The sequence below is a fragment of the Euphorbia lathyris genome, chromosome 8 (genome assembly GCF_963576675.1).
Source record: "Euphorbia lathyris chromosome 8, ddEupLath1.1, whole genome shotgun sequence".
Taxonomy (NCBI): Eukaryota; Viridiplantae; Streptophyta; class Magnoliopsida; order Malpighiales; family Euphorbiaceae; genus Euphorbia; species Euphorbia lathyris.
The window spans coordinates 5,107,477-5,251,655 of NC_088917.1; the positions used below are offsets into that span (position 1 = coordinate 5,107,477).

General features: G+C 33.8%; 7 protein-coding genes and 1 non-coding gene across 15 annotated transcripts in view; 2 read left to right on the top strand and 6 right to left on the bottom strand.

Moving 5' to 3' along the window:
- Positions 1–2,735, bottom strand: part of LOC136203311 (COP9 signalosome complex subunit 5a-like) — a 4,964-nt gene extending 2,229 nt beyond the window's left edge. Inside the window, exons 1-3 of the mRNA XM_065994433.1 lie at positions 2,206–2,735; positions 629–910; positions 404–551 (exon numbers count right to left, since the gene is read on the bottom strand). Of these exons, the coding sequence (XP_065850505.1) occupies positions 404–551; positions 629–910; positions 2,206–2,631 (856 nt within the window). The 5' untranslated portion in view covers positions 2,632–2,735. The remainder of the gene's footprint in view (positions 1–403; positions 552–628; positions 911–2,205) is intronic.
- Positions 2,736–12,673: 9,938 nt separating this feature from the next.
- Positions 12,674–22,870, bottom strand: LOC136202449 (protein KAKU4). Of its 2 annotated transcripts, none has more exons than XM_065993076.1 (13): positions 22,543–22,870; positions 22,009–22,082; positions 21,413–21,507; positions 21,135–21,247; positions 20,911–21,017; positions 20,282–20,458; positions 19,470–19,650; positions 19,249–19,328; positions 15,730–15,766; positions 15,557–15,638; positions 15,390–15,454; positions 14,169–14,262; positions 12,674–13,353 (listed from the first exon to the last, which is right to left on the bottom strand). In XM_065993076.1, the coding sequence occupies exons 1-13, from the start codon at positions 22,796–22,798 to the stop codon at positions 12,969–12,971; spliced, it is 1,746 nt and encodes a 581-aa protein (XP_065849148.1). In that variant the 5' UTR covers positions 22,799–22,870; the 3' UTR covers positions 12,674–12,968. The 2 variants fall into 2 exon arrangements, with proteins under 2 accessions (XP_065849148.1, XP_065849147.1); XM_065993075.1 differs by having other exon boundaries at positions 20,911–21,047.
- A 5,043-nt stretch (positions 22,871–27,913) lies between these two features.
- Positions 27,914–31,506, top strand: LOC136203361 (cytoplasmic 60S subunit biogenesis factor REI1 homolog 1). The gene is made up of 5 exons (XM_065994485.1): positions 27,914–28,226; positions 29,630–30,202; positions 30,309–30,478; positions 30,645–30,863; positions 31,020–31,506. The coding sequence occupies exons 1-5, from the start codon at positions 28,122–28,124 to the stop codon at positions 31,177–31,179; spliced, it is 1,227 nt and encodes a 408-aa protein (XP_065850557.1). The 5' UTR covers positions 27,914–28,121; the 3' UTR covers positions 31,180–31,506.
- Positions 31,507–33,414: 1,908 nt separating this feature from the next.
- On the bottom strand, positions 33,415–38,728 carry LOC136202616 (uncharacterized). Of its 3 annotated transcripts, XM_065993348.1 has the most exons (4): positions 38,545–38,728; positions 34,789–35,860; positions 33,829–33,865; positions 33,415–33,700 (listed from the first exon to the last, which is right to left on the bottom strand). In XM_065993348.1, exons 2-3 carry the CDS (start codon positions 35,685–35,687, stop codon positions 33,829–33,831), a joined length of 936 nt encoding a protein of 311 aa, XP_065849420.1. In that variant the 5' UTR covers positions 35,688–35,860; positions 38,545–38,728; the 3' UTR covers positions 33,415–33,700. The 3 variants fall into 3 exon arrangements, with proteins under 3 accessions (XP_065849420.1, XP_065849418.1, XP_065849417.1); XM_065993346.1 differs by lacking the exon at positions 33,829–33,865 and having other exon boundaries at positions 34,789–35,707; XM_065993345.1 differs by lacking the exon at positions 33,829–33,865.
- A 14,928-nt stretch (positions 38,729–53,656) lies between these two features.
- LOC136204289 (small nucleolar RNA R71) lies at positions 53,657–53,763 on the top strand. Its single transcript, XR_010675135.1, has one exon. It is a non-coding gene; the product is annotated as a small nucleolar RNA R71 (small nucleolar RNA).
- A 6,802-nt stretch (positions 53,764–60,565) lies between these two features.
- On the bottom strand, positions 60,566–70,005 carry LOC136202581 (uncharacterized). 4 transcript variants are annotated; one of them, XM_065993287.1, is made up of 13 exons: positions 69,813–70,005; positions 68,960–69,199; positions 68,753–68,847; positions 68,009–68,167; positions 67,457–67,690; positions 67,237–67,314; positions 65,585–66,108; positions 65,381–65,491; positions 64,818–65,305; positions 64,352–64,520; positions 63,298–63,537; positions 61,063–61,197; positions 60,566–60,988 (listed from the first exon to the last, which is right to left on the bottom strand). In XM_065993287.1, exons 3-13 carry the CDS (start codon positions 68,841–68,843, stop codon positions 60,857–60,859), a joined length of 2,361 nt encoding a protein of 786 aa, XP_065849359.1. In that variant the 5' UTR covers positions 68,844–68,847; positions 68,960–69,199; positions 69,813–70,005; the 3' UTR covers positions 60,566–60,856. The 4 variants fall into 4 exon arrangements, with proteins under 4 accessions (XP_065849359.1, XP_065849360.1, XP_065849361.1 ...); XM_065993288.1 differs by having other exon boundaries at positions 67,541–67,690; positions 69,813–70,004; XM_065993289.1 differs by lacking the exon at positions 67,237–67,314 and having other exon boundaries at positions 67,541–67,690; positions 69,813–70,003.
- Positions 70,006–80,374: 10,369 nt separating this feature from the next.
- LOC136202479 (protein ACTIVITY OF BC1 COMPLEX KINASE 1, chloroplastic) lies at positions 80,375–90,970 on the bottom strand. 2 transcript variants are annotated; one of them, XM_065993133.1, is made up of 14 exons: positions 90,585–90,970; positions 90,275–90,481; positions 89,134–89,223; positions 88,868–89,014; positions 88,589–88,753; positions 87,820–87,960; positions 87,559–87,738; positions 86,483–86,678; positions 85,194–85,321; positions 84,970–85,041; positions 84,205–84,317; positions 83,976–84,111; positions 83,306–83,375; positions 80,375–81,217 (listed from the first exon to the last, which is right to left on the bottom strand). In XM_065993133.1, the coding sequence occupies exons 1-14, from the start codon at positions 90,888–90,890 to the stop codon at positions 81,153–81,155; spliced, it is 2,016 nt and encodes a 671-aa protein (XP_065849205.1). In that variant the 5' UTR covers positions 90,891–90,970; the 3' UTR covers positions 80,375–81,152. The 2 variants fall into 2 exon arrangements, with proteins under 2 accessions (XP_065849205.1, XP_065849206.1); XM_065993134.1 differs by having other exon boundaries at positions 90,578–90,686.
- A 16,842-nt stretch (positions 90,971–107,812) lies between these two features.
- Positions 107,813–111,757, bottom strand: LOC136202193 (transcription factor TT2-like). The gene is made up of 3 exons (XM_065992693.1): positions 111,564–111,757; positions 111,337–111,466; positions 107,813–108,384 (listed from the first exon to the last, which is right to left on the bottom strand). Exons 1-3 carry the CDS (start codon positions 111,703–111,705, stop codon positions 107,970–107,972), a joined length of 687 nt encoding a protein of 228 aa, XP_065848765.1. The 5' UTR covers positions 111,706–111,757; the 3' UTR covers positions 107,813–107,969.
- Positions 111,758–144,179: the final 32,422 nt, after the last annotated feature.

A 144,179-nucleotide genomic window follows, 5' to 3' on the forward strand; every position in this document is an offset into this window, starting at 1 on the left:
AAATAAATAAAGAGTAACTACTATATATTGCATCAGCTTGGGTATGGGGGGGATATCAGCATAGGCATTTGCATCTTCTCTTCTTTTGTGCAGCCGCATTTAGGGTATTAGCTTATTACTTTTTCAGCTATGAACATACGTGCCATATTTTCACCAAAAGATACATATGTAGAAGTGATACATCAGTAACCCCACAGAGCGATGCCAATTGTGTCTGTGAATTATTTATTAAATCTAAATCTAATAGACAAAATCCAATCCCTTCTACAAACAATTCATACAGCCTAACTACTTGAGTCCCTGGATATTAGTAGTTATACTTCATAAGTTGCCAGCCTAAAGGTTGAGTAAGGACAAAGGAGATGCAGAAAACCTCTAATGCAATAAACAATTAAGAAATTACCTAAATCAGAAATTTGTCCAGCAACATAGTCTCCACTGCCCAAGAGCGGTGAAGATGATAGTGTATTTACCCAATATTTGTTCCACAAAAGATCCAAGAGGTGGCAATCAAGGGAGGACTTGAAATAAGTGATATCCAAAGAGTAATACTGTAAAGAAAGTAACATCAGGAAATTGAAACATACAAACAGACCCTAAAGGGAACAGTAATAATCAATAAAAAAACCTGCTTGCAATGCACACCAAAATCTTCAATCTTGTTAAGAGGAATGGTCTGATATTCAGAGACATGATCATCTGGAGGCTTATATCCTTCCGGGTATGTCCTAAATGCTCCAATCTCAACTTTACCAGCTGACACTGTCCTTGTTGGATCGATAACAACTGCCAAAAAGGGCTCTTGAAATTGCTGGTTGAGCATTTGAGTTGAAACGTCAATACCCGAAAGCCAGCATCCATACCCAGGATGAGAATGGTACCATCCAACTACATTTTCCAACCGCCCAGCCTACACGACATTATTCTTAGTAAAATCAACTATCCTTGATCAGGATTAAGCAACTTAAATAAATAGGACATGATTTTGAACTTAAAACACATGTTTTGCAAGTATAATCACAACCGGCAAAAGGGATACCCAAGCAGTCAGCCCTTCATTCTACCCATATTGGGCAGGAGGACTTGAATACTAGAACCAAATCCCCAATCCCTAATCTTCTAAAGGACCAAACAGACTTAGCATAATTTATATATAACAAGAAATATAACCATACAACAAATACAGAGTTGTTTCTACTTCAAACAAACAACCTTAGATAATTATGATTAAATCTATACTAATAACAGCCCTGTAAAGTACTTCCCTGGCCTAAAATCAACTATCAAGAGCTGTCAAACATTTCAGTATGGAACATCAATTGCATCCGTATGTGTACATTGTAGTAACTGAATAAGCACCATTGAACTACTTCTGATACTTCACTTTACTAAGATGAATTTTGGAGGACTTCACAATTTACAGAGACAAGAGATGTTTGTTAACTAAAGCATACTATTTCAGCAACACAACCATTTTACAGTAATAATTTCCACTAAATCCACAATTTCCACACAAAGTTACAAGCTCCTAATTCAAACAAACAACCGTTAGATAATTATTATTAAATCTATACTAACAGCCCTGTAAAGTACTTCCATGGTCTAAAATCAATAATCAAGAGTTGTCAAACATTTCAGAAATAGAACATCAATTGCATTTGTATGTTACATTGTAGTAACTGAATAGGCACCATTGAACTACTTCTGATACTTCACTTTAGTAGGATGCATTGGAGGATTTCACAATTTATGGAGACAAGATGTTTGTTAACTAAAGCATACTATTTCAGCAACACAAACATTTTACAGTAATAACTTCCACTAAATCCACAATTTCGACACAAAGTTACAAGCTCCTAATTCAAACTAACAACCGTTAGATTATTATTATTAAATCTATACTAACAGCCCTTTAAAGTACTTCCCTGGTCTAAAATCAACAATCAAGAGCTGTCAAACAATTCAGATATAGAACATCAATTGCATTTGTATGTGTGCATTGCAGTAACTGAATAAGCAACATTGAACTACTTCTAATACTTCACTTTAGTAAGATCAATTGGAGGATTTCACAATTTATGGAGACAATAGATATTTGTTAACTAAAGCATACTATTTCAGCAACACAGCCATTTTACAGTAATAACTTCCACTAAATCCACAATTTCCACACAAACTTACAAACTCCTAATTCAGAAGGCTCACCTGCTTGTTAGTCTGGGAATACTCTACCATATATTCATAAGCATCCGCCTGAGCATTAACCCTAGTTTCAGTCCCCTCCACAGGAAGGGCAAAAGCGTCCATTACAATGATAGCATCGCCATCAGTCTTTCCCTGCATAAGTCCCATAACCTCAATGTTCCCACCGGACCGAGCGTGCACCACCATCTTGAGAAGCGCTAGTGCGGAAATCTTAACGCGCCTGAAGTAGTGGGGATCGTTGGCCCAAGGTTTATCCTGCTGGAACTTGGTCTGCGCAGTGTCATCATAGTAAAAAATAGCGTCCGACGAGGAATCCGCCGCCGAATTGGTCGTTGTTGGTGGCATGTCCACCGTGATTATATTGTTCTCGAGTTCCCAGGTTTTCTGAGCTATCGAAGATGACGAAGAAGAAGGGTACGGATCCATGTTTTAGCTCCCAAAATTGATTGATGAGTGTACTACGCAGAGATCATTCGATGATGAAGAAATGTTCAGTCCGATCAAGTGAGCCGGTGGTGTTCTTCCTTGTCACCGCTGTTTTTTAGGGTTTTATAGAAGTGCAGGCGTATTGGGCCAACTCACTAACAGCCCTCTAAAGTTATCCAGCTTAATCCGGCCCAATAGTAGGTGACTTTATTTTTGGATGATGTATCAAAATCATGGTTTTCAAAACCGGTCAGGTTAGAGAAACGGTAAAGACAAAAGGTTAAGGGTTTAAGATTCAATCGAGATTGAATCGGAGTTCAAAAGATCCTATGAAAATCAACAATTTTAGTTTTATCAAACCTTTTAATACCTTGAAACTATTTTAATTTTATCTAACTTTGTAATATCTGAAAACTAATTTTTCTCTCTTAGATCCTAAATTGATTGACAAATTCTATAGACTTGACATGAAACTTCAAATCCATCCAGAGATGAAGAAAATAATTTATAAATTAAAACTACAAAACTAATTCTAAAATACATTTAAAAAAATTACAAATAGCATATACGAAATAGAAAGTAAAAGCGTTGTAATATCTCCATATCAATATGGAAAACATTGAAAGTATGACTAAGAACTAAGGGGCCGTTTGTTTGTTTTGAGGGTAAGAGAAAGGGTAGGGGAAAGAGAAGGTTTCATTCCTTTTGTTGGTATTTGTTTTATCAATTCACTCATTCATTTTACCCTCTTTTAGTTTTGGGTTTACCTCTAACTCCTCTAATCTCATTCCTCCAACCCCCTAAGGTTTTCCATTCCTTTTCCCCTCTCTTCTTCTCTCCTTATAAATTTTTATTTTAGTCTCTATTTTTTTTTTAATTTTTATTTTGGTCTATATATTTATTTATTTATACTTTTTTAATCATTGGATTAATTTCACTTTTGATCTTTATACTTATATATTATTTATTTATTTATTCTTAAAAAATATTTTTAACTAATTTTTACTTTTTGATTTTTATTTTGATCCTTATATTTTTTTTTTTATATTTTTTATCCCCAGATTAATCTCACTTTTGATCCTTATACTTATTTGTTTTTACTTTTTTATCCTGAAAAATAATTTTGACAAATATTTTTCTTTTATCATATTATTCGGTTTTGGTATTTATTTTTAACTAGTCAAAAACCCGTGTGATGCACGGGATACGAAACTTTTATATAATTTAGATAAATAAATAAATTGACATATTTACTTTTAAGTAATTTTATATCATGCTATGAGAAATTTGTATATCAATTTATATTTGAAATTAATATATATTTTTCATTCATAATTCAAATCAAATCAAATTAATTTTGAAAATAATTGATTAATTTTTTTTATAGAATTTTAACTAAAGGTGAATGATTTATTTATTTTTACAAAATTCAATGATTTATACTTTTTTTAGTAATTTTAATATATTTTCATATTTTCTTATAACTGGAATTCTATGAAAAAATAATAATAATAAAATAGGAGATTAATTAAGAAATATATTAGAATATAATAAAAAAAAACCAAAAATTGAATTAAACTACAATTAAAATTAAATATTATATCTATGATATAAAAGAATTACAATCTATCTTAAACAAAAATCGAATTAAACTACAATTAAAATTAAATATTATATCTACGATATAAAAGAATTACAATCTATGTTCAAATGGAAGCAACATCAATATTATGCTATAAACTATTATCATCAATACATTTCTAATATTGCACATGAAGAAACTTTATCAATTCTATATGTTACATATAAAACAAATAAAATTCATAAGAATTAGTCAAAAATTCATATTAATGATAATCATTTTGCTTGATGGAATTTCATGATCACCAAGTATTCGAATTCAATTATTCATTATGCTATGATAACCCAATATATCCAATTGAATCAGCTTAAGATGATGATTTGTCCTATTTTTTTATCTCGTAATATCTCATCAAGACATTCAATCAATTTGTTCTTCATTTTTTCACTGTATAGAATATCAGTCACGCTCGCAGATATCACTTATTTGACTTTATTAATATTTTCTAATAATTATATATTCTTGAATTTCGTAAGCAAGAAAAACAAACAAAAGAATAGAAAACAAAAATGAAGGGACAAAAAAGATAATTAGGAGAGAACTATCTTCCTCTCGTTTTTTTAAAAAAAAAAATAAGAGAGAATGTAAGATATAAGCATATAAAAAGGAGAGTGTAAATATTTTTTGCCCATTAATTAAATTTTTTTATTAATGAAGTATTAAGTCAATAAATTAATTTTAGTTAAATAGAATTAAATCGCAATTGTAACCACTCAGTACAAAAAAACGTTTTATAATTAATATGTGAAATTGATTCTATTAATTAGAATCATTATATTCAAAATTTGAGAATTCGAAGAGATTCAAATAATAATATTTTTTAATTAATATTTTCCAACAACTTGTCTTATGCTCATGTTTCATTTTCATCTGTTAAAAACTCTTGAAATACTAACAATTTTGTACAAATCACAATATAATAGTTAAAAACTATATAACCAATGTTGTAAAAGCAATTATCTCAATATCTCATAATTAATGTACATTTTTTGGATTTTGAGCATCAAAATTTATTTTTGTTTACCTTCATTTTGAATTCGTATCTGACATAATCCAAATTTTTCGAGGATAAACATCTTATCAAATGTATTAGACGCTTACAATCTCTTTGTCCAGAGAACTGTGAAAAAATAACTCATTGATAATAATAATAATAATAATAATGATGATATAACATAATTTATAATTAAAATAAACTTCATTGTAAGTATAATATTTCAATACCTCTTCTATATTTTTTTCAATATGTCTCAAACTTCAATGAACAACTATTGTGTGAAACTTTATATCTATTTGTACCAAAATGCATGAAAAAAAATACAATCCATATCGGTTAAATAAACTCAAACTAAAAAAATGAGTGGTTTTCAACAGGTTCCGAATTAGAAAAATTAATTTAACTTCAATTAAAGCTAACAATTGAGTTCATATAAAGCCAAAAATCTAAATTTTAGTTATACTTAACAATCGAAACGATAACACCTAGCAACATATACTAAAAAGTAATGCAAATATACAAAATCTTTAGTTTATTCATTTTGAAAAATAAAAGACAAATAAAAAGAAAACATGGATAAGGTAGCGAGAGAGAGGTATGGAACCTGGGTAACGACAGAAGTGGAATTTCACCTCTGAAATATGAAACTATAACAACTATTGTTTAATAAAAATAAAAAGCAACACAATTGAGAACAAAAATAACTATAACATATGAAAAAATCGAATAATTACCTCGAGAAACATAAGAATTTTTTATAATTTTTGACACCTTTGTGTTTTCCGATTTTAGTTGTCCATAAATCTTCTATTTCTATCGGATTTCTTCAATTGGAGATATCAGTTTGGAAAAAAAAAGACAAATAAAAAAGAAAACATGGATAAGGTAGCGAGAGGTATAAAACCTGGGTAACGGCAGAAATGGATCTAAAAGATGAAACTATAACAACTATTGTTTAATAAAAATATAACAACACAATTGAGAATAAAATAACTACAACATATGAAAAAAAATCGAATAATTACCTTCAGAAACATAATACTATCTATCATGACCAATGAATATAATGGTGAAATACTATCTATCAAGTTTTATATAGAAGTTTATTTGTGGCTTTTGAATTTCCTTTGCTTTGTGTTTTTTCATCTTCCTGTAACTCTTACTTTCTTTTATTATTTTAATTAATGAGCTAGTAATTGTTTAATATATTATAAATATAAATCTGTTATTTTTAATTAATTAAATCTTTTTAATTATGATTTTTTACTACGTTGACAACTCATCAAAAAGACCTCTAAAACACTTCTCCTCATTTCTCTCTGCTTCCGCTATTATATATAGTATAGATAGATTAGTTTAAAATAATTATTTCCTTTTTAAAATAGAATATTTATGCATTTTTTTTATTTCAATTTTTTCAGTTTCATCATTCTTTTGATTTTAATGGTTGAATAAATTGATTTTCATTCCGATATTTACATGTGATTAATTTATTAATATAGACACATGTATGTATAGAAATTATTGTTAAAAACACAACTCTAGTTTATTACCTCATTTGAACCAAACAGCCACAAATGAAATCCTGGGTATATCATTCCCTTTGTGGAACTGAAACAAACAGAAAAGGAAATCCAGGGTCATTCCATTCTTTTCTCCTTGTTTCCCTTTCTTGATTTCATTCTGTTACCCATGTGTGAACCAAACACCTCCTAAAGTAATAAAGCTTTGAGGTGCATAAAGTCTCAATTTCTCATAAAACCTATCTAGTAATTAATTCATTAATGAGTTATTAACAAATAATAATAAAACCAATCGGTTCATCAAGCGGGTTTCAGTGATGTTATTTTTTTGGTATCTCCAGACCGGTTTACCTATCGGATTCGAATCAATTGGGTTGACCTAGTTGGACCGGTTCGGTTCTTACAACCTTGATCAAAATAGCCTCAAGATTTTCTGAGAAATGTCAATTTAATCCGAATGTATAAAATAAAATTATTTTAATCTCAATATTTGTGAAATGGTATCTATGACTATAAATATACTATTTCACATATGTTGATACTAAAATGCTATTATTGTATACATTAGGGGCTAAATTGATACTTTTAAAAAAATGAAGTTATTTTGATATATTGTCCTTTATTCTTGAGAAAAAAAAGTTCTAAGAGCACGAAAAAAAAAATTTTTGAAGAAAGAGCACGAAGTAAAATTTTAAACAATATTCCAACATGTGTTTTTTAAGTGTTGATTGTTTCTTAATTATGACTGAACACTTTAAACTGTTGTTTCAATTTTTTTTTTAAAAAATACAACTTTATTAACTTAAATCAGAAGAAAGAATGTCGATAAGAAACGAGGGTGGACAGACTCACTCCTCGCAAACAGATAAAGAACTAACCGCTCTTGCTAAGCAATGAGCCGCAAAGTTCATTGAATGTTTATCAAATGAGATAAAAATAACATCTAATTCTCTTAATAGCTTTATACATTCAGAAATAACATCAGAAAGATAGGATAACCTTTGGGTTGGTCGAACAATGGCAACTGATAGGCAATTCGAACAAAGAGCTACATTCTGATATCCCGATGACTTGATCCATGGAAAGGCCTCACGAACAACAGTAGCTTCCGTAAGAATCGGGTCATAGAAGCCTTCTAGCGAAGCATGGTAAGCAAAAACACATTGTCCCTCGTGATTATGTAGCAGAAATACAACAGAGCAGTATCCCTCCTCACTAAAGACTCCGACATCAACATTGCAAAGATAGTGTACCTGCTTAGGGTTTCAGCCAACGTGATTCAACCGCACTAGTTGCAGGTTTTAGTCTAGAACGTAAATGCTTGAGCGGACTGCCATTCTATAAACTCCTGCCGAGGGAAGTGTAATATATGAGCGTGATGTTGCCTCCTATTCTCCCACACCACATCATTTCAGTGTTTCCAAATTGACCAACTATGAATGAAACTTCATCCAACAACGAGACCTCAAAGGTGAGTAGAGCATTGCTAGACCAAATTAAAAAGTTAGAGACACTGGTCATCTGATCATCTCCGAAGAATGTAGCCCATACTTGAATAGCAGAATGACAGTTCAAAAAAGCATAAGTCTCGTCTTCATTGTGAATAGCACAAATCGAGCAACAATTCGCAAAGTTGTTGTGTCTTTGTTATAAATTCCTCATGGTTGGCAGACAGGAATTGCATAAGTGCATGATAAGCATGCCTAAATGTATTAAATTTCATGTAAAAAAATATATTAATTATATTATTTTGGAAAGATTTTACGTTGGTATTTGTTACTTGTGTGCAAGGTGTTAATTATTTGGTAAAATCCAAATAGGAGCAAAAATTGAGTAGAAATGAGTGAGAAATCAAGTTTTCAGTGAAAGATTGTACGAGAATCAAAAGTCGCGTCAGAGATTTGAAGCACATAACCAAAAGAGGAAAAAAATAGCTTCTGTCACTACAGAGATTCTGAAAATCTCGGTAGCGACATACGCAGGAGCAGCCATGCACCTCTCCTTCCCTCCTTCCTTCCTCTTCCCTAAATCTCTGTTGAGATTCCTGAAATCTCTACAGGGACAGCAAGTGTTTTAGGCATATTTAACACATTTATTTCTCCAAGCGACGCATCCTTTCATCCGGATAGAGGCGACTCTTCACCAACGGACACGTCTCTTTAGCACACCTCTTAGGATATTATAAATAGAGGAAGAAATTCAGAATTCATGTTGGTTGTTTTTAGTTACACAAATTGATAAATTGTGACTAAAACACAAATAGTTATAGATACAATATGTAGATTTTTATTTTCATTAGAGTTTACTCAAGTCGAGTTTATACTCTATAGTGACCGAAAAGGTGCTATTTCGAGGATTCAGCGAGAGGAACCAGTATTAGAGGCGCCCCACGGTCTGACAAACCTACGAAGTTGAGTAAAGGATTGACAACTCGGAACTCAATGTAGTCAAAATGCCATCCAAACTTCTTCTTCTTTGTTAACTTGTGATGTTTCAATTCAAACTAATAAATATCTTTTTAATTTAATTCCATTTTCACTATTGTTTTATTTAAAGTTGGATCCAACAATATTCTTTAAGTAAATTAATTGGTGTTTCATTCAAAGCATTTATAAACAGATCTGGGTATTTTTCATGCAAACTTTGTTGAACACTTAAGCAAATTCGGATTTACATTTGGTCATTGCGTTAATTTGAATAATTGGGTTTAGATTCCGAATTTTATTGAGGTTTTCAGTCTTACGCCGAAAAGGAAAGATTGATTACAGTTCAATGCCTTTAAATTGAATTAACTGATAATTTATTACATCTTTTTAAACAAATCAAAGTTATAAGTTGTGTTTTTCGCTTAGTGTAAATAAGCCTTGAAATGAACTTTAATCTAAACATAAATTGTAATCTTAACTATAACCAAAATTAGAATTAGAAACCTTTTAAACCATTAACGATTTTCTATAAACCTCGAGAAAACGAATTTAATCAAAACAATAATTTTTAATCAAATTATTAGACGTTCTCTGTGGAATCGATATTTTTTATTACTACAAGCGAAACCGTGCACTTACAGAATTCGCCCAATAGCGCCATAGAAATTTTTGACCTTTAGAGCAGTATCTATGGACCAAATACGACTCCAATTAACTAAGTCAGTACCTGGAGGATTGGAAATTACCGAGAGTTTAGCTTTGTAACCACTACGAATCCAGTATAGTCCACTTTTATCCCAACCCCATAACCACCCATCATTGTTTTGCATCTTAGGATGAGGAATAGATAACATCAGCCTTTGTCCCACGGACTAAAAATGGAAGCAATCAAATCTCTATTCCAAAGTCCATCCACGTGTAGCAGATCGTTAACTTTACCTGTAACGAAACTCGAGATAGCTTCACTTTCCACCTTCGTATCTTGAGCATCAGGTAACCAAGGCTCCCCCCAAATCTCAGTACAAGCTTGTTTCCTATCTTATGACAGAGACCTTTAATCAACAACTCCCTTCCAGCGAGAATTCTCCGCTAAACAAATGAGGGATTCTCTCGCTACCTTATCCATGTTTTCTTTTTTATTTATTTATTTTTCAAAATGATTAAAATAAAGATTTTGTATATTTGCATTCTTTTTTAGTATATGTTCCTAGGTGTTATCGTTTTGATTGTTAACTCTAACTAAAATTTAGATTTTCGGCTTTTTATGAACTCAATTTTTAGTTTTAATTGAAGTTAGATTAATTTTTCTAATTCGGAACATGTTGAAATCCACTCATTTTTTTAGTTTGAGTTTAGCTAATTGATATGGATTGTATTTTTTATTTTGATGCATTTTGGTACAAATAGATATAAAGTTTCACACGATAGTTGTTCATTGAAGTTTGAGACATATTAAATAAAATATTCAAGAGATATTGGAATATTATACTTACAATGAAGTTTATTTCAATATAAATTATGTTATATTATTATTATTATTATCAAGAAGTTATTTTTTTCCCAATTTTCTAGACAAGGAGATTGTAAGCGTCTAATACGCTTGATAAGATGTTTATTCTTGAAGAATGTGGATTATGCTAGATACGAATTCAAAATCAAGGTAAATAAAAATAAATTTTGATGCTCAAAATCCTAAAAATGTACATTAATTATGGATATTGAGATAATTGTTTTTCCAACATTGGCTTATATAATTTTTAACTATTATATTATGGTTCATACAAAATTGTTAGTATTTCAAGAGTTTTTAACAGATAAAAATGAAATATGATCATAGGATAAATTATTGAAAAATATTAATTAAGAAAATATTATTATTTGAATCTCTTCAAATTCTCAAATGTTGAGCATAATGATTCTAATTAATATAATTAATTTCACATATTAATTATAAAACGTTTTTTTTTTGTACTGAGTGGTTACAATTGCGATTTAATTCTATTTAACTAAAATTAATTTATGGACTTAATACTTCATTAAGAAAAAATAAAATGTTTAATTAATGGATAAAAAATATTTTCACTCTCCTCTTTATACGCTTATGTCTCGACATTCTCTCTTATTTTCAAAAAAAAAAAAAACCCGAGAGGAAGATGGTTCTCTCCTAATTATCTTTTTCGTCCCTTCAATTTTTTTTCAATTCTTTTGTTTGTTTTTATTACTTACAAAATTCAAGAATATATAATTATTAGAAAATATTAATGAAGTAAAATAAGTGATATCTGCGAGTATGACTGATATTCTATATAGTGAAAGAATGAAGAACAAATTGATCGAATGTCTTGATGAGATATTACGAGATGAAAATAGGAGAAATCATTATCTTAAACTGATTCAATTAGATATATTGGGTTATTGTAGTAGAATGAATAATTGAATTCGAATACTTGGTGATCATGAAATTCCATCAACCAAAATAATTATCATCAAGATGAATTTGTGACTAATTCTTACGAATTTTATTTTTTTATATGTAACATATTGAATTGATAAAGTTTCTTCATATTCAACATTAGAAAAGTATTGATTGTAATAGTTTATAGAATAATATATTGATATTGCTTCCATTTTAACATAGATTGTAATTTTTTTGTATCGTAGATATAATATTTAATTTTAATTGCAGTTTAATTCAATTTTTGTTTAACCTATATTGTAATTCTTTTGTATCGTAAATATAATATTTAATTTTAATTATAGTTTAATTCAATTTTTGGTTTTTTATTATATTCTAATATATTTCTTAATTAATCTGCTATTTTATTATTATTGTTTCACAAAATATTTGGAATATGAAAATGTATTAAAATTCCTAAAAAGTACAAATCATTGAATTTTGTAAAAATAAATAAATAATTCATCTTTAGTTAAAATTCTATAAAACAAAGTAGTCAATTATTTTTAAAATTAATTTAATTTGAATTATCATTAAAAATATATATTAAATTATATAAAAGTTTCATACCCCGTGCATTGCACGGGTTTTCCACTAGTATATATTAAAATTTGTAATTTATTTTTTTTTATCAAAACCTAATTTTTTAACTATTAGTTCAAAGGTCAAAGCTTTCTTATGTCATTTTTTTGATAGAATAAATCTTATGTAAATTGTGATGATAAACTAGCAATAATTAATGAAAGAAAAATTTAAACAATAAAATATATATAATAAAAAATTAATAAAATATATATAGTAATTAAAAAATAATCGAAACTATTTGAGGCTTTCAACCTGAACCTAAAGAAACTCAGGCTCCAGGTCGAGTCGATCCCGAACTCAAGTCGAATCCTATCGAACTGAGCTTTGAAGACCCGAACTTGAATAGTTTACGAACTACTAAAGCTCGTTAACACCCCTAATCAGAGTACATAAATATAATTTACCCAAAAATAATAATGCCAAAAAAAAAGAATAGGTGCAATTTCAAAACAGCTTACACAATATAGTACAAGTAGCTCAGCTAAGCAATTTCTTGATCCCAACATCATCACCTACAATAAATCTCATGAAAACCTAAACACGTAAAAGGCGGCTTTCCGGTTAACACTGAACTCGCTGAATCACCCTCCGTAGTTGCTGTCCTAGTACTACCTTCTTTCTTCTCTCTAAACTAATCCATGGTCAATTTACAAGTCTGCTACAATACAATTACATTACAATACAATACAAATACATGACGGGCTAGATATTACTTAATCTGTCCCTTTCCTTTCCTTGCATATCGTCGTCTCCCTCCTCCTCCTCGTTGTTGCTTCTCCATCGCCACCGCATCATCGTTGTTGTTGTCGTTGTTCTTCCCCGCCTTGCGTTTCAAATTCAGAGGTAATATCTCCTCATCCTGTGATACTTCTTCATGTTGCATACTAGAACTGGTTTGAGAAACCGTGGCTTCCACGCTGTTGTTGTTGTTGTTGTCGTCGTTTACAATTGGAAACTCCATGTCGGATTCATTTAAGAGCTCGTGGGTTTCATCAACAGGAACAGTTGTGTTCTTGTTGTCGTGTTCCGAGACATGTTTGTTATGCTCGCTCGATAGCTTAGATTTCTCTTCTCCTTCCTGTTCTGCGTGCAAACTGGCAGCAGAAATGGGTGTAAAAACAAAGTATAAACAAGGGTTAGCAAAAAAAGCTGTTCCCTGTAACTTCGGTGTCATTATACCCGTGGTTCCCCAACTATTAGAAAAATGGAATCAAAATGCTATAAATCTTAATTTTTTTTTACGAGAAAGCTGTTCCGTCTATGTTGCAAGAGAACTCCTCTTTAGTAGCGTTTCCGTGTTTCGTGTCCGTTTCAGGAACGGAAAAACTCTCGAAAACCAGTACGACACGTTCCCAGACACATTTCTGTAAATATTGGAACTAGGAAACACGTTTATGGTTTATGATACCGTTTCCACTGGCAAACACAAGTCAATTCCAATTTCCGACTATGATTCTAGCTAATTGAAACTTCCTCTTTCACTGTATCACCTGCAGATTCATTATATTGTTATACTTTTAACATTTCTAAATGTCTATTTTTTAGATATCTATACGTTTCCCCCACGTTTCCATTTCCTATTATAATGTCCAGAAATCAGCAAATACATTCGCCGGAGATAATACATAGATGACATGTCATTAAACTCTCGCCACGTGGAGAACAATTTCTTTTTGTCTTTCGCATGACATGGCATCTCTGGCGAATGTGCTTGCTGGTTTTTTATTAAAAGGGCCATGGGTGAAAACAAAGTTATACAACAATAGCTCTCTCGTTAAGGATTTAAGATTTATGACACTTCTGACCCGAATCTAATAGTTGGAGGACAATAGAAGTAATTAACTCGTATAAACAAATATAAATCTGGGTAATTGAAATGTGATACAGAAAGATTCAGCTTCTGTTTTACCTTGATCCCAGAGAAGAGAAACCGTTAGCAGCAACTGCTCCATCCACTACAGTAACTTCTACCAACGTAGAAAAATTTATTTCTTGTGATCTATCTGTAAAATGCAGAAGTGATAAAGATGAGGTTTGAACAAGGGTAGCACAACAAAAAAGAATTATGCAGGCTGAAAATCGGGTAAGATACAATTGTCATTGAAGTACAGGATATGTTTCACAAAGGCCAGTTTGATTCCAATGAAGTCACTCCGCCAATTTGTGTACAAAAACCTACTGAAACAATGACATGGTACAGAAGACAGTTAACTATACGTCATCTAAACGTCATGCTAGACTTTTTATGGTTAACGTGGTAGCCACATAGCACATCCTAAACTACGAAAGAAATTAAAAAAACACATTTTGTCCGACATGACGCTTAGTTGGTATATTGTCAACTATCTTCTAAGCCACGTCAAAATTCCGATGATTCTGTATACGCAAATTTACTAGAATGACTTTACTAAAATCAAATGCAAAGTTAAGTAATTTCATTGAAAGAAAATGAAGTTCAATGACCTTTGTAAAACAGACCTAGGGTTGCAACAGGAGCGGGGAGTCCCCATCCCCATAGGGGATTCGCCCCGTCCCCATTAACTTTCTCATGGGGTGGGGATGGGGGAAAATAAATCCCCAGGGGCGGGGGCAGGGACCTCTCTCCCACCTCATGGACATCCCCATCCCCACCCCCACCATGTCCCCACGGGTATTCCCTGTGGTATTCTTAAAAATATATATTTTATAGCCTTTGCATATATATATATATATATATATTATTGAACTTATAATTACTTATTTTGTAGCCTAGAAGTGGATGACCCGAATCATGAAGAATTGAGCATTGGGAGAAAAAAAGACAGTAATTGAATTAGTATTTGAGTAATTGGGAATGGGGATGGCCACGGGGATTGGGAGGGGGACAATTTTTTCCCCATTTCATCAACTGGGACAGGGATGTGGATTCCCCATCTAGACGGGGATGGGGATGGGGATGGGGGGAGTATTCCCCATCCCCACCCCGCCCATTTGCAACCCTAAACAGACCCCAAACTTCAGTGACGGTCAGTGCAATTTACCCCCCCAAAATCACGTAGCGGAACAAAACATGAAACTCCCATAAATCCATAATACTGTAATTCAATAGGTTTTTAGGCTGTTAACTAGGCCATCATGTTTAAAATCTAACCTTGAGTATCTTCTCCCACAGCACCACCAGCATCCTTGGGGCCATCAGCACCAGCAGTATTACCACTATAACATAAGGAGATAACTTCACAATCAAAAAAAATGGCACTATAAACTTCCCACACTTACACATAAATGGAAAGAAAAGACTTTCCAGGCGAATCTTACTTCTGTGATTCAGCCTTCATATCTTCAGAAGGCTGAAGTCTTTCTCTGTAGCTTAAACCCCCTTCTGAGCTACCCGGCAAGGCTAAATTAGACAGTTTAAACTAATGAGACAAAAAATTTATCTTAAGCTAAAATAAGAGGAAGAGAAAGTCACGGTAAATTGAAAAAAGCACCTTCAACTCCCTCGGTAATTCGGATAGCTATGAGATCCTTCATGAAAATATCAAAACAGTCATTAGCATCTGAAAGTTGCTATTGTAAATCATCAAGTATTGGTAAAGAGTATATAAAGAGAAATGCTATTAACCACGGGAAAAGTTTTTTTTCTTATTATTATTTTTTGGTTTCTAACTCCGCCTGTGAGGGTCACTTGGTGGCCTTTACAGCCGGTCCCATGCCCGGACAAAGGAGGAGGGTTGCGGTAGGTTTGTGGCGGCCAGCGTAAAACTTAGCCACATCTTATGACATGAACCATAATATAAATATCGTTGGGGCGTTCCCTACTCAGCGACGCGCTGCACTTCCTAGACCCGGGTGTAGTGATAAATGTGCAAGGGTTGCTAGGTCGTCGCCCCGAAGCGGCGCGCCACCCCAGGACCCGGGGGTGGTGTCAAATATGCAAGGGTTGCGGGTAAATAAGCTAGTCCACGGTAATGGTAGGGGTAGGGGTAAGGGTAGTAGGTTACGCTTTGGGACATGGAACATAGGTTCTTTGACAGGAAGATTAGCTGAAATTGTAGATGTTATGAAGAGGAGGAGAATAAATATATTATGCCTACAAGAAACCAAGTGGGTTGGAGCCAAGGCTAGAGAGATAGCTCCTTGGGGTTATAAGCTTTGGTACTCAGGAAAGGATAAGGTTAGAAATGGAGTAGGTATTCTTATTGATAGGGAGTATATTGATGATGTAGTAGCGGTGTCTAGGAAGAGCGATAGAATTATGAGTGTTAAGCTAGTGATAGGGGATGAGGTTGTGAATGTCATTAGTGCATATGCGCCACAAATAGGATTAGATGTGTCTATAAGACAAGCTTTTTGGGATGACTTAGAGGAAGTGGTGCAACAGGTTCCTAGGGATGAAAAAATGGTACTAGGGGGTGATCTCAATGGACACGTGGGTTCTAGGCGAGATGGGTTTGAGAGTGTTCATGGAGGGTATGGTTTTGGAGATAAGAATGAAGCAGGAAATGATATTTTGGAATTCGCATCAGCCTATGACTTGAGTATCATGAACACATGGTTTATGAAGAGAACATCCCACTTAGTGACTTATCGGAGTGGCGGTAATGCGAGCCAAATTGACTTCTTCTTAGTAAGGAGTGCTTGGAGAAAGAGTTATATTGATTGTAAGGTGATCCCTGGTGAGAGTACGACAACCCAACATAGAGTAGTGGTGCTAGATTTTCGAAGTAGGAAATGTATAAGAAAACAAACACCTCAAGTAGAGACTAAGATTAAGTGGTGGAAATTGCAAGGGGAGAATCAACAAAAATTTGTGGATGAGATGACCAAAAAAGATATTTGGACTTGCAATATGGATTCAGATATAGATTCGATATGGAATAAGATGGAGCAGAGTGTAAGGGAAGTAGCGAAGGAAGTTCTAGGGGAATCTAAAGGTAGCATGCCACTGGGTAAGGACACATCTTGGTGGACAAAAGAAGTACGACAAGCAGTAAAGAGTAAGAGAGAATCCTATAAACTATTGGGGAAATGTAGGAGTGACGAGAACTACGAAAAATACAAAGAGGCTAAAAGGGAAGTAAAGAAGGTCATACGAGATGCTAGAGCAAAGGTGAATCGGGATCTGTATACAAGATTGGATACGAAAGAAGGGGAAAGAGACATATATAGAATTGCTCGGATGAGAGATAGGAAGACGCGAGATCTCGGAAAAGTTAAATGTGTGAAGGATGTGGACCAGAAAGTCCTAGTTGGAGATAAGGATATCAAGGAACGATGGAGGTCCTATTTTGATGACTTATTTAATGGAGATCGCCAACAAGATGTTGGAGATATAAGTATCCATCACGATATGATAAATCACGAATGTCTGCGGAGAATTCAAAAGGGTGAAGTCAAAATGGCATTAAGTAAGATGAAGTTGAAGAAAGCAGTAGGACCTGATGGCATCCCTATTGAGATTTGGAGATGTTTGGGAGAAAGAGGAATCGAATGGTTGACGACGTTCTTCAACAAAATTTGGAGAAACAATAAGATGCCATCAGAATGGAGGAAAAGTACCTTAATCCCTTTGTATAAGAACAAAGGCGATGTCCAAGATTGTGCCAACTATCGGGGAATCAAATTAATGAGTCACACTATGAAACTTTGGGAGCGAGTGATCGAACAAAGGCTAAGGAGGACGGTGAAGATCTCGGAAAACCAGTTTGGCTTTATGCCGGGAAGATCAACTATGGAAGCCATCCATCTAATGAGACAATTAATGGAGCACTATCGAAATAAGAAGAAAGACTTGCATATGGTTTTCATTGACTTGGAGAAAGCATATGATAAGGTACCAAGGGAAGGCATTTCGCGGAAATATATTGACATCATAAAGGACATGTATGAGGGAGTATGCACGAGTGTACGTACTAGCGTTGGGAAGACTGAAGAGTTTCCTATTACGATTGGAGTGCATCAAGGTTCCGCACTAAGCCCATTTCTTTTTGCCATCGTTATGGATGAACTAACAAGTTCACTTCAAGGTGGTATACCATGGTGCATGCTGTTTGCAGATGATATCGTGTTGGTTGATGAGACGAAAGAAGGAGTGGAGAGGAAGTTGGAACTATGGAGACAAACTCTAGAATCTAGAGGCTTTAAGTTGAGTCGAAGTAAGACAGAATATTTGGAGTGTAAGTTTAGCGGCCGTAGGAGTAGGGAGGCAGGGACAATCACCCTAGATGGGAGAGTTGTTCAGGCCTCGGATTGCTTCCGGTATTTAGGATCTATTATCCAAACGGATGGAGAAGTAGATGGAGATGTTGCTCATAGGATTAAAGCTGGTTGGTCGAAGTGGAAGAGTGCTACGGGTTTCCTTTGTGATCCCGGCATGCCTAATAGATTGAAGGGAAAATTCTACCGGACGGCAATTAGACCAGCATTGTTATATGGTACGGAGTGTTGGGCAGTGAAACACTGCCACATCCATAAGATGTCGGTGGCGGAGATGCGTATGTTGAGATGGATGTGTGGTCATACGAGAAAGGACCGGGTGCGTAATGAAATAATTAGGACAAAAGTAGGGGTCACATCTATTGAGAATAAAATGAGAGAAAACCGACTAAGGTGGTTTGGCCATGTGAGACGTAGAGCGCTTGATGCGCCGGTTAGGAGAACCGAAGAGTGGCAAAGGGATGTAGTGGTGAGGGGTAGGGGAAGACCTAAGCAAACTTGGAGGAGGGTGATCGAGAGTGATATGAGTTTACTGGGAATTGAGGAAAATATGGTAGTGGATAGGACGGATTGGAGGGAGCGAATCTGTGTCGCTGACACGACTTGACTTTCACGGTTTTATATGATGGTTCATGTTAGCCGACCCCGAATCATTTCGGGACTAAGACTTTGTTGTTGTTGTTGTTGTTGTATTATTTTTTGGTTTCTACAAGTTAATAACAACAAAACTAGAAAGATCAGAACAATATTAATAAACTCTAGAATGATTTCTAATCCCACCACCCAGGTACCTGACTTTGTTGTGAAATTGAAGCGGCTGGATCAGGTGGAGAAGCTTGATTCAGCAATCTATCCTGTGGTATCTGCGGAACTGAAAAGGCACAAAATTGTGGAACTAATCAAGCTAGTTTTCGTCAAAGACAAGCATGCGAGTTAGCTACAAGCAGATATTCCTCTGCCCTCAAAGGTGTGATGATTAATTGTGTGAAGTTGTGCATTTTATTTTTCATACCAGATTCTGCTTTATCAGCGACTAATGATATAGGGCTCCTTTTATTATCTGAAGCTAACGTAGAAAACTCAGTTATCAACAATGGTCGTCGCCTTAACATATCCTCAGTCGCCTTAGATCTCACTTTTCGTATTTCCTCTGTGATATTCCAAGTACCGGCAGACGGGAAATCCGTAATCAGCTGCAGGTACAATTAATTTTACCATATAAAACACAATATGCTGAGTTAGCATGATGTAAGACATGTGAAAGTGAAACTAATTAAAAGATGAAGAAAACATGAGCTCCCACTTGTTTTAATTTAATTTTTTCTTTTTCATGTTCCGTCTATGCTACATCACATATTAATACCAACCCAGCATCTCTTCTGAGATGCTTGCTAGATTTCTTTCCAACAACTTCAATATGTTGCTCACAATGTTTTCCCCAAAACTAACCTATATCAAGGTAGCAGTCAATGCTATTCCAGAACACTAAACATTTTCTACAAAGAACAAAAGTATTCTGTTTTGATCCAAATATAGCTAACAAGTAACAACTGATTTGCATTCCATTATCCTTCAAAAATTGTGATCCAGAAAAATCTAGAATGATAAGCATTCACATTATTGTTGAAGAACACCCTTAAGACAATCAATTTTTAGATCAAAATGCAAGTCCAAGACAACAAAAAGATGTAACTGAAAAACTGTGTCCATATGAAATATATGAAGGAAAAAACCTATGATTATGTCAATGCATAAAAAAGTACACGCCTGATATATATATATATATATATATATATAGAGAGAGAGAGAGAGAGAGAGAGAGACCTTGGACGCGGAAACAGAGTTGCTGCTATGTAAATAAGGTGTATCTTCCTTAAAAAGCTGAGTTCCCATGAGCGGTGGAGATGTCAACTGAATGTGGGATGGTGATGCCCAAGGGGGCCTCTCTCTCATGTATGATTTAGCCAAATCTACAGGGGACCCAATTTCTCCTTCTACACCCTGCAATGAAAAATGTCAATTATGAGATGCAGATAGCATTAGACTTGTCCAAGTATTATCTAGAACATTGTCCAAACTATTTAATGTGCACCAAGTAGCTTATAGTAATAGTAAAACAATGTTGGATTATAACACTTGTGTTTAGTTTTTCATCAAGGTACAGGTACAACTTTTTAAGAAATAAAATTCTAGAACAATCTACAAGGAAAAAAGAATAATTCCCGCTTCCAATACATCTTCTTCATCATATACTATGGACCACAGAAAATATAGAGGATTGGGATGCTAAGATACATGACATGACATAATTTCTAGTGAATATACATGTGAGCAAGGGTAAGATATATCTGTAAAAAATACAGAGGATTGGACCACCGAAAATCCAACTATTTTAGAAGTGATAAACTGTACGGTTCAAATCAAACTCAGATATTGGAGAAAAGATTACTAACATGCAGAGAAACAGCAGTGTTCAAGGAGCAGGTTCCATATTCCAATTGTGGTTTTGAATTTGAGCCAAGTTTCTTTTGTTCGACCCATTTTTTAGCCTCCGTGACAGCTGTACCCCGGAGATCAGGCATATCAACATCTGAAAAGAGTACAGGATAGAAAATGGTATTTGGCAGAAAGTTTTAATGTCTTTCTTGTTTTTTAAAAGTTTCTGAAGAAACAATACCACTGCCAAAAGCCCTGGTGCATATATTACTTAGTCTCCCATCTATGCCTCCACTGACATGTGGATCTACAACTCTCGACTTGATGATATAAGTTAGTCTATCGCATTCTTCCCTGTTCACATATGAGCTCTAATTTAGTATATAGCACTTAAACCATAGACAATGTATCTGCCAAGCTTGTAAACCATGACAACTATTTGCAATACATGTTTCAAACTTGAACTCAAACTAAAAAGTTTGTATAAGTGTCCATCTAAAATTAGGACTTGCTAATTACCTTGAGAAGGTTTCCTGCATAAGAAGACGTTCAATTGCACGCTTCGTCTCACTCTTCCACTCTATAGCTTGGGGATCTTTTCCCGAGGAGTCAAACTAATTAAAGCACAAATAAAAGTTATATGTCTAGTAAAACTGGAAGTAATGAATAATATCGATTTCAATTAATTAACTAAGGACACCCATAATACGTGATAATAAACCACAACGAAGCAGCAAAAGATTTATTTTTGCAGTTTCAATGATGCTCTAAGTAATTCATGAATATGACGACTTCAATATGCCGCACCTTACTAATATGATTATATGGAAAATAATATTGTTTGTAGACACAATGCCATGCAAAGAACTTTGCATTCAATCTACTTGTCAGTAATTTCCATTTCTTCAGGAACAAGGTAGCATATAAATTTGTGCCAATAATGCATAAAGCTTTCAGTTGCACTTTTATGGTTTTACTGTCAAGACCCTATCTATATATGATGCTAGCCCACAATGCCAAAAATTTATAACTCACTGATGTTAATTATATCATTCACAACTAAAAGGACAGCCACGCCCAGAACAATAAACGTGCAAAACTGCTTCAAGAACTACCTTCTCCAATTTGTTAGCATCTTGAGTAGAAACACCAGTATCATCATCGACATAGGCATCACCTGAATCATCCTCTACAAAAATTAAAACAAAGAAATAACATCATGTGAGACAAAAGCCTACAAATCCGATAGCCTTGGACTTTTTAATGATGGCACGGCTATAGGACACAAGACGCAAATAGTATTGATTACTGTACAAACATCAAGCAATCCAATGGCTCTTCGATACTACTTCTAACTTAATACTTTAGCTGGAACTGCTGAGAATAGAAAAAAATGAATCTCTAGACCTATTCAGTTCACAAATCTAGAAGCAAAATTGGGGTTAGCGTCCATTATACGCATAACCCGCCAACTAGCACAAGTTTATCGATTCTCAATTCAAATGCCAATAAAAACAACTGGAAAAGTTCATTTCTGCATTCAATTAAGCGTGAATTTGCAGAAAACTTCTGCAGCGAAAAGTTCACAACAGCCATTTTCAAGTTAAATTCTTCATATGAAAATTGTTTTGAAATTCATGAAAGCGTACCTGAAGTGAAATCGTCATCCGAAGAAGAAGAGGAGGAAGAAGATTCGGAGAGGAAGGTAGAAAAAAGTTTACCAGCGCCGGTAGCAATCATACGAGTAGGAGATATAATGAGTTTAGACAACCAATTAGGGTTTTGAGGAGAGGAATTGGGCAGCAAATGAGAAGGCCGGTCGTAGGGAGTCCTCGGAGCTGCGGTTCGCCTGGCACGGAGTATTTTTCCGCCGGATCGGAGATCGGCGGCTTTTTGAGACACCATGCTGGCGAGTTGAGGAAGAAAAGGTTCAGAAATTTATTCGGTGCTGTGTTGGATTTGATCCGTTGGAGGTTTGTAGCGGTTATTTTATGTTATTGATGAGAAGCAGCCTGTTCTTTTTAAAGTATATGACGTGGCTTTATTTTATTGGTGCACATTTCTGGGGAAAAATCAATTATAATTCCTTTTTCCAATTTATCTGTATTTATTTATTTTGGACTTACATCATTTGCAACTTGTCTAAACAAAATTGACTGTTACTCCAAACTTTCAAAATGTCCCGGTAGTTTTCTAAACATGCATAAAATGTTTAGTTAGCTCACTAAATTTATATAAAACATAATCAATCAATCACTCGTTTATTAAAAAAAAAAAGTTTGGACGTGCTTTAAAATGTATTAAAAAAGAAGTTATTACTTATTCAATTATACAACTTTTTCTTCTCTAATATTAAAATCACATACTCTAACTTTAGTCGTTTTATTTTTTAAGATACGTGCAATATTAACTTACTTTTTTTACAACCGAGTATAATTGATTATATTTTACGCAATTCAAAAGACTAACTGAACATTTTATGTAAGTTCAATGAGCTATCAAAATATTTTAAAAGTTTAGGGATCAGTCAAACTTTTTGGACAAGTTCAGAGGACAAAGGGATTATTAAGCCTTTATTTTACTACTAATTTCTGCTATAATTTATTTTTTACTTTTTTATTTATTTTTGTTTTTTGAAAAAACTTTTTTGGATAAGGTGCAAAAAAAACCACTTAACATTGACAGTCATTAACAATTTTACCCATAGCTTATAAAATGATGCAATTTTATCCCTAACGTTGGTATCAATAGCAACTTTATCCTTAACGTTGGTAAGTTAGACTAATTTCAAATATCATTATAAAATACAGATATTTTACTACTTATTCTGCACCAGTTACATATTGGTTAGTTCTACAAAAAAAATTAATATTTTTTTATTTATTAATAGAATAAGAGATTACTATTTTTAAATTCGATGAAATATTTAAAATTTTCTATCCAACTCGTACAAAATATAGTATAATTTTATAATTTTATATTTTGATTTTTTCACGTATATTAATGTGTTTGTGATTTGTTCCTAATAAGTAATAAAATGAGGTACATGTAAAGCATAGATAAAATTTGTTATTGAGAAGACATTTTAATGAATTATTTCTCAAATTGACCTAATTTGCCAACGTTATGGGTAAAGTTGCTTCTGACCGCCAATGTTAAAAGTAAAATTACTCATAGTTATTAACGTTAGACGTATCCTAACTTTTTTTAAAATTTATATTTAAGAAAATTATTTAATATGATTTATTTTAATTTATATCTTGAGAAAGTTATTTAATATGATTTATGAATAATACTTTAAATCATTTACATTCTTTTCTTTTCAATTTTGTACTTTTTTTTTTCCAAGTGGATAGTCAGGAGACATTCTATTCCAAAATTATTTCATATCAATTATATAATACTTTGGAGCCTGTTTTCAAAATAAAATTATTACAAATGTTTAAATAAAGTTTTTTCTTTTACAAAAAAAAAAAGAGAATTATTAAAAAAAAACGATTACATCAACTTCACCTATACATGTCACAAATGGAAGAGCTGACTCCCAAAAAGACGGATTAGAGTTTTTATATTAAGTACCGGATCTTTCATATTACTCGGAAGATCCCCTATTTATATTTGGACACGTGTATTGTAGTCCCACGTAATATTTAAAATAGTGAGATCTCTTATAATATGTGTGGATCCATGTTACACGTGTCAAAATATGTATGGGAAGTCTTCCATTTGACATTGAAAACCGGGTGCTTCTAATAATTTGCCGACAGATTAGGGCTAGAAAACGAGCCTTTAGTTAACACATCAGTGACCATATTGGTCTACCTTTTAACATGCGAAACACAAACATCTTAACACTCAACTGCAATAGCTTTGCAGCCATGAATCATTGTCCCAAAAGCAGACACATCCCGAGCATTATTCTTAAAGGTGCTCACTACTTGCTTAGCATCCATTTCGACCATCATAGTCCCTAAATTGGTGCTTTTTATCCGTCTAAAGACCTCCTTCAAGCACATTGCTTCTCAAGATTATCAAACTCAGACCGGCTCGACCAGTTCAACCGGATTAAACCGGACCCGATAGGTATTACAGTCCGGAAGTGGTTATTTTATTACACGTATAACGCCGTTTGAAAACCGGTGACTCGATCGGTTGAACCCACCACTCGAAAACCTGAGCACGATGTTTGAACTATAATGTTTTTTTTTAAAAAAAAAAATCAAAATCCAGTCAAGAAAAAATTAACTTGAGTGAATAATTAATTAAGTATTTTACTAATTTAGTATTTTTATCTTAAACTTAGATATTTTGTTTTTATATTACCAGCTTATTATTATGTTCGTACTTTATTTAATTTATATTTTGTTGCTAAAAAAATATTGTTATAATTATTAGTATAATTTATTGTGATATTATTAACATTTTAGTTTTACATTCTTATTATATTTAAACGTTAAATAAAATTAAAATTATTATTTTTCAGGATTATTTGAACCCCAATTCAATCTCAGTTTAACCCTGATTGAACCTTAAACTCTTAATTCTCTGACTCTTCCGGTTTTCTGATCGATCCGGTTTTAATAACCATGTTGCTTCTGCCATTGCCACCGACCATCTCGCCCACACCCACCAAGACCAGCAGACCACCCTTTTTCCCTGTGAGTTACAACAAACACACCAAAAACCAACCTTCCTACAACTGGAGAATATACATGATTTGTTGAAATTTATAGCTTGTCCAGAAGCTTCTTCATAATGGTTTAAGATATCAGAGATGACTTCAGCTTCATCCACAGAAGCACCGAAGAAAGAGAAAGCTATCATCCACGAAGAACAAATGAGACATAGACGAAGATCTATGGTGAATCCTACAACTGATGATTAGGTTGTCAGTCTCAGACTTATATAGTAACTTCGAAAGTACTTCTGTACACAGAATAAATAGGTAAGGGGACAGTGGGTTCCCTTGCCTTAGCCCTCCACCATAAGAGATAGGGCCCACCAAACATGGTATTTGACCTTCATGACACAGAGCTTTATCCAGTCAACCCATTTCAGATGGAATCCCATGCGCTTTAGTACCGAAACAACTATGTAAGTTCAGTAACCAATAATGTATTTAACCCGACTAAATTGATATCATTTTATAGGGTTAAATGCACTATTTGTCACTGCACTTACATAGCTATCTTAAAATGGCCACTCAACTTCAATTTGTATCGATAAAATCACTCAACTTTGAGTTTTGTCTCAATTAGGTCACTGTGATGGTTTCAGTGATTAAAAAAAATCAAAATGATAACATAAAGTGATACGTTAATACGAGACAACTCATATTTTTAACCGAAATAACACATGACATCCACATATGCGCCACCCGACTATCACATGTCGATTATTTTTATGAAAAAAAACTATAATTTAATTTTTTTCATAAAAATACCCGACATGTGGCTGGTTACATTTCGTTTCGGTCAGAGATTTGACTTAACTCATGTTGATGTGTCACCCATGTTATTATTTCGATGCGTTTTAACCGGGGTGACCTAATTGAGACAAAACTCAAAGTTGAGTGATTTTATTAAGACAAATTGAAGTTTAGTGACCATTTTGAACCAACTATATAAGTTCAGTGACTAATGATGCATTTAACTCCATTTTATATATAAGTGGATTGCTATACGTCGCCCCTATTTTACTTACCGTCGCCTCCTGTTTGACATTTTTGCCATTTTCATTTTTCATTCAAAAAAGTGAAATTCTCTCAACCCCGAAGAACAAAACGAAGAAAAATCATGCCTCCAAAACAAGGAAAAATACTTGAACATCTAAGTTTCGTATTTACCAATAATCTAAAATTTAACAAATTTAACTTGAAACGAATTTTATTTTTTTCGTTGAATTTGCTCTAAACGGGTAGCCCATACGGTCCGATCCATGGACCGGTGGTATGAACTACCCATTTTTCCCTAGGAAAAAACGGGTAGGCTACCTGTTTTCCTTTAGGGAAAATGAGTTTATTTATTTATTTTTTTTAATTATAATAAATATTAAAAATTGATTGGACGCTTCAATTAAATTTATCTATACGTTTTTTCTATCCAATCAATACATAATTTATCAATAATTAAATTTACGTTCTAAAAGATAAATAAATATAAATTAACAAATAAAAATTAATTGCACACGTTAATACGTGTTTTTTATTTACCAAATAAAAATTAATTGGACACTTCAATACGTATTTTTTATTTCCAATCAATAATTTATCTATACGTTTTTTCTATCAAATCAATACATAATTTATCTATAATTAATATTTATTATAATTAAAATAAATAAATAAATAAACCCGTTTTCTCTAAAGAAAAACGGGTAGGCTACCCGTTTTAACCTAGGTAAAAACGAGTAGCCTACCCATTTTTCCTAGGTAAAAACGGGTAGGCTACCCGTTTTTACCTAGGTTAAAACGGGTAGCCTACCCGTTTTTACCTAGGAAAAACGGGTAGTTCATACTACCGGTCCATGGACCGGACCGTATGGGCTACCCGTTTAGAGCAAATTCAACGAAAAAAAATTCGTTTTAAGTTAAATTCGTTAAATTTCAGATTATTGGTAAATACGAAACTTAGATGTTCAAGTATTTTTCCTTGTTTTGGATTGTTTTGGAGGCATGAGTTTTCTTCGTTTTGTTCTTCGGGGTTGAGAGAATTTCACTTTTTTGAATGAAAATTGAAAAGTGCAAAAATGTCAAACAGGAGGCGACGGTAAGTAAAATAGGGACGACGTATAGCAAAACCCTTTTATAAACCTTGAGACTAAAATGATGCTATTTTGTAAGTTTAACACAATAATCCTGACTTACCAAAATTTGAGACAACAAAGACGTTCTGAAACGATGGGCTTGGCCAAGGCCCAATGATTTACTTCGAAACTGAATGGGCCGAGATTTGAGACTGTATAATACAATGGGTCGGGTACCAAAACCAATAAACTAATCGGGTAACGCTGCAAATATCTTTGCATTTGCATTTACAGGCGTAGGCGCTTGCGCAATCGAGCTAGAGGTGAATCGTTACATCATATTTCATCAGTCATATATACGGCCGCCGTTCCACCACCTACGAGCCGTCGTCTGTTTAGGTTTCCTTTATATAATAACTCTCGGCGTCTCCGGTCTTTTAATTGAATCCAGAGAAAGGAAGAAGAAGAAGAAGAGGAATAAAAGATGCCTGGCCTTACTTGCAACGCTTGTAATAAAGAATTCGAGGACGATGCTGAACAGAAACTCCATTACAAGTCCGATTGGCATCGCTACAATCTTAAACGCAAGGTTTATTTTCTGCTTCTTTTTCACACTTCTGTTTTGCTCATTTCCGCGGAAATTCCTGCTTTTATTTTCCTTATTTATGTCGCTGATAAGGATTTGAGACGATGTTAGATCGTTTTGGACTTGTATCATTGAGTTTGAACCTAAAGCTTTAGCTCTCTCACCGGCGCTCTTTCGAAGAAGTTATTCTTATTGAGTTGTTTCTTGAATAAAATTGATGAAATAATTGCATTTTTGCTATTGTAATTTGAGATAAATGTTGAAACAAATAGATTAAGAATTTTTTTTTTTTTTACATTCTTATAATCGATTAGAAATACATTCATGCTTGTGTTGATTAGTTAATTTTGGTGGTTGGAAGGAATTAAAGAGTGCTATGTTGAGCCTGTAGGTGCTGTTTTCCATAATTATATTCTTTTTACATAGCTTTTGATTTTCAAGCTTGTTCGCCATCAACAATAGGTAAATGCCTTGATAAGTATGAATTGCTTGTAAATAAGAACTCATAGAAGTCTTAGTGCCCCTGCTTGGGTTTACTCATAGTGGAATTTAATGACTAGTTGCTTCATTCAAAGGAGTTAATCTTCACTGGACATTAGTTATTGTTCTTTTGATATCTGTTGTCCATATCTTTGTCAGTGAACAAGTTTAATAAAACTTTTAAATACAGATTTGATAATGTTGAGCCTGTAGGTACTGTTTTTTATAATTATATTCTTTTTACTTAGCTTTTGATTTCCAAGCTCTGTCGTCACTGGTCCTCTTTAGTTACAGAATTGTAATGAGGATGTTTCTAAGCAATTTGGCATAGTATTGTAATTTGGGAGTAGTGATAAGTATGAATTGCTTCTAAATAAGAACTAATAGAAGTCTAAGTGTTCTTGCTTGGGTTTTGCTCATACTGGAATATTATGACTAGTTGCTTCATTCAAAGGAGTTAATCTTCACTGGACATTAGTTATTAGAGGCATTATGTTGAGCCTGTAGGTGCTGTACTTAGCTTTTGATTTTCAAGCTTATTCGCCATCAACAATGGGTAAATGCCTTGCCTTATTGCTGTTGTCACTGTTCCTCTTTCATTAGAAAATTGTAATGAGGATAGTTTCCAAGCAAGTTGGCATAGAATTGTAATTTTGGGATTAATGATAAGTATGAATTGCTTGTGAATAAGAACTAATAGAAGTCTAAGTGCTCTTGCTTGGGTTTTGCTCTTACTGCAATTTTATGACTAATTGCTCCATTCAAATGAGTCTATCTTCACTGGACATTAGTTAGTGTCCTTTTGATATCTGATGTTGATATCTTTGTCAGTCAAGAGGTTTAATAAGAAGTCTCAGTATAGATTTGATAATGTTTACATTTTTAGTTCTTTCCTCTGATCATGTTTCCGGATAAAAATTTGCCAGATTGCTGGCGTCCCAGGGGTGACTGAAACATTATTCATGGCTAGACAGTCAGCACTTGCTCAGGAGAAGGAAATGGCGAATGAGACCCCTATGCTGTATAGTTGTGTTCTCTGCAGTAAGGGATATCGAAGTTCAAAAGCTCATGCTCAGCATCTTCAATCACGAAGCCACATTATGCGAGCTGCTCAAGGAACTCACCAAGATGAGGATAAGGCAGTAGTTAAACCACTTCCACGTCGTGCCATGACAAAGAGTATCCCACAAAGGGATGAAATGGATGAAGAAAGCGAAGATAGTGAGGATGAATGGGAAGAGGTTGATCCAGAGGAACAGTTAGTTGGTGAGGCCACAAAGTCATTGACCGAGTTGGATGTAAACGAGGCCAGTGAGGAAGATATGGATGAGGATGAAGACAATGACTTGTTGGATCCATCTTGCTGCTTTATGTGTGATAAAGAGCATCGTAATATAGAAAGTTGCATGGTTCACATGCACAAGCACCATGGATTCTTTATTCCTGATGTTGAGTATTTGAAGGACCCAAAAGGCCTTCTCACCTATCTTGGCCTTAAGGTAGATAGATTATATCATTATACTGTATTGTATCTTGCTGTGACATATGCTCGTTTGGTTCATTTTGCCAACATCGTTCACTTCTATCGACTGTTTCTTTCTCCAGGTGAAAAGGGATTTCTTGTGTTTGTACTGCAATTACAGATGTCATTCTTTTAACAGCCTAGAAGCAGTTAGGAAGCATATGGAAGCAAAAAGTCATTGCAAAGTACATTATGGTGATGACGATGATGAAGAGGAAGCTGAGTTAGAAGATTTCTATGATTATAGCAGCAGGTATGATGTTCCCATATTCTCCTATTTTTAGCACTATAATTTTGTAAGTGGTAGCGACGTGCATCTCGTACATTGAGATGATCTCCTGTCATTTAGGAACTATCTTCACTATTATTTGCAGATATATATGTTCGAAGTGACTGGATAACTTGTTTTTGTTGTGCAGTTATGTCGATGGAGATGGGAAACAGCTGATTACTGCAGGTGATATGGCCAATACTGTAGAACTCGGAAGTGCTGGTTCAGAGCTCATTATAACTACAAAATCCGACAAAAAAATATCATCCAGAACACTTGGTTCCAGAGAATTTTTGCGCTATTATCGACAGAAACCCCGTCCATCACCAGCAAATGCTGTTGCCATTAGTGCTTCCCTGGCTGCTAGGTTAGTTTCTAATCCTGCATTTCACATTAATAACGAATCACACAGATCACTCCATCTCTCCTTTGGAAGTTTTTGACTAGAAGTAGAAAGAATGAAAACGTGTATATACTTGAGATTAAGCTTCATATGGTCTTTGATCTGGATTGTATTATTCAGGTACAGGAGCATGGGGCTGGTGACAGTGCAGTCAAGAGAGCAGATGGTGAGGATGAAAGTGTTGAAGGAGATGAGACGTTCGGGTGTAGAGGCAATGCGCTCGAAAATGGGCATGAAGAGTAATGTTATTCGAAACCTTCCGAAGAATGTTCCATATTAGGGAGCTAGGGGAAGGTCATCATCTTGTTGATAAAGTGCTGATTATATTGTCCAATTTACGTGTAATATCGAGAAAGTTATTATAATCCGATGGAACCAACTCATCAAATTACTCGGGTTTCATCCGGATTATAATAAGCTTCTTGATTATATGCTTACATTGGACAATATTATTAAAATTGTTGGCTGTGAATTTTACATCAAACGCTACATTATGCTAATGAATCAAAATGTTTTGGATTCTTTTTTATGTGATATTTGTGTATTTAGTTTACCTTCTATAGAGATTATAAGAAATGAGAGCTTAAGCTTCTTTTTTTTAGGCTCATATTTTGGCTGTTCAGATTTGAATTGATTTCTGCTTTGGTAGTATATGATTGATTTTACATCTTGCAAACCTCTATAAAATCAGGATTAAGGTTATAATCGAGTTATGTTGAGCTTTGGTCTGTTTATGCTCGGCTTGTTAATTGACGAGCTCAAGTTCGAGTTCAGTATCTTGTTTGTGAGTTGCCAGTTGGTCGCGATTCTCGAGATTTGCTTACGAGCAGCTCGTTAATCTGTTCATGAATTGTATTTGAAATTTCTTTTGAACAAAGTTTGCTCACGGACATGTTTGTGTTGAGCACTACCCGTTTATAAATGGAGCCATACACGATTGAGATTTTCTCGAGCAGAATGAGAGGCTAGACTCAACTTGGTTCAAAAAAACTGATTGGTTTTCCTAATCATAATTATTTATATTAGGGTTAATACATTAGGAGCTCGTTTGGTTCGTGGAATAGAGGGGGAATAGAATAGTTATTCCTAAAGAATAGTTATTCTCACATTTGGTTCAATTTTTTTTGACGGAATAGTTATTCCATGATTCCTAACATTATATTTTTGCAATTTACATAATTACCCTCCATTAAATTCTCAATCTAGCCAATTTTTCAAATCCTACAAATTTTGGCAAATCCATAATTTATATCGTAAAAAAATGTGAAAAATGAAAAAATAGGAAAAACGTTAAAAAATGTAAAAATACGAAAAATATGAAACACGAAAAACGTGACAAAATACGAGAATATGAAAAAACACGCAAAAAACATGAAAACGTGAACAAACGTGAAAAACACAAAAACGCAAAAAAAAAGAGAGAGCAAACACACGAAAAAACACAACATGAAAATAAGAAAAATACAAACAAAACACGAAAAAAAATACGAAAAACATGAAAAAACGTGAATAACACGAAAAAGTAACAAAATGCAAAAAATAAAAAACACAAAAAAATGAAAAAGGGAAAAACCGAAAAACTAAACGTGAAAATGTAAACAAACATGAAAAACAAGAAAAATTGAAAAACATAAAAAACGTAAAAAAAAATGCCAAAAACACTAAAATGTGAAAAAACTTTTTTCTTGTTTTTAACATTAAATTTTTTTTTTCACATTATTTGTGCTTTTAATGTTTTCGTGTTTTTTTCTTTTTTCCATATTTTTCGTATTTTTCACTTTTTTTTCATGTTTTTAACATTTTTTTTCTTTTTCTATAAAAAAACATTTTTTTTACTTTTCGTGATTTTCGCATTTTTCCACTTTTTGTGTTTTCACGTTTTCGTGTTTTTAACAAATTTTCACGTTTTTCTGTTTTTCATATTTTTTTTAGGTTTTTAACGTTTTCGTGTTTTTCCACATCTTTTAACGTTTTTTGTGTTTTCGTGTTTTTTTACATTTTCTTATTTTCATGGGTTTTTTCTACATTCTTTTTTCATCTTTTTGCATTTTCACAGCTTTCCACATCTCTACATTTTTTTTTGCGTTTTACCGTTGCATGTTTAGTGTTTTCCACCTCTTTTTTCGTGTTTTTACAATTTTTCCATTTTTCATATTAGTGTTTTCCATCTCTATTCCATTCTGCGAACCAACATGAATCTGAACTTGCTTTAAAAAACTGATTGCTGCATGCAAATAAAAATCTAAGTTCGCTTTTCAGGTCAAATGCATTAAGCTTTTATAAAAAAGCGGCCCGGTGCACTATACGTCCCCGCTATATTACCATAAATCTCCGGTCATATAATATAAAAGTACTTTTTTATTCGTTATTAATCAAGAGTAATTTCCTAATGTCATAAACGGTACAATTGAGAGATTCGTGATGGTAAATTGAACTAATTTTAGACATCACCAAACATTCTAGATGATAATACCCTTCAATGTTGGATGCAAAACAACTATAAATACATTAGAAAGAAAAGCTATCTAAAATTCATGAAATAAATAATCTTTGCAGAGTCCTAAATTGGTACAAATTAACAGTGGCAAGTAAAATCATGTAGCCAAGTCAAAATACAAAATGAGGTCTAACCACAGAACTCTAAATAACAGTCTGTTACAAGGTCTGATTTTGTAATATTTCAAGACTACACAATTTCTCCAGCATCTCTCTATCTCTCACGTTCTTCCGATCATCATCCGTTCGATCACTTTCCGGTGAAAGACCGCCTACAAATGAAGCACTTTCCGGTGAAAGACCGCCTGCAAACGAAGCGATGAAAGAAGAGTAAAGTCAATAGATGAAAATCCAGAAGAGTAAAGTCAATAGATGAAAATCCACATTTCAGATTCAGACCGCAGTTAGTTAGTAGTATATAGTCAACACATACCTAATTCTCATAGAAGCGGGAACGCCGCCTTCGGGAACTGTCGAATACAGGAGGAAGAGGAGGTATAAATTACAAGGGAAGGTAAATATGACATGACTGGGAGAAATTTTACTGTACTCCAGGAGTAATACACCCTATTGATCAAAATAGTGCTGCATACCATTTCATAGGAGATGATTGTGTAAAAATATATATATTTACAATAGGCATTAATTGATTCGTTTAGTGTATTACTCCCGGAGTTTTCTAAAATTGTCCACGACCGGAAAGGTTGTTGAACTTCATTTTCTTTCAATAAAATGACCGAACTTCACATTTGATTTCAATAAAGTCATTCTGGTCGATTTTTGTATAAAAACTCACCAGAATGTAGACATGGCATGAGAGATAGTTGAGTATATGTCAACTAAGAGTCATGTCGGATAAGGATGTCAGTTATTTAATTATTATTTTGTTGTCTTAGGATGTGCCACGTGGCACACACGTTCCTGCCACATCAGCTATTAAAGTCAGACGACGCTTGGTTAGTATATGAATGTGTTGCACCAATGCGTTTTTTTACACAAATAGGCCGTAATTACTTTATTGAAAATCAAACGTGAAGTTCAATGATTTTATAGAAAGAAAATGAAGTTGACTCAAAGCTATTTAGCCCCTCGCCTATAAAAAAAATGTTTGCATTTGCCCCCTGACCTATTATTTTTTGACATTATCTCACACGATTTAACAAGTCTCCTTGCATACTTGCTAATTTCCCTCTAAATTGGACCAAATGTGATTTATAGGTTAAGGACCAAATGTGACTGATTGTTATACGTCAGAAGTCAATGTCACAAAACAATCGGTCAGGGGGAAAATGCAAATACCTTAGATAGGTCGGGAGCCAAATAATACTTTAAGCCAATGAAATTCAATAAATCAGAAAACAAATATGAAAACTTCAAATAAAGACTTATTGACCTGCGATGGCTAGAGTTGCCCCTGGATTGGCCATTTGTACTTGGAAACTCATCGTCAGTCTCATCTAATCTATACTCTGCAAATTCTACGGATGCCACAGAACCCTCGTCGGAATTTGAATTATCGTAGCTCAAACGGCGATTTCTCCGCCTCGTATCAGCCACTCTTGACCTTCTTCTATTTCTTGAGTTTCTGAAATTATCAAAAACCTGGTACAAGATGCAAGAAGTCCACCAGTTGCCTTCATCCCCTGGGAAGTCCTCGAACTCGTCTTCAGTTTCATCTTCCCCGTACTCAATCACATAGTCTCCGAGAACTACACCACGTGGAACTTCCGAATGTATAGTGCTTAAAACATCTATAATCTCTGAGGATTGCTGGAAATTCTCCCAATCAAGTTGACGAGCAGGGTCAACTTTCGATGGACGAGCATGGGGATGTTCTAGTTGAGCATGTTCACACAGTTCCACATATGTTCCTGCAAAACTACATTGTTGTTCCTCACAGTTACGTTTTTTGTCATTGAAATGTATGCGCGCCTTATCAACAACCACCCATCCAGTAACGTCGCCTCTACACAGGGGACAAGCGAGACTGCAATCACCCTTGACTACCATATGGTCGGTGTTTGTTGTTACAGTCACATCAGATGTTGAAGGCGATGGCATACCATTTGCAGTTTTGAAACGGTCTAAACAGTTGGAGTGCAAGTGATCTGTATCACAGAGAAACGGCCGACACCCTTTCCCATAAGACGAGCATTGAAGAAGTACACTGTTGTGAGGAATATCCAAGCATATAGGACATACCACTTCTTCCCAATTGGTCGTTAACTGAATATCTTCCAAGTTAAAACTACAGGCCTCGAGACCCCTTCGGTGATAAGATTCGAGTGCCATGATCAACCTTTCAGTTAAATCTAAGAGCACATTGCAATTATCATTTTTTCTTTCCCCAAAATCCAAGTATCAGATCAATGGCATGATAACGAATTAACAGAAGATAATAATCAGAGCTGTCACCTCAAACTAAATGAAACAAGTCCTTATCTCACATATCATACAAATACATACTGCAAAACCAAAACAGCAGTGGAAGTAGTCAAAAACAGCAACGAACATTAAGAAAAGGCGATAAGAATAACTTCCAACACATAGATTAAGATCCCGTCAATTATTATTTTTTTTCTTTCCCAAACAAAATATGAACTAGAGTTTAATCCAATTAACTTTACCACAGACTTGGAATATGATAAAGAATTTACAGTTTTGTGTCAAGCATAATGACAAATAGAATCCAGTAGTACATAATCGGGTACCTTCTAGCAATAAAGATTAAGCACCGAAACCGACCAAAACCGAAACCGACCAAACTCAATGGACTGATATCAGAGATTTACTGAACACGTGATTAATATTGATCTACATTTGAAAACATTACATCTTAGGAAACGAGTTTCCAAATTCAAACAGACGTGTTTCCAATTTTCTTAAATTACAAAAACATGACCTGTGACCTGAAACATTTCGTGTAAGTTTCCAAGAGTTTCATTACCCGAAATGTGAGATGCTTTAAAACCAAAGTTTTGGTGCAACATAGCCGGGTACCTTCTAGGTTGGAAGAGCAATCACAGCAAAAAAAGTCCATAGGCTATGTTCCACAGAAACAAAAATGGAAACGTCATTTCTTAAAAAAAAGCTAGGAAACGGAACGAAACGCGGAAACACTAATAAAGAAGAGTTTAATCTAAGTTTCGGTGCAACATAGCCAGGTACCTTCTAGGTTGGAAGAGCAATCACAGCAAAAATATTTGGAAGCGTTTCGTTTTCGTTTCCATTTCCGTTTACATGGATAATTATTCTCTAATTCTGAACTTTTTCGAAAGCTAGAAGAGAGATTAGAGTGTGCTCTGATTTTGATATTATTTACACATGAAAAGGTTCAATTTCTTGTTAACGAGAACAAATCAATATACAGTACTTAATCCAAGACTTAAACTAGATGGCACAAGTCCAAAACCAGAGCTCTTTCCATGATTGCCGGAAATTCTAGCAATAAATATTAAGCACCCGAACCGACCAAACTCAATGCCATGGTCAACGACTAAAATTAAGAAATCAACAACAATGAATGATATCAGAGATTTACTAACATGTGATTAATATCGGTCTACATTTGAAAACACATTACATCTTACGAAAAGAGTTTCCAGATTCTAACAAACAAGTTTCCAATATTCTTAAATTACAGAAACGTGACCTATGACCTGAAACATTTCGTGTAAAGTTTTGTTACCCGAAACATGAAACGTTTTAAAATCAAAGTTTCTAGCCGGCTACCTTCTAGGTTAGAAGAGTAATCACATCAAAATATTCCATAGGTAAATATTATCCAATTCTGAACATTTTCGAAAGCTATAAGAGAGATTGTGCTCTAATTTTGATACTATTTACACATGAAAAGGTTCAATTCTTTTTAACCAGAACAAATCAATATACAGCACTTAATCCAAGATTTAAACTAGATGAAACAACTCCAAAAGCAGAGCTCTTTGCATGATTCCTGACAATTCTAACAATAAAGATTAAGCTCACGAAACCGACCAAACTCAATGGTCAACAACTAAATTAAGAAATCAACAGCAATGAACTGATATCAGAGATTTACTGAACATGTGATTAATATCAATCTACATTTGAAAAGACATTACATCTTACGAAAAGAGTTTCCAAATTCTAACAAACGAGCTTCCAATATTCTTAAATTACCGTGACCTGTGACCTGAAACCTTTAGTGTAAATTTCCAAGGGTTTTGTTACCCGAAACATGAAACATTTTAAAATCAAAGTTTCTGTGCAACATAGCCGCCGGCTAACTTCTAGGTTAGAAGAGTAGTCACATCAAAATATTCCATATGTAAATATTATCCAATTCTAAACATTTTCGAAAGCTAGAAGAAAGATTGTGCTCTAATTTTGATACTATTTACACATGAAAAGGTTCAATTTCTTGTTAACCAGAACAAATCAATATACAGTACTTAATCCAAGACTTAAACTAGATGGCACAAGTCCAAAACCAGAGCTCTTTCCATGATTGCCGGAAATTCTAGCAATAAAGATTAAGCACCGAAAAAGACCAAACTCAATGGTCAACGACTAAATTAAGAAATCAACAGCAATGAACTGAAATCAGAGAAAATTCCATCAAAATTGGAAGTAGTAGGAGCAATATCTAGAAGGCACAATCATGATTTTGCAGAAAACATGACGAAACAAGAAAATCAGCAAAACTCCAGAAAGGAGTGCATAAAAGTAGCAGAATAGGATTAAGCACCGAAACCGACCAAACTCAATGGTCAACGACTAAATTACAAAATCAACAGCAATGAACTGAAATCAGAGAAAATTCCACCAAAATTAGAAGTACTGAGACAAACATTCAGAAGCGACAATCATGATTTTGCAGAAAAATACGACGAAACAAGAAAATCAACAAAAATCCAGAAAGGAGTGCATAATAGGATTAAGCACCGAAACCGACCAAACTCAATGGTCAACGACTAAATTACGAAATCAACAGCAATGAACTGAAATCAGAGAAAATTCCACCAAAATTAGAAGTACTGAGACAAACATTCAGAAGCGAGAATCATGATTTTGCAGAAAAATATGACGAAACAAGAAAATCAACAAAAAACCAGAAAGGAGTGCATAAAAGTAGCATAAAAGGATCGAAAAATTGAAAGTAACGCACCTGAGATACAAAATTAGAGTTGAAAAAGGAGAATCCAGGAAGGGAAAGAAGACCTAACAAGCTCGGTTGTAAAGTTGAGGTGATTGGGGGAATGGGGAAGGAAGTCACAGTTTCGAACAAGTAGGTATATTGCGTCTCTTTTTCTTCTCTTATGAGCGAATGTGGAAGGATCAAGTATGTCTTAAAAAATGGGAAAAGAGCAAATAAATAAATAAATAAATATATATATATATATAGATTCGGTGAAATACTTTGAAATTGTTTATAGCAGTAAATGTCAAGGGTATTTTTGCACTTTATCCATGTAAATCATTGTTTTAAAGTAGGGTGAGCATGGATATTGAAGATTTTTAAATCAGACTGAATATTTGAATACAAAAATTTAGAATTTGATTGAACTGTTGACTTTTTTTTAGAATCGAACTGAATTGTACTGTTGACTTAATTAGATATAATTCTGGAGATTTTCAAATTTCTAATACTAATGAGTAAATATGTTGGAGATTCTAAAACTGGACCAAATATCCGAAAGAAAAAGATCCAAAATCAGATTTACTCGTTTACTTTTTCTTTAAAACCGAACTGAATTGTACCATTAACTTTATTAGATACAATTCTAGAGATTTTCAAATTTCCGAATTGTACAGAACCGTATTCACCCCTAGTTTAAAGCACAATTATTTTTACTTTCTCTTTCGCTACGGTTTTTATTTTGAATTAGCTTAATAATCGATTATTTCGTAAAAAATATTGATTTAACCGAAATTTATATATAAATAAATAAATGTTTAATATATTAATTACCCTCAATTTGTTCAAAAAGGTTGATTGTCTTACTGAACTTTTAAAATATTCTGATAGTCCTCTTAATTTACTTAAAATATTCTGATAGCCCCTCAAAATCATTTTTAATATATTTTAATCTATTTTACAATTTTTTAATAACATTTTAAAATGTGTGCAACATACTTTTTTTTATATACAACTTATTTCATCGAGTGATTAATATAGTATGAGGATGTTATTAGGATATTTTAAAAGCTCCAAGTGAATCAAACTTTTTTTTTTGACATATTTTGAAGACACGTGATGTATTAAGCCATTAAAAATTATAATTTTATTTTATATTTAATAAAATATATTTGCTTTTGAAAACAACAAATCAATGTTCATCATGAATTCAAAACTTATAAAAAATACAATGTTTATTTTTTTTTATAAAAAATTGTATTTTAGACATTTAAATTAGAAATTTATATATTTCTGTTATTTGGTTGGTAATCAAATCAAACCAATTTTTTTCAATTTGATAATATTCGGTTCAGTTCGACTCAATTCCTAAAATAGAATATATTTTCAATTCGATTAATCAAAAGTTCGATTCAGTTAATAACCAAATTAAACCAAATCCGATGCTTACCCCTACTATTGGGCTCTTAATCTATCTTATTCAAAATGTTGGTTTTTGTTGACTAATTTATTACTTCATGTTGACATTTGACTGAATCACTGTCGTATTAAGGAAATGATTGATTTATATTAAATTTATAAAAATATATTAAATAATACTATATCTCTTTTTTTTTATTAATTATCAGAGTAGTTAGCAAAAATGGCAAAAAAAGTTTGGACAATGTCTCTAAAATATCACAAAAGTTTAATTTGTCTCAATAAAATCACTTAAGTTTTGCTTTTTGTCCCAATAAAATCACTTTAAACATTTTTCAGTCATTTTTTGGTCAGAATTGCTAACGTGACATCTTAACTTTATGTTATCACCACATGTCATATTAAAAAATGTAATTATACATTTTAATTGACAATCGACATGTCACGTGGATTAATTTGTAGTTAAAATTTTAATTGAAAATCTTTATTTACTTGAATTAATTTGTGGTTAATTTTTTTTATTATGTCACATGAAGTTGAGACATGTGATTAGATGTCACATAATCAACTTCAGCGGAAAAATAAGCAAACTTAAGTAATTTTATATAGACAAATTAAACTTTTATGACATTTTAGAGACATTGTCTAAACTTTTATGACCACCGATACTAATTACCTTTAATTATTATCATTTTGCGTAACATTCATTAAATTACAATACTCTTCATATATTGAAAACTTAAAATTACAAAATAATAATTAATTGCTAAACATGTGAATAGTGATCAAATAGGAAATTTTATATTGAAAATGTAAAATGATAAATAATATGAATCAAGAAGAATCTCGCTCTAACAAATAATATAAACCGAATTGAGTATTTGTTGTTACTGTTTGCTCTTTAACCTATCCAAAATGTTAAATTTTTGCCTGTAATTTATTATTTGGTAACATTTTCTTCCTATCCATCAAAACTTGTGAAATCTCAACCAATTAAAAGATAATTAATAGTTATGTTAAAACTTAACCTACCAAACATAAACCCGTTCCATAAAAATTAAGGAAAATGATAGAAATTTAACAAAAAAAATATTGACTTTATTATATACATTGGTTGACATTTCATCAAATATTACCAAATAATAGATTAGGAGACACAAATATTTATTTATCCCTTCTGAACTTGTATAAAATGCAATTAATTTAATTATCCGGTACAAAAAAATAAACTGCATACGGAAAATGTGTTGCACGTGCCTTAGAATGTTAGGTTAAGGTGCAAAAATACCCCTAACGTTTCGGGTCAGGAGCAATTTTACCCGGTACATTTATAAATTGTGTCAATTTCAGAAATAATTCATTAAAATTTCTCGGTTATGAATCTTGTCATCTACACTTGTTGAGCGATTTCCGCAAGTGCACGGTATACGCTTGTAGTAATAAAAGATATCGATCCCACAAGGAACATTTTTTAACAAAAACTTATTTTGAATTGATTAAATATACTTTTAAGGTTTATAATATGGAAAATCGTTAAATCGGATTTGGTTTTGAAATTGCTAGAATGAGAATTAGAATAGAGAATAACAAATGTTAGAAAATACTTCTGATTTAGGAATGAATTTACAAAACAGGAACGTTAAGTTCTTTTAGAAAAGTAAACAAATTTATTCGTTTGCATTAAGCAAAGAAAACAACTTTAAACTTTGTATAAATTATAACGATGAAATAAATGACAGAACTTCTAATTTTTAGGCTTTGAACTGTAGTCAATCCTCCTACGGTCGGGTTAGATCGCTATCTTAACCAAATTAAAACTCTACCGAGATATCAATTTGTCTAAGGGCTTGATTGGATGAAGGGTAGGGAGGGGTTAATAAAGGAAGGGTAGAGAAGGGTAGGGAAAGGTAAGGAAAGGGAAGGAAGGGGAAGGAAGGGTAATTTCTAACCCTTCCAAACCCACCAAATTGGAGGGTTTAAAATTGTATGAAATTTCTTAAAAACAAACCCTTCAAAACCCCTCCAAACCCTTACATTTCTAATTTTTTTGTGTTCCAAACATGGGTTTGTAGAAACCCTTGCTAACCCTTCCCCCTCCCAAACAAGAGTTTCTATCAACCCTTACTAACCCTTCCCTTACTAACCCCTCTAAACCCTCCATCCAATCAAACCCTAAGTGTTCAACAAAGTTTCCTTGTAAAGATTTTGAATTAAACTACGTTTTAATGAAAACACCGGCAATCCACTTCGGATCCTTTACCAAAGTGCTGCGTGAAAATCTATCGAATAGAACAGACTTTATTAGATGAAATATAAATTTGATACAAGTTTACAGAGAACAAGAAGCATGAAAACATTTCACGACTTGCAAGTGAACGGGTTGTCAATCCTTTCCTTGGGTTTCGTTAGAGTTTGTCAGACTCAGGGCGGATTCTCTACTCAATCTTCTCGTTGTAACTTCGTAATAGGGATGCGGTCGGCCTCTACCAAAATGTAAACTAATATGAACAAATCTAAACGCTACTGTGTTTGTAATTATTGAATAAACAATGTGTGTACATCATATTGCTTTTTACAGAAATGAAATCTAAATTCTGAATCACTTGACTCGGAATTTCTGCATAAATTCTATACTAATCTCTTTCTTCTATACATTTCCAACTCTCCATCAACTCTTTATTTATAGATGTTGAAGAGTCGTGGTTGAAGTGTCGTGTCCGTTGTGAAGGATCGTATCCTCTGTGAAGGGACGTCTTTATCCACCCGAACGAATGTGTTTCTTTGAATTAAACATGTGTTCATTGTACTTGGAGGAATTTCTGCACTTACCGAGAATATTTAACTCTCGGCCGAGAATGGGGGAGAAATTATTTGGTCTTCAAACGAAGGGAAGGAGCTGCTGAAAAACACGTGTCGAGACCGAGAATTTGAGATTCTCGGTCGCGGCTTTTGTAAATTCTCTACCGAGAATCTTGTTTCCTCAACCGAGAATGTGACATTTTCTTCTGTTTCTGACTTCGTCTTTGTCCTCGTTTAGGTGTAATTGATCTTCGTTGTTTTTGCCTCCTTTTATAAGGTTTTTCTTCTGTTTTTAAGCTCTTTTCGTTCCTATTTGGATTTTACCAAATATTTACGTACCTTATAAGAAAAAAACATATTCGAGAGTAAAAACATTCTAAATAGTTATAAATAGCACAAATTCGTAGCAGAACTGATGTAAATACTAATGATATTTTAGGTATATTTTGGGCTTAACAAATCTCCACACTTAATCTTTTGCTAGTCCCGAGCAAAATTTTACTGATTTTATTCTTTAACTAATCTCTTTATGAAAATAAAACATATATCTTTATGTTACCTTTTGAATTTAGTTAAGCCGAAAAAGACTAACTTCTCTTGGCAAATTTATACGCAAAATATCAAACTAACTTAGTATAAAGGCGATATATAAGCACGCATGTTATTGAGTCTTTCGTCTCAAGGCATTTCAAAGCACAAAATTTCCTTTCCCAAATCTAAACTAATATATGAAATATATTAAATGAATCAGTACTTGGGTTAATCTTATTTGCTTAGTTACGCCCGAGATAAGGGTGGTCTTGATCGTAACCTTATACGTATTTTTATTGCTTAGTGTTTGCATAAGAGGTATCGACCATGCCATGGGTGGACGCAATCGTTACTTTAAACTTAAACACGCTTATATATATTTTTTTCTTTTTTGTTTAAACGTTCCTTCCATACCTCGATTGTGATAAGGGTGGTCGCAATCGTGGTCAAAAGTAAACGATACTTAATTTCTTCCCTTTCATACCTCGATTGTGATAAGGTTGGTCTCAATCGTGGCCAAAAGTTAATAATTCAACTAATTGATTAATTAATATGAAATATAAAATTGTAAATTGGGAAAAAGAAAGATAACACATTCATCCTATATTGACTTTTAAAATTCAACATGTATTATGGCTAAAGTTTCCTTAAAAATTTCAATTGGTGTTAATGTAAGACGAAATCAAACCGAGCTAAAAAATTGTTAGTTCAATTTAATGCCTATAAACCTAATTAAAAATTTAAAATAAGATTTATTGTATCATGAATTTCATGATATAAAATAGAGATTGAAAATAAAGAATTTATTTACTTAAATACATTCACTCGAGACGTTTTTACTTAAAATCGTATCGGAGATTTATGAAAAATTTGAAAAATAATACCCGTATAGAAATATTATTTCTATCGATAATGATAACCTAAAAATAATCATAAGTTAAAATATTTTAAACAGATGGACATGTAAAGTTATGAAAAATAATGTGAAATAAAATGTGTTGCAATATATGTTGCATTTGCATAAAAATTATTCGTTGCATTTAGTATTTGTGCTAATACTAAAAATTATATATGTATATCTCCTCCCACACTTAAATTGAACCATGTCCTCATTGGTGCAAATAGTGAGATAACATGAAAAAGAAGCACGAAATAAAGCAGACGAAATAAAAATAAAAATATAGCAAAGAAAAACATTCAACATAAAATTAAAAATTGTACGAAACATAATAAATAAAAATATTGTACCAAACTTAAATAGAAAAACATCATAATAAGATAAAAAAGAAAAGATAAAACCTAAGCTTGAGGCGGGGAATCCGGAGGTGTTGGTGAAGTTTCCACATTTGCGGCGACGGAAAAATGAAAGCATCCGATGCCGAGTAGACCTATGTTCGCGCCTCAAAGTATTGAGGTTGTCATGCATCACCATATTGTTCTCCACCAAATCATCAATTCTTAAATTCATTTGGCGATTATTGGAATTGATTTGGTTCAAAATCCACCTTAAATCTACTGGATCATCCTCTTGAGGTACTTGGGGTTGTGGTTGTGCTTGCGGTGCATCCTCCGCGCCTTCGCCTTCGGTACCTACAAATTGAGAACTTGAAGCTCCTCCACCCATAGTGCCACGAAGATGGGCAATACGGGAAGCATATGAAATAAAAACGGGAGGAACCGAAGTAAGCAATAAGTGAGTCCGCTCAAGTGCCGAAATTAGGGATGGCAACGGGTAGGGTACCCGTGGGTAGTGCCAATCCCAAACTCTTACCCGTTTATTTTTTAATTACCCGTACCCGTTCCATTACCCTAACGGGTATATTTTTGCATCCCATACCCTTCCCATTTAATTCGCGGGTACCCACGGGTACCCTTACCCGTTAAAAATCAATAAATAAAATAAAAAATATTACAAATTTAACAAAGTATAAATTTAATAAATCATTTATCTAAAAATTGAACAAATTGAACCTTAATTAATAAGAATAAGTAGCTTAGTGGTATCACTCAATGGTTGAAAAATAAAAGGTTGGGGTTTAAAATCTCAAATATTGCACCTAAAAATAATAATTTTTTTAATATATAAAAGAATTATGACGGGTAACGGGTACCGGGTACCCTAGGGGGTATTCCCATACCCGTCCCATTACCCTAACGGGTAATTATTTTGATCCCATACCCTTTTATACAGGGTACAGGTAGTCCCATTAGGGTCGGGTAGTGCCGGGTACTCGCGGGTACACTACCCGTTGCCATCCCTAGCCGAAATGTCCAAAATCGGAACATACCCATGGTAGGTGGACATGTCATAATCGGCCAATTCACCCCGTGCTCCCAAAACAATAGCCGTGATAAAATTACCAAGAGGGACTTGAATTGTGGAAGCCCTCGAAGCACGAAATAAATTGTCAAATAGCATACCGATGCTATCAACCCTCAAACCCTTAAACAGACAATCCAAAACAAACAAATCCCGAACTTGAATCTTAGAGCTCTCAACACGACCAAACAAGGAAAAACTCAAAAATTTGTGAAAGAAGAACACACAATTGTCCTTAATCAACTTGCTTGAAGTGTTTTTGGAGTTAAAATATTCTTGATCCGAAAGTGTTTGCCAAATAGAGTCATTATCAAAATCCTTAGGCTTGTCATAAAAATCACTAGTAGGGAAACCAAACATATTTCCCATAGCTTCATAATCAATGGTATAGGTGACACCATGATTTCTAAAAGAAATTGATGTTTTCTTATTATTCATGGTCAAGGTGACCAAAAATTCTACCACATATTCATGAATACGGGGAAAACGCATAGAAACAAATTCTTGCCAACCCAATGTTTAAAAGCATCAATTCTAGTAGAGAAATCCAATGCTCTTACCGAATCGAAGTCAAGGAAGTGCATATCCACAAACTCCCGCTTGGAATTGGAAAAGTGAAGAAATCGAGCGGCTTCCTCCTCCGTTTCGATATCAAAATAGGCTCCGCAACGAATACGAAGGCGATTTGCTTCCGTAACCGGAGGCTTTTGACCAACACGCTTTTGTCTAGGCATGGTAATGGTGGTGGTTAGGGTTGAGCAAAGAAGAAGAAGAAGAAGTGAAGAAAAGAGAGAGAAGCAAAGGATGAAGATGAAGTGAGAGTTGTAAAATGAGGTAATGAATTGAGAAGTGATAAGAGAGGGTAAAGAATAATTGGGGAAGAGTAAAAGTAAGGTATGGGGAAGAGGTTAGGGTAGGTGATTGGGTGAAATTTGAGGTGATGTGAGGTTTGTGTAAGGAGTAGGTTTATATAGGGTCAAATAGGGAGATGTAGATGGTGAATAGGAATAGGAATAGGCTTGAAAATGTGTCAAAAATCCGGAAATATTCGCCCTACAGGTCGCGTGTCGCGACCGAGAATGACGATCCGCGGTCACGACACGCGAAATTCAGAGAATTTGTTGCTCTGATTTCGGCTTGTTGTTGCTGGACTTACCGAGAATTTTAAATTCTCGGTAGAGAATCGGTCAAAAGTGGCTGATTTTGTGTATTTGGACCTAGTTTGTGTAATTTGGTTGATTAATTGTGCCCTAAACTTAATGTGAACTGTACCTGTACTTAAATACTGAAATGAAAACATTAAATGTAAGGAAAACCAAAGGTTTATCCTTATTAATTGTGAAAATTAAGAGAAATAAATGTGTCATAGTAAGAAGTAATGAAACCTTAATGAATATTTATGTATATAAGTTAAATGAATCATATTAAGTGCAAATAAATACTAGGTCATGTATTAATAAATTGAATCAAACCTTAATTTATTGAAAATAATAGATTAAGTTATGAATTTAATTAAATGTGAATATATGTGTGGATTAAGAAAAACCATATTAGTTCATGTGAATCAATTTATATCTCTATTTGAGCAAGAATGATTAGAATTGGTCCATACTAAATGTACTAAGTATAAATTTATCCATGATCACATAGGGAATGGAACAAATATATAACTATGGTGAAATTAAGAAATGAACTAAAATGAATAGAATTTTTATTAAATCAAACATATGTACAAAATAATTAACACAAAACAAAAAAAAATATTTACAAAATAAAATGTATAAACCTAAACTATTCTATATATTCATCCCTATCAAGCGGATTTCTGTGGCCCTATAGCGGTCAATTTTTAACTGCACGAAAGCTTGACGTTCCGGTGCAGAAAGAAAATGCGGGCCTGCACGAAAGACATATTTCACGAGTCCTTCAAACTCTAAAAACTCATAGTCTATCGTCGGAAAGAATTCAGCATCACTCCAGGGAACATCAATAGTACCCTTGGTGCCGAGAATTATTCCACAGATTATATTTCCGAACCCAATCTTTTTATCCTTGGATCGAGAAGCGGTGACAAGACCCTCCATCAGAATTTTTGAAGAATCAACTGTATTTCCTTGGAATATATCTCCAAAAACATATAAATCGGTGTCACGGACCACACTACTAAATGTGCGACCGAAAAAACTGTGACACAAAAATTTGTGTAAATACAGCATGGAGTTGGAGTGAAAGGAATGATTGTAGGCGAGTCTAGGATTGAAACGGCAAAAACCAGTAAGCATTCTCCATATGTCTGTGGATGTCATGTCTTTGCCAGGATGATGTTTGATTGTATCCCTCAGGGGAAAACCAAACCAGGCCTGCAACTCTGGATAGCCAAAAGTAAAGATTTCGCCATCTCGACGAAAACTAAGACGGACCCGTCGTTTGTTAACAAAACGAACGGTACAGAAAAATTCCAGAATCCAATCGCCAATGATTGGAAATCGCATGTTGGCAAATTTTGTCCACCCTAAGCGTTCCAAATAGCGACTCACGTCATCGCTTATACCTAGTTGATCATTCAAGAAGTCGTCCATATATAACATTCCGACGAAGAATGTATAACGAAACCTCCAGTAGCGCCTTCCTTCATCATAATTGAAGATAGGAAATGGCGCCCCGTATCGTTTGGATAAGTCTGGACGTTTGTTGCTTGAAGCAACATTTTTCTTTGAGGTTTTGTATTTAGTAAGCATGGTAAAGAACTAAAGAAACAAGGTGTCTGTAACTTAGGAAAAAATGGTATTTTAAGAAAATCAGAAAATTAATCTGACAAAGATGAAAAGAATGTAACAGAACTATGATCCTCTAGGACTTATTTATAGGATTTTAGGATGAAATGAGGTGTTGTTTTGATGCGAAAAGGTATAAAATTATACCTTTCTGAATTGAAGAAACTTAATTTTTCGTTTATGAAAGGGTTTGTCTACAGGTTGAAGATGGTTCAGGTCTGATGGTGCAAAAATAGCGGGTGTCGCGACCGAGAATTCCAAATTCTCGATCGCGACATGCTGATTTCCCTGCGGAAATTAGGCGTCGAAACCTAATTTTCCGATTCTCGACCGAGAATAAAATATTCTCGGTAAGTTCAGAAAAAACCTTACCTATTTGGACAATTTTGAAAAGGAGAATTCTCGACCGAGAATTCCAAATTCTCGGTAGAGAATCGCCTAAATCTTCAAATTCGAACTAATTACCTAAGATCAAATTTAAAATCATGAAATAAAAATAATTTATGCATCTAAATCATAATATAAAGTCATCTAATCATAAAAATGGCATGTGTAAAACAAAAAATTTTAATAATTAATTAAGAATGAAAAATGGAAATGAATAAAAATTTAAAAGAAAATAAAACAAAATAAGCCGTGTTAGCAAAGCTAAACGAATTATACTTCAGATAATCTTGTTACGAACTCAATTCCTATATTCGAAACATTTTCGTAATAAATTTTGCATCGATTACCATTAACTTTGAAACGAACTCCGTTAGGTCCTTCAAGTTCTAAAAAACCATAATCGAATGTTTTGACGACTAAATATGGTCCTATCCATCTGGACTTAAGTTTACCTGGAAATAAACGGAGTCGTGAATTAAATAACATCACCTTATCCCCAATATTAAAGTTTTTGACTTTAATCTTGGCATCGTGCCATTTTTTCACTTTTTCTTTATATATTTTTGCGTTTTCGTAAGATAGATGACGTAACTCATCTAACTCATTTAAATTGAGCAAACGTTTCTTACCTGCTTGGTGCAAATTAAAGTTAAGTTCCCTAATAGCCCAAGAGGCTTTATGCTCTAATTCGGCTGGTAAATGACATGCTTTTCCGTACACTAATCGGTATGGCGTCATTCCTATTGGTATTTTAAATGCAGTATGGTATGCCCATAACGCATTGTTGAGTTTACAAGACCAGTCTTTTCTTGAAGATGAAACTGTTTTCTCTAGAATCCATTTGAGTTCTCTATTTGATATCTCCGCCTGACCATTTGATTGTGGATGGTATGGCGTTGACACTCGGTGGCGTACTCCATATTTCCTCATAAGTATATCAAAACTTCGGTTAATAAAATGGGTACCGCCATCACTAACAATGACTCTAGGACAACCAAATCTACAAAATATATCGTCAAGAAAATTAACAACAATTTTAGAATCATTTGTCGGGGCCGCAATTGCTTCAACCCACTTCGAAACATAATCTACGGCGACTAATATGTAAGTTTTACCAAAAGAATGGGGAAAAGGTCCCATGAAATCTATTCCCCACATGTCGAAGACTTCAACTTCTAACATGGTTGTGAGGGGCATCTCATCTTTCCTTCCTAAATTTTCCGTTCTTTGGCACTTGTCACAATGAGTAATAAATGAACGGACGTCTTTAAACATCGTAGGCCAAAAGAAACCACATTCAAATATTCTAGCTACTGTCTTACTAACCCCATTATGTCCTCCAAAAGAGCTAGAATGGCATTCTGACATTATGGATTCATATTCATTTTCACTAACGCATCTCCTAATTATCCCGTCACCACAAGTTCTGAACAAAAATGGATCTTCCCAAAAATACTGTTTAATGTCAAAGAAGAATTTCTTCTTTTGTTGGAAAGTTAATCCTTCCAGAACAATATTGGCTGCAAGATAATTTGCGAAATCCGCGTACCATGGTGAAAGGACACTTTTTATTTGATAGAGATATTCATCGGGGAAATCATCTCGTATACCGATAGTTTCACCTATAGGACCGTTTTCATCTTCGAGTCTTGATAGATGATCGGCGACAAGGTTTTCTACTCCCTTTTTGTCTTTAATTTCTATATCAAATTCTTGTAACAATAAAACTCATCTAATTAGACGTGGTTTTGCATTTTTTTTAGCAAATAAATACCTTAAAGCTGCGTGATCAGTATAAATAATAACTTTCGAACCTAACAAGTATGACCTAAACTTATCACAAGCAAAAACTACAGCTAACATTTCCTTCTCGGTCGTGGTGTAATTCAATTGTGCACCGGACAGTGTGTGACTTGCGTAATAAATGACATGAAGTTTCTTATCCTTTCTTTGACCTAAAACACATCCGACGGCTAAGTCACTTGCATCACACATAATTTCAAAGGGTAAATCCCAATCGGGTTTAGCAATAATAGGTGCACTGACAAAAGCTGTTTTCAATGTTTCGAAAGCTTTAACGCAATCTTTATTAAAATCAAAGGTCAAATCTTTCATGAGTAAATTAGTAAGTGGTTTGGAAATTACAGAAAAATTCTTAATAAATCTCCTGTAAAAACCTGCATGTCCTAAAAATGACCTTACTCCCTTAACAGTAGTTGGAGGGGATAATTTTTCTATTCTTGAAGTTTTTGCTCTATCCATTTCTAATCCCTTTTCAGATATTTTGTAACCTAAAACAATTCTCTCGTCAACCATGAAATGACATTTTTCCCAGTTTAATACTAAATTTGTTTCTTCACACCTAGACAAAACTTTATCCAAATTTTGTAAGCATGAATCGAAAGAATCTCCATAAACGGAAAAATCATCCATAAAAACTTCCATGATATCTTCAATGAAATCATTAAAAATTACAGTCATACAACGTTGAAATGTTGCTGGTGCGTTACATAGACCAAAGGGCATCCTCCTATATGCAAATGTTCCGTAAGGACACGTGAAGGTTGTTTTATCTTGGTCATCCTGGTAAATATATATTTGAAAGAATCCGGAGTAACCGTCTAGAAAACAGTAGAAAGCATGACCAGCTATCCTTTCGATCATTTGATCAATGAAAGGTAGAGGAAAATGGTCTTTCCTAGTTGCTTTGTTTAGGTTCCTATAGTCTATACAAACCCTCTAACCGGTGGTGGTTCGTGTAGGTATTAACTCTCCTTCGTCATTCCTTACAACTGTTATGCCTCCCTTTTTAGGTACACAATGGATTGGACTAACCCATTCACTATCCGAAATAGGATAAATGATTCCATTGTCTAGAAGTTTAGTAATCTCATTTTTTACTACTTCTTTCATATTCGGATTGAGGCGTCTTTGTCTATCCGCTTTAGGCGGCTTATCTTCTTCTAAGTGAATTCTGTGCATTACAATGCTAGGATTAATACCTTTTAAGTCTGAAATTTGCCAACCCATACTTCCTATCCTATTTCTAACAACTTCTTTCAATTTCTCTTCTTGAACCTGTGTTAATTTGTTAGAGATAATTATAAGTAGAGAATCGCCTTCGCCTAAGAAAGCGTACCTCAAATGGTTCGGTAATTCTTTAAGTTCTAATTTAGGTGGAACTATAATTGAAGGCGGAACTGGTCCAACTTCTCGAATCAAAGGCTCTGGGTCCTTATCTTCTAATTCTTCACTCGTTATAGGTTCTATTATTTCTTCTTTTTGAATAATGTCATTTACACATTCTTCAACTAAATCAAGTTTCATACAAGCGAAATCCTCCATATGATATTTCATTGCTTGATTCATATCAAACTCGATCTTATCGTCTCCTATTCTTAAAACTACTTTCCCTTTTGACACATCAACTAGAGCACGTCCCGTGTTCATAAACGGTCTACCAAAGATTAGCGGACAATTAACGTCATATGCAAAATCTAATATAACGAAATCGGTTGGAAAAATAAATTTGTCAACTTTAACTAAAACATCCTCAATTATACCATATGGTCTTTTAGTGGTTTGATCTGCTAATTGTAAAACCATATTGGTACGTTTGATATCTTCTTCTAAGCCTAACTTATTAAAAATTAATAATGGCATCAAGTTTATGCTTGCTCCTAAATCACAAAGACAACTTGGGAATTCAATATCTTCCAATTTACACGGAATGGTAAAACATCCGGGATCTTTGAGTTTAGTGGGCAAATTACTCGACACAATTGAACTGCAATCTTCGGTTAGTGAAATGGATGAAATTCCTTCCCAACTGATTTTCTTTGAAATTAAATCTTTTAGGAACTTACCATAATTGGGAATTTGCGTAATTGCATCCATAAACGTCAAATTAATATGCAAATTTTTAAGTTTGTCTAAAAATGTTAAAAGTTGTTTGTCATAGTCCTTATTTCAGACTTTGTGTGGAAAAGGTGGTTTGGGTACAAAAGTTTTTGTACTCTGGTCAATTGGTGTATCTTTTTGATTTAACATATCTTCTTTGGATTTTGGTAAATCAGTTCCTGGTAAGGTTGAATTTCCGGGCATTTCCGGACCTAAGTAATTTTTCCCTGAACGAAGAGTGATTGCCTTAACATGCTCTTTCAGATTTTCTTCCGTATGGCTGGGAAGACTTCCCTCTTTGCGGGATGGAATTGATTTAGTGAGTTGTCCAATTTGAACCTCCAAATTATGGATGCTAGATGATTGGTTTTTAATAAGCTGATCGAATTTATTCTCGATCCGTTTAAAACCATCGTCGTGATTACTTTTTTTTCCGCTCATAGCATCAATAAATTTGTCGATTTTAGAAGATAAAGTGCTAATCGTATCTCTTGATTGATTTTGATAATTGGTTGTACGATTTTGATTAGCATTAGCATTATTATTATTATCTCTCCAGTTAAAGTTAGGATGATTTCTCCATCTAGGATTATATGTATTGGAATAAGGGTTATTAGTTTGGTTTTGTCCTTGGACAAAATTTACCTGTTCAATTTCACTCATCCCTTCATAATCTACATCCGTTTGGATTGGCTGACCATTAGGATCACACGGTGCCATAAACCTATCAATTTTGTGCGATAAGGCAGAAAATTGGGCTTGCAACATCGCAACTGGATCAAGATTCACTATACCTTTAACTGATGACGTAGTTGAGGATGATGGTTTCGCCATTGGTATGTGTCCACGCTCCGCGGGCCACATACTGCTGTTGATTGCTATTTCCTCCAAAAGTTCTCTTGCTTGGGCCGACGTTTTCTTCATGAATAACCCTCCGGACATAGCATCTAATGAACCTCTAGTTGTCGGATTTAATCCATTATAAAATGTTTGCATTAAAAGTTCAGCGGGCAATTGGTGGTGTGGGCATAAACGTTGAAGTTCTTTAAAACGTTCTCAAGCCTCATAAAGAGTTTCATTATCATTTTGAGAAAAAGATGTTAACTCTTTTATGACTCTTGCGGTTTTTGCTAAAGGAAATTTTTTTGATAAAAATGCTTGGGCTAATTGCTCCCAAGTCTCAAATGTTGCGGCTGGCATAGAAGTTAACCACTCTTTGGCTCGATCCTTCAAAGTAAAAGGAAAAAGGCGAAGGTTGATTGCTTCCGCAGTCACATTTGGTATTTTAAAAGTGTCACAAATTTCTAAAAATTTTGTCAAATGGGTGTTAGGATTTTCGTTAGGTAACCCGTAAAATGTTACGTTATTTTGTAACATATTAAGCAATGCTGGCTTAATTTCAAATTGGTTTGTATTTATTTGGGGTCTAACTATGCTGTTTGTTACACCGGCCACTGCTGGCCTAGCGTAATCCATAAGCGTAGCCATAATTTCTGGCTCAGTAATTCTAGTTTTTATTGGAGTTTTGTTTTTGTTTTTCTTGTCTTTCTTGTTCTTTTTAAGAGTCTTTTCAATTTCTGGGTCAATAGGGTCTGGTGGTGTGCCCAAACTTCGAGAACTGCGCATGAACTTGAAATTTTGCACGAACCGAAACTACCTTCAAAACAGAATTTGAAAAATAAATATGTTAGTAACTTAAAATAAATAAAATATAAAAGTTTGAATAAGTATAAATAAACCTAGATTCGAAATAAAATACGAAAAATCTAAATTTTTGTCAAAAATTTTGGCGTTCCCCGGTAACGGCGCCAAAAACTTGTTGAGCAATTTCCGCAAGTGCACGGTATACGCTTGTAGTAATAAAAGATATCGATCCCACAGGGAACATTTTTTAACAAAAACTTATTTTGAATTATACTTTTAAGGTTTATAATATGGAAAATCGTTAAATCGGATTTGGTTTTGAAATTGCTAGAATGAGAATTAGAATAGAGAATAACAAATGTTAGAAAATACTTCTGATTTAGGAATGAATTTACAAAACAGGAACGTTAAGTTCTTTTAGAAAAGTAAACAAATGTATTCGTTTGCATTAAGCAAAGAAAACAACTTTAAACTTTGTATAAATTATAACGATGAAATAAATGACAGAACCTCTAATTTTTAGGCTTTGAACTGTAGTCAATCCTCCTACGGTCGGGTTAGATCGCTACCTTAACCAAATTAAAACTCTACCGAGATATCAATTTGTCTAAGTGTTCAACAAAGTTTCCTTGTAAAGATTTTGAATTAAACTACGTTTTAATGAAAACACTGGCAATCCATTTCGGATCCTTTACCAAAGTACTGCGTGAAAATCTATCGAATAGAACAGACTTTATTAGATGAAATATAAATTTGATACAAGTTTACAGAGAACAAGAAGCATGAAAACATTTCACGACTTGCAAGTGAACGGGTTGTCAATCCTTTCCTTGGGTTTCGTTAAAGTTTGTCAGACTCAGGGCGGATTCTCTACTCAATCTTCTCATTGTAACTTCGTAATAGGGATGCGGTCGGCCTCTACCAAAATGTAAACTAATATGAACAAATCTAATCGCTACTGTGTTTGTAATTATTGAATAAACAATGTGTGTACATCATATTGCTTTTTACAGAAATGAAATCTAAATTTTGAATCACTTGACTCGGAATTTTGAATCACAAACATATGTTGGGATGTGAAAAAATATATATTGTCTTTTAGTACGAATTAGACAAAAAAAATTCAAAAAATTCACCGAATTATTATAAATATTAATCTCCAATTCTATTACTAAATTATAAAAAACATGAAATTATGTTTTTATAACGAATTGTTATGCAATTGGTGCAGAATAAGGAACAAAAATATTCGTGTTTTATAATAGTGTCTGGAATTGACCCAATTTATCAACGTTAGGGGTAAAATTGCTCTTTGCTTCCAATGTTAGGGGTAAAATTGCACCATTTTATACATTAGGAGTAAAATTGCTCCTGACCCAAAATATTAGAGAGGTATTTTTGCACCTTAACCCTAGAATGTTATTACATAATTCACAGAATAGATTAAAAAAAGTTCTTACTTGCTCAATCATAAAACTTGTGTTCTCTAATGCCACAACCTTGGCCGTTTTACGCTTTTTAAGACCCGTGCAATACATCTTTCACATTTAACTTACAGTAAATCTTCATAAATTAATAACCTCTTTAAAATCGCTTACCCTTCCTCGCTAACCAATCTTTAAAAAAAAAATAACCTCTTTAAAATAATAATTTCTTCTGGTCCCGACTTAGACCGGTTCAGTAAATTAATACTCGATAAATTAATATCTCTATAAATTAATAAAATTTCATGGTTCCAATATTATTAATTTATAAATGTTTTACTGTAATTTTTTTTTTTTTTTTGCAACTCAATGATTAATTGATTACATTTTACGCAAGTTGAAAAAACTAACTGGACATTTTATACAAGTTAAAGGGACATTTTGAAAATTACTGGAGCTAATCAAACTTTTAGACAAATTGGGAGGATAAATGATGTATTGTTACTAATAAAAAATACATATATAATAAAAACGTTAAACATTTTTTGTATTTATTTTTTTTTGGTAGAAAAGGAAAAGAAAAACGAATAACAACGGTTTGTACTTATTAATCTAATATATGTTGACTATATAATTTGATTCAATAAAATAGTTAAAAATGATGTTGACAATTAGATTATGGCTATTTTTAGTAATTGTCACGTATGTTTGTTTTTGGCCTTATTATTATTATTATTATTATTATTATTATTGAATTTTTTGAATTTCTTTCCTTCTTACATTTTTTATATTTATATATATAAAAGAAGTCTAGAGATAGAATACTTACATCTACCCCGAGATAATCTCAAAACTATGAACTTTTGAAAAAAAATCGCAAAAAAAAGAAAAAAAAATTGTTTATTACAAATACAACAACAACAACAACAAAGCCTTAGTCCCGAAATGATTCGGGGTCGGCTAACATGAACCATCATATAAAACCGTGAAAATCAAGTCGTGTCAGCGACACAGATTCGCTCCCTCCACTCCGTCCTATCCACTACCATATTTTCCTCAATTCCCAATAAACTCATATCACTCTCGATCACCCTCCTCCAAGTTTGCTTAGGTCTTCCCCTACCCCTCACCACTACATCCCTTTGCCACTCTTCGGTTCTCCTAACCGGCGCATCAAGCGCTCTACGTCTCACATGGCCAAACCACCTTAGTCGGTTTTCTCGCATTTTATTCTCAATAGATGTAACCCCTACTTTTGTCCTAATTATTTCATTACGCACCCGGTCCTTTCTCGTGTGACCACACATCCATCTCAACATACGCATCTCCGCCACCGACATCTTATGGATGTGGCAGTGTTTCACTGCCCAACACTCCGTACCATATAACAATGCTGGTCTAATTGCCGTCCGGTAGAATTTTCCCTTCAATCTATTAGGCATGCCGGGATCACAAAGGAAACCCGTAGCACTCTTCCACTTCGACCAACCAGCTTTAATCCTATGGGCAACATCTCCATCTACTTCTCCATCCGTTTGGATAATAGATCCTAAATACCGGAAGCAATCCGAGGCCTGAACAACTCTCCCATCTAGGGTGATTGTCCCTGCCTCCCTACTCCTACGGCCGCTAAACTTACACTCCAAATATTCTGTCTTACTTCGACTCAACTTAAAGCCTCTAGATTCTAGAGTTTGCCTCCATAGTTCCAACTTCATCTCCACTCCTTCTTTCGTCTCATCAACTAACACAATATCATCTGCAAACAGCATGCACCATGGTATACCATCTTGAAGTGAACTTGTTAGTTCATCCATAACGATGGCAAAAAGAAATGGGCTTAGTGCGGAACCTTGATGCACTCCAATCGTAATAGGAAACTCTTCAGTTTTCCCAACACTAGTACGTACACTCGTGCATACTCCCTCATACATATCCTTTATGATGTCAATATATTTCCGCGAAATGCCTTTCCTTATCAAGGCCCACCAAAGTACTTCCCTTGGTACCTTATCATATGCTTTCTCCAAGTCAATGAAAACCATATGCAAGTCTTTCTTCTTATTTCGATAGTGCTCCATTAATTGTCTCATTAGATGGATGGCTTCCATAGTTGATCTTCCCGGCATAAAGCCAAACTGGTTTTCCGAGATCTTCACCGTCCTCCTTAGCCTTTGTTCAATCACTCGCTCCCAAAGTTTCATAGTGTGACTCATTAATTTGATTCCCCGATAGTTGGCACAATCTTGGACATCGCCTTTGTTCTTATACAAAGGGATTAAGGTACTTTTCCTCCATTCTGATGGCATCTTATTGTTTCTCCAAATTTTGTTGAAGAACGTCGTCAACCATTCGATTCCTCTTTCTCCCAAACATCTCCAAATCTCAATAGGGATGCCATCAGGTCCTACTGCTTTCTTCAACTTCATCTTACTTAATGCCATTTTGACTTCACCCTTTTGAATTCTCCGCAGGCATTCATGATTTATCATATCGTGATGGATACTTATATCTCCAACATCTTGTTGGCGATCTCCATTAAATAAGTCATCAAAATAGGACCTCCATCGTTCCTTGATATCCTTATCTCCAACTAGGACTTTCTGGTCCACATCCTTCACACATTTAACTTTTCCGAGATCTCGCGTCTTCCTATCTCTCATCCGAGCAATTCTATATATGTCTCTTTCCCCTTCTTTCGTATCCAATCTTGTATACAGATCCCGATTCACCTTTGCTCTAGCATCTCGTATGACCTTCTTTACTTCCCTTTTAGCCTCTTTGTATTTTTCGTAGTTCTCGTCACTCCTACATTTCCCCAATAGTTTATAGGATTCTCTCTTACTCTTTACTGTTTGTCGTACTTCTTCTGTCCACCAAGATGTGTCCTTACCCGGTGGCATGCTACCTTTAGATTCCCCTAGAACTTCCTTCGCTACTTCCCTTATACTATGCTCCATCTTATTCCATATCGAATCTATATCTGAATCCATATTGCAAGTCCAAATATCTTTTTTGGTCATCTCATCCACAAATTTTTGTTGATTCTCCCCTTGCAATTTCCACCACTTAATCTTAGTCTCTACTTGAGGTGTTTGTTTTCTTATACATTTCCTACTTCGAAAATCTAGCACCACTACTCTATGTTGGGTTGTCGTACTCTCACCAGGGATCACCTTACAATCAATATAACTCTTTCTCCAAGCACTCCTTACTAAGAAGAAGTCAATTTGGCTCGCATTACCGCCACTCCGATAAGTCACTAAGTGGGATGTTCTCTTCATAAACCATGTGTTCATGATACTCAAGTCATAGGCTGATGCGAATTCCAAAATATCATTTCCTGCTTCATTCTTATCTCCAAAACCATACCCTCCATGAACACTCTCAAACCCATCTCGCCTAGAACCCACGTGTCCATTGAGATCACCCCCTAGTACCATTTTTTCATCCCTAGGAACCTGTTGCACCACTTCCTCTAAGTCATCCCAAAAAGCTTGTCTTATAGACACATCTAATCCTATTTGTGGCGCATATGCACTAATGACATTCACAACCTCATCCCCTATCACTAGCTTAACACTCATAATTCTATCGCTCTTCCTAGACACCGCTACTACCTCATCAATATACTCCCTATCAATAAGAATACCTACTCCATTTCTACCCTTATCCTTTCCTGAGTACCAAAGCTTATAACCCCAAGGAGCTATCTCTCTAGCCTTGGCTCCAACCCACTTGGTTTCTTGTAGGCATAATATATTTATTCTCCTCCTCTTCATAACATCTACAATTTCAGCTAATCTTCCTGTCAAAGAACCTATGTTCCATGTCCCAAAGCGTAACTTACTACCCTTACCCCTACCCCTACCATTACCGTGGACTAGCTTATTTACCCGCAACCCTTGCATATTTGACACCACCCCCGGGTCCTGGGGTGGCGCGCCGCTTCGGGGCGACGACCTAGCAACCCTTGCACATTTATCACTACACCCGGGTAATAACCAATAAAAATCAGTTTATCGACAAACTTGTTTTGAAAATCCGATATACTCCATCGAATTTTTCATTTAATAAAGATAAAATTACTCTTGAATAAAAAAAATTAAAGGTAGATTTATATCCATTCGTATGTTAAGGGACAAATTTTTATTTCTCCGAAAACATTAGGATCATATTTTTAACTCTTATCCCAAAATTTTATATATCTTAATGAAGGTTAGATTATAATCACGAGTTAAACTTTGACCTGCTCATATCGGTTCCTTTGAAAATTAATGAATTCGAGCTTTGAACTCGAGTTCAACATCTTGTCCGTGAACTACTCACAAGCTTTTCTCGTGAGCAAATCATCAATTCCATTCATGAATTTCGTTCACAAACAACTCATTAATTATGTTCATCCAAAATTTCTTCAACATAAAACTACACAATTTTAAAACCTACAAAACTCATTATTTTTACATTTCCATTTTTACATAAATACTATTATTAAAAAAAATCAAACCAAACTTGCTCACGAGCGTATTCATGAATATTATAATCAAACTTGTTCATGAACCTATAATCTAACCCGCTCGCAAGCTTTCGACACGAGCTTGGCCGTGCTCAAACTCAGCTCATTCATAAATTGAGCCAAACAGAATCATCCTTTTATGAAGTCGAACACCCAACCACTAATGAAAGGCTCAGCTCAGTTACAACCCTAACGGCGGGCTGACTGAAATCACCGCTTCTAAAGTAGAACCTGGCAATGGGGTTGCAACGGACCCTTGTGCCGTGACTCTACTTGTAAGCTTTTGTTTAGAAGTACAAGAATAGTTAGTATGTTAACAAATATAAGCAGCCAAAACTTTCAAAAATGAAATAATATGCCATTTTGCTACTACATATATGAATCCAAACAAATGTCACCAAAATGATCAATAAGTATATACACAAAAAGAATAAAAAAAATATTACTAAGCTAGCTATATGGTGACATGTCGTTTTCTACAACGATCAAAAACTCGGAACTTTACCAGTCCACAGACACAGTCACATTACATCTCAGCCACCGGCCATGATTGAACGGAATACATTAAACGTCTCCTGGTTGGAAGGGAGGGAGAATCACCTTAGGTTTGCTGCAGCCTCTTTATCAACTACTCCTGTTGCTCGATTATTCTGGTTACGACACCTAAAGCAATAGTTCTTCCCATTGCTCTCAAAGCCACCCTTCCGAGAGCTTTACAGTTTGAGAACTGTTCCACGCAAATCGGTCCGTTTAACACGACCTGAAATTGGAAACAAAATGGTATCAGATTAATCCTGCTCACTATTCAGAGAAGCAACTAATGTCCATCTTTACCTCGATTATTGCTTGTTGCTTCGGAGTGAGACAACGAGGTGCCTTCTTTGTTACTTTGCCGGTTTTTGGATCGAGCAATGATACTATCTTTGAAACTCTTGCAGCTTCTTTTGCATGGTATAGATGAAATTCCAACTGCACATTCAGAAGAAGATTATGTTATTAACACAGTTATCAAAACCGGAACGGTTACAACCAGAAAAGACAGTCATGGATTAAAGGTTCAATATTGTAAAAAGTGCATAATATAAATGTATCACGTTTAAAAATTAGTTTAATTATATTACTACTAATACCAATTTATAATTTTCGTTTTTTTAACTGATGTAAGTTTAAAAATCAAACCCGCGCCGACCCATCTCCCAATTTATGGGACACTGGTTGAGTCATCCGGGTGGGCAGGTTTTCAGTGGTTCTGGACAATGCAATATTTTATGCTTCTCTCCGGATCGGTTTGCCTATTGGGTCCAGTTGAACCGGGTTTGACAACATTGGTTATTACGAGACAACCGAAAACGCACGAATATTCGAGTAAGATACATTGGAAGAATACAGTTGTTTACAGTTTGAATTGTGTAGTTTGTATTAGATTAGGACAGAGTCTTGGACTAGCAGTCTAGTTGAACTTGGTTTATATATATATATATAGAAGATTCATTAATGTTAATATTGAGTCTAAATATTTCCGATATATTATTTTTATATGGTATCAGAGACACAAAAGATTCAAAAACCGAACATCCTAATCTATGGCTTTCGATGCATTCATCTTTTCGCTATGTCTGTTTGATAATAAAAACCTCTCTCAATTTTCCGATAAATAATTTCTTCTTCGCATGTTTTTCTTCTCCTTTCCCATTGTCGTTGTTTTTCTCATCCTCAAAGGTTAGTCATACCCTTTTCTCTTTAGGGTTAGAGAATTAAAAAAAATTGGTCCGTCAATCGTTTATGTGATATTGGTCATGTGATATTGGTCGGTAAATTTCTAGATGAATTAATGTATAGATGCGATGCAGAAGTTCATCAATGGTGGTTTATTGCAGTGTTGATTGAGTCTGTTGGTTTAGCTCTTTTTGATGTTGAAGGTTTTCATAAAGCAATTACAACTTCCTTGGTTCCAGAGCGTTTTTGGCTTGAAAGTGACTCGACCTATGTGGTATCTCTCCTTCGACACGCCGACTTATCGGCCCCCTGGGAGTAGCATCAGGAGCTTCTGGAGTGTCGCGCCTTACTTCGTGAAATGCAATTCGTTGTGTCACACGTTTTTCGGGAAGGTAATCAAGTTGCAGATGCACTGGCCAAATTTGGCAGGATCAGTTCGGAGCCTCACTGGTGGGACTCACATTCTCAATTTTGTTCTAGTTTTATTTGGGACAATTGTAACGGCTGAGACTTGTATAGGTTTGCTTAGTTTTGCCTATTTACTCTTTGACATTACTTGTATTTTTTTTTTTTTATTATTGATTTGGGTTCGGGGGTGGTCGTCTGGGGTTGCCAACCTAGTTGGGATGTCCCGGGCTTCCTTTCCTTGTCCTCAACCTAGTTTGGGTCTTTTATTCTCTTTCTCATCTCTAAAAGAATTTGATGTTTCCATCCTCTTCTATATTCAAACCCTAACTAGAATTTCCAGTTTTGGCTCTTTTTCTCCCGTCCAAATTTTTAGGTTATATTTTGGTAGATGAAATTGAAGGCAGTTTGTGCGTATAGAAGATGTTCGACAAATGTGTGCATCTTAGTCTGATGATCATAGTGATGATGCAAAAAGTCAAAGGTTTATTTGACCAGTTAGCTGCCTTGCAGAGTCCTATGTCAGGAGAAGATTTGCTCGACTATATAACAGTTGGTCTGGGACCTTCCGTCCATTTGTTCAAGCTTTGGAAAGCTCGTCTTGAATTGTGGGGATAGTCTAATGACTCCTAATGGCCAGAGGCCGTTTTCTCTTTCTCAGGCTAATGGTTATTTTCTGTTTCTTCAGTACAAGCTGACTGTTCGTCCACTCCCTGTTCAGCTTGAGGGGAGTATTGGAAGAATACAGTTGTTTACGGTTAGAATTTCGTAGTTTGTATTAGATTAGGACTGAGTCTTGGATTAGCAGTCTAGTTTGAACTTGGTTTCTTAGTCGGACACTTGATGTGTGTGTGTATATATATATAGAAGATTCATTAATGTTAATATTGGGTCTGTAAATATCTCCGATATATTACTTTTATAAGATAATGTTGAGCAGAAGCTTACTTGAGAGCCAACCAGAATCGGGGTTGCAAAATCTAAGACGAGCACCTTCAATTCCAAATGTTTTGCAACAGCAACTGGAAAGTCGGGGTGACAAAGAACACCTCCGGCCATCAAGATGCTTCCATCAATGCTTGCTAGACCAACAGCCACATTGTCTCCAGCTCTAGCGACGGAACAAGCCTGAGAGTCACGCTCTAGGGTGCGTACCGTCCCTATATCTCCTGATGGCATAACCAAAACCTATAACACCAAATACCAACCACACATTAACGGTATACTCAAGGTAACAGTACATATAGTGAAACATATACAAAAATTCAACAAAAGTGTACCAACATACTTGTCACTAGAATTAACAAGCATCTGTATCACATACATAATTTATAGCAGGTGATAAAACCTACGTAGATTCATGGTAAATTACATTTATGGCCCCCAAACTATTGCGCTACTAACATTACGGCCACTAAACTTCATTTCTTGACATAAACATCCTTGAACCTAACATTAAAGTCCACACAACATAATCCATTCAAAAACTAAGGAAATGATAAGGATAAAACAGGTATTTTATTATAGTTTATGGTAACACGGATAAAAGAAAGAGTCAATAATGTAATCAAACTTGTCCAAGTCATCATTTCGTTAATTTTTTTACGGATTGTTATTGATTGAGATTTAATGTTATAGTATTTTTATGTTAAAAAATGAAGTTTAGGGGCCATAATGTTAGTAGCACTGTAGTTCAGGGGCCATAAATGTAGTTTACCCCATTAAGGGTCATGAAAATATTTATCCTATCATGCACACTCTAAAACGAATAACTCCTCACTATACGTGCAGTGTAAGCATGATTACGTAGTCAAAAATATCTTCAACCTTAATATACACACACAAGAAATATACTTGCATAGTGATCGCGGATGCGTATCAAATATATACACACATTATACAATAAACAAAGAAATATTCAACCTCACATGAATAAGGTGTTTTTTTCTTTTCAAACATAATGTTGAGAAAGCAATAACATGTAAGTAGCAGTATCACATACCTTCGTGCCAGTCCGAATAGCTCCAGCCTCTAATTTACCGCAGGCTGATACTTGTCCTCCCGAAGATAATTTAGTAACATCACAAATAGGCATGAGTAAAGGTTTTGAGTAATCTCTTGAGGGAGGTTGAAAACTATCAATTGCATCCAACAGACATGGTCCATGATACCTGCAGTTCAATTACCACTGTCATTTATCAAAACTCTAGCCACGGATGAATCAGAAAAAAGCCACAGGCATTTGATGAAAACTCATTATTGAATCCCCGCTTACAAATAATGAACTGATCCTCAAATCTTTGAATTCATTACATTTTATTCCATCAATGTAATATCCTATATTGTACTCCAACTATACATAAATGTAACTTCATTTAAATGTGAGAGATAAACATTAAATGGACACATGTGAAAAAGGAGAGATTCATTGAGAGATTCAGAGAAACAGATAATAACAATGAACTCACCAGGACAATAAACGGGCATCAGATGGAGCTGACACTAAATTTTGATTTTCCATGACACTTAATGGAATCCATGTGACTGAGGAATCCTTAAAGCCACAGGAACGAAGAAATGCCGCAAGTTCTGATCTTATGAAATCAAACCTATTGTTGGAGTAACCGACAGCATCCATTTTGTTAATTGCAACTATAATTTGGTCGACGCCAAAACTTCTAATAAGTTGTGCATGCTCTCTTGTTTGCCCCTTCTTACTGTCCATGCCAGCTTCAAAAGCCCCAAGTGAGGCATCTATGACAAGAATTGCAGCATCAGCTTGTGTTGCACCAGATATCATGTTTGGCACGAAATCTTTATGTCCCGGAGAATCAAGCACGACAACGTGATACTTTTTTGAATCAAAATAAGCAACAGCCACTGTCATAGTTATTCCTCTTTCTCTTTCTTCAGAACTTTCATCCAACGCCCAAGCATAAGCAAAAGAACCCTTGCCCTGCTCAAATTAAATATCATGTAAGCCAGTAAAATCAAGTCCCTTTTGATGTGAAAATGCAAAATTCATAATTACCTGTAACTTGGCCTCTTTTTCAAATTTGTGCATTTGTTTTTGGGTTATTCGTCCTCGAAGATGTAGTAATCTACCAGTCAGTGTTGACTTCCCAGAATCGACATGGCCAACCTGCAATCACATATAGTTTGATAATTTACACATATGAAGAGAATAAATGAACTGATTCTATAAATAATTGACTAAAATCTGTGTCTGACTTACAATCGCAAGATTCAGTTGAGTTACAGTCTCATCTGCTTCAACCGGGAGCATCCATTTATCAGGTTGATACTGTGCACGTGACTTGGCTTTTTTCTCGTTAAGATTACTCGAGTTTCTAGATTTATCAGACATGGAAATCGTGTTCAATTCACTGGTAAGCTTATGAAAACTACCCCCAATTGAAGATGAGCTACCATCACCAATGCTTTTATGTTTTCCTTTTGGCATTTCATCAATTGATTGGACCCTCAGTGCAGTATCCTTTAAACAATTGTTCTCACCCATGACGTTAGATCCAGAATTTGGCATCAACGACGAAGAGCTAACTGAACTTTCAGAATCTGACCTCACAACAGCTACTCCATTCCTTGCGTGCGTTATCTCGTCTTGATTTCCTTGTTTGCTTTTTGCCATCAATGAAGGATCATTATCCAACTTTTTAAAACTTAATCGTCCATTAGTAGCACCAGTTTTCTCATTCATGCCCGAAGAAGCACTTGTAGATTTGTCGTTCAGAGAAAATGCTACAAGCAAAAAACAGATAACCAAAATGAATCAAACCAGAAATGCTTGAAAACACAATAAAAAAAATCGTAATTATGGAAAAACAGGAACATGATAACAAAGAACTTCATTCATGGACACAAACAGGAATATGTTAAGCATACACAAGTAAAACTTAGGAGGGCGAGCCTTGGCGCAATGGTAAACGTTGTTGTCGTGTGACCAAGAGGTCACGGGTTCGAGTCTTAGGAGCGGCCTCTTGCCAAATAAATTGGCAGGGGAAGGCTTGCCCCAGTACACCCTTGTGGTGGGACCCCTCCCCGGACCCTCGCTCAGCGGGGACGCGTAGTGCGACCGGGCCGCCCTTTTTTTACACAAGTAAAACTTAGATAAGTCTGTAACTTATGAGAAAAATAAATCAAAACTGTTAACATAAATAACAAGCAAAGCACCTTCTAATTATATCAGATAGCAATACCCAGAGAAAAAACCATATCCAAATTCTTAATCTCCGCGCAGCTGAAATTTCAGTGCCTATCAGCAGATACTTCCATATATTGTATCACCACTAATTTTATGAACCTATCAACACCTAATTAGCTCTAGTTTCCAATACAAGGGCTTGAATTTTTTATTTATTTTAATTCTACAACTTGCATTTTTCATAAGAATCATCTGAGGAAAACTGAAAATTGTCTGATTTAGACAATTATACCCTTAACTTTGCATGTTGCTACTCAACAATGTCACTCAGTCTCTTACCCCAATCAAATCAATTGTCTGTTTAAGCATTACAAGTTGCAAGTACATTAAGTGATTTTTCTATAGTCAACTCAAACTTTAGAGAAATGCCTTTAACTTCCTTGCAGGCAAAGAAAGTGAAGTACATAAAGAAAGCACCAAGGGAAGTCATACAACACATAAATTTCCTTATTCTTTCAATTTAATTATGCTTGACACAAGATACTAGCTCTAGCTCATCCCCTGTTTTGGGTTATAACTAATTCTTCAAGATACACTTAAGCTCCTTCATTTGATATTCTAGTTTCCTAGTTCTCTATAGGGCTAACCTAATGATATTTGCAAAAACTGATTTTTGTGACACCCAATATAATTGAGCTATTAAATTAGCATCCGTAGAAGAATACCTCTTGCGCCCTTTTTGAAGGAATGCAATCCACTTACCACTAGATCATCTGGAGATGGAACATCAAACTTGAACGGATCTGTATAATTAATGATACAAGATCAGAATACATCTATTCCTATTTGCAAACAGAAATTGGCAACTTCAGTGACCAGCCAATGAGCCACTAAGGATTTTCAAGTTGAGTCACAGGATTTAATATCGACATTCTATGTTCGGACCTATGTTAATTTGGGAATGGGCTGATTGGCTAGGAAAACTATAAGCCTTAAGGAATTCACATAAATTTCCTTGGAAATTCTCACACTTGAGAAGATCATAGCCCCCTTCTGCCACTTTTAACTTATCTTCCCGCAATTGAGCTACCACAGGCTTCTGGGGTGGACACTGCGGCAATGATCCAAAGAGAGACTTGGCCATTACAGATACTCCAGAATCCTTGCACATACTGTCAGCTGCATGAAAGAGATCTATTCTAAGGAGAACTACTTGAAAGGAAATCTGACTAAAAAGACAGAGCAAGCATTCTGCATAGCTAATGAGACCAACAAACAACATCATGCAAGGGTGTCACTGCCAATAACATGCCTGACAAGTTTATGTCCTAAATTAGTCTGGGAACTTAAACTAAGAGATCAATAGATACATCAAAGCAACATTTTTATAAAAGAAAATAAAAGTACCTTAAGAAAGAGACTAGATGAAGATGAATACACAAAGTTATACAATTTCAGATTCAACATGAATATAGTCATCGAAAAAAAAGTGCATACCAGCTTTACTATCAGTATTCTTGTAATCGCCTGCCCTAGGGGTACGAATCACCCCACAAACGTCACATGCAGACATGCTCTCATCATTGTCATAAGTGCAAATGGGGCAACTCCATTTTCCAAGCGTACTAATTGCTGGTTTAGCCTCTGGAGCTTCCTCTGTGAAAATAAAAGTCAAGAATTAAGCTTTTCGTTACATGCATCACTATGATTATTTTGCAAACACGTACATATAGCTTATAATTTATAATCTACAAAACGGCACTGATTTACAAATCAATAGTTTCATGCAATGCAAATAAGGAAAAAGTAGGAATTATCACGATAAAACAGGTTATAACTTTTCCTTTGTTTTTTACAAAGCCGCGTATGGCAAAAACCAGCTAGTAAGTTGAGAAAGGCAATGATTAAATAAGTCTTTCTGAAAACCCCATTTATAAATATGATCAAAGACACCTCTAAACCTTCTATCTACATCACATGATACGTACAAATTAGCTCTCAAATTCATGATTTTGGAGATGCCACCCCCACCCACCTCCAACCATCACTCCAAAGTAAAAAGCGGAATAAATATCAGAGAATACTAAAATGTGCAACATATCCAAAATCCAAGTAGGGGTAACTAGAGCTAAGCAAGAAAGGATAGAAGCACAACTAAACAGCAGCACAGAACTTAAGTTTTCAAATAACTATTTGTATGCACACATTCAGGCATCCATGTACTGCGAGCTTATTGCTTACCATTTTCCTCTAAATCTTCATAATTGTCATAATCTTCATAATCATCATAATCCTCGTAGTAATCCACCCCATAGTTTATTTTACGAGGCATTGTTCTGAAGAAAGTATGATAGAGATCCAGCAGGATTATTATCAAATTTGAATTATCAGTATAGCATTACAAGAAACAAACTTAAAATTAAAAATTCCACAGAAAACTTTTCCTACCCAAAGGATGTCGGTACTCAGAATAAACAAATTAACGACTGCACATGCCAACCATCTTAATAAGGATTGAGTTCAAAGAGCCATCGATTCACTGAGCCATTGCAGGATTTTGATCTACAAAGAGCAGCAGCAGACCAAGTAATAAATTTGAATTCCAAAAAATATATTTTTCTCCAAAGTAATATGTTCTTTCTCTACTGCTCAGAAAGCATCTCCAGTTTCCACTCTTCAGTAATGAAGCTGCACATAAACGAAATAGAGATTACATTGCAGTTAATTAAGCCTTTGTTTGGGAGTTGGGTGGTTAATGGAGGTCAGAGTTAGAGGAGGTAATGGAAGGGGAAGGGAAGTGATGGAAATGAAGGTTAAAATGAAAGTCAAAAAACTAGTTTACATTACTCCCATTAATCCCCATTTTGGAGGTTAAAGATATAGAATTAATGGGAGTACACTATTAACTCCCATTAACCTTCATTTACAGAGAAGCTCCCAAACAAGGTTAATTTAAAATTTAAAATTCAATTACTCCCATTAATCTCCTCCCAACCAAGGGCTAAATGATGCCGAGCTAGAAAAAGTAAAAAGACTTTGCTGAACAATGGAATTCGAATTAACAATACAAGGAAAGACAACGAATCTAATAAGTTGTTTTCTACTAACAAATTTTCTCAGCATCCAAACAAACTGTTACAGAGTTGAAATTCAAGCAGACTCAGAAATTGGTAGTAAATATACAATGCTACGCAAGCAATTGAGATGAGTAATTAGAATATATCTCAAATTTCATGTAATTGTATGAGAATGATTAGATTAAGTAAAAATAAAGGAAGGGGAAAAAGAAATTAGGGTTCACCTGCGGAAAGAAATCGAATTGATAAAAGGTACGACGATTCATTTCCGAGATGTGAGCCATTTCTGTAGGTTTCCTGAAATTTCCCACCCGTTTGTATTTATTTTCTTTTTGAGAATCCACCCAAACCCAAATAGAATAGGGAAACTAAAATGGATTATGGTAATTGCTTTGACGATTCTAAAAAATCTTTGAAGTGACTGAGTTTAGAATATTCAAGAAAACGATTTGGTGATTTTTTAATATAAAAAATGATTTTTTAATATAAAAAATGATTTTTTTATGGAAATATAAAAAATGATTTAGTTACTTATTATAATTAAAATAAAGGCTTAATACATCATTTGTCATCTGAATTTGTCCAAAAAACTTAATTGGTCCCCTGAACTTTCAAAGTGTTCCGACAGCCCCCTGAACTTGCATAAAATGTTCAGTTAGCCCCCTGAACTTGCATAAAATGTAATCAATTGATCACTCGGTCGTAAAAAAGTAAGTTAAATACGGAAGATGTATTCCACGAATCTTAAAAAAAGTAAAACGACCAAAATCGGAGTATACGATTCTAATATTAGAGAAGACAAGTTGTACCGTTGAGTAAGCAATAACATCCTTTTTAATCTATTTTTTTTAATTATGTAATAACATTTTAAGATGCGTGGAATACATTTTTCGCATTTAACTTACTTTTTTACGACCGAGTGATCAATTGATTACATTTTACGCAAGTTCAGGGGGCTAACTGAACATTTTATGCAAGTTCAAGGGGCTATCGGAACACTTTAAAAGTTCAGGGGGCCAATCAAGCTTTTTGGACAAGTTCAGGGGGCAAATGATGTAGTAAGCCTAAAATAAATTATACATAAAGTAATGAACTGTGAATCATAAGAGGGGTGTTTGGTTGCTCATTTTCTTGCTCCTGTTTGTTTTTTCACTTCAAAATAGAGAGTTTTAGGTGTTTGGTTAGTGACATACTGTTTGCCTTTTACATCTGAAAAACAACAGTATGTGTTTAGTTAGTGACCTCCTGTTTGCATTTTACACCCGAAAAACAGTATTTTCCAACAACAAATAGCAAACTGTAACAGCAACAACAAATAGCAAACAGCAACAACAAATAGTAGGTAAAACAAACGGACCCTTATATTAAGTACCCGATCTTCCATGTTACTTGGAGGACCTCCAATTCACATTTGGACACGTGTATGGTGACCTCACGTAATAATTAAAATAGTAGGGCTTCTTATAATAATTGTGGATCCATATTACACGTGTCAAAATATGTATAAGATGTCCTCTATTTGACATGGAAAACCGGATGCTTCTAATAATTTGCCGTGAATCACACTCTCAACTTTTGAAGTTGTTTATTATTAGAGTTTTCTTTTTTAACCTAAAAGTGATGTGAAGGGAGGAAATAAAATATTGGTGAAAAAATACCTCTAACGTTTACGGTCAAGAATAATTTTACCTCTAACATTTAAAATGATGCAATTTTACCTTTAAAATTGGCAGTCAAGAATAATTTTACCCCTAATGTTAACAAGTTGTGTCAATTTCAGGCGTTATTGTAAAACACATATTTTGTTCCTTATTCTGTACCAATCGTATATCAATTCGTTAAAAAAAAATCATATTTTATGTGATTAAATAATAGAATTGGAGATTAATATTTATAATTTCGGCGAAATATTTTAAATTTTTTTTCTTTTTGATTTTTTTTATAAATTTTTTTCACGTCTAATCATATGTTTATGATCTGTTACTAATGAGCAGTGGCAGATCCAGAAATCGACGTCCGGGGGGGCTGATTTTATTCCGATTATTGGGAGTAATTTTTCGAAGTCCAGTCTGTTAGGGATGAATTTTTATTTTTAAGCTTTTAGCACGCTTAAACTTTATGGTTTTGGTATGTTAGCTAAAATTTGTAACATTTTCACACTTTTTTATTTTTAGCTATAATTTTTTTATAATTTTCATAAAATTTAATTTAGAAATTAAGTTAAATTGAATATCAAAATAAGAAATTGATTTGTTTTATAGAAAAGAGATAATAAATTCTAAAAAAGTAGATATAATAAAAATAACTTCATATAAAAACAAAAAATGAGTTTGGTATGGTTTGAATCCATGATCTCTCACCTTAAAACAAGGCTCTTAACCAACTCAACTACTTTAAACTTTTAAGATAATACTACATAGGTTAAATATATATTAATATTTGGGGAGGCTAGACAAGACAAAAATAACGACACTCAAGGGCGGAGCCGATGGCCGGGGGGGGTGGGGGGGGGGGGGTTTCGCCCCCCCGGGCTCTGGGCTGGATCCGCCCCTGCTAATGAATGATAAAAATGACTCAAATATGAAGTGTAGATGACAAGATTAATGACCTAAAAAATAGTTTGATGAATTATTTCTCAAATTGATCCAACTTGACAACGTTAGAGGTAAAATTGCTCTTGAATGCCAACGTCATGGGTCAAATTGCACAATTTTAGACGTTAGAGGTAAAATTGCTCATTGCTGTAAATGTTAGTGATATTTTTACATATTATCCCTGAAATATTATTTATCCGTTCCACAATAGATGTCTTTCTAAATTTTTTTTGTTCCATAATACATGACATTTTGATTCAATTAATACACATTAATTGTCTTTTACTGAATATACCCCTATTTAAGTTGTCTTTTTATTTTAGGAATAGATAAAATTAATTAGTGGATGCAATTAATACAAGAGTAACAAAGTCTTTTAGTTAAAACTAATTACATTTCTTAATTACTATATCTTAACCTTAAAACATTTTTTTTTGATGAAAACCTTAAAACATATTTACTATGGAACAGATGAAATATATTTTAGTATGATGTGTTGAATTTTGATAGTTTGTATAGCACCATATTAGAGATGCTCTTATGTATTTTACATAATTATATATGATATAAATGACATAAAAATGATAATCGTATCAAACAAGTTGTATCTGTAAATTATATTGTTGTGTCAGAAATTGGTAGCCATATTGGAAATGCAAATTTAGATGTACCTACAAAATAGTGTGATTCTAATTGTAATTTTCATATTCTGAACACCTCCAACATTTAAAATTTCAAACCCTTGGTAAGGTTTAAAATTCACATCTTCCGTTAGAAAAAATTAATCTTTCGATAAGTAGGCTTGAATGAAAGGTAATTACAACTTTTATCTTATTTCACATTTTGATGTACAATTTCCATTTTTGTACACAAAACTCAACAACCTTATGACGATCTTCCACTAAAGTGTACAACCACTAAAAACGATTGATCAACACATTACCATTTTTTTTATCCAAAAGTAGGACTCGCCCATCTTCTTCAACTCATATTCTTCAGCCCATTTTCTCTTTCTAACTCTCACTTTCTCTCTTCCTCCACAAATTGTTAATACATGTCTGTCAATTCCCACCGTAATGATAGATTAGAATATTAGGAGAGTTTAAGATAGAATATGACGTAATTTTTAATTTCTCTTAATTAGGAAGTGTATTGATTATGGTATAAATACGGATATAAACTAATTACAAGAAAGAGTAAAATTATAGGAGTTAGATCCAAATAGTAATCAGTCTAATTTGTAACACTTAAAAGATATTAACAAAATATATGCCAAAAGATGTTCAGAGATAATGATAGATAATGTTGGTATTATATAGATTATCTCTAACATCCCTCAAGCTAATGGCAGGAGTGAACTGTGAGACGAGAGCGAAGAAGCTGGAATCGAGTACTCGCTAAAGGTTTGGTAAGAGCGTCGACAATTTGATCATCAGTTGGAATAAAACGAATAACTAAAAAACCAGAGGTAACCTGATTCTCGAACAAAAAAATAATCAAGCTCAATGTGTTTGGTCTGAGCATGAAAAACAGGGTTACTAGTGAGATAAATCATCCCAACATTGTCACACCACAATTGTACGAACCTGAAGCAGGATAGCCAAGTAGTTCAGCAATGGCATTGGCAACTGCTTTATACTCACTCTATGTGGATGAGTAAGCTACAATTAGTTGTTTCCGTGTATGCCAGGAAACGAAGATAAACACTGAACACTCTTGTGGAATGCTGATCATCAGGACAACCTTCCCATTCATTTATCGGAGTAACAATGAATGTGTTGAATTTAGGCAAAAGATAACAACAAGCCATGATTAAACGTGCCTGAATGTAGCGGAGTACCCATTTGACACATTTTCAGTGCTCATCAGTGGGGAAGTGAAGAAATTGGCAAAGTTTGTTTACGGTAAAGGCAATATCAGGACGAGTGAGTGTGAGATACTGAAGTGCACCTACCACATTAATGTATTCATCACCAGAAGTAAGACGTGTGCCAAGGTCTTCAGATAGTGTAGGAGTGGTAGCCATAGGAGCCCGTTCTTCAAGAAAATGGCATCTCGTGATTCAAATTATGTTACTCGTCTTAATTTATTTTCTCTCACTAGGACGTATCCCTTTGATATGTCTGAGTATCTTATGAATATACACTTTTTTCCTTTCGGGCTTAGTTTCATAAACTTACTCGATGTGTTGTGGGCGAAAACGGTACAACCCTATGGTTTGAGCATACTCAAAATGGGTTTGCGATATGTCCATAACTTGTATTGAGTGGATGAGGGTACTCAGTTTAGGACATATGTGACTCTCAGCAAGGAATCTCCCTAATAAGAAATTGGTAAATTTGCTTCAACCATCGTTGACCCAAACATATCAAGAAGAGTTAATGCCTCCTCTCAGCAACACCATTTTGTTGCAGAGTATACAGAATGGGAAATTGATGTTAAATTCCTTTTTTATCACATAAAGTTTTGAATTCATCTGAGAGATATTCCCGACTACGGTCAATTCTTAGAAAAAAAATTCTATACGATTGATTCCCAACAAGGTTCATAAACTTTCTAAAACAGTTTAAAGCTTTAGACTTACTATTTTTTTTGAAGCAAAGAATACTTTTATTGGTTGATATCAGCTAAAAGAATATGAGACAAAAAAGGAGGATCATAGAACCACTCCTGACGGACAGACAAAGAACTAACTGCTCTAGCTAAACTATGAGCAGCCCTGTTCGCTGACCGTTTGACAAAAGAGATCGAAGAAATATCTAACTCTTGATATAACAAAATACAATCACTAGTAATATCAAATAGATAAGAGAGAGCATGATGACGACCATTAATAGCTTGCACTACTGAAAGACAGTCAGATCGAATCTCTATATCCCTAATACCATTGTCTTTAATCCATGATAGCGCCTCCTTGATTGCAATAGCTTCCGCGGTAATAGGATCAAAGTTGCCAACAATACTACCATGTTTAGCAAACAAACAGCTTCCACCATTATCTCTTATAATAAAACTGTAGGAGCAATATCCATCCGAAGGGAACAAACCTGCATCCACATTACACGCAAGCCTACCTGCAATCGGACTCAACCATCTGTCCGGCCTCAGTACATTATGCACCTTGGTATGAAACCTCACCTCTTGTGCCGTTCGCTAATTCGTAACATCATTAACAACAGCCCGAACGAGCTCTTGCGCCTGCATTCGTGTCTGATTCCATACCTGGTTGTTCCGTTCTTTCCATAACCACCAAACAACTGATAAAATCTTCCCAATGTATTCCTGATCCGGACCCCTAATCACTTGTTCTAACCAATCAACCACACATTGCACCAACCGCATACGGTAATCTTTAAAGAAAATAAACCAAACCTCCTGTGCAGCCACACACCGAATGAATGCATGATTTTCATCTTCCAGGTCGCTATTACACATTGGACATAACAGTGATAAGGAGTTGTGTCGTTTTTGTAAATTTCCCATGACCGGTAGACAGCCTGCTTTGAGACGCCATAAGAAATTCTTAATCTTTGGCTGTGATTTTACCCTCCAGATGGCTTCCCAAGGGCCAGCGCCAAGAGCTTGCCGAGTTTCTAAGTTCGAAGTTAGTAGCCGGTAGCCGGACTTTACCGAATAAATGCCTGTTTTATCAAATCCCCAAATCCAACCATCTTCCGTATTTCTCTGAGTACGCGGTATCGCAAGAATAAGATCCTTGTCCCTGCAATTAAAAAATTGACTCAATATATTCATATTCCAAGAACCATCAGCCTGCATTAGATCCCTAACTGCTCCCGTTGGAAGACTCGATGTAATAGGACTCGTAATGTACGGATTCCGATCCTCCATTAACCAAGCATCATTCCAGATATTAGTTGTATGACCATTGCCAATTTTTCGCCGAAGGCCTTGCTGAATTAGGGGTCGACCAACAAGAATGTTTCTCCAGACATATGAGGGATTATGCCCAATCTCAGCTTCAAGAAAATTCGAGTTCGGGAAGTATCTAGCTTTCAGAATTAAAGCAACCAAAGATTGAGGCTGCTGTATTAACCGCCACGCTTGTTTAGCAAGCAACGCTTCGTTGAACTCTCTCAACCGACGAAACCCGATCCCTCCTTTGCACTTTGGTACGCACAAATCCTCATACCTTATCCAGTTGATAGCCTGGCTGCTGTTACTATCGCTCTTCCACCAAAAACGATTTAGGAGGCGATGGACTTCGTCACAAAACTGAACTGGAAGGAGAAAAATACTCATTAAATACGTAGGGATTGATTGAAGGACATATTTAATGAGAATTTCTTTGCCAGCCCTTGATAAAAAAAATTCCTTCCGGTTCTGAATTCTGGATCGAATTCTCTCCTTCAGAAAGGCAAACGTCTGAGTCTTGCTACGTCCTACAGACACAGGAGCTCCTAAGTAGAAACCAAGGTCCTGCACTTCATGCACACCCAAAGTTGAACTAACCAGGTCTCTGATCGCAGGGTCAGTATTGGTACTGAAAAGAATAACTGATTTTTCAAGGTTAATGCACTGGCCAGAGGCGTTCTCATACGAATTAAGGCATGACTGAATAATGACTGACTCATTCACAGTAGCTCTGAAGAAAAGATACGAGTCATCCGCAAAGAATAAATGTGAGACCCGCGGAGCTGCTCTAGCAATTTGACACCCCTTAATTACTCCTAACCGCTCCTTGTCTTGAAGTAGAAACAGAAAGTCCTTCCGCACAGATCAGAAACAGGAAAGGACTAAGTGGATCACCTTGTCGGAGACCCCGAGTTGGGATAATGGGCCCGATTTCTCTTCCCCCGTGGCTGATTTTATACGATACGGAAGCTCGGGTTTCACGAAAGCTTTAGACTTGCTAGATATAAAATAAACGTGAACATACATGGTACAGTCATCTATGAAAGTAATGAAATAGTAGACCCCATGGTTAGCTTTCACGTTCATTAGACCATAGACGTTTGAATGAATTAATTGCAATGGGTATTCAACTTTAATTTCTTTTCCCAGCGGTTTTCTACGCATTTTTTCCTTAAGCCGCGATTCACAAGAAGGCAATTCAATCTTACTTAAACTACCTAGTAAACCTTCATTGGCTAAATGAATCATTCGATCTTGCCCAATGTAATTCAACCTAACATGTCACAATTTAACATCTTTATTATTCATATAAGAAATAAGTATAATGAGAAAAATAACTGTTATTTTAATTCAACACCAAAAACATTTGAACCATTCGAAACAAACCCATATCCGAAATAATCTTCCAAACACAACTTCAAACTGTTATTACGAATTTAATCGTTCTCCCGTGAATCCAAGTGCTCCGTTTGATTTCCATATTCATATTATGTGCAACTCAAGAGAGATAAAATAGATAAAAGTCCATAAATCTCGCAAGTTTCATTTTTATCCGCGATATCTAAACTTGGGCCACATAAGTTTGAGTCTCTTCGTCGAACTTCTTAGCTCTTGCTCAAGTAATGTTTCCGTCTGAAAGTTGCAATTGACTTGGATTCCGATTCTCATCAATGTTCTTCACCCCTTGAGATTACATAGACTAAACTAATTTGTTGAAGAGGAGAGGAGAGTCCTACTCAAAAGTTACACCACGTATCCAAACACATTCTTGCATTAATTTCTACATCTTAATTATGTAGAACATGATTACCTCCTCATTGTTTCATTTGACGCTCCTATCCAATTTGCAATTCTTCATTTTCCTTCTCAATTCATTTTACTTGACGAACAGATCGAGAAAATAATAAAGTTTGGATATTCTAATCATGCCTATACAAATTCACAAGCAATAAAAAAAAAAGCTAGTCATAAATAAACTAGATAATATAAATTAATCAAAATATAATTTGATCAATTAAAACAATCAAAAAGTAGTTTCCGATTTTCTAGAATTTAGTAAAATACTTTTTATAATTTTTAAGATTTTAAAGTAAATTTAGTAATTTTTTTCAAATATAAAAAAATGAAAACAAAATATTTTGTTCGTCTAAAAATTAAACAAAATACATCAAGAAAATTTCCAAAAATTGCAAAATAGAAGTCTGGCTGAAAACGAAAGCTAATGGCCACCAGGAAGATGATACCCACGTTGTGCACGTGCGGCACACACGCGACACATGACACATTGATTGGAAGCGCTTGCTGACATGTAGCACAAGCTACTTAACTAGTGCACGACACGTGGTGCAACACATTAGACTGTGAGCCTACTGTGTCGTGCCCAAATGTGGTGCATGGGGTCCACATGCCACCTTCCAATCTCGCAAAAACAGTATCGTAAAGGTTAAATAGAAAACACCTGAAAGAGCCCATACAACATACATATATAATATAAGGGTTAGTGTATCTTATATTAATCTCCGACACTGGCCCATCCCGCCATGTGTTTTTAATTCCACACATTAATGAGGTTGCTGGGATTCGAACCCTCGACCGTTTGGTCCTAGAGACTCTAATATCATGTCATGGAACCGATTGAACTAAAAGCTCGAACTGATAGTTAATGCCCAATCATAAATCTTATATTAATCTCCGACATAACTTTGTGAACTATATAATAATCTCATTCCCTTTTGGCTGTGATTTTAGAAGTCGCGGAGGAAGAGTTTTTTCAAGTGGAGATAAAGTAACATGAGATATTGGATTTCGCGGTGAAAACAAAATAAATTAACCCCCTCTCTTTTTTTCCTACATGAAGTCCAAGTCCAACATGTCACTTACATGTCAATCTGTTTGACTTTTTCAAAACGCATGTAACACACCTTACACATTGAGTTTACTTCTTTGAAACCAATGGGTTAATTTACTACATTTTAAGCAAGTCGAGAGTATTGAGACATTTTAAACAAGTTCAGCTACGAAACAAAGTTAAGAAAGCTCAATCAAGCACTTTGTACGAGACAAATAGTGTATTAAGCCATAATATAAAGTACGCTTGGGTAATTGATATTTTGGAAAAGGAAACAGTACTAATATCTATAAGCAACCAGCTACAGCAAACAGTAAAACAATTAGCGCCACAAAACGAGCCCTGAAAACGGCATTAGCCCTTAACTTGAAAGTTCAAGACACAACTGCACCAATTGGTAATTACAACATTTAGCAAAAAAAATACATATATACATTTGTTATAATCTTCATATGCAGAAAATCCGTACCCTCTTCTTATCCTAAAGCCTTCTTCTCCCCCTTATATTTGTTTCTATAACATAATATGAGATATTGGATTTCACGGTGAAAACAAAATTAATTAACCTCCTATTCTTTTTCCTAATTATCAGTCCAAGTCCAACATGTCAATTTGTTTCACTTTTTCAAAACGCATGCAGCATACTTTACACATTGAGTTTACTTCTTCGAAACCGATGGGTTAATTTACTACATTTTAAGCAAGTAGAGAGAGTATTGAGATATTTTAAACAAGTTCAGGGACTACATAACACTTTAAAGTTAAAAGGACCAATCAAGCTTTTTGTACAGTTGAAGAGACAGATAGCGTATTAAGCCATAATATAAAGGATAAGGTACCAAAATAGACCGAAGGTTTTTGGAAAAGTATCAATTTAGATTCCACGTATAAAATAGTAAAGTTTAAAAAAGAGTACCAATTTAGGTCTCTATAACGAAATGTGAAACATCATATATATTAATCCGTTAAGTTCTGATTTCTCTCCCCACGTACAATTGACAGAACTTAACGAAGTAATATGAATAACATTTATCGAGATCTAAATTGATACTATTTTTTAGACGTTAAGCCTACATTGGTGCTATTTTGTACGTGGAGCCTCAATTGATACTTCTCCAAAAACCTGAAGCCTATTTCAGTATCATATCCATAATATAAAGTATGTTTGGCTGATTGCTATTTTGAAACCAGCTACATCAAACAGTAAATAGTTACCGCCAAACGAGCCCTAAAATCAGGAAAGAAAATCTGTTGTACCTATTTCAGTGTCTCCTTCCATTCCCTCTTACAAAAAGTGGCTCCCAGTTAATTAAAATAATATATTGTGTAATCAAATGGAACCCACACAATGAAAAGAGACCACTTTTTGTGAAAGGGACATGGAAAGGAACACTGAAACAGGAACATCAGTTTTTCTTCCTAAAAACGGCATTAGCCCGTAACTTGAAATCTCAAGAAACAACTGCACCAATTGGCAATTACAACATTTAGCAAAAAATACATATATACAGTTGTTATCTTCATATTATCATATACACAAAATCATACCCTCTTCTTATCCTAAAGCCTTCTTCTCCCACTTCTATTTGTTTCTATAACATAACAGTGTCAAAATGTCATTAACAACCTCAAGAGATTGATTAGCTTTCACTCACCAGAGGATACAAAAGAATGGTGGAAGTAGTGTATTGTATTGTATTGTTGGTTTTGTATACTGTCATCCAAACTTCGATAAAAAAAAGTATCCCGAGTCCCCTGATCTTTCATTCTTTAGTTCATTAATAACTTAATCTTTTATTTAGACACATTAAGCCCGTCATCATTTATTTTTAATCCCATTAAGCCATTGTTTCCCAAATTAGTTAATTGTGAACATTTACTTCAGTTAAAAAGGCGTTATTCGTTTCATTTGCGTTTGAAATTATAGTTTTTACAATTTAAATTAAGGGTTTTACAGTTTTCCTATGACGATATTACACATACCAAAAACTGTTTTCAAACTGTGAAAATACAAATTTCGAATGCATCTGAAATGAATAACGCCATGTTAACCGAGTTTTATATTCAAAGCTGATTTTTTTAGTCATTAGGGACTTAACGTGACAAAATTAAAAGATTAGAGCCTTAATATATCTAAATAAAAGATCAAAGGTTTAATGAGAAAAAAAAATGAAAAATCAAGGATCTCGTGATGTTTTTTACCTCCAAACTTTCTACATGTATATGTTATGTGCTGTGCCAAGGTCTAATCATCTGCCGTATAAGATATTGTCACTCCAAGAAAGCATCACATCCCTGAAAAAACTTGGGATATCTGAAATTCAAAAGCACAAGTTTTTGTCAAGCAAACTCAAGATATGGATTATGGATTATGATGTTTGGGTTGCTTGGTTATGTCTAGGGGTAGTGGTTCTTATTCATGTTTGTGTTCGTGACAATTATCAGATTAATGTCAAATGAGTCGATTCTAATCTAACCCAAAAAAATTATGTCATAATCATTGACGTCAATCTAATGGGTAAATTACATACGTGGTGTACAACCTTTACTCATTTTCACACTTTGGTGTACAACCTTCAATTTTGCACACTAAAGTGTATAACCTTTTGGTGACCTCCCACTAAAGTGTACATCAGGTAATTGTGACCGAGTCAACGCGCCACATCACCATTTTAACTCATCTAAAAGTCAAAAAATGACCCACTTAATATGAAATTATTTTTGTACCCTTTATTCTTTATATAATTACTAAAAAACACCCTTTCTTCTTCCTCCATTTTTTTTTGCAATTTCTCTCTCTAAAGCTTCCACTGTTTTTACCTTTTCTCTCTCTAAGTCCTATCTCTCTCTAAAGGGACTTTGAAATTTACCCATCTCTCTTCATCTTCTTCACTCTTCAAATTTATTTCTTTCTCTCTCTCTCCAAACTTCTTTCTCTCTCTTAAATTTCTCTCTCTCTAACCTCTCTCTAGTTAAATCATAGCAACACCATTTTTGTCTCTTCAGAAAACTAGAATTATCCTCCATTGTTACTGTAATAATCAAATATTTGGGACGTCGACAATATATCCTCCAAGCTTGTGTAGCTGACAGACTCCATCGGAATCAATTCTATTTCAGAGAAAACTAACGAATTGATTGATTCTGTCGAGATTATCGTGTATATATATGCAGTTCAAGAGATCCAATTTTGATAAAAGACTGAGACTTTACTAATTAGAGTCCAACTATAACATAACTAATCTAATTTTATTAAACCAAAATCTCAAATTCTAATTACCTACTCCAACTATAATAGAATGTGGATTGGAATTCTGTAAATTAGAGGTGGATTGGAATATTTGACTTTGACTATGAGTATGACTTTTTAAAGGTATATTGGAATTGAAAAAAGCTGTCCGAGGATCGCAGAAAACTTAAATCGGATATGGAGAAGGGTTTGAAGAATAAAACGGTGGCGGTTTCAAGAGAAGAGCAGCGACAAAGGAAGGAAGAAAAAAGGAAGGAAAAATTGGAAGATGCCATGTATGATAGGACTTAGAGAGAGAAAAGGTAAAAAGAGTGGAAGCTTTAAAGAGAGAAATTGCAAAAAAAATGAAGGAAGAAGAAAGGGTGTTTTTTAGTAATTATATAAAGAATAAAGGGTACAAAAATAATTTCATATTAAATGGGTCATTTTTTGACTTTTAGAGGAGTCAAAATGGTGATGTGGCGCGTTGACTTCGGGTTGACCGGTCACAATTACCTGATGTACACTTTAGTGGGAGGTCACCAAAAGGTTGTACACTTTAGTGTGCAAAATTGAAGGTTGTACATCAAAGTGTGAAAATGGGTAAAGGTTCTACACCACGTATGTAATTTACCCTCAATCTAATCAGATTAGTGTCAATTTCGTGTTGTATTCACAGATCACATGTAATTTTAATACCTCTATTAACGATGACATTTAAAAATAGGAGAGCATAACAATATTTCTAAATATTTGTAGTAGGTCTGACCATTTAAAAGTTCGAACGAAAATCTATTTAAAATAACCCTAACGTGCTAATATCATTGTTATGTTCGTGTAATGTATTTATAAGTCTGTGTGTAATTTTACTATCTTGATTAAGGATGACATACTAAAATATGAGAGAGAGTGGTGTTGGAAGCTGACAAATGTAATTTTATTATCTTTATTAAGGTGGCTTGTAAAATGAGAGGATTTAACAATAATTTTAAATATTGTTACTTTCGAGTTAGCAGGTCAACCCTAACCAAACTTTTGCTTGTCAATTTCGTGTCAATCCAAATGTGACACATTACCTATTTAATAAAACAGTAACACGCTAAATTTATGTCGTGTTTTAGGGTACACAATTACCACTTCTAGACTTATGTCACAAGTTCAAGAATACAATACCTCGAACAACTTCCACAGCTACTGAAGGTATGTCTACATCATCTTGAACCAGTCTGTAAACGTCTACAAGCTAAAGAAGATGAATTGCATCTCAGTTTTCCTGTAATGAGGTGTTGGAATAATAATAATAATAATAGGCCTAATACATATGTTGTCCCCGGTACTTGATCCAAAACTTCAACTGCTCCTTAAACTTTCAAAAATTCCAAATGCCCCCTATTCTCTCTCTCTCTCAATAGAATTTGTTGGATGCAGAAAATGGGACACGCTCCATCACTTGTCAAAAAAATGTCAAATAGACAAATAATTGGGAACATTTGAAAGCTCACGGGGCAGTTGAAGTTTTGGGGTTACTGAATGCAATTGGACAAGAATGGAATTTGTTGGATGCAGAAAATTGGAGACATTCCGCCACATGTCAAAGTGCTCACCGCGTGTCAAAAACAAAATGCCAAATAGATAAATAATTAGGAACATTTGAAAGTTCATGGGGCAGCTGAAGTTTTGGGGTTACTGAATGCAATTGGACACAAATAGAGGGTTATTCAATGCAATTGGACAGAAATAAGAGGCCATTTGGAACTTTAGTTCAGGTAGGCAGTTGAAAAGTTTTGGGCCAAGTACACAGGCAAAGTACGTATTAAGCCATATAATAATAAGAGAAACTAACCTCTTCAACATGAAGTTTTGAATCTTCAGTCAGAGCCATAAGGAGCTGTCTACGAATTCCCTCATCGAGAAAGAAAAGTCGAGAGGCATCTCTAATGGTGTCGGTCAAGTCCAGCTTGTTTTCCACTTTTGAATTTCTACAATGGTGAAAAATAAACACACAGGTAAGTATAATTTCATCAAATACTTGATAGAATTAGTTGGATTGATCAAGAGAAGAAGATACAGACGTGTTTTTGACTTGCAAAGCAGGGTTGCTGCTCATCTTGGCTACATTTTCCTTTGCAAGTACAATAAGGTTTTCAAGCCGTTTCCACTGAAAAACCCCGTCTTTGAACAAAACCTGTTGCAGGAAATGAAATTGTCAAGGTTTGATGAATATTTCACTTGATGATTCTACTGACATATCAATTCCGCAACCAGTGGCGGAGCAAGACGAAATACTTGGGGAGTCGACGGCAAAAATGTGTTAAAAATTACACATTTTTTTGGGACTAAGCATTAGCTACGGCCATTTCAGTCTCAAATCTCTAATGCCAAATCCCGGAAATTGTACACTCAGCGATGAAAATTTCCGTTAGTAATTCTAATTTTTTCTTTCTCTCTCCTTTGAGTCGAAAGGGTCAACAGACCTTCCATGAACCCCTCCCTCCGCCCCTGTCACAACCCAATCAACAATTCCCTTTTCGTCCAAGTCAAGGCAGGTCCAGGTTTGTCTCCACTCTCCATTCGCCGGCCTCGTTGCCATTCTAAGTAAATTGCATCTTCTGCTAATTGTAGCACTTTTTGTTGGATTTTGTGGCACAGTAGAACAATGCATTATGTACTCTTCTTAATGATCCTCTATGTTGGGGAAATTTTGGTAACAAAGATGTGCCTATCTGGAACTAATCGCAGGTACTTTTCATTATGCCCAAATGATTCTATTTCTGGAATACAATTGATGAACATTTATGTAGGAGATAACTGGTAGCTAAAAAGGGATTTAAATTGACCTGAATTAGGCGTTCGCGAAGTGCAGGATTTGGGTCTGTTAGTAGCCGCTTTGCCACATATGGGTATGCAACCTGTCCAAAATTGAACAAATTTAGAATAATGATTCAGACCTTTTAAGAGCCAAAACTCAAGCATAACAAGAAACAGATTGTGCTGATCTATATTCATATGTGACCACAAGCTATACAATGGAATGAAGAAGCAAAGAAAGATCTAAACTAACCTCAAGAAATTTAAAATCTGGCTGCAAGGTGAAACAGATCCCTTCTTGAGTCAATAACGAACGAATAACAAGAGAAAACCGCTCTGGTATACGAATGGGATAGTTGTAAACCAACTGATTAAATTTCCCTGCACCGTGCATGAAGAATTGCAATTCATGATTATTGTGATTAAAAGACATAATTAATAAGTTAGCTGCTTAAAATCATATTTGAACTCTCCTGGGACGGACCTACAATCCCCCGAACATGAACATGTAACGAGATCTAAAATAGGGCACGTATCATCCACAAGAATTTCATGTCCAAAATTAATTCATGTCCAAAATTAAGACTGTTTAAGTTAGAAAATACAGATAGGAAGGGGGGGACCCAAATACTTCCAGTAAGTGCAAATTTAGGCCCATCACACCGATCAAGTAATACATTCCCAGAGGATATCTCAATCGGATGAGAGAACGGGGAATTCCGTATGACCCAATATATCTGACAAGTCGCACTATAAGTCAATCCAAAGTGATCGTCTTCTCCAGGATGTCGAAAGGGACTTTTGGAACGCCAATAGGCATTAAATGAAAGAAAAAAGATTAAGTACAAGTCGCACTATAAGTCAATCCAACCAAAGTGAATCGTCTTCTCCAGGATGTCGAAAAGGACTTTTGGAACACCAATAGGCATTAAATGAAAGAAAAAAGATTAAGTACTCTATTTCACTTTGATCTGAAAAGGTAACAATGCATTTCTTGTTTTAAGAATATAGACCTTCCTAATTTACTAATATTTTAGTAAAATTTGTAATACTTATACATCTCTTTCTTTTATCAATAGCTCTACTAATTGATACATTTCCACAAATAATTGAAATTCAATTTCTTGATCTGTATCTTCAATTTTTGGGAACTTATAAAAACTCTTCTGTTAAGCCCTGATCAATGAACCTACAAAATCTTTCAAATTGTATCTGATTAAATCCAAGTATTGTAGACAGTTCCTCATTTCCATCCTTGAGCATTTTAAATTTCCCGTTTATTAAATATTAAAAAAATCCCATTAAGTTTTTCCAGTGAAAAAAAACACATGAGCATTCAAAACCAGTAACTGGTATTCGTGCAAGCAACAGCATTAAATTGAAATAAGGGAGCACCAATGTAATAGATATTACTTTTCTTTGAGGGAAGATTGAAAGTAGAGGACAAAAAACCTTTTAATACAAACAAAATCCATATGTTGAAAGATTTGGAACATGCATGTCATATTCTTTCAGCAAACTGAAGGATACAGACAGAATTACCTGTAACGCTTCTGAAATTAAAATCAGAAAGTCCCTTCCCAACTGAGTTCTGCCAAATTGCTTCCAAAGCTGGAACTATGGGAGAGACATCAGTACCCTTAGCCAAAAAGCCAAGTCTGGTGAAATCATTTGCCATCTCAACATAGTCCTCATTGACAGCATGAACAACAGCATCAATTAATATCTGTTTATTTTGCTGAAATAAAGAAAGTAGATAAGCGTGATAGACAGCAAAAAGCATTATCATATCTAGTTATACAACTAATATAGGATAGTTGTGGTTTGATCATAATAACTTTAAAAAAAACTGACATAATCAAGCCATTTCCTAATTACATGTTTACCGCTTTTGATAAAAATATATAATAATTGCACAAACTGTAAAATTTCATTTAATGGGTGCAGCTGGCCCAATGCTATTTAATGGAATCTCCTTCCTCTGCACCACGAACAGAGGTCTCATTCACAAGGTTTGAGGTAAGGTTCTGTTCACAAGGTTTGAGGTCTCTCCATCTCCATATCCATTTACCATTAGAGTGGATGTTATCACTATGATAATAACTGAAACGTTGCTGTGTTCTTTTTCTTTTAAGCTTCTTGAACTAAATCTTAACTCAAACCTTGTGAATGAGAACTCTGTTCTTGGTGCAGAGGAAGGAGATTTCATTAAATAGCATTGGGCCAGCTGGACTCATTAAATGAAATTTTACAGTTTATGCAATTATTATTTTATATTTTTTTATCAAAAACCATAAACATGCAATTAGGAAATGGCTTTATTACGACAATTTTTTTTTAAGTTACTATGACAGTTACAATTATTATGACCAAACCACCCCTATCCTATATTAGTAAATTATATTTATTCGGAAGAGTCTTCAATTTGATGTTCCAAATCATTTTCTAATTGCTCAACATTTAGGAGAAGTTTCTTGAATGCCAATATGCCATTTAAGTATTATCTTTAGACTGGGAACTTTCAATTCCCTTATATTTCAAAATCTTAAGCAGAAATGAGATCTTATCATATAAGGACACTGCCCAAGTGCTATATGCCCTGAAAACATATCTCTAACCTGACTTAGCACCGCAACATTCCCAAAGTCCACATATGCAATTCGTCCATCTCGCATAGCAAAAACATTTCCAGGATGTGGATCTCCATGAAATAGACCAAATTCTAGCAATTGCCGTAAAGCAGCACTAACTCCAACTGTTAAAAAGCCATTAACATCGAGGCCAGCCTCCTTGATAGCCTGAGTTTAATTGGTGCTAAAAGTTAATGCTTGCATAGAAAAAAGAAAAAAATTGAAGTGCACAGAAAATCATGCTCAAACCTGCGGATCCGTGCACCTAATCCCATCTATCCATTCCATTACTAAAACACGTGCGCCGGAGAGCTTTTTGTAAACCTGAGGAATTTTTACAGTAGGATCATCTTTGAAGTTTTCCACAAAATCTTCAATGTTACGTGCTTCCTGATTAAGACAGGAAACTGAATCATCATCCAAGCTGATGGAAACTTGCTATTTAGGATACATAAGATTATAATAGTAGTAAGATAAGAAATGAGAAGAAAAAGATGAACAAACCAGATTGGGAAAAAGGAAACAAGAACTAGATAGAAAACAGATGCTAACCAGCACCTCTAGGGAATGCTTCCCTCTCTCACTAGGAGCCAAAATAGAATAAAAAATATTTTCCCCTATTACCTATTAGCTATAGGTATTTATGTAAAAGGTAAAAAGAGCTAAAGGAAAACTAATAAGAGCAAATACAATTACTCTTATTGACTATTGACTATGACTATTGACTACTTGTATCTATTCACACTGTAACACCTAACTTATGCCACCTCACTATTCCCTGCTGCCCTCGTCCTTTTAGAATAAACCTGAGATACTTTGGGCCCACTATTGGTGCCAGTAGCAATTCTCTATCACAATCATACACCATAAAAGATATTACTGCTAAAGAGAAGGAAAAAGTTCAAATTTGCTGCAATGGAAATAACTACGAAGTGTGTCAAATGCAAGAGACATTGTGGCAGAAATAAATCCTTATCTAGGTTTAAAACTGGACAATAAGGATAATTTTCGGAGGTACCAAGGTGTAGTCAAGCTCCTCCAACAGTTTTTCACCAAACTCATCAACTATCAGCTCAGCGTTGCATCCGAGTTTCTGTAAACTGATACCATTAAGGAATGAAGCAAGATTTCTGAAGAGTAAAAGATCTTGGTAGATTATAGGCTCTATCTCAGGCCGTTGGACCTGCAAAAGATTTCGGTACATCATTGGGCTTCCAATTAAGTCAATTGAAACATCAAACTAAAATATGCTACTTCAGTTACAAGATAAGCATGCTCACAGTTAACCTAATACAACCTTAATAGCAACATCTTCCCCTGTATCCCGTAAGGTAGCTCGATAAACTTGACCCAAGCTTGCAGCTGCTATCGTTCGTGATGAAATTTTACTGAATACAGCTTCAAGAGGCTGTCCCAATTCCTCTTCTATAATCTGGAAAGCAACCTGTGAAAATATCCACTGGTTAATAAAAAAAGACCCATCCATGAACAGATAGAAGCCATAGCCTATTATAATAATTATACAAATAGAAAGTAAAGAATTAGCAAATAAGGAGCTCATGCCTGATTGGGAAATGGAGGAACATCATCTTGAAGAATGCAGAGTTCGTTCATATAATCTTCCCTAATAATATCAGGTCTGTTGGCAAGAACCTTAAAAAGAGGAATAGAGAATACCCGGTCAATAAGGAAGCTCAAGACTACATACTTTTTATGGCTTAATACATCTTTAGCTTCCTGTATTTACTCGCTGAACTTGCTTAAAGTGACCAATTGACTCTCTGAAAGTATCTATTAGCCCTTGAACTTTCTTAAAGTGAGCAATTGACTCCTGAACTTGCCTAAATTGTACACATTTGGCCACGTGGATTTTATGGGGTTAATAGGTCACTTTAAACAAGTTCAGGGGTAAATAGGTACTTTCAAAGGCTACTTTTTTATACTATTGATAAACAGAAATCAAAGGCTTAATACATGATTTTCCCCCTAAACTTGTCCAAAAAGCTAGATTGGCTCTTGAACTTTCATAAAGTGAGCTATTGACTCCTGAACTTGCTTAAATTGTACACATTTCAACTTTTCTAAAATCTCTTCTTACGCGGATTTTATGGGATTAACATGTCACTTTAAACAAGTTCAGGGGTAAATAGGTACTTTCAAGGCTACTTTGTATATTATTGATAAACAGAAATCAAAGCCTTAATACATGATTTTCCCCTTGAACTTGTCCAAAAAGCTAGATTGGCCCCTGAACTTTTCGAAGTGTCCCAATAGCTAACTGAACTATAGCCCCTCCAACTTGCTTAAACTATAGTCAAGTAAACACTCAATTGCAAAGAAGTAAGCTGCATGCGGAAAATGTGTTGCACGCGGGACTATGGAGTTCTAATATGACAAGTTTTACAATTGAAAAACCTTTTTAATATGTTTAATCTATTATGTGAATTATATAATAACATTCCAAGAAGCATGCAACACAATTTCTGGACAGCTTAAGCAAGTTGAGAGGCTATCCGGAAAGTTTAAGCAAGCTAGGGGGCTAGTGAGACACTTTGAAAGGCCTATCGAGATAATTTGAAAGTTCACTAGGCCAATGAAGCTTTTTGACAAGTTCAGGTGCAGGGATAATGTATTAAGCCGAAATCAAATAAACAAACTGCAATTTCGAGAAGGAACAATTTTTCAAGCTTGAAGAGATACTAACCTGCCCCGCTTTGATAAAGGAAGGGCCTAAATCACACAAGAGATTCCTCAGCTGACGAGCACGAAAAGGAACAACTTCTTCATCTCTTCCAACGAAGTAATCATACACCAGATTAGACCAGTAAAACCCCAATTTCCAAACAATCTCTACCCCACGCGAAATTAGAGTCAACACACCCCCTCGCGACCCCAACACAGTACTTCTCACCTATCAAACAGCAATAACAAAGAAAAAAATTCAATATACGATATATATTGATACGAACATCTAAGAAATAAACAACGACTTATTAATCACTGGTACTTCATACTGTCTCAGGAGAGTACTTCCGAAACGGCACGCAAACACCGCGCTCAATGTCGAGTTGTTCCATGGCGGCACTAGCCTTAGCTACAGAGAGTAACTCAGTCTCACGGGTAGCTTCTAAGCTCCTATTAGTTCTGGTAGCAGTGGAAACGCTTCCATTTCTGGAATTTTCAGCGGAAACTCGAATCCGAGACAATTTGTTAGTTCTATGAAGCGGTGAGTGCAAAATTTGGGAGCGCGGATTTGAATTGCGGTGAGTGTTGGTGTAGAAAGAAGGTGCGTTTAAGCAATTGGGATAAATCAAATCCATGGCGGAGAAGAAGTTGTGATGGGGAAGGAAGAGTGGAGGGGAGAGTTCATAAGTTAGTTAAGAAATTGGGGAAAATTGAATTCTTGTGATGGAAATGAATAAGACCACATAAAAGGATAACATTCCTTTCCGTATAGAGCTTTTTTGGCTAATTACATTTGTGACCCCTAAACTTGTTCCGAAAAACCGGATGTCTCGTTAGCCGTTAAACTTGTTTAATGTAGATTTAATACATTATTTGCCGCTTGAACTTGTCTAAACGTTTGATTGCTACCTCCATGTTAGATAACTCTACCTTACTTGTCGAGGGCTATAGCTTCTGGTTTGCACTCGGGTAGGGGGCCTGTCCAAGACGAGGTTTCGCGGGTAATTCTTGACCAATATGAATGTTGATGTACCTTTATTGTTGGAAGATCAAGTGGAGACTCGTTTACTTATGTTTTCTCATGTGAATCTCCTGTCTCCGGCTATTGGGGATTCAATTTATGTACCATGAATCCTCTTGAGCTTCTAGTGTGAGCATCCCTCGATTGTCGTGAGCTAGGCTTGAATCAAGTACTTTCAACTTCATGATTGTATTCAAGGCCGAACACAGCATCTTTATGCATCAATTTCTCCTGAACTTTCAAAATATCTTGACAGCCCCCTTAATTTGCATAAAATATTCAGATAGTCCCATTAAAATTTCTCAAATATTTAGGGGAAAGACAATAATCCGAATGAACCAACTATAGGTGTGTGATGTGTTTTTAAAGCCAATTGTATGTGTGTGATAGGTTTTAAAGCCAACTATAAGTGTGTGATAGATTATTTAAAAGTTCAGGATGACAATAAGAAAAACTTGTCAAGTTTAAGGGTGTAAATATGTATTAATCCTAAATTTTCAGTGTTTTTCTTCGGCCTGAGCCTATGTTTCTTTTGGCATAACACTCATGTGACCCTACACTAAAACCTCGAAGTCAATTAGGATTTTAAACTATCAAAGGCATTAATTAAGTTTCTGAGCTATGCAAAATTCATTAACCGAGTCCTTATTTTATCTTAAAATTAGAAACTATGACTATTTAGTATGGACTGTAATAATCTCTGTGTTGGCTCAAAAGGAGTTTAGGGAAGATGGTCTGAATCTGGTCAACCGAATGATTTTCAAGCTCAATTGATGATTTTTGTTTAAGATGAAGACTCAATTGATGAGTTTTGCTTAGTGCAAAGACTTAGATTGATAATTTTGATAGTTTAAAAGTCTAATTGACTTTTGAAGCATTAGCCAAAGAGTATTAGAATGTGAAATATCACATTAACGTTGTTTTGAGAGTTGCTTTTAGAGTAATCGAAAATTAATAAAAGTCAAATTTTTACTTTCTTTAACCTCCAAATCCTAATCTTATGAAAAGTTCAATACTTTTTTTTTTTTTTTGTTCAGTAGAGTAAACTTTAACTTTCATCTCCCCTCCATAAACTCCTAAAACGAAATTAAACTTTTAACTCTCATTTATATCCTATAAACTCTCAAATAAATTTAATTTTTAGTTTTCATTTCCATCATTTTCTTTTCCTTTCCATTATATCCTTTAACTCTTACATCAATTAACCTCCAAACTAAGGATGACAACAAGTAGGATACCCGCACGTAGTGTCAATCTCAAATTTTTACCCGTTTATTTTTTTTATTACCCGTTTCATTACCCTAACGGATATACTTCATGAATCTCATACATGTCCCATTTAAATCGTGGGTATCTTTACTCGTTAAGAATCAATACATAAAATAAAAAAATATTACAAATTTAATAAACCATCCATATATAATTCACCGACCATTTAACAAATATTTCAAATTCAAAAATTCTAATTTAATCAGTAGTTAATGGATAAAAGTCAAATATATGACAGGTACTAGGTAACAGGTAGCCAGAGTATTCTCATACCTATCATATGCAACTTTTTTGAGCTCATGCACATCTCATACTCTTTTATACGAGGTATGAATAATCTCATTAGGGTTGGATAGTACTGGACAATGGTGAATACAAGATTGGTAGTTGGGGGCCGATTCTACACGTGCATGTGTAAAAAAATTATGCTAAACCGAACTTGTTCAATTTTTTCGTATATATATATGTGTTATAATCTGAGTGGTCAAGAACCAATTTTAAGTACCAATGTAAAACTTCTTAAACTTAAGCTAAATTGTGTTTAAGATTCTTAACATGTAAAAAATTGGATTTAGGGAATGGCTAACATGCCAAAAAATTTAGAAATTTGGATTTAAGAAGAGCCTAATATGCTAAAAAAAAATAGAAATTTGGATTTAAGGAATGCCTAAAAGGAATGACCTAACTTTTGGTCATTCTTGGATCAATTTTGAAGCTGCTAATTCGGAACCCCATCAAAATTGATTGAAGACAGAGGGCTGAAACTACATCAGATTGGGTAATCAAATACAACCTCAATGAGTTAATTTTGTATTAATTATATAAAAATCCTCAATTTACTCAATCAAAATTTGAGGTCAAATGCCTGATTTATCAAATACAAATCAAAGTTTAATCAAATCACAAATTTAACACCCTAGAACCAGGGCCGATCCTGAGATTTTAGAGGCCCGGGGGCGAATTATCAAATGGGGCCCTAATAAATAAGTGGAAATAAAAAAATAAGTAGAAAAGTAAATTATATAAAAGAAAATTACTTAAAAATGACATTTTTCTTGTTACATTTAACAAAATATCTAATAAAAACATTTTATATTGCTTTAAGTATCCAATTTCGTATACAAAATGATATCTATGAGCATTTTTAGAAGTAAATTTCTTAAATTTAATAAATTATGAAATAGTTCTAATAGATTTTATGCTTTTTACGATACAAAGCATGATAACAGAAAAATGAAAAACCAAATTTGAAAATCACATCATTTAACGAGGTTTAGCGCCTAAGTTCTTGAAATTGGAAGATTTTGATACGTTTTTCCCAAATTTCTTTTGAAGACCGAGTAAATTAGAATTTGATAGAGTTTCTCAAAGACAACAAAAAAGGCTATTAGTAATTGAAAGTTTCACAGTAAGGTGATTAAAAAACAAAATTGATTATATAACTGATGAATTGAGAAGATGAACTGAGGATGTAGAATAATATTACTATTTAATATTCTTTGGGATTGGAGTGTGATTAAAAAAGTGAGAGATAAATTATAAATTTTTATTGGGATTGATAGGTGGGAAAGATAATTATAGAAATACTTTGAGATAAATTAGGGAATTGATGCCCAAAGTTTTTATTAGAAAATTTGGAAAAAATCCGAGATAAATTAGGGAATTTAGAAAGACTATTTAATAACTGATGCCAACGTTTTTTATTTGGAAAAACTAATTTGGAAAGAATCTAATGTCAACGTTTTTAATCAACTATAATTTTTTTTTTAATTTAATCAAGTATAATTTAATAGGTACTAATACATTACTATAATTGGGGTCATTCTCATACTTGGGCCCTGGGCATGCGCCCCTCCTGATAGAATCCATACAAATTGGGTGAAATTTCACCAAATGGGATAGGTCATGGGTCAAATGTGACGAAATAATAGATCAGGGACCAAATGACACAATTTTGGATAGGTCAGGGACCAAATAATGCTTTAAGCCATAATTATAAGATCCTTATGTTTTTACTTAACACGCTAGTAAGTCCATCATATTATTATAAAGTCTTTAAGTATTATCTTAATCAATTCTTTAGTCCTTCTTTTTGTTTTTGTAAATAAAAATCCAAAATTACCCCTAGTTATATATATATATATATATATATATATATATATATATATATAACTTTATCTTTTAGTTTCACATTTAATCTAATTAATTTTATTGAAGTTTTTGAACTACATATACACCGAAATTAATATACTTGAAAAAATGTATTATTAATTTTCTTAAATTGTAATTATTTTTTTCTTTATTTTTTAATATAATATCTTTAAACTAATATTAAATATTATTATAAATTTGTTATAATTTTTTAAAAATCATATATTTTTTTCTTCATTCGTAAAATTTATTAGAATTGTAAAATTTTTTTATAATGATAGTCTTACTCCTAATTTAATAATTTTTGAAATATTTTTCATTCATTTTTAGTCAATAAATTTTACGTTATTAAATTAAAATTCTATAATTATATAAAAAGTAATAAATCAATTACTTTATATTAGAGTTTATATTGGAGAGATTGTAATTATGTAGGAAAAAAGAGAAAATAAAATAAAATAGAAAAAATAGATGTTTTATTATTAAAACATAAAGTAAAGGTTAATTTTGGTATTTTAAAGTTTATTTAGTATAGTTTGACCATTGATCCAAGTATAAGGACTAAAGAGTTAACAAAAACAAAAACTAGAGGACTATATAATTATTTCTAAAAACGTAAGGACTAAGTAGTGTATTAGGTAAAAATACAGGGATCTTATAATTATTTATCCTTACCTTTTTTTGTTAGCTGATTTGACTAATTGATTGTGTAAACTTGTTTGGTAAAACTTAGTTGATTGGTAATAGTTGTTTGTGTAAAATGACAAATAAACACATTGTAAAGTCTTTATTTGGGGGTTAGAGGGTAGTAAATTGGGTAAAAATATCATTCAAAAGAGATGGAGCAATAAGTTAATTGAAAAAAACTTCTAAAATGAGTTTTTTCAAAATTAACTTTTTGGACTTAATAAGCTTTTCCAAACTTCTCTCCACCAAACACCACTATTAGAGATTTGACTAGTCAAAACTTCTAAAATGACTCAAACCTCTAATTTTACCACAAAAAGTTGTTTATCAAACAGGACCATTGTCACGTTATCACCATTAAATTTCAAAACAAACATAAAAGTCACTTCAATTAACACCTTAAAATAATAGTTGATATTCTAAAAATGTAAACGTCTCAGAAATAAAGTTGTTTAGAACTTGTTGGAGGTTAAAATAATTTTTACATTTCATGCACATTCGATTTTGTATTAAAGTTTTAGAGTAAGATTTGTAAATAAAAAATATAATCAAACTACAAAATAAGTGTAAAAACATAATTAAAAAAGAAAAGAAAAGAAAATGAGAAGACGCAATTGGTGGGAAATAACTATCTTTCAAGAAAATTTAACTGCCCAACTTTGAATAATTCTTTGAGATATCAAATGAACTGGATTCCAAAAATCAGAAGTTGCAAGCTTTCTGGATTCCATATCGGGAGCTTCATTAGAACTATGGGGAGACAAGAACAATTCTTTGAAGATGACTGGAGAAGCACAACTCCAAAATCAGGACTGCAACTTGTTCATTCAACTAGCAGATATAAATAGAATCCTTTACCTTCATTTCAAACCCCAACACAATCGACATCAAACAAAAATGATGTAATACCTATTTGGCTTCCTAAACTAAGATTTCAAAGTCAATTAGGACCTTAAACTATCAAAATCATCAATTGAGTTCTCATTCTAAATAAAATTCATCAATTGAGGTCTCATAAAAAATTATTCGATTGAACAGTTTCAGACCCTTTTTCTCAAACCCATTTTGAACCAAGATAAAAATTATTACAGTCTATATCAAATAGTCACAGTTTTTAATTTTAGGATAAAATGAAGACTCAATTGATGATTTATGCTTAGTCCAGAGACCTGATTGATGATTTTGATAGTTTAAAGTCCTAATTAAATTTGAACCTTTAGTTTGGAGCCCGTTTGGGTTTAATTGTGATCATTAACCTCATTTCCATTTCGGATTCCTTGTTTTATTCAGATATATAGATGTTGCCCCATTCTCATTTTCACAATTAATTGCATTCTAATCAATTGTCGAGCTCAGTAACTCACTCATTTACGTATACTCTTCAGGCTCGGCTTGCAATCTCACTATAATAGGTAGCCTCAACACCGACAGTTTGGCGTTAAAGCAACAACATGGATTATTATCCTTTTGGAAATTATTTCGGTTTGTAATGTGTAACGACCCGGTCCGGAGTGGGTGGCGCCGGGGTAAAAGGCCTAAGCAAGGAGCGGCCTTAAGGGATGGCGATAGAGACAAGAATGAACTGAATCCCACATCAGAAGTGGAGAGGAAGTGATTGAGGCTTATTAGTAAGATGAGAATCCAATACATGCAGACGCGTTTTAAAGTTGTGAAGCCCAAGGTGTTGAATTTAGGCCAGAGCGGACAATATCTACATGGTATTGGACCAGGGTATTACAATTGGTATCAAAGCCGACTCTCCACGTACAATGTATGGTTCGGGACGAACCAGGCGGAAGCTGGTGGGCCTGTAACGACCCGGTTCAGAGTGGGTGGCGCCGGGGTAGAAGGCTTGAGCAAGGAGCGGCCTTAAAGATAGCGATGGGGACATGAATGAACTGAATCCCACATCAGAAGTGAAGAGGGAGTGATTGGAGCTTTAGTAAGATGAGAATCCAATACATGCAGACACGTTTTAAAACCGTGAAGTCCAAGGTATTAGATTTGGACCAGAGCGGACAATATCTACATAGTATTGGTCGAGGGTGTTACATAATGCCAACAAAAATCAATCAAAAACAAACAACATTCAATCAAAACAATACACCTTAAAGGGGTAAATTACACCAATAGTACCTGAACTTTATCCATTTCACACTTTGGTACCTAGATTACATTTTGTCCCAAAAATATACCCGAAGTAACAATGACCGGACAATTTAGTAAATTTTACCGGTAAATGACCGGTCAATGCAAGTTTGTCTGAGTAAATTACATCAATGGCACCTGAACTTTTCCTAATTCACACTTTGGTACCTGGATTTTTTTTGTCCTAAAAATATAACTCAAGTGAAGGTGACCGGATAATTTAGTACATCTGATCGGTTAGTGACCAATCAACGAGAGTTTGACCATTTTGAATTAAAAATTAGGACCTACAATACACCCAATTAACATAAAATTATAATACTACCCTTTAATATATATGTAGAGCTAAAGGGTAGTATTGTATATGTTAATTGAGTATATGATGAGTCTAAATTTCTAATTTAAAATGGTCAAACTCATGTTGACTGGTCAAATATACTAAATTATCGATTCATCTTTACTTGAAGCGTATTTTTTGGACAAAATGAAATTTAGGTACCAAAATGTGAATTAAGATAAAGTTTAGGTACCATTAGTGTAATTTACTCATCAAACCCGTATTGACCGGTTATTGACCGGTAAAATGTACTAAATTGTCCGGTCATCGTTAGTTCAGATATATTTTTGGGACAAAATGTAATCTAGGTACCAAAGTGTGAATTAGGGTAAAGTTCAGGTACTATTGGTGTAATTTACTCCACCTTAAAGCAACAAATACACAACCGAATTCTCTTCAATTCCCAAATCATTCTTTTGTCTATTTGCCTTTACTACCCAAAAAATTCCTCATTTCCAAGCTTGAGTTCTTTGTTTTTATTCAATAATTCCAGCAGCCCTTTCACTTCAGAAAACATCATTTTTAGCCCTCAAATCCATCCCGGACCAGTCCCTTTGAGTCCAATTCGACTAATTGTAGTTTCGATTGATCATTAGCCTCATTTCCATTTCGGATTCCTTGTTTTATTCGGATATATAGATGTTTCCCCATTCTCGTTTTCACAATTAATTACATTCTAGTCAATTTTCGAGTTCAGCAACTCACTCATTTACGTACTCTTCATGCTCGACTTGCAATCTCACTATAACAGGCAGTCTCAACGCTGATAGTTTGGCGTTAAAGCAACAACATGTATATCCTTTTGAAAATGATTTCGATTTGTAATCGCTTCCATTTCTTTCCAATTGTAACCAAGAACATTATATATATAAAGAAAAAAATTAAAAAACTTCTTTGTGTGTCATTTTCTATTCTCGATCCAACAAACTGTTTAATCTAGTTAAACTTACATTTAATGCAACTAGGAACCCAATGGAAGTTATTTTCTCAATCCTTGCATTTCTCATTCATTCATCATGGTTCTTTAGAAATCAAGTTATTAGACGCATGTTCTATTCGTTTTCATAAACATATTTTGAGAATTCATTTCTCTGGCACGTCTGCACACATCTCACACGAGTCAATATTGAAATTAGTATTATTTGTAAAATATCAGTAATAGAACAATATTTACATTTTTTATTTTTAAAAATCACAATTTATGGAGCTTTCTCTCTCCAAATATTCATTTTCTCTCTCATAACCAAACAACACCTAAATGACATTAAAATAGAAAAGTTCAATGATCATAATGTCACTATTTTTTTTTATTTTTCTATTTGGTGGTCGTTAACGGTCATTTAAAGACGTTAATTGAAGTTTAGTGGTCATAACATTAGAAATTGTAAATTTGAGTGACTCTTATGTTATGTTTTAAAATTTAATGGTCATAATATTAATTGATATAAAATTCGGTAGTTATGCATGTAATATAACCCTAAACTTAAATAATTGCTTTTTAAAATAAATAAACAAAACTAAAATACAATAGCGATAAAGTAGGGAAGGATAGCCACAACTAAAGAAGTCAGATTCAAACTCGGAAAGCCTAAACGAGAGAATAGACTAACCAATTCACTTATTGTCTAAACAAAGTTACTTGAAAAGTATCGAAAAGAAACTAACAAAGATCTACATGTATCCTAACTAACTAGGGGCGGAGGCAGGGAGGTTCATGGAGAGGGTCGACCAACCTCCGAGAGAGGTTGGCCACAAATTTCATCCATGTGTTGGCCATGGGTGACAGCCCCGACCATGGCCAACAAAGAAGATGGGAGTTGAGCCCCATCTTCTTTTAAAAAAAAAAATTACCTCAAAAACTTAATTGCAACCACTGTCGAAACGAAGGCCGTCTGAATCGTCTAGGCGCTCGAAAATGAGAATCCACTGCAATTTTCTCCAATTAGTCCCTCTAGGCATTTTATTGATTCCTAGGTGATTTTTAGCCATCTTGTCTAAGTCTAAGCCGCCTCGACACCGCCTAGACCACTTAGGTACCGCCTAAGCGACAATAAACAAAAGCATTTTTTATTGTGAATTTATTTTTTTGGTTTATTATAATTCAATTTTAAGTTGTTTCAATGATATTGTTGTTGGAATGTTGATATTTACTCATTTATAAAGATATATGTTACAAATATACATGTTTTTCTATATTAAATAAATTTATATTATTATTTTGAGATAGTATAATACATATTTTAATTGAATTTATATAATAATTTATTGATTAATAATAAAAAATACAAAAATACAAATTTGATTAATTCTGATTAATTCCGACTAATCTCCAATTAATCTCTGAGAGCTCTATCCGTCCGACTAGTACCTAGCGTTTTTTTCGAACATTGATTGCAACTTTGAATATTAAAACAAAATGAAAGGAAATTGAGGGAGAGAATGAAGCTAACCGGGGAGGGCCAATGGAAGATGGGTAGGAGAAAACACTTATGTTTGGAGAAGAGGATGCTGATTTTAATTGTTTATTATATTGTATTGTTTCTTTTTTATTTTATTCTTTTGGGGTTTAATATATTACTTGGTCTTTCAACTTGTCAAAAAAAAAAGAAAAAAAAAAATTGAAATCTAGCCACCATTTTCCACCCCTAGCCAGTGAAAAGACAAAAGTGCCCTTACAACAAATTCATTAATCCTCTCAAATTCCCAAATCCTCTTAAATCCTCTCAAAAACTTAAAACTCTCTAAAATCTAATCCAGACTAATTTGGTAAAGAAAAAATGTGGGAAATAACTAATGATACGTAATTTTGTTCGAAAATATGTTTTATTTATGGTTGTTTATAGTAAAATCGAATGATTTTTAAAATATCAAATTTTTGGTGTCGGGGCATATGAACAATATGCCTCCACTCCACCTGTGGTGGGACGTGATGTTCATACGCCCCACCTGTGGTGGAGGCATATTGTTCACATGCCCACGTGTGAATTTTTTTTTCCAATTTTATATTTTAATTATTATTCTAAACAATTATAATTATTATAATTATTCTAAAAAATTCTAAATATTATAATTATTAACATTATAATTTGAATTATAATTATTAACATTATAATTAAATAATATATATGAAGTATCAAATATATATTAAAATGTGTTAAAAACAATAAGTTCTAAATAATTCTAAATATTAAAAAATTACAATAAGTCAATTCGTCTGATTCATGGAATAATAATAATTAAAATATAAAATTAGAAGAAAAAAAATCACACGTGAGCATGTGAACAGTCTTTCTTAAATCTATCACACACCGATTCATTGAGAAATGTCTGTTAACGACCTCAAAATGAAAATATTCAAAAATTAAAGCTGTTCAGAATGATATTTATCATGAAACCACATTTTTATTTTCCAAAACCACATTTTGGAGCTTTCTCTCTCTAAAATTTCACTCGCTCTTCTAACTAAATAATACTTAAATGACCTTAAAACAGAAATTTTCAAGAATTAAAGTTCCTTAGAATATCATTAACTCTTCGATTTTTTTTTTACTTTGAGGCCGTCAATAGTCGTTTCAGGTGTTGAGCGGTCACCAGTGTTAAAAAATGTAAGTTTAGTGACCAAACCATTAAGAATTGAAGGTCAGTGGCTACACTATTAAAATGGATAAAGCTCATGACCATGAGTGTAATTTACCCATTCTCTAGCTGATTACTAACAAACTTTCCTCTAACCTAACTACATTTTCACTTAGCAACTAACTAATTATATTCTTAACAATATTTCTATGATATTATATTTCACAGTCAAACTATATATCAATTTAATATCAAAACAACCAAAATTTGGTGAGCCCTATCCAATCTGCTTTTATCTATCCCTGGACGAAGGATTTCAGATAATATTCTTCTAGCACATGAATTGATCCGTAATTATCACAGAAATGTCTCTGAAAGCAATTGTGCTATGAAGATTGATCTCAGGAAGGCTTATGACACAATTGATTGGGATTTTATTGAAGAGCTTCTCTTGCACCTTAATTTTTCCAATCAATTTATTGGATGGATTATGACTTGCATTAGGAGCTCTTGTTACTCTATTGTTCTAAATGGTGGTCTTGAGGGGTTTTTTCCTGGGGCAAGGGGGGTTAGACAAGGGGACCCCATGTCCCCTTTACTATTTGTCTTATGTATGGAGTATCTGTCAAGGATGTTCATTTCCTCAATTACTTCTTCCTTCAAATTTCACAAGGGATGTGCTAGGCTTAAATTGAATCATTTGTGTTTTGCAGATGATCTTTTCCTTTTCTGCAAAGGAGACCTCACTTCTGTGATGGAGTTAATGCACTGTTTGAAAGTTTTTGAGGACTCCTCAGGGCTGCAAGTTAACCATAATAAGAGTAATGTGTTTTTAAGTGCCGGGGTTCCTGCAATGGTTAAAAATAGTATTTTAACCTCAACTAGTTTCAGTGAAGGGACTCTTCCTGTCAGGTATTTAGGGATACCTTTAATCTCCACAAAGCTAAGCAAGGAGGAGTGTTCAGTGTTGGTGGAAAGGGTTACAAGAAGAATTGATTCCTGGGGTGCAAAACATCTGACATATGCAGGGAGAATTCAGTTGATTAGTGCAGTTCTTAGGAGTCTCCATGTTTATTGGGCCTCCATCTTTATTTTGCCTGCCTCTGTTATTTGTGCAATTGATCAGAAATGTAAAAACTTCTTATGGACTGGTTCTAGCTCCAACTCTAGAGGAGCTCTGGTTGCTTGGAAGACAGTGTGTCAACCAAAATCTGAAGGTGGTTTGGGTATACTGGATCTTAATCATTGGAATAAAGCTACTATTGGCTGTCTACTGTGGGAGATTATCACTGCTAAACAGACACTTTGGGCCAGCTGGGTAATTGAAAATAAGCTCAAAAAGTTGAGTTTCTGGGGTTTAACTAAACCTCTTGAGGCCAGCTGGAGCTGGAGGAAGATTCTCCAGTTAAGAGACATCTTCAAAGGAAAATTTCAGTATAAGTTGGGGAATGGTCATTGCTTCTCTTTTTGGTTTGATCCTTGGTTAAATGGTAAGAGTTTGCATGAGCTTTTTCCTGCTTTAGACATTACTGATGCTGATATTCCTATTGGTGCTAAAGTTGATGAAGTTTGGAGGAGAGGGTCTTGGGTTCTGCCTGATCCTATGAACAAAATTACTGAGGATGCTTGGAACCGTGTTCGCTGTTTCAAGCCTATCCCTAATTTACAAGACAAGATTATCTGGCCTCATTCTAAAAATGGATTTTATTCCATCTCTTCTGCTTGGAATGTTATTCGGCCTAAAAATGAAACTGTTCCTTGGTCTAAGCTACTTTGGGGTCCAGGTAATATCCCTAAGTGTAGTTTTATTGTTTGGTTGGCTATACACAAGAGACTCAATGTTAAAGCTAGGTTATTTCGTTTTGGTATAGTTCAAAATTCTACTTGTGATCTGTGTAAGGGGAATGCTGAAACTATTGACCATCTGTTCTTCAAATGTCCTGTCACTCATGCTGTGTGGAAAAATATTGTTGATAGGTGTATGTTGCCAGTTGAGAATCTAAGTTGGAGAAGAATTGTAAGTTGGTTGGGGAAAAAGGCTGCTGGAAAATCGGTTCTTGCTGGAGTTAGAAGAATTGCTTTTACTGCATCTGTTTACCATATATGGTTAGCTAGGAATAAATCTTATTTTCAGGGAGTTTGTTTTGATTATAACAATGTAGTGGGGAGTATTGTTTTCTATGTTAGATTAAGGGGTATTGCTTTGAAGAACAGAGATAAGTATTTATGGAATACTTGGTAGCTTTTGCTACTGGTTTTAGTTGTTTTTTATACTGTGTAATTTTGGTTTTTGTTCTATAAAATTTCTTTTATTGATAAAAAAAACAACCAAAATTCAATTAAATGTTCTTACAAAACAAAACATATGCATACTTTGACTAAACTAATATAAATTAGTTATTTTACTGTGAAAAGAGACATAAAGTTGGAAAACATGCACAATAATTGATGGGGAATATTTTAACTATGCAATCACATGAAAAACGAAGGCTTAATACATCGTTTGCTCCTCAACTTGTCCAAAAAGCTTGATTGATCCCCGAATTTTCAAAGTATCGATAGTCTCCTAATTTGCATAAAATATTCAGTTAGCCCCCTGAACTTGAGTAAAATGTAATGACTTGATCACTCGGTTGCAAAAAACTAAGTTAAATGCGGAAAATGTATTGCACGAGTCTTAAAAAAAGATAAAATGACCAAAATCGAAGTATGCAGTTCTAATATTAGAGAAGACAAGTTGTATAGCTGAGCAAGTAATAACTTTATTTTTAATTTATTTTTGAATTATGTAATAACATTCTAAGATGTGTGTAATACATCTTCCGCATTTAACTTACTTTTTTTTTTGTGACCGAGTGATCAATTGATTACATTTTACGCAAGTTTAAGAGGCTAACTGAATATTTTATACAAGTTCAGGGGGCTATCGAGATACTTTGAAAATTCAGGGAGTCAATCAAGTTTTTTGGACAAGTTCAGGGGCAAATGATGTATTAAGCCAAAAACGATATTGTGTAAAGGATTATGAATACATCATTCCACTCTCAATTTGTCAAAAAAAAAAAAAATTAATTGGTCCACTAATCTTTTAAAGTGTTTCAACAGCTCACTGAACTTGCATAAAATGTTCAGTTAACCTCTGAACTTACGTAAAATGTAATCAATTAATTATTCAATTACAAAAAAGTAAGTATACATCTTAAAAAAAGAGTAAAATAATTAAGGTCGGGGTATGTGGTTCTAATATTAGAGAAGACAAATTTTATAGTTGAGCAAGTAAGAACTTCTTTTTAAATCTGTTTTATGAATTATGTAATAACAATCTAAGACTTGTACAATACATATTCCGTATTTAACTTGTTTTTTTTTTTTTGCAGCTGAGTGACTAATTGATTACATTTTACGCAAGTTCAAGAGCTAAATGAACATTTTATGCAAGTTCAGAGGACTATCAAAACATTTTGAAAGTTCAGAGTGCCAATCAATCTTTTTGGACAAGTTCATGGGGCAAATGATGTATTAAGCCTTGTTTAAAACATAAGTCAACTATAATTATTATTTTTAGGCTTAATACATCATTTGCACCTGAATTTGTCCAAAAAACTTAATTGGCTCTTTGAATTTTTAAAGTGTCACGATACCCTCCTCTACTTGTAAAAATATTCATAGCCCCCTCAATTTGCGTAAAATGTAATCAATTAATCACTCGGTTGCAAAAGAAAGTAAGTTACATGCGGAATGTGTGTTGCACGCACCTTAGAAAAGTAAAACAACCAATGTCGGGATATGTTATTCTAATATTAGAGAAGATAAGTTTTACAGTTGAGCAAGTAAGAACCAGGGCCGATCCTGATAATTTGCAGGCTCTATGCGGAATAATAAATAAAGACTCATTTAGTAAAAACATTTTAAGTAATTTTTTTTATCACGTGTCAAAAATTGCCACGTGTATATATTACGTGTCAAAAGTTGTGTCATGTGGTAAATTTTTTTTCAAAAAAAAATCGATTAATTTTCCATTTAAATATCACTTATGGAAATACTTCAAGAAGAAAATGTTACCAAATGATATGACAAAATTTTAGATACCACATAGACCAAATCTGAGTTTAATTCTTAAATTAACCTTCAATCAATATTCAAAAAATCAATTGAGCTTTAAGTTTAAAATATTAATTATTTGCACCGTTTAAAATCTAAATAATTTTTAGCAATATCACAATTGGTTACAAAATTATAATTAGTTTTTAAAAGTGAATTTCTCTAAAAAAAATTTACTTTCAAAGAAATCGAACATAAAACCTTTCAATGAGAATTGTGTGTTTAACCGCTGAAACACTTATTAACTTTAGTATAAATTGTTTTTTATTCCATATATATGTATACACCTATTAAAAAATTTAGCCCCCCTACATCATTAAGCCCTATGTCAGGGCACTCCTGATCTAGGTCTAGGGTCGGCCCCGGTAAGAACTTCCTTTTTAATATGTTTTAATCCATTTTCTGAATTATGTAATAACATTTTAAGTCGTGTGCAATATATCTTTCGCATATAACTAACTTTTTTTCTTGCAGCCGAGTGATTAATTGTTATATTTTATACAAATTGAGGGAACAATCTGAACATTTTATACAAGTTGAAGGAGCTGTGAGGAGACTTTGAAAATATTATGCATATTTTTTAAAGGCTTAAAGCATTTTTTAGCCCCTAACCTATCCAAAATTTGTGCATTTGGCCCCTGATCTATTATTTGATCATATTTGGCCCCTGACCTATCAAATTAGATAAAATTCAACCCATATTGAATGGAAAATTAACTTTGTTGGAAAATTAACAGCAGTCACCAATACAAAAACGACACATGACACATAAATAAAATTAATTTTCAACTTGAGATGGCAACAGTAACTATTTTATACAGTAAAAAAATCCTAAAATTTTTTTCTAGTGTTCCGATAGAGTGAAAATTAATTCTATTTATGTGTCATGTGTCATTTTTGTATTGGTTACTGCCGTTAATTTTCTAACAGAGTTAATTTTCCATTCAATATGGGTTGGATTTTATCTAATTTGATAAGTCAGGGGCCAAATATGACCAAATAATAGGTCAGGGGTTAAATGCACAAATTTTGGATAGATCAGGAGACAAAAAGTACTTTAACCCTTTTTTAAACAGTCAAGGAAACTTTAATTTGAAATATACAATAGTGTAGAGAATTATTCAGATGAACAATAATAAATTGAATAATGGAAAATCAAGACATTTCTGACCAATCCAATAATTGAGAATCAAAGAATCAGGAACAAGAGACATCATGAAATCTGAACCGTTAAGATCTTCCATATCAAAATCTATCAGAAAATCAGGACCATTGATCTCATCATCTCCACTCGTCGGCCAAGCTGCTGCCAGTTCATCAGTAGCTTCTTTTTTTCCGGTCATCTTCACTACTGTTTTCATCCTGCAAAACACTACAGTCGGTACCGGAGTTGTAGCAGGCGTGGTGTCAGTGTTGGCGCTGTATAATGATATTAACGGACTTTTTGATGATTAGTGTTAACATACTAATATAAAAATAACGTAAAATATTTAAAAATAGTATCATATCTTTTTTATATTTTTAAAAGTTATCACTAATATATACGCATAACAAAATTACATGTAACACGAAAACATGACTCGGAATCGATACTAATCCGAACATGTTTTTGAAAGTTTTTAGGTTGGGATTGAGTTTACTCTTTTTAACACGAATCTGAAAATGTCACGACGATAATTGCGAGGTTTATTTAAAAGTTTGAAAAAATATGGTTAATTACATTATTACATATAGGTATCCTGTGATATCGCGAATTTATAAATGGTACATGTGGTATTTTTTTTACAAATACAACCATGTGATTTGTGCTGTTACCAAAATCAAAACAAGGGCCTAGTTTCTTCTTCTTCTTAACGGATTCTATTCATTTGTCTTGATTTTGGTAATGGCGCAAACCGACATTCGTAACAAAAAAATAACACATGTATCTATCTGCAAATTGGTAATATCACAAGGCAACTATATGTAATTAACCCTTGAAAATATGAGTATTGTGTTTGGTGAAATTTGCAGATAAAAATCCATGAGTCAACTTTTTGTTTAGACAATACTTATAGTATAGTAAATTTACAAAGTTTGATCTCGTATTTTGGATAATTTGTAAAACCAGGTTTTTTGATAATTTATCTAATTTACAAAGTATTTAAAGATAGCACCGTAATTCTTATATTTTTAAAAAGTTATCATTAATATATATGTATAACAAAATTACATGTAACCCGAAAATATGACACAAAATCAACACTAACCTGAACAAGTTAACATGATTATGATACAAAAAAATTTGGATTGGATTTGAATTTACTCTTTTTAATACAAACCCGAAAATGACACGACTCGAACACGAAATTGTCAGGTCTAATCCTGATACAAACAGTGTAGAGAATTATTCAGATGAATAGTTATGAATTGAATAATAGAAAATCAAGACATTCCTGACCAATCCAGTAACTCAGAATCAAAGAAATCAGGAACAAATGACATCATAAAATCTGAACCGTTAAGATCTTCCATATCAAAATCTATCAGAAAATCAGGACCATTGATCTCATCATCATCTCCACCCGTCGGCCAAGCTGCTGCCAGTTCATCAGTAGCTTCTTTTTTCCGGTCATCTTCACTACTGTTTCCATCCTCCTCCAACACTACAATCGGTACCGGAGTTGAAGCCGGTTCCGGCACCGTCTCCGGTGTAACTAATAATTTATTATTATTAGTATTGTGGAGCTTTGGGAGTGAAAGATCGAAGTCTTGAAGCTTTTTAGCTAAATTAGAGTTCCAGTAATTTTTTATTTCATTATCTGTTCGCCCTGGAAGTCTTCCTGCTATCAGAGACCATCTACATTGCCATATATTTGAATTTCATGGATTAGAGACGAAATATTCGGTAGTTAATTTATCTATGACGAAAAAATTTAAAATACTCCTAAGTATAGTACTTGAAAATGGACTCATAAAATGACGGGAGTGGTTTTACGTTTTTACAAATGGATATCTGTGATTTTTTTTTGTTACAAACCGAAGGCCGTGGTTAAAATTTTCATTTTTTATGTTGACTTTGTCAAATTTGATCCATAACGACCTCAAAATGAAAAATTTCAAGAATTAAATGATATTTTAAGCAACATTAATTCTTAACTTTTTAGGTTTGAGGTTATTTAAGTGTTGTTTTTTTATGAGAGAGAAAGTTAATGTTTAGAGAGAGAAAACTTAAAAAATAATGATTTGAAAAATAAAAAATATGATTATATAGTAAATAGGGTAAATAATTATAAAGTCCTTATGTTTTTGCTTAACATACTAGTAGGTCCATTCTATAATTATAAGGTCCTTAAGTTTTATTTTAATCAACTCTTTAGTCCTTCCATGTGTTTTTGTAGATGAAAGTCCAAATTACCCCTAGTTATTTACATAAAAAAAACTTAGTTTTTAATTTCAAATTTAATCAAAATAGTTTTAATAAAGTTTATGAAGTATATATATACCGAAATTTATGTAATTGTATATACTAATCATTAAAAAATGTATTTTTGAAATATTTTTCATTCATTTTTTTAGTCAATAAAATTTAGGCTACTAAATTAAATTTCTATAATTATATAAAATTTAATAAATTAATTATTCAATATTGTAGAGATTATGCAGGAAAAAAAATATTGTAGAGACTATGTAGGAAAAAAGGAGAAAAAAACATAAAATAGAAAAAATAGATGTTTTATTATTAAAATATAGAATAAAGGGTAATTTTGGTATTTTGAAATTTATTTGGTATAGTTTGACCATTGACTCAAACATAAGGACTAAAGAGTTGATGAAACTAAAAACTGAGGGACTATAAAATTATTTCTAAAAACAGAGGGACTAACTAGTGTATTAAGTAAAAACTCAGGACTTTATAATTATTTACCCTAGTAAATATGATGCTAAACAACTTTAATTATTAATTTTTTTTTTATTTTGAGGTCGTTATTGGACAAATTTAGCAAAGTCAATAAAAAAAGAAAATTTTGTAGATCACATAATTCGGTTTATAACAGAAAAACCACAAGTATCGATCTGTAAAAAAAATGTGAAACCACAAACATTTATTTGAAATTAACCTAAAATAATTGGTGCTATAGGGTCAATTGCTGTAATAGAAAATAGTAAAAAGTAAAAAAATAAATTATGTGGTTTGTCGATTTGCAAAGACAGCTCCCGTGGTGTAAAAGTTTACAAACATGGGTACGAACTTTATGAATTTTGGAGTTAAAAGTTATGTTGTGATTTAGTTAATTTGCAAAATTCGACTGTGCATTTTCGATAATTTGTAAAGTCAATCTTTTTAATTGTTCAAAATCAATCCCTTTTGGGGTAGGTTGAATTATTAAATGATTAACATATAATTAATCATGCCCAAGATCATAAAACACGAATCAAACATCAACCTAATGACGAACTATGAATATTAGTTTTATTGTATAAATACCTATTGTAGGATTCTCAAGTAGAAACTCTGATTGTCAATCACAATTCACAGAGAAAAAATCTGAGAAATGAGATGAAGAGTTTTCTGTTCTTTATATATAGAATGAAAGTCATGATGAAGATCATGCCTTCTCATTCAATTGAGCCGGGTCCCATCAAAAGTGACCCATCCGAAATATCCAAGTAAATAGAAACGACAATAATTTTTGAAAAAATGATTAAGTTTGTAAAGTATAAAAAAACAAACATCTGTTAAAAGCAGTTGTTTCGAATTTTTAACACACTTTTTTATCTCGTATTTCGAAAAATAGAAATAAACAAACACTATTTATCAACTTATTAGCAAAACTTGATAAATTAACCTAAATTTAACAAATCTTTAGGTATTAAAACATCGATTTTGCATTAATTTGTCAATTTTTATTAGAGGTGGCAATTTCTGACACGAAAACACGATTACAGAGCCAACCCGACTGACACGACACGATTGACACGAAAATCATTTTTCTAGCATTTATAACATATAAAACCATATGGAACATAAATATGAGATAACACGATTTTGACACGAAACACGACAATTGCCAAGTCTGATTTTTATCACCTTCAAGATAAAGTTAATATCAAAATTTCGATTTGATTTAAACTGAGTCCTCTCAAGTCCATTTTTACCCTTAATTCATTTAAGAAGTCATACAATACCAAATTAAGGAATGAGAACATCAATTTAAGTTTTCACGTTCGATTTACTAACCAAAGTTTCTTCAATGGGCCCCACTAGAAAAACCGGCAGTGGTTACGTAACACAAAAGGTTAGATTCAGGTCACATTGATGTGACATTATCTGAATAGTTAAAATCAGTATTTATTAGACCGTGATTATTATCGATCTGTCTATTCAGATGATGTCATATCAACAGTTAGATTAACGTGTTATCATCTTAATAGTCAAAATCAACCATTGTCTACTGTAGACCGATATTCTACAGTAGACTGAAACAAGTACTGTTCATTCCGCTCACTGAGAGATATTTAATTAGCAGACAGACCTGTTGCCTAGGAGCTTGTGTAATCTGACAATAAGTTCTTCTTCAGTACTCCCTATATATGTATTATAAGAAGGTAAAATATGCGTAATTCGGTACGGTTCGTCGGATACTGATCCCGAACCGAATATCAAAGTATGCTTAAAATTAGAACTGTCGAACCCAATTGTTAAAAAACCAAACTGAAAATTCGAATTCAATCTTTTCGGTTCGATATGCAATTTAAACCCAACCGATGCAGGCTATAAGTTTTTGGATAAAATTGAATTTAAACAAACCTGTTGCCTAAGAGCTTGTGTAATCTGACAATAAGTTCTTCTTCATCACTGGATATATTCCCTCTCTTAATATCAGGTCTAAGATAATTCAACCACCGAAGTCTACAGCTCTTTCCACATCTCTTCAACCCTGCAAAAATTTAAAATCCTCAATCCTCACTCACTCAGACATTTCCACAAACACTTAATAGGCAAGCCATGAATGAACTCAATTTCAATCGAATTACCTGTTTTTTTACATACACTGCTCCATTTTCCTTCGCCATTGATAGAAACATAATCGGTGAGCATTTTATCTTCAAGAGATGTCCATGCGCCTCTGTTAAATCCATTTTTTGAGCTGTTCTGAGATGTTCTTCTTCTTCCCATCTCGATCTCTTGAGATGCCGTTTTGTGTCGTTCCAATTATGTGAATCTTATAAGGTGGATTCGGTGAGAAAACGACACTGTTTTTGTTTTTTTGTTTTTTTTTTTAAATTTAATATGGACCAACGTGAAAAACTTGTAAAAATCACGTGATTCTTTACCATTTGTTATTCTTTTTCTTGAAAAGAATTGTTATTCGGGTTAAATGTACCATTGGTCACTGAACTTATATGGTTATTTTAAAATGGTCACATAAATTTAATTGGCTTAATACATCAAGACCTAATACATAAATAACCCTCCGAATTTGTCCAAATGTTGCAACCCCCGCCCCCGAACTTTCAATTGTAACAATTTACCCCTCAAACTTGTCCAATTATAAAACATAACCCATCAAACTTGTCCAATTGTAAAATATAACCTCAAATTGCTGAAATGGACTGCAATTGAAAAAACACGTGAAATACAAAAGTTGCAACGCTCGTGGAGTGTGATAACCAGATCTTTGGCGTGGTACGAATCCGGGGAAACGTTTTTACGGTTGCTACAAGTATAGGGTAAAAAAATTCTCAATTTGGGGTTATGTTTTACAATTGAACAAGTTAAAGGGGTAAGTTGTTACAATTGAAAGTTGGAGGGGACAGTTGCAACATTTGGACAAGTTCAGGGGGTTATTTGTGTATTAGGCCATACATCAACAACTCTCTAAACTTGTTCATAATAGTAGATTGGTTCCCTGAACTTTGTAAGTGTCTCACCAACAACCCTAAATTTGCTTATTTCGTATCACCAGCTACCTAAACTTGTCCATAAAAATTGATTAGCTCCCTGAACTTTGCAAGTGTCTCACCAGCTCCCTAAACTTGCTTATTCTGCAACAACTAAATACAAAAACCATAATACTAACTCGGATTAAGGTGCAAAAATACCCCTAACGTCTAAAATGGTGCAATTTTACCCCTAACGTTGGAAGCCAAGAGCAATTTTACTCCTAACATTGATAAATTGGGTTAATTTGAGAAATAATTCATCAAACTGTCTTCTCGGTCATGAATCTTGTCATCTACACTTCACACGTGCGTCATTTTATCAGCAACAAATCACAAACATATGTTGGGATGTGAAAAAATAAAAAAATATACCGACTTTTGTATGAATTGGACAAAAAAAATTAAAAAAATTCACCAAATTTATAAATTTGCTCTTGGCTACTAATGTTAGGGGTAAAATTGCACCATTTTAGATGTTATGGGTAAAATTACTCCTGATCCAAAATATTAGGGGTATTTTTGCACCTTAATCCGAGTTAGTATTATGGTTTTTGTATTTAGTTGTTACGGAATAAGCAAGTTTAGGGAGCTAGTGAGACATTTGCAAAGTTCAGGAAGCTAATAAATTTTTATGGACAAGTTTAGGGAGCTGGTGATACGAAATAAGCAAGTTTAGGGAGCTAGTGAGACACTTGCAAAGTTCAGGGAGCCAATCTACTATTATGGACAAGTTCAGGGAGCGGGTGATGTATTAGGCCAATTCAATTTGTCTCAATAAAATCATTCAACTTTGAGTTTTGTCTTAATTAGGTCACTCTGGTGATTTCAGTGATTAAAAAGCACCAAAATAATAATATAGGTGACACGTTAGAATGAGTCAACTCAGACTTTAGACCAAAACCACATATGACATCTATGTATGAGCCATATGGCTATCACGTGTCAGTTATTTTCAGTGTTGTAAAAATCAGTCAAGTCGGTGACTAATCGGTCGGTATATCGGTGATTTTTACAACACTGACCGATTTTATATAACTAGTCGTCATAAGTTGGGAGTCCGATTTTCTTCCGCCTAGGCGGTTCAAATCGGGTTAAGTCGGACAAGTCGGGTTAGGCGGAAAAAATCGGTCTAGACGGAAAAAATCGGCTGAAACAGGTTGAAATCAGCTGAAATGGGTTAAAATCGGCCCAATTTATAAATTACAATTAGTAAAAAATAATTTATTATTTATTTAAAATAAATATTTATATTTTTCTATTATATAATATTTATTATTATTTTTTTGAAGAAGTATTATTATTATTTTTAGATAGTATAATTTATATTTTAAATGTGTTTATATAATATTTATTTAATATAAATCTAAAAAATAGAAAAATACAAATCCGATTAATCACCGATTAATCTTCGATTAATTCCCAATTAATCTTTGGAGGTTTTGTCCGCCCAACTAGCGCCTAGCGACTTTTACAACACTGGTTATTTTTATAGAAAAAAAACAAAATTTGGTTTTTTTGATAAAAATAACCGACACGTGGCTGTCACGTTTCATTTCAGTCAGAAATCTGAGTTGACTTATGTTAACGTGTCACTATGTCATTATTTCGATGCATTTTAACCACTCAAATCGACAGAGTGACCTAATTAAGATAAAACTCAAAGTTGAGTGATTTTATTGAGACAAATTGAAGTTGAGTGACCATTTTAAGACAACCATGTAAGTTCGGCGACTAATAGTGCATTTAACCCATTGTTATTCTTTACCCATTCTTTTGTTTGAATTTTTTTTTGTTTTGCGAAGGAGGGATGACTGAGGTTCTTTTCGTTTTGCTAAACGTATGAGTGAGTAAAAACTCCAAAAACTGATGACTGAACTAATAACCGAATCGAAATTTTTGTTTGGTTCGGTTATTTTAATATTTTGATTCGGTTTGGTTATCAAAATTTTCTTGTTCGGTATTCGGTTATCGGTTCGGTTATTTCAATAAAATATCGGTCTAATCGAAAACCGAACCGAATTTATGTTTAAATAAAAAAATATAATTTTACTTATTTATTTATTCTTTAAACTTCAATTTGTACAAAAAAAAAAAAAAAAAAACTCAAAATTTTAGTTTTAAACATTATTGAATTAATTTGTAATATATGAGATATTTGGTTAATTGATTTTGAAATTGCAAATTCCAAATTAATGAATCTAAAATTTCATAATTTTAAACATTTAAATTAAAAATATAAAAATTTCGGTTATTTGGTAGGTAACCGAACCAAACTAAAAATTTTCGATTCAGTCAACTTTGGTTATTTTGGGTATTTGGTACGGTTTGACTTTTAAAATTTTATACAAACATCGGTTCGGTTAACCAACAGTTTGGTTCGGTTAGTAACCAAATCGAACCGATGCTCACTCCTAGCTAAACAACTTTAGTTCTTGGAATTTTTCATTTTGAGGTCGTTAACGATTATTTTTATAGTGTCAAACTAAAAAATCATAGTTTTAGCAAAATGAAATCCTCAGTACCGTCTACATAAATTTTTTACACAAATACCTGTTTGACAACATGTGAAAGTACAAGGATTTTTTTTGGAAATACTTATCTCATTCCATTACATGAAAAGATACAACAAGAAAATAGTAACGAGAAAAACCTCACATAAGTACGGATTAAAGTTAGGGGTGAGCATCAGTTCGGTTCGGTTACTAATCAAACCAAAATATTGGTTAACCGAACCAAAATTTGTTGTATTTTTATAACCGAATAAGATTGGTACCGAAACATTTCGGTTCAGTTACGGACCAAATAACCAAAAACTCATAATATTTATTTTTTTTGTATAATTGTTTTTCATTGGTTTTAATGCTATTATACAAAAGTTCCAATCGAAGAAATTAAAAATTACTAAATCAATAAATATATATATATATATATATATATATATATATATATATATATATTTATTAGGGGTTGAGCTTTATATTTTATAAATGATTTATAGATGTAATGATAAAATTATATTGTTTATATTTATATATTAAGTTTGGTTCGGTTTGGTTATCAGTTATACCGATATTTTTTTAGTAATCGAACCGATAACCGATTATCAAACTAAACCAAAATTAAAACCGAACCGAACCAGAAAGTTAAAATAACCGAATTAAATTAAGGTTTCGGTTCGGTTATCAGTTTAGTAATCGGTTACTTGTTATTTTGCTCACCTAGCTAAAGCTAACAAGATCCACAAAGAGAATAAAATGACTACAAAGAGCAAAAACACTCATCATATACTTCTTGTAAATCCAAATAAATAGAAAAACAGATGCAACCAATCTTTATTATTTAGATCATTTCAAACATTTGGATTTGAGTCCTTTCTTTCATTATTCTTGTACTGGCCTAAAACATCGTCAGCTCCTTGAACTTATCCAAAATAGTAGATTGGCTCCCTGAATTTTGTAAGTGTCTCACCAACTTTTTAAACTTGCTTATTTTGTATCACCAGCTTCCTAAACTTGTCCATAAAAATAGATTAGCTTCCAGAATTTTGCAAGTGTCTCACCAACTCCCCAAACTTGCTTATTCTGTAACAACTAAATACAAAAACCATAATACTAACTCTCGATCCTCATCCATTCAATTTTTCAAACCTGTAACACTAATTCTTATAATAGGTTGAAAGGTAGGAGAAGCGAAAAAATTACTTCTCGAATAGATGAAAATATATTTTTAGAATTTAGGTTTAGTAAGTTTTTGTATTTAGTTGTTATAGAATAAGCAAGTTTAGAGAGTTGGTGAGACACTTGCAAAGTTCAGGAAGCTAATCTACTTTTATAGACAAGTTTAGGGAGCTGGTGATACGAAATAAGCGAGTTTAGGGAGTTGGTGAGACACTTGTAAAGTTCAAGGAGCCAATCTACTATTTTGGACAAGTTCAGGGAGCTGGTGATGTATTAGGCCTAAATAATATATTACGGGGCTAAAGATCAAATTTGATCCTAACATTTTTTAAAAAGTGTAGATTTAGACTAAACGAATGAAATGTTTCAAATTTAATCTTAACGTTTCAAAGCAAGATTAAATGTAGCCCTGTATTATTGAAAATCTGAAATGTCTGATTTGACTGTTATTTAACAGTCATATCGGACCTTCTAAACAAATTTGTCAATAAATTGAAGCAGTTTTTATAATTTTGGTTGGTTATTTGTAACTATATTAGTAACATATTAAATATTTTAAACATGACAAGTTTTTTTGTGATTAACTTATATGGAACAGACTTAGTTGTTAGAATTTTAATAGTTTTTTTTTGTAACTGTGACCTCGTTTGTTTTAGGGAAAATATTCGGTAAGAAAATTTTTTGTGTTGAAAAATAAAATATTTTCCCGTATTTGGTTATAACACCGAAAAATGAGAAGAAATTGTGGATGACTACTATTTTTAAAAGGGTAAGAATGAACAAAGTAGAAATCTAAAAGTTTAGAAAAATATTTTATTCTTTTTAAAAAGGTAAAACATTTTCCTCACTTTTTTCATAAATTTTCTTGTTGACTTATTTTCTAAACAAACAAATACTAGAAAATAAAAAAAGTATTTTTCTGCACAATATTTTCCGACAAATAAATAGGAACTATGTTAGTAACACATTAAATATTTTAGACTTAATGTTTCAAAAATATATATATATATATTTTAGACTTAATTGATTTTCGGTTAAGGTGCAAAAATACCCCTAACGTTTTGGGTAAGGAGCAACCCTAACGTCTAAAATGGTGCAATTTTACCCCTAATGTTTGTAGCTAAGAACAATTTTACCCCTAACGTTGATAAATTGGATCAATTTCAAACACTATTATAAAATACAGTCATTTTTTTCTTTATTTTGCACCAATTGCATATCAATTTGTTCTAAAAAAAAGGATATAATGTTTTTTGTAATTTAATAATAAAAGGGAAAATTACAAAACTGGGTCAAATGGGAGGCCCATTTACATATTTAACCCATTTACTCATCCTACTATATATCTAGACTGATTTTGTGTGACTTTCCTAAAATACCCTCAATATTTACGCGCGTCTGTCTCCATCCCGTCTGACTTCGCATATTCGACCATATGCGAAGCCTGCGAAGCTAACGTTTGGATTTACTTAATGAATTTAGTTCGCATATGCGAAGCCTGCGAAGCTGAAGTTTGTTTTGCTTGATGAATTTAGTTCGCATATGCGAATACTGGAAAATGTTTTGAAGCTAATTCGCGAAGTGGTATATAACAAAAAATGGCAAACAACAACGAATTCTAACATTAAAATCATAACATTATCAAAATTTACAACAAGATTGCCACAATAACAACATTCAAATCATAACATTATCAAAATTTACAACAAGATTGCCACAATGAACTCTACTAACTAATCATTTCAAAGTGAACCTAACTAATCCGGTACCAATCTTGAAACGAATGAGTAATATTGGTATGCACCGTGGGACACATCCATCCCAAAAGGTCTGGACTTTCATTTCTCATCCTAGAAGGTCTGGACTTCCAGATCTTTTGGGATGGATGTGTCCCACGGTGCACACCAAGATTACTCATCCGATTTAAAATTGGTACCGGATTAGTTAGGTTCACTTTGAAGATTGGCACCATGGGATGGACGTGTCCCATAGTGCACCCCAAGATTGACACAACCTCTCCTAACCAACCACTTTAGGAGTGAATGTGTCAATCTTGGGGAAGTTCATCTCTATAAAGGAAGGAAAATCATCTCCCCTGCAGCCCAGTATGCCGCCTTCCAGAAAGGGATGTTACGTATTCAACCATCTACAAAAAAAAGTAATCGTGTTAGGCAGGGAAAAAGACGATTTTGGCTTCGCAAAATGAAGATTAGCGAAGCATGCGAATGTAAATGTGCAGGGAAAGAGGTGATTTTACTTTGCATATCGATGCTTTCGCGAGGTATGCGAGATCTGGAATGTGACTATCTACGTCGCATATCGATGCTTTCGCGAAGTCTGCGAGGTCTGAAACTTGAGGATCTATTCGCAGACTTCGCGAACTAATCAATTCGCGAGGTAGATCCATACGTTTCAGACTCTTTCTCTTCGCAGATCTTCGCGAAATCATCGTTTCACGAAGTAGATCGTCACTTTCCAGGCTCGTTCTCTTCGCAAAGCTTCGCGAAACCATCGATTGCGAAGTCAATTCATGAAAAAACGCAGAAAAAAAAACAGATACTTACATTTTTCGTCCCTTTCACCCCCAAAAGCGACAATAACAATATGATAACATGGGAAGAACGAAGGAAATAACGTAGAAAAACCATTTCTTTGATGGTAACAAGAAGAAAGAAACCAAACAACGAACAGGAAGATGAAAAACCATGGATTCGTTTTCTAGGGTTGGGAAGTTATAGAATCAAGAGATGAAGAGAGGAAAAAGAGAAATTCATTATGATTTTGACTAAATGGTGCAGATTTCGTGCAATTTAAAGGAAGAAAGGAAGATCAAAAGTCTTGAAATCATTAATGTAGGAGTAACTTTTCGCATAACCAAGGAGATAGGGGGAGCGGCGGTTCGCAAGTGGTGGAAGTGGGAAGGTTAGGGGTATTTTGGGAAAGTCACACAAAATCAGTCTAGATATGTAGTAGGATGAGTAAATGGGTTAAATATGTAAATGAGCCTCCTATTTGACCAAGTTTTGTAATTTTCTCATAATAAAATTGAAGATTAATATTTATAAATTCGGTGAATTTTTTAATTTTTTTTATCTAATTCGTACAAAAGACAGTATATTTTTAATATTTTTAATATTTTTTCTTATTTTTTTCATATCTCAACATATATTTGTGATTTGTTACTGATAAAATAACGCATGTGTGAAGTGTAGATGACAAGATTCATGACCGAGAAGACAGTTTGATGAATTATTTCTCAAATTGACCAAATTTATCAACGTTAGGGGTAAAATTGCTCTTGGCTTCCAACATTAGGGATAAAATTGCACTATTTTAGACGTTACGGAAAAAATTGATCCTAACCCAAAATGTTAGGAGCATTTTTTCATCTTAACCCATTGATATTTGAAAGGTCTAATGTGACTTTTTTTTTTATATATTTGAAACTACGTGACTGATAAATAACACTCAAACCATCATTTCAAATTTTCAGTAATTTACGGCTAAATTTGATCTAACTTGGAAACATTAAAATTAAATTTAAATAATTTTATACGTTAATATTAAAATTTGCACTTTATCGAAAATATTAGAATCAAATTGGTCCCTTATCCCTATATTATTTTCAATAGGTCCATATACTTTTTTTTCTGAAAATTTCCAATTTGTGACAGCAAAACAGCTCCTTGAGTTATAACTTTTTTTATGGGTTAAGGTGTAAAAATACCCCTAACGTTTTGGGTCAGGAGCAATTTTACCCCTAACGTCTAAAATGGTGCAATTTTACCCCTAACGTTTGTAGCCAAGAGCAATTTTACCCCTAACGTTGATAAATTGGGTCAATTTCAGAAATAATTCATCAAACTGTCTTTTCGGTCATGAATCTTATCATCTACACTTCACATGTACGTCATTTTATCAGTAACAAATCATAAACATATGTTGGGATGTGAAAAAAATAAAAAAAATATAATGTCTTTTGTACGAATTAGACAAAAAAATTCAAAAAATGCACCGAATTTATAAATATTAATCTCCAATTCTATTATTAAATTACAAAAAATATGAAATCTTTTTTTTAGAATGAATTGATATGCAATTGGTGCAAAATACAAAAATATCTGTGTTTTATAATAGTGTCTGAAATTGACCCAAATTACAAACGTTAGGGGTAAAATTGCTCTTGACTACAAACGTTAGAGGCAAAATTGCACAATTTTAGACGTTAGGGGTAAAATTGCTCCTGACCCAAAACGTTAGGGGTATTTTTGCACTTTAACCCTTTTTTTATTTACTGCCGAACCAAATGAATAAATAATTCTAGGGATAAGGTGCAAAAATACCCATAACATTTACAGTTAAGAGCATTTTTTTCTATAACATCTAAAATTGTGTAATTTTATCCCTAACGTTGATAAGTTGGATCAATTTGAGAAATAATTCATCAAATTGTCTTCTCGATCATGAATCTTGTCATCTACACTTCATATATGTGTTATTTTTATCACTAATTAGTAACAAATCACAAACATATGATTAGATATGGAAAAATATAAAAAAATATATTATATTTTGTACGAGTTGGAGAAAAAAATTCAAATATTTCACCGAATTTTAAAATATTAATCTCTAATTCAATTATTAAATCTGAAAAAGTATATTTATTTTTTTTGAAACAATGGATATGTAATTGGTGTAGAATAAAGAACAAAATATGCGTGTTATATAATGATGTCCGGAATTTACCAAACTTGTCAACGTTAGGGATAAAATTGCTCATTACTACCAATATTATGGATAAAATTACACAATTTTAAACCTTAATCTTAACTCATAATTCTATCATGTCATTTTCTATCAATCAATTAAATTTATCCCTTCTAACGACAAATTTTACTACACACATGTTTTAATTATATATGTTATTATTTTATTCAAAAGAATAATTGGACAATCTTATTATATAATCTACAAATGTGGACATGTTACCAACTAAACTCATTTTTTTTGGTAGAAAAGGAAAAGAAAAACGAACAACAACAAACTATCCAGGAATTAGCCTAGGAAAGCTAACCCCAATCCTATCTTCTAAGAGAAGATGAGAGATGAAACTAGGGGAAACAGGAAGGGTAGTAACGCCTAACGTCCCTTCATGGCCCGCCGCCGCCAAGCGATCAGCAACACGATTCTGCTCTCTAAAAATGTGTCTGAACTCTACGAACTCAAAGGAGGAGCAAAGCCTTATAATAGCTTTGATGAGGTTGCGACTGTTAAGACCCATAGAATGATTCTCAGAAATCATTTTGATTGCTTCCAAATTATCAGACTCCACAGAGAGCCTCTTAACACCCAGCCTTTTAGCAAGATTGATTCCAGTAAGAATAGCCCAGAGCTCCGCAGAAAAGGAAGAACCCAACCCTAAATTCTGGGAGAACCCAGAAAGCCAGACGCCCCCTACATCTCTAAGCACACCTCCAGCCGCAATCTTACCGTTACTGAGGCAGGAACCATCAGTATTCAGCTTCACAACCCCCTCTCTTGGCCTGCTCCATCCCACGAGATGGACATCACAACACTGAGAGGCTCTGGCAAGGGACTCTCCTTTGAAACTATCGATAATAGAGAAAAGTTTTTTCGAGAAGAAATCAGCTAAGTTTGTCATAAAAACAGTTTTATCTCCAAAAATCTCCTCGTTTCTCCATTTCCAAACTTGGTGACAGATAATAGCAAAGAAAATGTCACCATGCTCCATGTATGGAAGCAACTTTCCTCTAACACCATCAGAGAACCAGTCGACCTCAGAATGTGCCATGAAGGAAGAGAAAATATGGTGTGGGAGAATTTTCCTCCAAACCTCTTTACTATTAGAGCAATCTCTAAGAGCAATCTCTTTACTAAACTCATTTAATTATTATGATTATTATTCTTCCAAACTTATTTGGTGTTCGCTAAAGTAACGTTACTTGGTGTGGTTTTCACCATTGGATTAATTATTATTATTATTATTATTAATTTTATTCACTTTTTTACTTTTCCCCCACCCTTTTTACTACATTAAATAGCATATTACCTACTACAAAATAATGTTAGCTATATTTAATGTATATTCATCCAAAATATTACCTAACTTATTTTTAGAAGGAAACTTTCATTAAAAACATCCAAATAAATCTATACATCTAACTAATTAAGAATTATATAAGAGAAAAATTCAATACCATTAGAAAGAGATTGTCTAGCAACAGCGCCGACCCTGGGCATAGACCCGGAGTGCGCCGACCTAGGGCCCAGGATTGGAGGAGGTCCAAAATTTTTTTTTTTTACCTTTATATATATATGAAATTTAATTTTTTTAATATAAATAATGATAAAATTATATAGCAGAGCTTATTTCTTTCCGAACTCCATTGATAAAAAAAAAATTAAAAAGCATATTTTGTTATATATAAATTTTTTATTATTAAAGGGGTCCTTATTACTTATTTTGCCTAGGACCTTTAAATTTTCAGGACCGACCCTGTCTAGCAACTAAGTGAGCAACCTCATTCGCTGTCCGAGGAATAAAAGAGACTGAAACATTCTTTCTATCACAGAGCAAGTCCTTACACTCTTGTAACAATGCTAAATTCAGAAAGATCAAGTCGAGAAGAATTGAAACCATCACCAACTGACTTCGCATCGGTTTCAAATAAATTATTATATGCATGTCGAGTGATCAAATTCAGTCTATTGAAGGCCACTGATTCAGCTACAGTGATGCGGGGCATCTTTCCCTAGGATCGAGTCCGGACGAGGGAAGTCAGAGGAAGAACCAAGCGCGAGGAACAAGCGAGTAAAGAGGCCAAAACAATACAACACAGCATCTCAGACACGCTCCGCGTGTATTTGAGATGGATCCGGAGAAAGTCCAGAAGGTCACATACACAGGGCTTTGATTGGGCACGCTCCGCGTGGAAGAAAACACGCTATGCGTGTAAGAAGGAATGATCCGGAGAAGAGTTTAGCAGCCAATCCACGCTTCGTGTACAATTAGGCACGCTCCGCGTACTTTCACTTTTCAGGAACTTGTTCCTTACTCCAGCTCCTCTTTATTTACAATCCTGTCACTCCTTATTCACACCTTTGCCACTCCCTAATTACAACTCTACCACTCCTATATTTACACCCATGCCACCCCTTATTATTTAACCCAATTTACCCCTATATTACTATTTTGATTAGCTATGTTCTTTACCCTTTTATGTAATTTAGCATTTAGGTTTTAGATGATATAAATTCATCTCTTTCATTGTAATTGCTTAACTTTTTATCAATCAAATATTAAACTTCTTCAAGAAGCTTGTTAAGGTTTTCACCTTCAACAATGGGGATTTCATATTCCTATGGATTTAGTCCATGAAACTTGGGATTCACTCCTTCTAGTTTAGCTAGAGAAGAACATCTTTGTTAGTTTATGATTAAAACTAACACGTCCGAAATTAATCCGTATCAGTTGGTATCAGAGCCGATCATTTTCCTTGAACGGAGACTTCTTTCGACTATGGTTCAACCAAATTTATCTCCAAGCTATGAAGAAACCGTCAACAAGGGGTTGGAAAAACTCAAAGCCATGTTGATAAGGTATAGAGAGAGTACTAAGGAGGATTTTCGGGTGATACACGAGCTAACGAGGGAGCTCGCATCATCCGTAAAGAGTCTCAAGCAAGAATGCCGAAATAGCTCCCAACCAACCATGGAAGCCCCTCCTAAAGATTCATCCCCAATCTTTTCTCCTTTACACATTGAAGAGGTAAATCCTAAACTTTCAAATTCTCACATTGAAGTTGTGGATAGTCCTATTGCTAGGGAGAAGTTGGATGTTTGTGGTGTTGTTTATGATGTTGAAGTGGATTTAGATTCTCATTGTGGATTTGTTGATAATAATGCTATGAATGAGAATGTGAGTTCATATATGGATGAGGAGGAATGAGAGTTGGTAGGTGAGAATGTTGGGAAAGCCCATGTAGCAAGTGATGCTCCCCACGTGTTTGATGAAATACCCCTTAAGCATAACCTTATTTGTATGATTGAAGAAAGTGGGCGTATTATTCTTGAGGAGGGGGAGAATGGCTTGGGACTTGAAAGTCTCTTTGTGGAGGATGAAGGAACCACTTGTTGTGTGGAGGTTGATGACTATGGAGATGGGAGAGATGTTGGTGGTTCAACTATAGTTGGGTGTAGCATGTCGTTTGGGTCGGGTAGCTATTCAAATGAGGTAGCCGGCTTGAACTATAGGGAGAAGTGGAAGGAAACGAAAGGTCGTGGGAAAAGACGGATCGTTGATGAAGATGGAAATGAATTTGAATACAACCATGAAGAAGAGGAGTTAGAAGAGGAGATTGATGGAGAGGAGAACCAATCCGAGAATGAGCTAGAAAGACATGGGGAACGTGATTATTATGAAGGCGAATTCGAGGATGAGGTTAAAGAGAGAGAGCACGCTTCCGAATATGAAATCTGTGAGGATGGTGAACTTTATCATAGTGCATATGAGTTTGATTATGATGAAGATGGTAGAGTTTACCATGAGGAGGATGAACGTCAAAGAGTTGAGTGGAACCAATATGGGGCCGCTCATGAGGAAGACGAAGATGGGGTCTACTATGATGAGAATGGGCGTCGGCGTGTTGAGTGGGATCGACACGGGGCTCCTTATGAAGGTAACAAAGGTAGATTCTATTGTGATAATGAGTTGGAAGAGGTTGAACGGAACTACAACGAAGATATCTATGAGTATGATGGAGGTAGGTTCCATCATGATGATGAGTTGGGAAATGTAGAGTGGAACCGAAGCGAAGAAGCCTATAATGATGAAGAAGGGTTTCAAGATGACTATGAGTCGAAAAATGTTGGGTGGAGCCGAAACAAAGATACTTATGAGCATGATGATGGTCGGTTCCGAGATGACTATGAGTCGAGAAATGTTGGGTGGGACCGAAATGAAGATGCTTGTTATGATGAAGAAAATCAGTTCCAAGATGAGGATGAGTCAGGAAGTGTTGAGTATGAAGACACATATGAAGTTGATGATGAGGGCAATAAGCACAATGTGTATTTGGTGACTAGGGTGCCAATGCCTAGTGAAGAGGAGCCTAGCCAACGTCATCGATTATTTAGAACTCGATGCTTAGTTCTTAGGAAGAAGTGTGAGATGGTGATCGACGGGGGAAGCCAAGTGAATATCATTAGTCGGTCTGCCATGATCAAGTTTGGGTTGGTTCCCGAGCCACATCCTAGACCTTACCGCCTTGGTTGGGTCAATGAGGTGGAGAAGCTTCAAGTTACTCATTGGTGTAAAGTTCCTTTCACTATTGGAGCTTATGGGGATGAAGCTATGTGTGATGTTGTGGAGATGGGTGCTTGTGATGTGCTACTTGGTACGCCATGGCAATTTGATTGTGATGCCTCACATGCGGGAAGAAGCAACACCTACACCATACGCAAAGGCGGAATCCGATATGTCCTTACACCTTTGAAGAGTTCTCCTAGTAAGAAAACGGAGGCCACTTTGGAAGATTGTCCAACTCGGGAGTTGACTGTGAATGGATGCCTTAGTGGCAGGGAAGAAATGTCGGCTCGCAATGACTTGGGCTTGGTGGATTGTTTACCTAACCTTTCTCTTAATGAAGCTAAAACTAAGGAAGAGAATGTGATTGAGAAGGGAGAGAGCACAGTTGAACATGAGGAAGTTGAGCCGATGTCCGAGGGTGACAAGCACATGTCTTTCAACAAACCACCTAAAGGGCTTCCTAAAGGGCCTCCACCTTTGAGTAAGCTACCACGAGATATAGCATGGGATCCGGGAGATAGTGCACCTAGCTCTACATATGGTGAGTTGAACTCAAAAGAGGAGGATAAAGGTTGCTACATGAGGCCTATTGATAGCACCAAGACGCCTAACACATGCCACATGCAAAGGAATCAAGTCGCTTACTTGGAAAAATCTGAACTTATTCTTTCGTGCTTTGTTGAAATATTTGTGTTGGAATGTTGGATGTGCATCTTGAGGGAGGACCTTTCATATGGTGAACCCATGAGTGGTGATCTTGTCATGAGGAATGGGAGTTTTATGTTGAGGGAGGATCTTTCCTATGATGAGCCCATGAGAGGTGATCTTGTTGTGAGGAGTGTGAGCTTCGTGTTGAGGGAGAACATTCCCTATGATGAGCCCATGAGAGATGATCTTGTTGCGAGGAATGTAGACTCTATGTTGAGTGAGAGCCTTCCCTATGATAAGCCTATGAGAGGCAAGCTTGTTGTGAGGGTTGTGAACTTATTGTTGGGGGAGAACATTTCCTATGATGGGACCATGAGGGTTGATCTTGTTGTGGGCTTTGGTGATTGTTTGTTGAGGGGGAATGTCTTCCCGTGGAATATAGAGAAGATGGAAGGATGTCAAGACTTGGTAGATTCAGAATTCACTAGTGGGTGCCTTATTGACTTGTATGTGTGTGGGTATATGTTGTGCTTATTGAGGAAGCATCAACCTTATGTGGAGTCAATGAGAAGCAAGCTTGTGGTGAAGAGAGTGGGGTTTATGAAGTCTTTAATGAATGGGGATAGCCACCCGAGAGATGTTGAGAAGATAGAAGGAATTCAAGACTTGGAGAGTAATGGCCAAGTTAGTAAAGTGGCAAGTCTTGAAGTTCCGGGATTGTTAACCCAAGATGAGGGAAGAGCTACTATATGTGTGCTTGGGTTCACTATGATGTGGGTTGATGAGTGTCGTCGGGATATTCCGTTTGATGTGGGCCATGGGCAAGGAGAGATTGAGCATCGTAGCCGGGTTAGCGGAATGAGTGATAGCAAAGTCTGGGCATATTCAAGTCAAAATCATGTTTGGGTTGTGAAGAGTACTCAAGGGATCGCTCCAATTTGGGTTGATATATGGTGTGAGGACATGTCATTTGAGGTTGACTATGAGCGAGTGGAGGTTGAGCCTAGCATCCGGGTTAATGGCGTGAGGTACATTGAGGTCCGGGCATATTCGACTCAAGATCATGTTGGGGTTTCGAAGAATATTTGTGAGATTGATTCTAATTGGGTTGATACGTGTCGTTGGGGCATTCAATTCGAGGTAGCCAAGAGCGGAAGAAGATTGTGTTGATTCCTCAAGTTCGTGATGGGGAGATCAAGAGGTTCCAAGGGTGGTCTATTCAACGAAATGAGAGGTGTCGGAAGACCATCCAAGCATTTGTTGGGAAGTGGTTTGACACGCTCCGCCAAGACATACCATTCGATGTTGGTAGAGCGTCCGATATTGGTGGAGATTGGGAGATGAGTACCATGGAAGATGAATGCCAGGGTGAAGTACTAGTTGAGATATCGGGAGAAGCTCGTGAGGAGATGGTGAATCCGGAAATATGTAGAATGGACTTCTTTAATTCATCTCAAACAACACCTTGGTTCGATTTGAGGGCTTGGTTCCGCTCGAAACGAACACGTCTCTTCAATGCATGGCAAGCAACTTGGGGTCAAGTTCTTCTTAAGAGAGAGTGTATGATGCGGGGCATCTTTCCCTAGGATCGGGTCCGGACGAGGGAAGTCGGAGGAAGAACCAAGTGCGAACAACAAGCGAGTAAAGAGGCCAAAACAATACAACACAGCAGCTCAGACACGCTCCGCGTGTATTTGAGATGGATCCGGAGAAAGTCCAGAAGGTCACATACGCAGGGCTTGGATTGGGCACGCTCCGCGTGGAAGAAAACACGCTCTGTGTGTAAGAAGGAATGATCCGGAGAAGAGTTCAGCAGCCAATCCACGCTTCGCGTACAATTAGGCATGCTCCGCGTACTTTCACTTTTCAGGAACTTGTTCCTTACTCCAGCTCCTCCTTATTTACAATCCTGCCACTCCTTATTCACACCTTTGCCATTCCCTAATTACAACTCTACCACTCCTATATTTACACCCATGCCACCCCTTATTATTTAACCCAATTTACCCCTATATTACTATTTTGATTAGCTATGTTCTTTACCCTTTTATGTAATTTAGCATTTAGGTTTTAGATGATATAAATTCATCTCTTTCATTGTAATTGCTTAACTTTTTATCAATCAAATATTAAACTTCTTCAAGAAGCTTGTTAAGGTTTTCACCTTCAACAATGGGGATTTCATATTCCTATGGATTTAGTCCATGAAACTTGGGATTCACTCCTTCTAGTTTAGCTAGAGAAGAACATCTTTGTTAGTTTACGATTAAAACTAACACGTCCGAAATTAATCCGTATCATACAGGAACGCCAAAAATTCCCTCAACGCAAGAATTGAAATACCCTAGAAACTTGTCTTCATTGCTACACAAAATAGTGCCACAGTTACACTTCCCACATCTTGGAAAATGGCAGCGTCAACATAGGATTTAATTGCACATTCCGATGGCTTCTCCCAAACAGCCCTTCTCGATCTACCAGTAGCTACCTCAACTTCAGATCTGCCTTCCAGTCATTAACCCAAATGGTTGTGTGAAAAGGAGGTAAAGCAGCTGCAACGTTAGGTGTTATAGTGTGAAAGATATAAATAGTCAATAGTCAATAGATAATAGTCAATATGAGTAATTTATTTGCTTTTATTAGCTTTCCTTTAGCTTTTTACCTCTTGTATAAATACTAGTAAATACCTATTAGGTAATAAGAAAGAGCATTTATTATTCTATCATTTATTATTCTATCTAAGGGTCTCTCATATACATATCAACGCATTATGGATAAATTATAGGCTACACTATTGGGTTGGAATTCAAATTGTCTTTCTATAACATGTCAAATTACTTTGTTTCGCGTGTCACCTCTACCATGCAAGAAGTTGTATGGTGGACTGAAACCAGTACGGATCCCTCCACCCAGACGATGTCATATCAGCAATTGGGATGACGTGACATCATCTTAGTGGACGGGACCAGTACCCAGCCCATTGTAGAAATCTTCAAGTTATGCTATGCTTGAAGTTGGTAGATAGGTTCAATTAGGGACGAATCTAGAGAGATTTAGGAGGGGTTTGAGCCCCCAAAAATGCTGAAAATTCTATAGAAACTATAAATGAGACTTTAATTTTCTTTTATGTAAAAACACTCGATAAATATCATTTTAAAACCCCTAAATCAGGATAAAACCCTCTCAGTGAATCTTGAATCCGTCACTGGATTTAGTTTAGACAAAATCGAAGTTGAAAACATTTGATAAATTAGCTCAAATACAATTAGTTTTAATACTTAAAAATTTATCAAATTTGGGCTAATTTGTCAATTGTTGCTAATTTCAAGACTTAATTGATATGTAAACTTTGATTTGGACTAAACTGAACATGCTTGATAACCTTGAGGCTAAATTGATCCTTAATTCTAAGAAAATGTTTAGGTAAGTTGGGTTTCAATGATGAAGTGGCTTGGTTTTGGTGTGATCGGTGGTTTTGGGTTCTTTATTATCAGAAATTAATATAAAAGATACGGTGGACCTTAACTATCAACTTAAATTTTTAGTTTAATTAGTTCATTGGTATGATATTAGAGTTTTTTACACTAAATAGTCGAGGGTTCAAATCCTAGTAAACTCATTAATTGGTGAAATTAAAAACACATGGTAATGTAGGCATATGTTCTACAAACTTCAATCCCAAATAGAATTAGTGTATTATAGTATCAGAGCTTAAAAGTTTTAATAACCCTGAGACTCTTTTTCTCTCGCTTCCTCAAGCTAAACACGTTCTCTCTATCTCTTGATCTTGGATATTTTCATGTTCATTTTGAATATGACGGACCTGAAGAAATCAATGTAGATAATGACAATTCTAAACCTATATCTCATGTTGGAAAGACTCAATTTCATGTTTCTGATCCATCCTTGATTTTTCGTGATATTCTTCACGTTCCTAAAACTATTAACAATTTATTATCGGTATCTTCTCTAACCCGTTCAAATCCAATTTCTATGGAATTCTATGCTAATCACTATGTTTTCAAGGATCTGTTTAATTTATCTACTGTAAACAGGGGCGGATGTGTGTGTGTGTGGGGGGGGGGGGGGGGTCAAAGGGGGCATTTGCTTCCCCCCCCCCCCCCCCTCTTCATCCTATTAAAAAAAAAAAAAATTAGTCCAAAAATAAGGGTTAAAGTGCAAAAATACCTCTAATGTTTTGGGTCAGGACCAATTTTATCCCTAACGTCTAAAATGGTACAATTTTATCTCTAATGTTGGAAGTCAAGAGCAATTTTACCCCTAACGTTGATAAATTGGGTCAATTTTAGAAATAATTCATCAAACTGTCTTCTCGGTCATGAATAATAGTGTCTGAAATTGATCCAATTTATCAATGTTAGGGATAAAATTGGTGCAAAATTACAAAATTGATATGCAATTGGTGCAAAATAAAGAAAAAAATGACTGTATTTTATAATAGTGTCTGAAATTGATCCAATTTATCAACGTTAGGATAAAATTGCTCTTGGCTACAAACATTAGAGGTAAAATTGCACCATTTTAGATGTTAGGGGTAAAATTGCACCTGACCCAAAGCGTTAGGGATATTTGATGCGTAACAACCTGAGAATCCCGGAAATAGATGATTACGAGTCGGAAACATTATAATTTACGTGTTTTTTTAAAATCATGAAAATAATGCATGACAATTCAACGATTTTGCATTTTTCGTCACAAAAAATTGAACAATTTTGCATTTATTTGCATTTTTTGTCATAAAAAATTGAACAATTTTACATTTTTTATCTAAAAATTTTTTACGTAGAATTTTGCCCCCCTTCCTCAAATCCTGGATTCGCCGCTGACTGTAAACACACTATCACAATTAATAAAATTCAGTTTGTTGATGGAAATAAAATTTCAAGTTTATGTGATTCTTGTTTTGTTAGCAAATCGCATAAACTTCATTTTACTAAATCTGATTTTATTGCTTCGGGTCCTTTAGATATAGGGTAAATAATTTATTAGTCTCATAGTTTTTACCTAACACACTGTTTAGTCCTTCTATTTTGAGAAACATATTTTAAGGTCCATATATTTTGCCAATATTAACCTTGTGGTCCTTTTATCTATTTTTTTAGATTTTTAACCGAACATATCTTAGCTTTTAGGACAACCACTGTACAATACAAGTTAACCATATTACTCAATTATTTTATATATATCTATTTATGCTAAAATATAACGATTACAAGTCTAAAAAAACCAGACAAAATGATCAAAAGATTAATATTGGCAAAAGGTAGGGACCTTATAATGTGTTTTTCAAAATAAAAGACTAAACAGTGTATTAGATAAAAACTAGAGGACTAATAAATTATTTAGTCTTTGATATATTATGATGTTTGGAGTCCTTACTTCACATGATATTCTAATCTTTCGGTAGATATTTTATCTCTATTATATTTTTTTGAGAGCATTTTTATTATATTTAATCTTGAGATGTTGTAACATAATTTCAATTTTTATTTAATAGTATTGTATATTTATTTTGTGGGTTATTTTTTCATTTTCTTGTATTTTATTGTCACATTACAGTCAAGATTTAGATAAAAGTTTTTCCTTTATTTATTTTTTCTTTATTTATTTAATAGAATAAATGTATGTTTTTATTAAATAAATAATAATGAACAACTTAAATTTAAGAGGGTTTTTGTTTTAGCTATTCGGAGTAGCATTTAACGTTTTATCCAAACTGTAAAAAAATATAGTGTTTAGCTAGATTTGTACAATAACAACGTTTAACATTTTTTTTTTTTTTGCAAAAATAGCATCGTTTTTGAGCTTTTCGTGAAAAAATGTTTCTATATATTTAATGTTGACAAATTATTTTTCTAATTTTTAATAATATTTCTTCTTTAATATTATTGTTCTATTAATATTATTGCCGAAAGATAAGGTTTTGCCTCCTTCAATAAAATAATTATTTTTAATTTTTATTTAGTTCTTTAGATAATTTTTAGGGAAAATTACAAATCTGGGTCAAATGGGAAGCCCATTTACATATTAAACCCATTTACTAATTCTACTACATATCTAGACTGATTTTGTGTGACTTTCCAAAAATACCCCTAACCTTCCCACTTCCACCACTCGCGAATAACCGCTCCCCCCTATCTCCTTGGTTATGCGAAAAGTTGCTCCTGCATTAATGATTTCAAGACTTTTGATCTTCCTTCCTTTAAATTGCACGAAATCTGCACCATTTAGTCAAAATCATAATGAATTTCTCTTTTTCATCTCTTCATCTCTTGATTCTGCAACTTCCCAACCCTAGAAAACGAGTAAATGGTTTTTCATCTTCCTATTCGTTGCTTGGTTTCTTTCTTCTTGTTACCATCAAAGAAATGGTTTTTCTACGTTATTTCCTTCGTTCTTCCCATGTTATCATATTGTTATTGTCGCTTTTGGGCGTGAAAGGGGCGAAAAATGTAAGTATCTGTTTTTTTTTCTGCGTTTTTTCATGAATTCACTTCGCAATCGATGGTTTCGCTAAGCTTTGCGAAGAGAACGAGCCTGGAAAGTGATGATCTACTTCGTGAATTGATGATTTCGCGAAGTTCTGCGAAGAGAAAGAGTCTGAAACGTATGGAGCTACCTCGCGAATCGATTAGTTCGCGAAGTCTGTGAATAGATCCTCACGTTTCAGACCTCGCAGACTTCGCGAAAAAATAGATATGCGAAGTAAAATCACCTCTTCCCCTGCACATTTACATTCGTATGCTTCGCTAATTTTCATTTCGCGAAGCCAAAATCGTCCTTTTTCATAACTAACACGGTTAATTTTTTCTGTAGATGGTTGAATACGTAACATCCCTTTCTGAAAGGCGGCGTACTGGGCTGCAGGGAAGATGATTTTCCTTCCTGTATAGGGATGAACTTCCCCAAGATTGACACATTCACTCCTGAAATGATTCGTTAGGAGAGGTTGTGTCAATCTCGGGGTGCACCATGGGACACGTCCATCCCATGGTGCCAATCTTCAAAGTGGACCTAACTTAATCCGGTGCCAATTTTGAAGCGGATGCGTAATCTTGGTACCGGATTAGTTAGTTTCACTTTAAAATGATTGGTTAGTAGAGTTCATTGTGGCAATCTTGTTATAAATTTTGATAATGTTATGATTTGAATGTTGTTATTGTGGCAATCTTGTTGTAAATTTTGATAATGTTATGATTTTAATGTTCGAATCCGTTGTTGTTTGCCAATTCTTGTTATATACCACTTCGCGTATTAGCTTCAAATCATATCCAGCATTCGCATATGCGAACTAAATTCATCAAGCAAAACAAACTTCAGCTTCGCAGGCTTCGCATATGCGAACTAAATTCATTAAGTAAATCAAAACATTAACTTCGCAGACTTCGCATATGGGTGAATATGCGAAGTCAGACGGGATGGGGCGAGCTCCGCGTAAATATTGAGGGTATTTTTGGAAAGTCACACAAAATCAGTCTAGATATGTAGTAGAATTAGTAAATGGGTTTAATATGTAAATGGGCTTCCCATTTGACTCAGATTTATAATTTTCCCTAATTTTTATTAGTTTGGATGGTATGTTTTATTGAGCAAATTCTCAATATAACCCTATGATTTCACCGATTTACAAGTGGTTGTTTGTGGTTTTTTTTTGTTACTAAAATAGAACTAAGTTAACAAAACTAAGAACTTTTATATTGACATTATCGTTTTTTACTGTTGATAATCTCAAATTAGAAAATTCTAAGAATTGAATTTGTTTAGTACTACATTTACTATGAAATTACATTTCTAATTTTCCAAAAATCCTTCTAAGCATGTACGTTCTCTCTCCTAATAAAAAAAATATATACATGACCTTAAAATTAAAAAGTTCATCAATAGTTTCTACCAAAAAAAAAAAAAAGTTCATCAATAGTTAAAATTGAGAGTGTCAACCTAAAAATTTCTTTGTTTTGCTAACAACGATGACCTCAATCCTCTTTTTGTAAAAAAAAAAAAACCATAAACTAATTTGCAAATTGGCGAAATCACATGAGTTATATTTGAAATTTATTATTTTCGTTTTATAATTTATTTATTGATTAATTTAAAATATACCCATATTAGACATTTTACATGCTAACAACAACAACTCATCACGATTTTATCAAACACTAATAATTAATCACTCAATAATAAATCATTAAAAGTAACAACAAACAACTAATTACAATAACCAATGGTCCTGTTTGGCAAATAGCTGTTAGCTGATTACATTTTTTATTAGTTGATTTGACTATCTGAATGCGTAAACTTGTTTGATAAAATTTAGCTGATTGTGTAAAATAATAAATAAGGATATGGTAACGCTTTTATTTGAGGTTAAAGGGTAGTAATTAGGGCTAAAAATGTCATTCAAAAGAGACGGAATAATAAGCTAATTGAAAAAACTCATAACTTTAGCTTTTTCAAAATTAACTTTTTGGATCCAATAAGCTCTTTCAAATCTCTCTTCACTAAACACTACTATCGGAGATTTGATTAGTCAAAACCTCTAAAATGACTCAAACCTCTAATTTTGGATAAATTACACCCATGGACATTGAACTTTACTCATTTTAATATTGTGGTCACTGAATTTCAATTCTTAACATTATGGTCACTGAACTGTACATTTTTTAACATCGATGGCCACTCAATTTTAACTAATTCCTCAAAATGGGCTTAATGATCTCAAAATAAAAATATTCAAAAATTAAAGTTGTTCAAAACGAGATTTACCATGAAACCACATTTTTATTTTTCAAAATCGCCTTTTTTTTTGAAGATTTTTCTCTCTAAAATTTCACCATCCCTCTTCTAACCAAACAACACATAAATTACTTCAAAACAAAAAAATTCAAGAATTAAAGTTCCTTAGAATATCATTAACTCTTTGAATTTTTTATTTTGAGGCTGTCAACGGTCGTTTTGAGACGTTGAGTGGCCACCGATGTTAAAAAATGTAAAGTTCAGTGGTCATACTGTTAAGTATTGAAGTTCAGTGGCCATGGTTGTAATGTACCCCTCTAATTTTACCTCAAAAAGCTTTTTACCAAATAGGGCCAATATCTAACAACAATTGAACCAAACAGACCCTAAATATCGAAGAAATTGAAATTTAGCCTTTAGCGTACTATTACATAAGGTTTTGGCCGCTAATATAGTAGGCAATATGCTAAAAAATGTAACAAAACAAAACAAAAAAAACTGCACATTCATCATCTTTTTCCCTTTCCAAATCAAAGTCTCATCTGTTTCTGTTGATCTACTCTGAGGAGAAAGAAGAAAGTTTGTCTTTCTTTTTTCTCCTCCCACCGAGTTAGATTTTGTGTTTTTTTGTTATTTTCTTTTTAATCAGTGTTCATATATTTTCTGGATCTCTCTATTTGTCTGAATTGTATCTGCTTCCAATTATTCTTTTATTTATACCTTTTTCGGATTTAGCAAGAGCGGAAACGATTTATTTTATACATTGATCAATAGTTTTATGTGGTTGCAACAAAAGAAATGACTCTGATCCGAATATTCGAAAGAGCCTAAATTATGAAGATCAGATTGCAGCTGCTCTTCTGCGGATTTGGATTTCCAAGAAGTATATGTTTCATTGTTTTTCGTGTTTTTTCTACCTTTTATGATTTTTTCTTGCTCTTTATAGTCGTTTTCATCCACGAGTTGTATGGTTTTATTCTAAGAATAGAAAAACATTTTCATAAAAAATGCACACAAATTAACTAACTCTATTTAATTTAGTACAAGTAAAATAATCATAATAATATCTAACTAAAAAAAGAACAAAATTTAATATTACTCTTGGTCTATATAAATATTAGGCAAAAAAAAGCATCATTAGGCCCCTGATCTTTCATTTTTTGGTTTATTAAGTCATTGATCTTTTATTTGGATATATTAAGCCTCTGATCATTTATTTTTGGTCTCATTAAGCCATTTGTGACAAAAAAAAAGTAATTTTGAATATAAAATTCGGTTAACATACTGTTATTCATTACACCTGCATTCGTTGTATTTTTTTACTGTTTGAATGCAGTTTTGGATGTGTAATGTGACTGTAGAAAAACTGTAAAAACCTTAATTCAAACTGTAAAAAATATATTTTTTAATAATTTCAAATACAGCCGAAGTTAATAGCGTATTTTAACAGAATTAAATGTTCGGGTAAATTACACCCATGGCCACTGAACTTTACCCATTTTAACATTATAGCCACTGAACTTCAATTCTTAATGGTATGGTCACTGAACTTTACACTTTTTAACATCGGTGACCACTCAATTTTAACTAACTCCTCAAAATGACCGTTAACGACCTCAAAATGAAAATATTCAAGAATTAAAATTGTTTAGAACGACATTTACCATGAAACCACATTTTTTATTTTCCAAAATCACATTTTGGAGCTTTCTCTCTCTAAAAATTTACTTTCTCTCTCCTAACCAAACAACACCTAAATGACCTCAAAACGAAAATTTTCAAGAATTAAAGTTCCTTAGAATATCATTAACTCTTCGAATTTTTTTATTTTGAGACTGTCAACGGTTGTTTTGAGGTATTGAGTGGCCAATGGTGTTAAAAAGTGTAAAGTTCGGTGGTCATACTGTTAAGAATTGAAGTTCAGTGGTCACAATGTTAAAATGGTAAAGTTCAGTAACCATGGGTGTAATTTATCCTTAAATGTTCATAACTTACTAATTTAGTCATAAAGGGTTTAATGAGACAAAAAACATAAATGATCAGAGGCTTAATGTATCCAAATAAAATATCAAAGATTTAATGAACCAAAAAATAAAAAATCAGGACCTAATAATGCTTTTTTGCCTAAATATAAATATAAAGTTGGTCTGATTATTCTTTTGAATAAAATAAATGAGATGTATTTAATTAAAAAAAACGTGTGTACAGCATCAAAAAATATAATAAAACAATTAAGGAAATCCAAAGCCTAGTTGCTAAATCGGAGAGTGAAAGAGAAAAACAAGTACTACTAATGTGACATCAATTATTGGATTAGTATTGTATTCGTGTCGTATTTGAGTTAGGATTGTGTTCCTATCGTATTAATATTGGGTTATTGTCAAATGAGTCAATCTTATTTAACTCCAAACCTTATTTCATAATTGTGTCAACCTAATCGGGTTACGAAGCCAGGCCAAAACCTCGTGTGTCGCCGAGATTTCCCCAGGTCTCAGCCAGCCAACTCCTGCTAAAAGGGTCTATTCCCTTAGAATATCAAGCATCCTGTTGCACCCGAAATATCCTTCCACCTTAATAACACCAAAAGAAAATTTCATAAAGTTTTGCAATGTGAAAATTTCTTCTTAATTTTACGGATCTTGCATCCGGATTTTCTTTGACAATTCAGGGTTTTCATCTTACTTCTAATATTCACGATGATCTTAGTCCGAACCTTCAATATATCTATTGTATAGAGGTCCATATAGGTCCACATCAATTATTGGATTAGTATTGTATTCGTGTCGTATTTGAGTTAGTATTGTATTCCTGTCGTATTAATATCGGGTTATTGTCAAATTAGTGAATCTAATTTAACTCCAAAACTTATTTCATAATTGTGTCAACCTACTCGGATTACGAAGCCAGGCCAAAACCCCATGTGACGCCGAGATTTTCCCAGGTCTCGGCCAGCCAACTCCTGCTAAAGGGGTCTATCCCCTTAGAACATCAAGCATCTTGTTCCACCCGAAATATCCTTCCACCTTAATAACAGCAAAAGAAAATTTTACAAAGTTTTGCAATACGAAAAATTTCTTCTTAATTTTACGGATCTTGCATTCGGATCTTCTTTGACAATTCAGAGTTTTCATCTTACTTCTAATATTCATGATGATCTTAGTCCGAATCTTCAATATATCTATTGTGTAGAGGTCCATACAGGTCCACATCAATTATTGGATTAGTATCGTATTCGTGTCGTATTTGAGTTAGGATTGTGTTCCTATCGTATTAATATCGGGTTATTATCAAATGAGTCAATCTAATTTAACTCCAAAACTTGTTTCATAATTGTGTCAACCTAATCGGATTATGAAGCCAGGCCAAAACTCCGTGTGGCGTCGAGATTTCTCCAGGTCTCGACCAGCCAACTCCTGCTAAAGGGGTCTATCCCCTTAGAATATCAACCATCCTGTTGCACCCGAAATATCCTTCCACCTTACTAACAGTAAAAGAAAATTTCATAAAGTTTTGTAATCTGAAAAATTTCTTCTTAATTTTACGAATCTTGCATTCGGATCTTCTTTGACAATTCAGAGTTTTCATCTTACTTCTAATATTCATGATGATCTTAGTCTGAATCTTCAATATATCTATTGTATAGAGGTCCATGCAGGTCCACATCAATTATTGGATTAATATTGTATTCGTGTCATAGTTGAGTTAGGATTGTGTTCTTATCGTATTAATATCGGGTTATTGTCAAATGAGTCAATCTAATTTAACTCCAAAACTTGTTTCATAATTGTGTCAACCTAATCGGATTACGAAACCAGGCCAAAACCCCGTGTGGCGCCGAGATTCCCCCAAGTCTCGGCCATCCAACTTCTGGTAAAAGGGTGTATCCCCTTAGAATATCAAGCATCCTGTTGCACCCCAAATATCCTTCCACCTTAATAACAGTAAAAGAAAATTTCATAAAGTTTTGCAATGCGAAAAATTTCGTCTTAATTTTATGGATCTTGCATCCGGATCTTCTTTGACAATTCAGGGATTTCATCTTACTTCTAATATTCATGATGATCTTAGTCTGAATCTTCAATATATCTATTGTATAGAGGTCCATACGGGTCCATGGGGATAAATATATTAAGGAGGCACTAAGAGGTGGATAGAGACTCTCTGTTAATAGAGATGATTAAAAGACTCTAAGTGATTTCAGCAGCTATTAAGAGACTGTTGGAGCTTATTTTTAACTCTCCCTCTTTAAATTTTAACTTAAGAGCCAAACTAAGATGCTGTTGGAGATCCTCTTAACAAATGCTTTGTCAAAGCCAATAACCCACCACTACCAAGATAGTCCAGTGAGTATATGACGCTAACATTTGGCCGCACGTTTTTAGTGAATATATATTTGGTCGTAACGTATAAAATGGTCTAAATTTAACCCTAACGTTTTCAAGTAAGATCAATTTTAGCTGTACGTTATTAAAATTTGGAAAGACTGGTTTAACTGTTATTTAACGGTGACATCAGACTTTCCAAAAATTAATTATGTCTAAAATATTTAATGTGTGACTAACACAATACACAAAAAAAAAAAAAAAAAAAACCTATTACAATTTTAACAACTAAATAGTGACATATATAAGTTAATCACAATTTTTTTTTATCAAGGTGTCTAAAATATTTAATGTGTTCCTAATATAGTTACAAATAACAAAAAAAAAAAATGTACAAAACTAATTTAGTTTATCGACAAACTTGTTTGGAAGGCCTTATGTGACAGTTAAATAACAGCTTTTTCAAATTTTTAATAATGTAAGGCTACAATTGTGGTTGGAAATGTTAGAGTTAAAATATTTCATACGTTACGACTAAATATATACTTCTTAAAAAACGTTAATAATTTCATCATTATCCTTATCTTAAATATTAAGAGCTTAATTAAATTAAATTTTGTTTAAAAGTTCAGATATTGAGGGAAATTATATATAAAAAATCAGTTTTAAAAAATAATCTATCGTTATGATTATGTCAAGTAATAATTTAAATTAGGCTTAATACATCATTTGCCCTTAACTTGTCCAAAATGGTTGATTGGCCCCTTGAACTTTCAAAGTGCCTCGACAGCCCCCTGAACTTGCATAAAATGTTCAGTTAGCCCCCCTGAATTTGCGTAAAATGTAATCAATTAATCATTCGGTTGTAAAAAAGTAAGTCAAATGCGGAAGATATGTTACACGTGTCTTATAATGTTATTACATACTTCACAAATAGATTAAAACATGTTAAAAAAGAATTTCTTACTTATTCAACTATAAAACATTTTCTTCTCTAATATTATAATCACATACCCCGATCTTAGTCGTTTTGTTTTTTTAAGATGCGTGCAATATATTTTTCGCATTTAACTTACTTTTTTTTACAACCGAGTGATTAGTTTATTACATTTTATGCAAGTTCAGGAGGCTAACTGAACATTTTATGCAAGTTCAGGTAGCTATCGAGACACTTTGAAAGTTCAGAGGGCCAATCAACCATTTTGGACAAGTTCAGGGGGCAAATGATGTATTAAGCCTTTAAATTATATTAAATTAAGGCCTTGTTTGATAACTCATTTAATCACTTAGATTAAAATATTAAACACTTATTTATTTTTTCACTTCTTAAATTAGTCAATTACGTTAAAAATCACTTATTTTGATAAGTCAAAATATTTAACTTAACATTTTAAGTTAAATATTATCAACTAATACTTTTATAGCAGTTACACCATTTATTACTTTCATAACTTAAAATATTCAACACTTAAAATTCAGTACTTATTTTTTCAGTGTTTAATTTTCAGTTTTATCAAACAACGCCTAAGTAAATCATTATTTTTAATATATTTTAAGGACTGGGGTTTATAAATTTTGGGTCTATGATATATTTTTTATGGTTTAGAATTGGATAAATAATTTATTAGTCCCCACCTTATTACGTAACACACTGTTTAGTCCCTTTATTTTTAGAAACACATTACAAGGTCCCTATCTTTTGTCAATATCGACCATTTGGTCCTTTTATCTATTTTTTAGATTTTTAACCGAACATGCCTTAGCTTTAAAGACAGTCATAGTACGATACAAAATAGTCATGTTACTCTGTTATTTTCTGATTGTCTGTTTATGCCAAATATAACAATTATGAAATGGGGTCTAGAATTTATAAATTAAGATGTAAAAGCATACTTTATTTATGATATATAGAAAATAGTTACATATTGAGAAATTAATTTTTGTAGTCCGATTTATTAATAAGGGTTAATTTCAAATAAAACTCGTGTGGTTTCACGTTTTTGCAGATCGGTATTTGTGGGTTTTTTTTGTTACAAAACAAACCCTGTGGGTGGCATCGTTAGCCATTTTGGATTGATTTTGCCAAATAAAAATTTTCAAAAATTAAAGTTGTTTAATATCATTTATTACGGAACCACATTTTTTATTTTTCAAAATTATCATTTTTGGAGTTCTCTCTCTAAACATTAACTTTCTCTCTTATTAAAAACAACACTCAAATGACTCAAACTTAAAAAGTTGAAGAATGAAAGTTGCTTAAAATGTCATTTAATTCTTGAAAATTTTCATGTTGAGATCATTATCGGTTAAATTTGGCAAAATTAACCTAAAATGACTAAGGATGTTAACCACAGAGTTTGTTTTGTAACATAAAAGAACTACAAATATCGATATGCAAAAACGTAAAACCATATGGTTTTTATTTGAATGAACCCTTAATTTTAGGGAAAATTACATTGAAATTCATCTTCTAATAATTATTTATAACTATGTCAAGTCATAATTTTAGATTATATCAAACTAGTAAAATCAGTACTTTTAATATGTTTTAAAGTTTAGAATTTATAAATTAGAAGTCTAGAATATATTTTCTAGGGTTTATGATTTATGAATTGGAGTCTATAATTTTTAAACTATGTTGTAAAATCATAATATATAAAGAATAATGACATATTAAGAATTAAGTTTGGTGATATGACTTAATTGTAATTTTGTACTTAATTATGATATTCATGTATTTGACCCTTAATTTTACAACTAATTATTTTCATTGTAAAAAACCAAAATATTGAATTCAAGTTATGTCCATCCCCAACTAAATTGAAACTCCTCCTTCTACATAGACAAAGCCCAGGCCCATTTCACCAAGAAGTCTTTTAATTGGGCCCATATCGGACTTTTTAAGCCCACTATATCTTAAGACTTTTAAGTTTTGAAATTTTTTGCCCCAAAAGCAAAAGAAATTAAAAAGGCTTAATACATTAGTTGCCCCGTAAACTTGTCAGTATGGTTAATTAGTCCCTAAATTTACATGGTGTCTCATTAGTCCTCTAAATTTGTTTAAAGTGTCATGATTAAGTCTCTATATCTGTAAAAACGCCATACAAATGTACAAAATAAAAAGTTAATTTGATTTAAAGACTTAAAATCACGAATTAAGCCATCACTTTTTAAGTTTTGAATTTTTTTACGAATTTAGACAAATTATGTAGGTCACTTTAAACATGTTCAAGGAAAAAATGGATCACTATAAGCAAGTTTAGGAGGCCAATAGATCATTTTAAACAAATTCAGGTGACCAATAGGTTATTTTAAGCAAGTTGATGAACCTAACGAGACACTATGTAAGTTCAAGGGGCCAATTAGTCTTTTTGGACATGTTCAGGGAGCTTTTGATGTATTAAGCCAATTAAAAATAATGCAGCAAATATAATTTTTTTTTTTTTAAGAAATTAAGAAGCCTCTAAAGAGTATTCGATGTTTAAACAAGAATTAAAAAACTCGAGATAACATAAAATCATAGGGCAAGAGTAAAAACAAGACGACTAATCGTTTGCTTGTCGCCTTGTGAAGATGACAGAGAATGTGTCATTCTGTAGAAGGAAAGACCGGAAATTAGATATAATCGTTTTGAATTTCGAAATATCATTTGTGGAGGAGTGGATAGCATTAACTACCAACTTTGCATCGGATTCAACGATTACATGTTTATAATCCAATGAAATTATCCATTGCATTGCCGTAGAATATGGCTTTGCACTCCTAGACCTGTGGGTAGTTGCTGATTTTCATTGATCTCATCGGAGTCACGTAATGCAGCTCCCATACCTGCATGTAGTAGATAAAAAAATTGGGCACCATCGGTGTTGCACTTTAGGAAGGTTGGGGAAGGCCTTAGTAGGGGCGGAGCCAGCTCAGGGCTTGGGGGATTCGGATCCCCGGCCGCCGGCTCCATCCTTGAGTAGCATTAGTTCGGTACGTAATAGCGCCCCTAAATTTAGTTAATTTTACAATTTTTGTAGTATAATTTCAATGTTTTAAGATTGTTACGTTATATTTTAATGTAAGAGGTCGTGAACTCAAACCTCTTGCACCTCCTTTTTTTTCTAAAAACTTTTATTTATCTATTTGAATTTTCTTCTCTAAATAACTATGCTATTATTATTATTAATTATTTTGTATTTCTAAGTTAATTTTTACACTTTTGAGACTAAAAAAAATTAAATTTTACTTTATGAAAATTATAAGAAATTCATAATTAAAAATAAAAATAAAAAGATAAAAGTTATATAATTTTTAAAAAATTAGTGTGAGATTTATAAAATATTAAATATATCTACTTTTTTTAGGCTGAACACTTTTAATTTAATTTTAGCATTAAACGATGAAATTTTAAGGTGTTGGAAGCCAAAAAAATAAATTTTGCTGAACCATATCGGCTTGGATTTTAGAAATTTTTTTTCCAATTCCATATTCTGACACCGTTTGCAAGGCTAAAATTAGCCCCTCCACATATAAATTTATGGCTCCGCCACTGGCCTTGGTCAATAAAAACTTAAAAACCACACATTTACAAAATAAAATCAGCTTATATATGTCATGTGGAATGAAAATGTGAGTGTTACAAATTTTACGCCTAATACATTATTTTTGTCCAATTGCATTCAATTACACCTATTTTTGTCAAATTGTATGCAATAACTTCAAAACTGCAACTGCCTCTAAACTTTCAAAAGTTTTTAATCTATCTATACATATACTAAAAGCTGGAGATCAAATGCTGATGTGTCAGTTTGAGGTAATTTCTCAATTTAATTTTTTATTTATTTACTTTTATTTTATTTAATTTTTTTTTTTGTTATCTGCATCTTCCATAAAAATAGCTATCTAATTTATATCTGTTACTAATTGCTTCCTTCCGTATCACTCTCTCCACTTTTCCAAAGCAATTTTTAACTAATTAATAGTTATCCAGTTT

Coding starts and splice junctions, on each gene's coding strand:
- LOC136202449 (XM_065993075.1), bottom strand. CDS start 22,798: ATGGTGTCTCAAAAAGCCGCCGATCTCCGATCCGGCGGAAAAATACTC. Junction 22,083..22,542: donor GGATGACGATTTCACTTCAG/GTACGCTTTCAT, acceptor TAATTTTTGTAG/AGGATGATTCAGGTGATGCC. Junction 15,639..15,729: donor AATTACCGAGGGAGTTGAAG/GTGCTTTTTTCA, acceptor TGTCTAATTTAG/CCTTGCCGGGTAGCTCAGAA.
- LOC136203361 (XM_065994485.1), top strand. CDS start 28,122: ATGCCTGGCCTTACTTGCAACGCTTGTAATAAAGAATTCGAGGACGAT. Junction 30,479..30,644: donor TTCTATGATTATAGCAGCAG/GTATGATGTTCC, acceptor TTTGTTGTGCAG/TTATGTCGATGGAGATGGGA. Junction 30,864..31,019: donor AGTGCTTCCCTGGCTGCTAG/GTTAGTTTCTAA, acceptor TGTATTATTCAG/GTACAGGAGCATGGGGCTGG.
- LOC136202616 (XM_065993346.1), bottom strand. CDS start 35,687: ATGGCACTCGAATCTTATCACCGAAGGGGTCTCGAGGCCTGTAGTTTT. Junction 33,701..34,788: donor GGCAACTCTAGCCATCGCAG/GTCAATAAGTCT, acceptor CTTCGTTTGCAG/GCGGTCTTTCACCGGAAAGT.
- LOC136202581 (XM_065993287.1), bottom strand. CDS start 68,843: ATGCCTCGTAAAATAAACTATGGGGTGGATTACTACGAGGATTATGAT. Junction 67,691..68,008: donor GAATACTGATAGTAAAGCTG/GTATGCACTTTT, acceptor TCTTTCATGCAG/CTGACAGTATGTGCAAGGAT. Junction 63,538..64,351: donor CTATTCGGACTGGCACGAAG/GTATGTGATACT, acceptor TTGGTGTTATAG/GTTTTGGTTATGCCATCAGG.
- LOC136202479 (XM_065993133.1), bottom strand. CDS start 90,890: ATGGATTTGATTTATCCCAATTGCTTAAACGCACCTTCTTTCTACACC. Junction 90,482..90,584: donor GGAAGTACTCTCCTGAGACA/GTATGAAGTACC, acceptor GCTGTTTGATAG/GTGAGAAGTACTGTGTTGGG. Junction 87,961..88,588: donor AGGAGCTTGACTACACCTTG/GTACCTCCGAAA, acceptor TGTCTTAATCAG/GAAGCACGTAACATTGAAGA.
- LOC136202193 (XM_065992693.1), bottom strand. CDS start 111,705: ATGGGAAGAAGAAGAACATCTCAGAACAGCTCAAAAAATGGATTTAAC. Junction 111,467..111,563: donor CAGTGTATGTAAAAAAACAG/GTAATTCGATTG, acceptor AAATTTTTGCAG/GGTTGAAGAGATGTGGAAAG. Junction 108,385..111,336: donor CACAAGCTCTTAGGCAACAG/GTTTGTTTAAAT, acceptor ATGGCAATGTAG/ATGGTCTCTGATAGCAGGAA.